The following is a 144,179-nucleotide window of genomic DNA, read 5'->3' as shown; positions in this document are numbered from 1 at the left end:
TAGTGTTTATTCTCCGTTCGATTGGTTATTGGTGGAAATAAGACACCTCGTCCACCATACTAACGAACAAACTTTTGAGCTTGAGAAGAAAGCTTCGTTTAGGTATGTCGAGCTTCACTTTCCATTTTTAATACTATTATCCCGAGTTACACGAAGAAAAATGTGGTTCAATTACAAATTGCATTAAATCGTTCTTTCCCAACAGCAGGGAGATTCCGTTGAATGGGTGCAATGTTCATTTTCCCATCAACTGTGGTTTTGGAGGAAGGAAACCACCACATCCAGCATACTGACAAAAGGAGCTACTGGGACAATCTTCTTTCTTTGGTATGTCCTTCATTACCTATTTATTTGTTGCACTTCATAGTGGAATAATTTTTGATTTGTGAAATATTGTACAGATTTTGTTCTTTACAGCAGGGTTATCTGCGTGTGTCGCTACAGTGTTTATTCTCCGTTTGATGGGTTTTTGATGGAAATAAGACGCCTCATGCACCATACTAACGAACAAACTTTTGAGCTCGAGAAAACTTCTTCGTTTAGGTATGTCGAGCTTTACTTTACATTTTTAATGCTATTATTCCGAGTTACATCAAGAAAAATGTTGTTCCATTACAAATTGCATTAAATCGTTCTTTCCCAACAGCAGGGAGATTCCTTTGTATGGGTGCTATTTTTATTTTCCCATCAACTGGGGTTTTGGACGAAGGAAACCACCACATCCAGCATACTGACTACAGGAGCTACTGGGACAATCCTCTTTCTTTTGGTATGTCCTTCATTACCTTTTCATTTGTCGTCCTTCCTAGTGGAATAATTTTTTCATTTGTGAAATATGGTACAGATTTTGTCCTTTACAGCAGAGTGATCTGCGTGTGTGGCTCCAGTGTTTATTCTCCGTCCGATGAGTTTTTGTGGAAATAAGACACCTATTGCAGCATACTAAGTAACAAATGTTTGAGCTTGACAAAACTGCTTCGTTTAGGAATGTCGAGCTTCACTTTAGATTTTTAATACTATTATTTCTAGTTATACTAAGAAAAATGTGGTTCAATTACAAATTTTATTAAATCGTTCTTTCCCAACAGCAGGGAGATTCCATTGTATGGGTGCAATGTTTATTTTCCCATCAACTTGGGTTTTGGAGGAAGGAAGCCACCACATCCAGCATACTGACTACAAGAGCTACTGGGACAATTTTCATTCTTTTGGTACGTCCTTCATTTCCTATTCATTTGTTACCCTTCCTAGTCGAAAAATTTTTTGACTTGTGAAATATGGTACAGATTTTGTCCTTTACAGCAGGGTGATCTGCGTGTGTGGCTACAGTGTTTATTCTCTGTCCGATGAGTTTTTTGGGGAAATATGACACCTCATGAACCATACTAACGAACAAACTTTTTAGCTTGACAAAACTGCTTCGTTTAGGTATGTCGAGCTTCACTTTACATTTTTAATACTTTTATTCCTCGTTACACTAGGAAAAATGTGGTTCCATAACAAATTGTATTAAATCGTTCTTTCCCAACAGCAGGGAGATTCCGTTGTATGGGTGCAAAGTTTATTTTCCCATCATCTGTGGTTTTGGTGGAAGGAGACCACCACATCCAGCATACTGACTCCAGAAGCTAATGGGACAATCTTCTTTCTTTTGGTATGTCCTTTATTACCTATTCATTTGTTGCCCTTCCTAGTGGAATAATTTTTTGATTTGGTTAATGTTGTTGTTGTTGTCTTCAGTCCTGAGACTGGTTTGATGCAGCTCTCCATGCTACTCTATCCTGTGCAAGCTGCTTCATCTCCCAGTACCTACTGCAACCTACATCCTTCTGAATTTGCTTAGTGTACTCATCTCTCGGTCTCCCTCTACGATTTTTACCCTCCATGCTGCCCTCCAATGCTAAATTTGTGATCCCTTGATGCCTCAAAACATGTCCTACCAACCGATCCCTTCTTCTAGTCAAGTTGTGCCACAAACTTCTCTTCTCCCCAATCCCATTCAATACCTCCTCCTTAGTTACGTGATCTATCCACCTTATCTTCAGTATTCTTCTGTAGCACCACATTTCGAAAGCTTCTATTCTCTTCTTGTCCAAACTAGTTATCGTCCATGTTTCACTTCCATACATGGCTACACTCCAAACAAATACTTTCAGAAACGACTTCCTGATACATAAATCTATATTCGATGTTAACAAATTTCTCTTCTTCAGAAACGCTTTCCTTGCCATTGCCAGTCTACATTTTATATCCTCTCTACTTCGACCATCATCAGTTATTTTACTTCCTAAATAGCAAAACTCCTTTACTACTTTAAGTGTCTCATTTCCTAATCTAATTCCCTCAGCATCACCCGATTTAATTTGACTACATTCCATTATCCTCGTTTTGCTTTTGTTAATGTTCATCTTATATCCTCCTTTCAAGACACTGTCCATTCCGTTCAACTGCTCTTCCAAGTCCTTTGCCGTCTCTGACAGAATTACAATGTCATCGGCGAACCTCAAAGTTTTTACTTCGTCTCCATGAATTTTAATACCTACTCCAAATTTTTCTTTTGTTTCCTTTACTGCTTGCTCAATATACAGATTGAATAACATCGGGGAGAGGCTATAACCCTGTCTCACTCCTTTCCCAACCACTGCTTCCCTTTCATGCCCCTCGACTCTTATTACTGCCATCTGGTTTCTGTACAACTTATAAATAGCCTTTCGCTCCCTGTATTTTACCCCTGCCACCTTTAGAATATGAAAAAGAGTATTCCAGTCAACATTGTCAAAAGCTTTCTCTAAGTCTACAAATGCTAGAAACGTAGGTTTGCCTTTTCTTAATCTTTCTTCTAAGATAAGTCGTAAGGTCAGTATTGCCTCACGTGTTCCAACATTTCGACAGAATCCAAACTGATCCTCCCCGAGGTCTGCATCTACCAGTTTTTCCATTCGTCTGTAAAGAATTCGCGTTAGTATTTTGCAGCTGTGACTTATTAGACTGATAGTTCAGTAATTTTCACATCTGTCAGCACCTGCTTTCTTTGGGATTGGAATTATTATATTCTTCTTGAAGTCTGAGGGTATTTCGCCTGTCTCATACATCTTGCTCACCAGCTGGTAGAGTTTTGTCATGACTGGCTCTCCCAAGGCCGTCAGTAGTTCTAATGGAATGTTGTCTACTCCGGGGGCCTTGTTTCGACTCAGGTCTTTCAGTGCTCTGTCAAACTCTTCACGCAGTATCGTATCTCCCATTTCGTCTTCATCTACATCCTCTTCTATTTCCATAATATTGTCCTCAAGTACATCGCCCTTGTATAAGCCTTCTATATACTCCTTCCACCTTTCTGCCTTCCCTTCTTTGCTTAGAACTGGGCTGCCATCCGAGCTCTTGATATTCATACACGTGGTTCTCTTCTCTCCAAAGGTCTCTTTAATTTTCCTGTAGGCAATATCTATCTTACTCCTAGTGAGATAAGCTTCTACATCCTTACATTTGTCCTCTAGCCATCACTGTTTAGCCATTTTGCACTTCCTGTCGATCTCATTTTTGAGACGTTTGTATTCCTTTTTGCCTGCTTCATTTACTGCATTTTTATATTTTCTCCTTTCATCAATTAAATTCAATATTTCTTCTGTTACCCAAGGATTTCTAGCAGCCCTCGTCTTTTTACCTACTTTATCCTCTGCTGCCTTCACTACTACATCCCTCAGAGCTACCCATTCTTCTTCTACTGTATTTCTTTCCCCTATTCCTGTCAATTGTTCCCTTATGCTCTCTCTGAAACTCTGTACAACCTCTGGTTCTTTCAGTTTATCCAGGTCCCATCTCCTTAATTTCTCACATTTTTGCAGTTTCTTCAGTTTTAATCTACAGGTCATAACCAATAGATTGTGGTCAGAGTCCACATCTGCCCCTGGAAATGTCTTACAACTTAAAACCTGGTTCCTAAATCTCTGTCTTACCATTATGTAATCTATCTGATACCTTTTAGTATCTCCAGGATTCTTCCACGTATACAACCTTCTTTCATGATTCTTAAACCAAGTGTTAGCTATGATTAAGTTGTGCTCTGTGCAAAATTCTACTAGGCGGCTTCCTCTTTCATTTCTTAGCCCCAATCCATATTCACCTACTATGTTTCCTTCTCTCCCTTTTCCTACACTCGAATTCCAGTCACCCATTATTATTAAATTTTCGTCTCCCTTCACTATCTGAATAATTTCTTTTATTTCATCGTACATTTCTTCAATTTCTTCATCATCTGCAGAGCTAGTTGGCATATAAACTTGTACTACTGTAGTAGGTGTGGGCTTCGTATCTATCTTGGCCACAATAATGCGTTCACTATGCTGTTTGTAGTAGCTTACCCGCATTCCTATTTTCCTATTCATTATTAAACCTACTCCTGCATTACCCCTATTTGATTGTGTGTTTATAACCCTGTAGTCACCTGACCAGAAGTCTTGTTCCTCCTGCCACCGAACCTCACTAATTCCCACTATATTTAACTTTAACCTATCCATTTCCCTTTTTAAATTTTCTAACCTACCTGCCCGATTAAGGGATCTGACATTCCACGCTCCGATCCGTAGAATGCCAGTTTTCTTTCTCCTGATAACGACATCCTCCTGAGTAGTCCCCGCCCGGAGATCCGAATGGGGGACTATTTTACCTCCGGAATATTTTACCCAAGAGGATGCCATCATCATTTAACCATACAGTAGAGCTGCATGTCCTCGGGAAAAATTACGGCTGTAGTTTCCCCTTGCTTTCAGCCGTTCGCAGTACCAGCACAGCAAGGCCGTTTTGGTTAATGTTGCAAGGCCAGATCAGTCAATCATCCAGACTGTTGCCCCTGCAACTACTGAAAAGGCTGCTACCCCTCTTCAGGAACCACACGTTTGTCTGGCCTCTCAACAGATAACCCTCCGTTGTGGTTGCACCTACGGTACGGCCATCTGTATCGCTGAGGCACGCAAGCCTCCCCACCAACGGCAAGGTCCATGGTTCATGGGGGGAGGGATTTGTTAAATATGGTACAGATTTTGTCCTCTACAGTAGGATGAACTGCGTGTGTGGCTACTGGTTTTTTTTTTTTTCCGCTCCATGAGTTTTTGGTGGAAATAAAACACATAATGCTCGATACTAACGAACAAAGTTTTGAGCTTGAGAAAACTGCTTTGTTTAGGTATGTTGAGCTTCACTTTACATTTTTAATACTATTATGCTGAGTTACATAAAGAAAAAAAAATGTATTTTCATTACAAATTGTATAAAATCGTTCTTTCCGTACAGCTGGGAGATTCCCTTGTATGGGTGCGATGTTTATTTTCCCATCAACTGGGGTTTTGGTGGAAGGTAACCACCATATCCAGCATACTGACTACAGGAGCTACTGGGACAATCTTCTTTCTTTTGGTATGTCCTTCATTACCTATTCAGTTGTCGCCCTTCCTAGTAGAATAATTTTTTGATTTTAGGAATATGGTACAGATTTTGTCCTTTACAGCAGATTGATCTGCGTGTGTGGCTACAGTGTTTCTTCTCCGTTCAGTGGGTTTTTGGTGGAAATAAGACGCCTCATGCACCATACTAATGAACAATCATTTGAGCTTGACAAAACTGCTTCGTTTAGGTATGTCGAGCTTCAGTTTACATTTTTAATACTATTATCCCGAGTTACACTAAGAAAAATGTGGTTCCATTACAAATTGTATTAAATCGTTCTTTCGTTACAACAGGGAGATTGCGTTGTATTGATGCAATGTTTATTTTCCCATCAACTGAAGTTTTGATGTAAGGAATCCACAACATCCAGCATACTGACTACAGCAGCTACTGGGGCAATCTTCTTTCTTTTGGTATGTCCTTCATTACCTATTCATTTGTTGCCCTACCTAGTGGAATAATTTTTTGATTTGTGAAGTACAGTACAGATTTGGTCCTTTACAGCAGGGTGATCTGCGTGTTTGGCTACAGCGTTTATTCTCCGTTCAATGGGTTTTTGGTGAAAATAAGACACCTCATGCACCATACTAATGAACAAAGTTTTTTACTTGACATAACTGTTTCGTTTAGGTATGTGGAGCTTCACTTTACATTTTTAATACTATTATCCTGAGTTACTCTAAAAAAAATGTGGTTCCATTACAAATTGTATTAAATCGTTCTTTCCAAACAGCAGGGAGATTCCGTTGTATGGGTGCAAAATTTATTTTCCCATCAACTTGGGTTTTGTTGGTTGGAAACCACCACATCCAGCATGCTGACTACAGGAGCTACTGGGACAATCATCTTTCTTTTAGTATGTCCTTCATTATCTATTCATTTTTCGCCCTTACTAGTGGAATAAATTTTTTGTTTGTGTAATATGGTACAGATTTTGTCCTTTACAGCCGGGTGATCTGCGTGTGTGGCTACAGTGTTTGTTCTCCTTTCAATGGGTTTTTGGTGGAAATAACACAGTTAATGCCCCATACTAATGAACAAACTATTGAGCTTGAGAAAACTGCTTCGTTTAGGTATGTCGAGCTTCACTTTACATTTTTAATACTATTATTCAAAGTTACACTAGGAAAAATGTGGTTCCATTACAAATTGTATTAAATCGTTTTTTCCCAACAGCAGGGAGATTCCGTTCTATGGGTGCAATTTTTATTTTCGCATCCACTGGGGTTTTGGTGGAAGGAAACCACCACATCCATCATACTGAATACAGGAGCTACTGGGACAATCTTCTTTCTTTTGGTATGTCCTTCATTACCTATTCATTTGTTGCCCTTATTAGTGGAATAATTTTTGATTTGTGGAATCTGGTACACATTTTGTCCTTTACAGCAGGGTGATATGCATGTGTATCTACAGTGTTCATTCTCCTTTCAACGGGTTTTTGGTCGAAATAACTCACCTAATTCCCCATACTAAAGAACAAACTATTGAGCTTGACAAAAATGCTTCGTTTAGGAGTGTAGAGCTTTACTTTACATTTTTAATACTATTATTCTGAATTACACTAAGAAAAATGTGGTTCCATTATAATTTGTATTAAATCGTTCTTTCCCAACAGCAGGGAGATTCCGTTGTATGGGTGCAAAGTTTATTTTCCAATCAACTGGGTTTTCGGTAGAAGGAAACCACCATATCCAGCATACTGACCACAGGAGCTACTGGGACAACCTTCTTTCTTTTGGTATGTCGTTCATTACCTACTCATTTGTTGCATATCCTAATGGAATAATTTTTGATTTGTGAAATATGGTACAGATTTTGTCCTTTACAGCAGGGTGATCTGCGTGTGTGACTACAGTGTTTGTTCTCCTTTCAACGGGTTTTTGGTGGAAATAACACAGTTATTGCCCCTTTCTAATGAACAAACTATTGAAAACAACGATTCCAAGACTTACCAAGCGGGAAAGCGCCGGCAGACAGGCACATGAACAAAACACACAAACACACATTTTTATATAGGGAGAGATAAAGGTGTGAAAAAAGTTGAAAAAGTGTTGGTTTGAGATGAGCTATGTTGTTCATGTGCTGAACTTAGGTTGGTGAACAACAATGGGTGCAAAGGTTGGGTAGTTATGTTGTCTCCCAATCACGTTAAAGGGTGGGGAAATTCAAGAAAATTTCGAAAAAAATTTTTTCGAAGAAAGTTTCGGAAAAAAAATTTTCGAAAAGAGTTTCGAAAAAATAAATTTGGAAAAATAAAAGTTCGAAAAAATTTTCGAATAAACTGATCAACATAGCTCATCTCAAACCAACACTTTTTCGACTTTTTTCACACCTTTATCCCTCCCTATATAAAAAACGAAATTATCTTGAATTTCCCCACCCTTTAACGTGATCTGGAGACAACATAACTACCCAACCTTTGCACCCATTGTTGTTCACCAACCTAAGTTCAGCACATGATCAACATAGCTCATCTCAAACCAACCCTTTTTCGACTTTTTTTCACACATTTATCTCTCCCCATATAAAAATGTGTGTTTGTGTGTTTTGTTCATATGCCTGTCTGCCGGCGCTTTCCCGCTTGGTAAGTCTTGGAATCTTTGTTTTTAATATATTTTTCCCATGTGGAAGTTTCTTTCTATTTTATTTAGAACAAACTATTGAGCTTGACAAAACTGCTTCATTTAGGTATGTCGAGCTTCACATTACATTTTTAATACTATTATTCAAATTTACAATAAGGAAAATGTGGTTCCATTACAAATTGTATTAAATCGTTCTTTCCCAACAGCAGGGAGATTCCATTGGATTTGTGCAAAGTTTATTTTCTCATCAACTGGGATTTTGGTGGAAGGAAACCACCACATCCAGCATACTGACTACAGGAGCTACTGGTACTCTCTTCTTTCTTTTTGTATGTCCTTCACTAGCTACTCATGTGTTGCCCTTCCTAGTGGAATAATTTTTTGATTTGTTAAATATGGTACAGATTTTGTGCTTTACAGCAGGGTGATATGCGTGTGTGGCTACAGTGTTTATTCTCCGTTCGATGGGTTTTTGGTGGAAATAAGATAACTCATGCACCATACTAACGAACCAAGTTTTGCGCTTGACAAAACTGCTTCGTTTAGGTATGTCGAGCTTCACTTTACATTTTTAATACTATTATCCCGAGTTATACTAAGAAAAATGTGGTTCCATTACAAATTGTATTAAATCATTCTTTCCCAACAGCATGTAGATTACGTTGTATGGGTGCATTGTTTATTTTCCCATCAACTGGGGTTTTTGTGGAAGGAAACCACCACATCCAGCATATTGACGACAGGAGCTACTGGGACAACCTTCTTTCTTTTGGTATGACCTTCATTACATATTCATTTGTTGCACTTCCTGGTGGAATAATGTATTTGAATAGTGAAATATGGTACAGTTTTTGTCCTTTACAGCAGGGTGATCTGCTTGTGTGGCTACAGTGTTTATTCTCCCTTCAATCAGTTTTTGGTGGAAATAAGACACCTCATGCACCATACTAACGAACAAACTTTTGAGTTTTTCCAATACTGCTTTGTTTGTGTTTGCAGATCTTCTCTTTTCATTTTTAATACTATTATCCCGATTTAGACTAAGAAAAATATGCTTCCATTACAAATTGTATTAAATCGTTCTTTCCCAACAGCAGGGAGATTCCGTTGTATGGGTGCAATATATATTTTCCCATTAACTGGGGTTTTGGTGGAAGGAAACCACCACATCCAGCATACTGACTACAGGAGCTACTGGGACAACCTTCTATCTTTTGGTATGTCCGTCATTACCTATTCATTTGTTGCATTTTATAGTGGAATAATTTTTTAGATTTGTGAAATATGGTACAGATTTTGTCCTATACAGAAGGGTGCTCTGATTGTGTGCCTATAGTGTTTATTCTCCCTTTAATGAGTTTTTGGTGGAAATTAAGACACCTCATGCACCATACTAACGAACAAACTTTTGAGCTTGACAAAACTGTGTCTTTAGGTATGTCGAGTTTCACTTTACATTTTTAATACTATTATCCTGAGTTACACTAGTAAAAATGTGGTTTCTTTACAAATTGTATTAAATCTTTCTTTCCCAACAGCAGGCAGATTCCATTGTATGGGTGCAATGCTTATTTTCCCATCAACTGGGGTTTTGTGGAAGGAAACCACCACATCCAGCAAACTGCAGGAGCTACTAGGACAACCTTGATTCTTTTGGTATGTCCTTCATTACCTATTCATTTGTTGCACTTCCTGGCGTAATAATGTATTTGAATTGTGAAATATGGTACGGTTTTTGTCCTTTACAGCAGGGTGATGTGCGTGTGTGGCTACAGTGTCTATCCTGCTTTCTACGGGTTTTTGGTGGAAATAACAAACCTAATGCCCCATACTAATGAACAAACTTTTGAGCTTGACAAAACTGCTTTGTTTAGGTATGTCGAGCTTTTTTAATATTATTATCACGAGTTACACTAAGAGAAATGTGGTTCCATTACAAATTGTATTAAATTGTTCTATTCCAACAGCAGGGAGATCCCGTTGTATGGGTGCAAATTTTATTTTCCATCAGCTGGGTTTTTTTTCCTAGTGGAATAATTTTTTGATTTGTGAAATATGGTACAGATTTTGATTATTACAACAGTGTGATTTGCGCGTGTGTGACTACAGTGTTTATTCTCCGTTCAATGGGTTTTTGGTGGAAATAAGCACCTCATGCACCATACTAACGAACAAATTTTGAGCTTGACAAAACTGCTTCGTTTAGGTATGTTGAGCTTCACTTTACATTTTTAATACTATTATCCCGAGTTACACTAAGAAAAATGTGGTTCCTTTACAAATTGTATTAAATCTTTCTTTCCCAACAGCAGGGATTATCCGTTGTATGGGTGGAATGTTTATTTTCCCATCAACTGGGGTTTTGGTATAAGGAAACCACCACATCCAGCATACTGACTACAGGAGCTACTGGGACAATCTTCTTTCTTTTGGTATGTCCTTCATTACCTATTCATTTGTTGCCCTTCCAAGTGGGATGATTTTTTCATTTGTGAAATATGGTACAGATTTTGTCCTTTACAACAGTGTGGTTTTCGTGTGTGGCTACAATGTTTATTCTCCGTTCGATGGGTTTTTGGTGGAAATAAGACACCTGATGAAACATACTAACGAACAAATTTTTGAGCTTGAGAAAACTGCTTCGTTTAGGTGTGTCGAGCTTCACTTTACATTTTTAATACTATTACCCAGAGTTACACTAAGAAAAATGTTGTTCTATTACAAGTTAAATTAAATCGTTCTTTCGCAACAGCAGGGAGATTCCGTTGTATGGGTGCAATGTTTCTTTTCCTATCAACTGGGGTTTTGGTATAAGGAAACCACCACATCCAGCATACTGACTACAGGAGTTACTGGGACAATCTTCATTCTTTTGGTATGTCCTTCACTACCTATTCATTTGTTGCCCTTCCAAGTGGGATGATTTTTTCATTTGTGAAATATGGTACTGATTTTGTCCTTTACAGCAGGGTGATCTGCGGTTGTAGCTATAGTGTTTATTCTCCATTCAATGGGTTTTTGGTGGAAATAAGCACCTCATGCACCATACTAACGAACAAATTTTGAGCTTGACAAAACTGCTTCGTTTAGGTATGTTGAGCTTCACTTTACATTTTTAATACTATTATCCTGAGTTACACTAAGAAATATGTTGTTCTATTACAAATTGTATTAAATCGTTCTTTCCCAACACAGGGAAATTCCGTTGGATGAGTGCAAAATTTATTTTCCCATCAACTGTGGTTTTGGTGGAAGGAAACCACCACATCCAGCATACTGACTACAGTAGCTACTGGGACAATCTTCTTTCTTTTGGTAAGTAGTTCATTACCTATTCATTTGTTGCCCTTCCTAGTGGAATAATTATTGATTTGTGAAATATGGAACAGATTTTGTCCTTTACAGCAGGGTGATCTGCGTGTGTGGCTACAGAGTTTATTCTCCATTCGATGTGTTTTTGGTGGGGAAAAAGTCACCTCATGCACCATACTAACAAACAAACTTTTGAGCTTGACAAAACTGCTTAGTTTAGGTATGTCGAGATACACTTTACATTTTTAATACTATTATCTCGAGTTACACTAAGAAAAGTTTGGTTCCATTACAAATTGTATTAAATCGTTCTTTCCCAACAGCAGGGTGATTCTGTTGTATGGGTGCAATATTTATTTTCCCATCAACTGGGGTTTTGGTGGAAGGAAACCACCACATCCAGCATACTGACTACAGGAGCTACTGGGACAATCTTCTTTCTTTTGGTATGTCCTTCATTACCTATTCATTTGTTGCCCTTCCTAGTGGAATAAATTTTGATTTGTGAAATATAGTACAGATTTTGCCCTTACACAGGGTGATCTGCGTGTGTGGCTACAGTGTTTATTCTCCGTTCGTTGGGTTTTTGGTGAAAATAACACACCTAATGCACCATACTAACGAACAAAATTTTGAGCTTGACAAAACTGCTAAGTTTAGGTATGTCGAGCTTCACTTTACATTTTTAATACTATTATCCCGAGTTACATTAAGAAAAATATGGTTCCATTTCAAATTGTATTAAATTGTTCTTTCCCAACACAGGGAGATTCCGTTGTATGAGTGCAATGTTTATTTTCCCATCAACTGGGGTTTTGGTGGAATGAAACTAACACATCCAGCATACTGACTACAGGAGCTACGGTGACAATCTTCTTTCTTTTGGTATGTACTTCATTACCTATTCATTTGTTGCCCTTCCTAGTGGAATAATTTTTTGATTTGTGAAATATGGTACAGATTTTGTCCTTTACAGCAGGGTGATCTGCATGAGTGGCTACAGTGTTTATTCTCCATTTAATGGGTTTTTGGTGGAAATAAGCACCTCATGCACCATACTAACGAACAAACTTTTGAGCTTGACAAAACTGCTTCGTTTTGGTATGTCGAGCTTCACTTTACATTTTTAATACTATTTTCCCGAGTTACACTAAGAAAAATGTTGTTCTATTACAAATTGTATTAAATCGTTCTTTCCCAACAGCAGGTAGATTCCGTTGCATGGGTGCAATGTTTATTTTCCCATCAACTTGGCTATTGGTGGAAGGAAACCACCACATCCAGCATACTGACTACAGGAGCTACTGTGACAATCTTCTTTCTTTTGGTATGTCCTTCATTACCTATTTTTGGTTGCCCTTCCTAGTGGAGTAATTTTTGGTTTGTGAAATACGGTACAGATTTTGTCCTTACAGCAGGGTGATCTGCCTGTGTGGCTACAGCATTTATTCTCTGTTCGATGGGTTCTGGGTGGAAATAACACACCTAATGCCCCATACTAACGATCAAACTTTTTAGCTTGACAAAACTGCTTCGTTTAGGTATGTCGAGCTTCACTGTACATTTGTAATTCTATTATCCCGAGTTACACTAAGAAAAATGTGTTTCTATTACAAATTAAACTAAATCGATCTTTCCCGACAGCAGAGAGATTCCGTTGTATGAGTGCAATGTTTATTTTTCCATCAACTGGGGTTTTGGTGGAAGGAAACCACCACATCCAGCATACTGACTACAGGAGCTACTGGGGACAATCTTCTTTCTTTTGGTATGTCCTTCATTACCTATTCATTTGTTGCCCTTCCTAGTGGAATAATTTTTTGATTTGTAAAAAAATGGTACAGATTTTGATTATTACAACAGTGTGATTTGCGTGTGTGTGACTACAGTGTTTATTCTCCGTTCAATGGGTTTTTGGTGGAAATAAGTACCTCATGCACCATACTAACGAACAAATTTTGAGCTTGACAAATCTGCTTCGTTTAGGTATGTTGAGCTTTGCTTTACATTTATAGTACTATTATCCAGAGTTACACTAAGAAAAATGTGGTTCCATTACAAATTGTATTAAATCATTCTTTCCCAACAGCAGGGAGATTACGTTGTATGGGTGCAATATTTATTTTCCCATTAACTGGGGTTTTCGAGGAAGGAAACCACCTCATCCAGCATACTGACTACAGGAGCTACTGGGTCAACCTTCTTTCTTTTGGTATGTCCTTCATTACCTACTCATTTGTTGATTTTCCTAGTGGAATAATTTTTTTGATTTGTGAAATATGGTACAGATTTGGTCCTATACAGCAGGGTGATCTGCGTTTGTGACTACAGTGTTTATTCTCCGTTCAATGGGTTTTTGGTGGAAACAAGACACCTCATGCACCATACTAATGAACAAAGTTTTGAACTTGACAAAACTGCTTCGTTTAGGTATGTGGAGCTTCTCCTCACATTTTTAATACTATTATCATAAGTAACACTAAGAAAAATGTGGTTCCTTTACAAATTGTATTAAATCTTTCTTTCGCAACAGCAGGGATTATCCGTTGTATGGGTGGAATGTTTATTTTCCCATCAACTGGGGTTTTTGGTGGAAGGAAACCACCACATCTATCATACTGACTACAGGAGTTAGTGGGACAATCTTCTTTCTTTTGGTATGTCCTTCATTACCTATTCACTTGTTGCCCTTCCTAGTGGAATAATTTTTTGATTTGTGAAATATGGTACAGATTCTCTTCCTTACAGCAGGGTGATCTGTGTGTGTGGCTACAGTGTTTATTCCCCGTTCAAGGGCTTTTTAGTGAAAATAACACACCTAATGCCCCATACTAACGAACAAATTTTGAGTTTGACAAAGCTGCTTCGTTTAGGTATGTTGAGCTTCACTTTACTTTTTTAATACGATTATCCCGAGTTACACTAAGAAAAATTTGGTTCCATTACAAATTGTATTAAATCGTTCTTTCCCAAAGTCAGGGAGATTCTGTTGTATGGGTGCAATGTCTATTTTCCCATCAACTGGTGTTCTGGTGGAAGGAAACCACCACATCCAGCATACTGACTTCAGGAGCTACTGGGACAATTATCTTGCAACTGGGACAATCTTCTTAATTTTTGGTATGTCCTTCATTACCTATTCATTTGTTGCCCTTCCTACTGGAATAATTCTTTGATGTGTGAAATATGGTACAGATTTTGTCATTTACTGCAGGGTTATCTGCGTGTGTGGCTACAGTGTTTATTCTCCGTTCAATGAGGTTTGGTGGAAATATGTCACCTAATGCCCCATACTAACGAACAAATTTTGAGCTTGACAAAACTGCTTTGTTTAGGTATGTCGAGCTTAACTTTACATTTTTAATACTATTATGCCGAGTTACGTTAAGAAAAATGTATTTCCATTACAAATTGTATTAAATCGTTCTTTCCCAACAGCTGGGAGATTCCGTTGTATGGGTGCAATGTTTATTTTCCCATCAACTGTAGTTTTGTTGGAAGGAAACCACCACATCCACCATACTGACTACAGGAGCTACTGGGACAATCTTCTCTCTTTTGGTATGTCCTTCACTATCTATACATTTGTTACCCTTCCTAGTGGAATAATTTTTTGATTTGTGAAATATGGTACAGATTTTGTCCTTTACAGCAGGGTGATCTGCGTTTGTAGCTACAGTGTTTATTCTCCGTTCATCGGGTTTTTAGTGGAAATAACACACCTAATGGTGCATACTAACGAACAAACTTTTGAGCTTGACAAAACAGCTGCGTCTAGGAATGTCGAGACTCACTTCACATTTTTAATACTATTATGCCGAGTTACATTAAGAAAATTTATTTCCATTACAAATTGTATTCAAACGTTCCTTCCCAACAGCTGGGAGATTCCGTTGTATGGGTTCAATGTTTATTTTCCCATCAACTGGGTTTTGGTGGAAGGAAACCACCACATCCAGCATACTGGGTAAAGGAGCTACTCCGAGAAACTTCTTTTTTTTTGGTATGTACTTCATTACCTAATCATTTGTTGCATTCCCTAGTGGAAAATTTTCTTTGATTTGTGAAATATGGTACAGATTTTGTCCTTTAAAGCAGGGTGATCTGCGTGTGTGGCTACAGTGTTTATTCCCCGTTCAATGAGGTTTTGGTGGAAATAAGACTCCTAATGCCCCATACTAACGAGCAAACGTTTGAGCTTGACAAAGCTGCTATGTTTAGGTATGTCGAGGTTCACTTTACATTTTTAATGTTATTATGACGAGTTACATTAAGAAAAATGTGGTTACATTACAATTTGTATTAAATCGCTGTTTTCCAACAGCAGGGAGATTCCTTTGTATGGGTGCGATTGTTTATTTTCCCATCAACTGGGGTTTTGGTGGAAGGAAACCACCACATCCAGCATACTGACTACAGGAGCTACTGGGACAATCTTCTTTCTTTTGGTATGTCCTTCGTTACCTATTCATTTGTTGCGCTTCCTAATGGAATAATTTTTTGATTTGTGAAATATGGTAGAGATTTTGTCCATTACAGCAGGGTGATCTGCGTGTGTGGCTACAGTGTTTCTTCTCCGTTCAATGGGTTTTTGGTGGTAATAAGACTCCTCATGCACCATACTAACGAACAAACATTTCAACTTGACCAAACTTCTTTGTGTAGGTATGTCGAGCCTCACTTTACATTTTTATTACTATTATCCCTAGTTAAACTAAGAAAAATGTGGTTCCATTACAAATTTTAAAAATCGTTCTTTCTCGACATCACGGAGATTCCGTTGTATGGGTGCAATGTTTATTTCCCCATCAACTTTGGTTTTGGTGGAAGGAAACCATCACATCCAGCATACTGACTACAAGAGCTACAGGTACAATCTTCTCTCTTTTGGTATGTCCTTCACTATCTATACATTTGTTGCCCTTCCTAGTGGAATAATTTTTTGATTTGTGAAATATGGTACAGATTTTGTCCTTTACAGCAGGGTGATCTGCGTTTGTAGCTACAGTGTTTATTCTCCGTTCATCGGGTTTTTAGTGGAAATAACACACCTAATGGTGCATACTAACGAACAAACTTTTGAGCTTGACAAAACAGCTTCGTCTAGGTATGTCGAGACTCACTTTAGATTTTTAATACTATTATGCCGAGTTACATTAAGAAAATTTATTTCCATTACAAATTGTATTCAAACGTTCCTTCCCAACAGCTGGGAGATTCCGTTGTATGGGTTCAATGTTTATTTTCCCATCAACTGGGGTTTTGGTGGAAGGAAACCACCACACCCAGCATACTTAGTAAAGGAGCTACTGGGAGAAACTTCTTTTTTTTGGTATGTCCTTCATTACCTAATCATTTGTTGCATTCCCTAGTGGAAAATTTTCGTTGATTTGGGAAATATTGTACAGATTTTGTCCTTTAAAGCAGGGTGATCTGCTTGTGTGGCTACAGTGTCTGTTCTCCAATTGATGGGTTTTTGGTGGAAATAAGACACCACACTAACGAACAAACTTTTTATCTTTACAAAACTGCTTCGTTTAGGTATGTCGAGCTTCACTTTACATTTTTAATACTATTATCCCCGAGTTACACTACGAAAAATATGGTTCTATTACAAACTGTATGTGTGGCTACAGTGTTTGTTCTCCAATTGATGGGTTTTTGGTGGAAATAAGAAACCATACTAATGAATTAACTTTTGAGCTTTACAAAACTGCTTCATTTAGGTATGTCGAGCTTCACTTTACATTTTTAATACTATTATCCCGATTTACACTATGAAAAATGTGGTTCCATTACAAATTGTATTAAATTGTTCATTCCCAACTGCAGGGAGGTTCCGTTGTATGGGTGCAATGTTTATTTCCCCATCAACTGGTGTTTTGTTGGAAGGAAACCACCACTTCCAGCATACTGACTACAGGAGCTACTTTGACAATCTTGTTTTTTTTTGTATGTCCTTCATTACCTGTTCATTTGTTGCACTTCCTAGTGGAATAATTTTTTGATTTGTGAAATATGGTACAGATTTTGTCCTTTACAGCAGGGTGATCTGCGTGTGTGGGTACAGTTTTTATTCCCCGTTCAATGAGGTTTTGGTGGAAATAAGACTCCTAATGCCCCATACTAACGAGCAAACGTTTGAGCTTGACAAAGCTGCTATGTTTAGGTATGTCGAGGTTCACTTTACATTTTTAATATTATTATGACGAGTTACATTAAGAAAAATGCGGTTACATTACAATTTGTATTAAATCGCTCTTTTGCAACAGCAGGGAGATTCCTTTGTATGGGTGCATTGTTTATTTTCCCATCAACTGGGGTTTTGGTGGAAGGAAACCACGACATCCGGCATACTGATTACAGAAGCTACTGGGACAATCTTCTTTCTTTTGGTATGTCCTTCGTTACCTATACATTTGTTGCCCTTCCTAGTGGAATAATTTGTTGATTTGTGAAATATCGTAGAGATTTTGTCCTTTACAGGAGGGTGATCTGCGTGTGTGGCTACAGTGTTTATTCTCCGTTCTATGGGTTTTTAGTGGAAATAAGACACCCCATGCACCATACTAACGAACAAATTTTTGAGCTTTGCAAAACTGCTTCGTTTTAGGTATGCCGAGCTTCACTTTACATTTTTAATACTATTATCCCTATTTACACTAAGAAAATTGCGGTTCCATTACAATTTGTATTAAATCGCTCTTTTCCAACAGCACGGAGATTCCGTTGTATGGGTGCAATGTTTATTTTCCAATCAACTGGTGTTTAGATTTAAGGAAACCACAACATCAAGCATACTGACTACAGGAGCTACTGGGACAATCTTCTTTCTTTTGGTATGTCCTTCATTACCTATTCATTTGTTGCCCTTCATAGTGGAATAATTTTTTGATTTGTGAAATATGGTAGAGATTTTGTCCATTACAGCAGGGTGATCTGCGTGTGTGGCTACAGTGTTTCTTCTCCATTCAATGGGTTTTTGGTGGTAATAAGACACCTCATGCACCATACTAACGAACAAACATTTCAACTTGACCAAACTTCTTTGTGTAGGTATGTCGAGCCTCACTTTACATTTTTATTACTATTATCCCTAGTTACACTAAGAAAAATGTGGTTCCATTACAAATTGTATTAAATTGTTCATTCCCCACTGCAGGGAGGTTCCGTTGTATGGGTGCAATGTTTATTTCCCCATCAACTGGGGTTTTGGTGGAAGGAAACCATCACATCCAGCATACTGACTACAGGAGCTACTGGGACAATCTTCTTTCTTTTGGTATGTCCTTCAATACCTATTCATTTGTTGCCCTTCCTAGTGGATAATTTTTTGATTTGTGAAATATGGTACAGATTTTGTCCTTCACAGCAGGGTGATCTGCGTGTGTGGTTACAGTGTTTATTCTCCGTTCAATAAGGTTTTGGTGAAAATAAGACACCTAATGCCCCATACTAACAAACAAAATTTTGAGCTTGACAAAACTGCTTCGTTTAGGCATGTTGAGCTTCACTTTACATTTTTAATAGTATTATCCCGAGTTACACTAAGAAAAGTGCAGTTCCATTACAAATGGTATTAAATCGTTTTTTCCCTACAGCAGGGAGATTCCGTTGATTGGGTGAAATGTTTATTTTCCCATCAACTGGGGTTTTGGTGGAAGGAAACCACCACATCGAGCATGCTGACTACAGGAGCTACTTTGACCACCTTCTTTCTTTTGGTATGTCCTTCATTACCCATTCATTTGCTGCAATTCCTAGTGGAATAGTTTTTTGATTTGTGAAACATGTTACAGATTTTGTTCTTCACATCTGGGTGAACTGGGTAAGTGACTACAGTGTTTATTCTCTGTTCGATGGGTTTTTGGTGGAAATAAGACAACTCACGCACCATACTAACGAACAAACATTTGAGCTTGACAAAACCTGCTTCGTTTAGGTATGTCAAGCTTCACTTTACATTTTTAATACTATTATCCCGAGTTACACGAAGAAAAATGTGGTTCAATTACAAATTAAATTAAATCGTTCTTTCCCAACAGCAGGGAGATTCCATTGTATGGGTGAAATGTTTATTTTCCCATCAACTGGAGTTTTGGAGTAAGGAAACCACCACATCCAGCATACTGACTACATGAGCTACTGGGACTATCTTCTTTCTTTTGGTATGTCCTTCATTACCTATTCATTTGTTGCCCTTCCTCGTGGAATAATTTTTTGATTTGTGAAATATGGTACAGATTTTATCCTTTACAGCAGGGTGATGTGCATGTGTGGCTACAGTGTTTATTCTTCATTCAATGGGTTTTTGGAGGAAATAAGGCACCTCATGCACCATACTAACGAACAAACTAATGAGCTTGACAAAACTGCTACGTTTAGGTATGTCGAGTTTCACATTACCGTTTTAATGCTATTGTTTCGTGTTACACTAAGAAAAATGTGGTTGCATTACAAATTGCATTAAATCGTTCTTTCCCAACAGCAGGGTGATTCCTTTGTATGGGTGCAATATTTATTTTCCCATCAACTGGGGTTTTGGTGTAAGAAACCACCACATCCAGCATACTGACTACAGGAGCTAATGGGACAATCTTCTTTCGTTTGGTATGTCCTTCATTAAGTATTCATTTGTTGCGCTTCCTAGTGGAATAATTTTTTGATTTGTGAAATATGGTACAGAATTTGTCCTTTACAGCAGGGTGATCTGCGTGTGTGGCTACAGTGTTTATTCTCCGTTCAATTGGTTTTTGGGCGAAATAAGACACCTCATGCACCATACTAACGAACAAACTTTTGAGCTTGACAAAACTGCTCCGTTTAGCTATCTCGAGCTTCACTTTACATTTTTAATACTATTATCCCGAGTTACACTAAGAAAAATGTGGTTCCATTACAAATTGTATTAAATCGTTCTTTCTCAACAGCAGGGAGATTCCGTTGTATGGGTGCAAAGATTATTTTCCCAACAACTGGTGTTTTGGTGGACGGAAACCACCACATCCAGCATACTGACTACAGGAGCTACTGGGATAATCTTGTTTCTTTTGGTATGTCGTCCATTACCTATTCATTTGTTGCCTTTCCTAGTGGAATAATTTTTTGACTTGTGAAATATGGTACAGACTTTGTCATTTACAGCAGGGTTATCTGCGTGTGTGGCTACAGCGTTTATTCTCTGTTCAATGGGTTTTTGTTGGAAATAAGACACCTCAGGCACCATACTAACGAACAAATTCTGAGCTTGACAAAACTGCTTGATTTAGGTATGTCGAGCTTCACTTTACATTTTTAATACTATTATCTCGAGTTACACTAAGAAAAATGTGGTTCCATTACAAATTGTGTTAAAACGTTCTTTCCCAACAGCAGGGACATTCCGTTGTCTGGGGGCAATGTTTATTTTCTTATCAACTTGGGTTTTGGTGGAAGGAAACCACCACATCCAGCTTACTGACTGCAGAAGCTACTGCGACAATCTTCTTTCTTTTGGTATGTCCTTCATTACCTATTCATTTGTTGCCCTTCCTAGTGGAATAATTTTTTGATTTGTGAAATATGGTACAGAATATGTCCTTTACAGCAGGGTGATCTGCGTGTGTGGCTACAGTGTTTATGCTCCGTTCGATGGGTTTTTTGGGGAAAATAAGACACCTCATGCACCATACTAACAAACAAATTTTGAGCTTGAGAAAACTGCTTCGTTTAGGAATGTCGAGCTTCACTTTAGATTTTTAATACTATTATTCCTAGTTATACTAAGAAAAATGTGGTTCAATTACAAATTTTATTAAACCGTTCTTTCCCAACAGCAAGGGAGATTCCATTGTATGGGTGCAATATTTATTTTCCCATCAACTTGGGTTTTGGAGGAAGGAAGCCACCACATCCAGCATACTGACTACAGGAGCTACTGGGGACAATCTTCTTTCTTTGGTACGTCCTTCATTTCCTATTCATTTGTTACCCTTCCTAGTCGAAAAATTTTTTGACTTGTGAAATATGGTACAGATTTTGTCCTTTACAGCAGGGTGATCTGCGTGTGTGGCTACAGTGTTTATTCTCTGTCTGATGAGTTTTTGGGGGAAATATGACACCTCATGAACCATACTAACGAACAAACTTTTTAGCTTGACAAAACTGCTTCGTTTAGGTATGTCGAGCTTCACTTTACATTTTTAATACTTTTATTCCTCGTTACACTAGGAAAAATGTGGTTCCATAACAAATTGTATTAAATCGTTCTTTCCCAACAGCAGGGAGATTCCGTTGTATGGGTGCAAAGTTTATTTTCCCATCATCTGTGGTTTTGGTGGAAGGAGACCACCACATCCAGCATACTGACTCCAGGAGCTAATGGGACAATCTTCTTTCTTTTGGTATGTCCTTCATTACCTATTCATTTGTTGCCCTTCCTCGTGGAATAATTTTTTGATTTGTGAAATATGGTACAGATTTTATCCTTTACAGCAGGGTGATCTGCATGTGTGGCTACAGTGTTTATTCTCCATTCAATGGGTTTTTGGAGGAAATAAGGCACCTCATGCACCATACTAACGAACAAACTAATGAGCTTGACAAAACTGCTACGTTTAGGTATGTATAGTTTCACATTTCCGTTTTAATGCTATTGTTTCGTGTTACACTAAGAAAAATGTGGTTGCATTACAAATTGCATTAAATCGTTCTTTCCCAACAGCAGGGTGATTCCGTTGTATGGGTGCAATATTTATTTTCCCATCAACTGGGGTTTTGGTGTAAGAAACCACCACATCCAGCATACTGACTACAGGAGCTAATGGGACAATCTTCTTTCTTTTGGTATGTCCTTCGTTACCTATTCATTTGTAGCCCTTCCTTGTAGAATAACTTTTTGATTTGTGAAATATGGTACAGATTTTGACCTTTACAGCAGGGTGATCTGCGTGTGTGGCTACAGTGTTTATTCTCCGTTTAATGGGTTTTTGGTGGAAATAAGACACCTCATGCACCATACTAACAAACAAACTTTTGAGCTTGACAAAACTGCTTCGTTTAGGTATGTCGAGCTTCACTTTACATTTTTAATACTTTTATTCCTCGTTACACTAGGAAAAATGTGGTTCCATAACAAATTGTATTAAATCGTTCTTTCCCAACAGCAGGGAGATTCCGTTGAATGGGTGCAATGTTCATTTTCCCATCAACTGTGGTTTTGGAGGAAGGAAACCACCACATCCAGCATACTGACGAAAGGAGCTACTGGGACAATCTTCTTTCTTTGGTATGTCCTTCATTACCTATTTATTTGTTGCACTTCCTAGTGGAATAATTTTTGATTTGTGAAATATTGTACAGATTTTGTTCTTTACAGCAGGGTTATCTGCGTGTGTGGCTACAGTGTTTATTCTCCGTTTGATGGGTTTTTGATGGAAATAAGACGCCTCATGCACCATACTAATGAACAAACTTTTGAGCTCGAGAAAACTGCTTCGTTTAGGTATGTCGAGCTTTACTTTACATTTTTAATGCTGTTATTCCGAGTTACATCAAGAAAAATGTTGTTCCATTACAAATTGCATTAAATCGTTCTTTCCCAACAGCAGGGAGATTCCGTTGTATGGGTGCACTGTTTATTTTCCTATCAACTGGGGTTTTGGTGGAAGGGAACCACCACATCCACGATACTGACTACAGGAGATACTGGGACATCTTCTTTCTTTTGGTATGTCCTTCATTACCTATGCATTTGTTGCCGTTCCTAGTGGAATAATTGTTCGATTTGTGAAATACGGTACAGATTTTGTCTTACAGCAGGGTGATCTGTGTGTGTGGCTACAGTGTTTATTCTCCGTTCAATGGGTTTTTGGTGGAAATAACACACCTAATGCCCCATACTAACGAACAAACTTTTGAGCTTGACAAAACTGCTTCGTTTAGAAATGTTGAGCTTCATATTACATTTTTAATATTATTATTCCGAGTGACACTAAGAAAAATGTGGTACCATTACAAATTGTATTTAATCGTTCTTTCCCAAAGGCAGGGTGATTCCGTTGTATGGGTGCAAAATATATATTTCCATCAGCTGGGGTTTTTGTGGAATGAAACCACCACATCCAGCATACTGACTACAGGAGCTACTGGGACAAACTTCTTTCTTTTGTTATGTCCTTCATTACCTATTCATTTGTTGCCCTCCGTAGTGGAATAACTTTTTGATTTGTGTAATATGGTACAGAATTTGTCCTTTGTAGCAGGGTGATCTGCGTGTGTGGCTACAGTGTTTATTCTCCATTCGATGGGTTTTTGGTGGAAATAACACACCTAATGCTCCATACTAACGAACAAACTTTGGAGCTTGACAAACTGCTTCATTTAGGTATGTCGAGATTCACTTTACATTTTTAATATTATTATGCCCAGTTACATTAAGAAAAATGTATTTCCGTTACAAATTGTATTAAATCTTTCTTTCGCAAGAGCTGGGAGATTCCGTTGTATGGGTGCATTGTTTATTTTCCCATCAAATGGGGTTTTAATGGATGGAAACCACGACATCCAGCATACTGACTACAGGAGCTACAGTGACAACCTTCTTTCTTTTGGTATGTTCTTCATTACCAACTCATTTGTTGCATTTCCTAGTGGAATAATTTTTTTGATTTGTGACATATGGTAGAGATTTTGTCCTTTACAGCAGGGTGATCTGCGTGTGTGGCTACAGTGTTTGTTCTCCTTTCAACAGGTTTTTGGTGGAAATAACACAGTTAATGCCCCTTACTAACGAAGAAACTATTGAGCTTGACAAAACTGCTTCGTTTCGATATGTCGAGCTTCACTTTACATTTTTAATGCTATTATTCAATGTTACACTAAGAAAAATGTGGTTCCATTACAAATTGTATGAAATCATTCTTTCCCAACAGCAGGGAGATTATGTTGGATGTGTGCAATGTTTATTTTCCCATCAACTGGGGTTTTTGTGGATGGAATCCACCATGTCCAACATACAGACTACAGGAGCTACTGGGACAACCTTCTTTCTTTTGGTATGTCCTTCATTACCTACTCATTTGTTGCATTTCCTAGTGGAATAATTTTTATGATTTGTGAAATATGGTACAGATTTTGTCCTTTGCAGCAGGTCGATCTGCGTGTGTGGCTACAGTGTTTATTCTCCGTTCAATGGGTTTTGGGGGGAAATAAGACACCTCATGCACTATACTAACGAAAAAACTTTTGAGCTTGACAAAACACTTCATTTAGGTATGTCGAGCTTCACATTACATTTTTAATATTATTATCCCGAGTTACACTAAGAAGAATGTGGTTCCATTACAAATTGTATTAAATCGTTCTTTCCCAACAGCAGGGAGATTCCGTTGTATGGGAGCAATGTTTATTTTCCGATCAACTGGGTTTTTTTTAGTAGGAAACTACAACATCCAGCATACTGATTACAGGAGCTACCGGGATAACCTTCTTTCTATTGGTATGTCCTTCAGTACCTACTCATTTGTTGCATTTCCTAGTGGAATAATTTTTTTGATTTGTGAAATATGGTACAGATTTTTTCCATTACAGAAGGGTGATCGTTGTGTGTGGGTACAGTGTTTAACCTTCATTCAATGGGTTTTTGGTGGAAATAAGACACCACATACACCATACTAAAGAACAAACTTTTAAGTTCGACAAAACTGCCTCGTTCACGTATGTCAAGCTTCACTTTAAATTTTTAATAATATTATCCCGAGTTACACTAAGAAAAATGTGGTTCCATTACAAATTGTATTAAATCGTTCCTTCCCAACGGCAGGGAGATTCTGTTGTATGGGTGCAATGATTATTTTCCCATCAACTGGGGTTTTGGTGGAAGGAAACCACCACATCCAGCATACTGACTACAGGAGCTACTGGGACAACCTTCTTTCTTTTGGTATGTCCTTCATTACCTACTCATTTGTTGCATTTCCTAGTGGAATAATTTTTATGATTTGTGAAATATGGTACAGATTTTGTCTTTTACAGCAGGGTGATCTGCGTGTGTGGCTACAGTGTTTATTCCCCGTTCAATGGGTTTTTGGTGGAAATAAGACACCTCATGCACCATACTACCGAACAAACTTTTGAGCTTGACAAAAATTTTCGTTTAGGTATGTCGAGCTTCACTTTAGATTTTTAATATTATTATTCCGAGTTACTCTAAGAAAAATGTGGTTCCATTACAAATTGTATTAAATCGTTCTTTCCCAACGGTATGGACATTCCGTTGTTTGGGTGCAATGTTTATTTTCCCATCAACCTGGTTTCGGTGGAAGGAAACCACCATATACAGCTTACAGACTACAGGAGCTACTGGGACAACCTTCTTTCTTTTGGTATGTCTTTCATTACCTACTCATTTGTTGCATTTCCTAGTGAAATAATTTTTTAGATTTGTGATATATGGTACAGATTTTCTCCTTTACAGCAGGGTGATCTGCGTGTGTGTCTACAGTGGTTATTCTCCGTTCAATGGGTTTTTGGTGGAAATAAGACACCGCATGCACCATACTAACGAACAAAGTTTTTTACTTGACATAACTGTTTCGTTTAGATATGTGGAGCTTCACTTTACATTTTTAATACTATTATCATGAGTTACCCTAAGAAAAATGTGGTTCCATTACAAATTGTATTAAATCGTTCTTTCCAAACAGCAGGGAGATTCCGTTCTATGGGTTCAAAATTTATTTTCCCATCAACTGTGGTTTTGTTGGATGGAAACCCCCACATCCAGCATGCTGACTACAGGAGCTACTCCGACAATCATCTTTCTTTTAGTATGTCCTTCATCACCTATTCATTTGTCGCCCTTCCTAGTGGAATAAATTTTTTGTTTGTGAAATATGGTACAGATTTTGTCCTTTACAGCAGGGTGATCTGCGTGTTTGGCTACAGTGTTTGTTCTCCTTTCAATGGGTTTTTGGTGGAAATAACACAGTTAATGCCCCATACTAACGAACAAACTATTGAGCTTGAGAAAACTGCTTCGTTTAGGTGTGTCGAGCTTCACTTTACATTTTTAATACTATTATTCTGAGTTACACTAAGAAAAATGTGGTTCCATTACGAATTGTATTAAATCGTTCTTTCCCAACAGCAGGGAGATTCCGTTGTATGGTTGCAATGTTTATTTTCGCATCCACTGGGCTTTTGGTGGGTGGAAACCACCACATCCATCATACTGAATACAGGAGCTACTTGGACAATCTTCTTTATTTTGGTATGTCCTTCATTACCTATTTAATTGTTGCCCTTATTAGTGGAATAATTTTTTGATTTGTGGAATATGGTACAGAATTTGTCTTTTACAGCAGGTCGATCTACGTGTGTGGCTACTGTGTTTATTCTCTGTTAAATGGGTTTTTGGCGGAAATAAGACACCTCATGCACCATACTTAGGAACAAACTTTTGAGCTTGACAAAACAACTTCGTTTAGGTATATCGAGCTTCACTTTACTTTTTAATACTATTATTCCAAGTTACACTAAGAAAAATGTGGTTCCATTACAAATTGTATTAAATCGTTCTTTCCCAACAGCAGGGAGATTCCGTTGTATGGGTGCAAAGTTTATTTTCCAATCAACTGGGGTTTCGGTGGAAGGAAACCACCATATCCAGCATACAGACTACAGGAGCTACTGGGACAACCTTCTTTCTTTTGGTATGTCCTCCAGTACCTACTCATTTGTTGCATTTCCTAGTGGAATAATTTGTTTAATTTGTGAAATATGGTACAGATTTTGTCTTTTACAGCAGGGTGATCTGCGTGTGTGGCTACAGTGTTTATTCCCCGTTCAATGGGTTTTTGGTGGAAATAAGACACCTCATGCACCATACTACCGAACAAACTTTTGAGCTTGACAAAAATTTTCGTTTAGGTATGTCGAGCTTCACTTTAGATTTTTAATATTATTATTCCGAGTTACTCTAAGAAAAATGTGGTTCCATTACAAATTGTATTAAATCGTTCTTTCCCAACGGCATGGACATTCCGTTGTTTGGGTGCAATGTTTATTTTCCCATCAACCTGGTTTCGGTGGAAGGAAACCACCATATACAGCTTACAGACTACAGGAGCTACTGGGACAACCTTCTTTCTTTTGGTATGTCTTTCATTACCTACTCATTTGTTGCATTTCCTAGTGAAATAATTTTTTAGATTTGTGATATATGTTACAGATTTTCTCCTTTACAGCAGGGTGATCTGCGTGTGTGTCTACAGTGGTTATTCTCCGTTCAATGGGTTTTTGGTGGAAATAAGACACCGCATGCACCATACTAACGAACAAAGTTTTTTACTTGACATAACTGTTTCGTTTAGATATGTGGAGCTTCACTTTACATTTTTAATACTATTATCATGATTTACTCTAAGAAAAATGTGGTTCCATTACAAATTGTATTAAATCGTTCTTTCCAAACAGCAGGGAGATTCCGTTCTATGGGTTCAAAATTTATTTTCCCATCAACTGTGGTTTTGTTGGATGGAAACCCCCACATCCAGCATGCTGACTACAGGAGCTACTCCGACAATCATCTTTCTTTTAGTATGTCCTTCATCACCTATTCATTTGTCGCCCTTCCTAGTGGAATAAATTTTTTGTTTGTGAAATATGGTACAGATTTTGTCCTTTACAGCAGGGTGATCTGCGTGTTTGGCTACAGTGTTTGTTCTCCTTTCAATGGGTTTTTGGTGGAAATAACACAGTTAATGCCCCATACTAACGAACAAACTATTGAGCTTGAGAAAACTGCTTCGTTTAGGTGTGTCGAGCTTCACTTTACATTTTTAATACTGTTATTCTGAGTTACACTAAGAAAAATGTGGTTCCATTACGAATTGTATTAAATCGTTCTTTCCCAACAGCAGGGAGATTCCGTTGTATGGTTGCAATGTTTATTTTCTCATCCACTGGGCTTTTGGTGGGTGGAAACCACCACATCCATCATACTGAATACAGGAGCTACTTGGACAATCTTCTTTATTTTGGTATGTCCTTCATTACCTATTTAATTGTTGCCCTTATTAGTGGAATAATTTTTTGATTTGTGGAATATGGTACAGAATTTGTCTTTTACAGCAGGTCGATCTACGTGTGTGGCTACTGTGTTTATTCTCTGTTAAATGGGTTTTTGGCGGAAATAAGACACCTCATGCACCATACTTAGGAACAAACTTTTGAGCTTGACAAAACAACTTCGTTTAGGTATATCGAGCTTCACTTTACTTTTTAATACTATTATTCCAAGTTACACTAAGAAAAATGTGGTTCCATTACAAATTGTATTAAATCGTTCTTTCCCAACAGCAGGGAGATTCCGTTGTATGGGTGCAAAGTTTATTTTCCAATCAACTGGGGTTTCGGTGGAAGGAAACCACCATATCCAGCATACAGACTACAGGAGCTACTGGGACAACCTTCTTTCTTTTGGTATGTCCTCCAGTACCTACTCATTTGTTGCATTTCCTAGTGGAATAATTTGTTTAATTTGTGAAATATGGTACAGATTTTGTCCTTTACAGCAGGGTGATCTGCGTGTGTGGCTACAGTGTTTATTTTCTGTTCGATCGGTTTTTGGTGGAAATAAGACACCTCATGCACCATACTAACGAACAAAGTTTTGAGCTTGACATAACTGCTTCGTTTAGGTATGTCGAGCTTCACTTTACCTTTTTAATACTATTATCCTGAGTTACACTAAGAAAAATGTGGTTCCATTATAATTTGTATTAAATCGTTCTTTCCCAACAGCAGGGAGATTCCGTTGTATGGGTGCAAAGTTTATTTTCCAATCAACTGGGTTTTCGGTGGAAGGAAACCACCATATCCAGCATACAGACTACAGGAGCTACTGGGACAACCTTCTTTCTTTTGGTATGTCGTTCGTTACCTACTCATTTGTTGCATATCCTAATGGAATAATTTTTTGATTTGTGAAATATGGTACAGATTTTGTCCTTTACAGCAGGGTGATCTGCGTGTGTGACTACAGTGTTTTTTCTCCTTTCAACGGGTTTTTGGTGGAAATAACACAGTTATTGCCCCTTTCTAACGAACAAACTATTGAAAACAACGATTCCAAGACTTACCAAGCGGGAAAGCGCCGGCAGACAGGCACATGAACAAAACACACAAACACACATTTTTATATAGGGAGAGATAAAGGTGTGAAAAAAGTTGAAAAAGTGTTGGTTTGAGATGAGCTATGTTGATCATGTGCTGAACTTAGGTTGGTGAACAACAATGGGTGCAAAGGTTGGGTAGTTATGTTGTCTCCCAATCACGTTAAAGGGTGGGGAAATTCAAGAAAATTTCGAAAAAAATTTTTTCGATGAAAGTTTCGGAAAAAAATTTTTCGAAAAGAGTTTCGAAAAAATAAATTCGGAAAAATAAAAGTTCGAAAAAATTTTCGAATAAACTGATCAACATAGCTCATCTCAAACCAACACTTTTTCGACTTTTTTCACACCTTTATCCCTCCCTATATAAAAAACGAAATTATCTTGAATTTCCCCACCCTTTAACGTGATCTGGAGACAACATAACTACCCAACATTTGCACCCATTGTTGTTCACCAACCTAAGTTCAGCACATGATCAATATAGCTCATCTCAAACCAACCCTTTTTCGACTTTTTTCACACATTTATTTCTCCCCATATAAAAATGTGTGTTTGTGTGTTTTGTTCATATGCCTGTCTGCCGGCGCTTTCCCGCTTGGTACGTCTTGGAATCTTTGTTTTTAATATATTTTTCCCATGTGGAAGTTTCCTTCTATTTTATTTAGAACAAACTATTGAGCTTGACAAAACTGCTTCATTTAGGTATGTTGAGCTTCACATTACATTTTTAATACTATTATTCAAATTTACAATAAGGAAAATGTGGTTCCATTACAAATTGTATTAAATCGTTCTTTCCCAACAGCAGGGAGATTCCATTGGATTTGTGCAAAGTTTATTTTCTCATCAACTGGGATTTTGGTGGAAGGAAACCACCACATCCAGCATACTGACTACAGGAGCTACTGGGACTCTCTTCTTTCTTTTTGTATGTCCTTCACTAGCTACTCATGTGTTGCCCTTCCTAGTGGAATAATTTTTTGATTTGTTAAATATGGTACAGATTTTGTGCTTTACAGCAGGGTGATATGCGTGTGTGGCTACAGTGTTTATTCTCCGTTCGATGGGTTTTTGGTGGAAATAAGATACCTCATGCACCATACTAACGAACCAAGTTTTGAGCTTGACAAAACTGCTTCGTTTAGGTATGTCGAGCTTCACTTTACATTTTTAATACTATTATCCCGAGTTATACTAAGAAAAATGTGGTTCCATTACAAATTGTATTAAATCATTCTTTCCCAACAGCATGTAGATTACGTTGTATGGGTGCATTGTTTATTTTCCCATCAACTGGGGTTTTTGTGGAAGGAAACCACCACATCCAGCATACTGACTACAGGAGCTACTGGGACAACGTTCTTTCTTTTGGTATGTCCTTCATTACCTATTCATTTGTTGCACTTCCTGGCGTAATAATGTATTTGAATTGTGAAATATGGTACGGTTTTTGTCCTTTACAGCAGGGTGATGTGCGTGTGTGGCTACAGTGTCTATCCTGCTTTCTACGGGTTTTTGGTGGAAATAACAAACCTAATGCACCATACTAATGAACAAACTTTTGAGCTTGACAAAACTGCTTTGTTTAGGTATGTCGAGCTTTTTTAATATTATTATCACGAGCTACACTAAGAGAAATGTGGTTCCATTACAAATTGTATTAAATCGTTCTATTCCAACAGCATGGGTGCAAATTTTATTTTCCATCAGCTGGGTTTTTTTTCCTAGTGGAATAATTTTTTGATTTGTGAAATATGGTACAGATTTTGTCCTTTACAGCAGGGTGATCTGCGTGTGTGGCTACAGTGTTTATTCCCCGTTCAATGAGGTTTTGGTGGAAATAAGACTCCTAATGCCCCATACTAACGAGCAAACGTTTGAGCTTGACAAAGCTGCTATGTTTAGGTATGTCGAGGTACACTTTACATTTTTAATGTTATTATGACGAGTTACATTAAGAAAAATGCGGTTACATTACAATTTGTATTAAATTGCTCTTTTCCAACAGCAGGGAGATTTCTTTGTATGGGTGCATTGTTTATTTTCCCATCAACTGGGGTTTTGGTGGAAGGAAACCACGACATCCGGCATACTGATTACAGAAGCTACTGCGACAATCTTCTTTCTTTTGGTATGTCCTTCATTACCTATTCATTTGTTGCGCTTCCTAGTGGAATAATTTTTTGATTTGTGAAATATGGTACAGATTTTGTCCATTACAGCAGGGTGATCTGCGTGTGTGGCTGCAGTGTTTCTTCTCCGTTCAATGGGTTTTTGGTGGTAATAAGACACCTCATGCACCATACTAAAGAACAAACATTTCAACTTGACCAAACTTCTTTGTGTAGGTATGTCGAGCCTCACTTTACATTTTTATTACTATTATCCCTAGTTACACTAAGAAAAATGTGGTTCCATTACAAATTTTAAAAATCGTTCTTTCTCGACATCACGGAGATTCCGTTGTATGGGTGCAATGTTTATTACCCCATCAACTGGGGTTTTGGTGGAAGGAAACCATCACATCCAGCATACTGACTACAGGAGCTACTGGGACAATCTTCTTTCTTTTGGTATGTCCTTCAATACCTATTCATTTGTTGCCCTTCCTAGTGGATAATTTTTTGATTTGTGAAATATGGTACAGATTTTGTCCTTCACAGCAAGGTGATCTGCATGTGTGGCTACAGTGTTTTTTCTCCTTTCAATGGGTTTATGGTGGAAATAACACACCTCTTGCACCATACTAACGAACATACTTCAGTTCTTCACAAAACTGCTTCGTTTAGGTATGTCGTGCTTCACTTTAAATTGTTTATAGTATTATCCCGAGTAACACTAAGGAAAATGTGGTTTCGTTACAAATTGTATAAAATTGTTCTTTCCCAACAACAGGGTGATTCCGTTGTATGGGTGCAATGTTTATTTTCCCATCAACTGGGGTTTTGGTGGAAGGAAACCACCACATCCAAAATACTGACTACAGGAGCTACTGGTACAATCTTCTTTCTTTTGGTATGTCATTCATTACCTATTCATTTGTCGCCCTTTCCAGTGGAATAATTTTTTGATTTGTGAAATATGGTACAGATTTTGTTCTTTACAGCAGGGTGATCTGCCTTTCTGGCTACAGTGTTTATTATCGGTTCAATAGTTTTTTGGTGGAAATAACACACCTCATGCACCATATTAACGAACAAACTTTTGAGCTTGACAAAACTGCTTCCTTTAGTTATGTTGAGCTTCACTTTACATTTTTAATACAATTATCCTGAATTACACTAAGAAAATGTGGTTCCATTACAAATTGTATTATATCGTTCTATCCCAACAGCAGGGAGATTCCGTTTTATGGGTGCAATGTTTATTTTCGCATCAACTGGGGTTTTGGTGGAAGGAAACCACCACATCGAGCATACTGACTACAGGAGCTACTGGGACAATATTCTTTTTTTTGGTATGTCCTTCATTACCTAATCATTTGTTGCATTCCCTAGTGGAAAATTTTCTTTGATTTGGGAAATATTGTACAGATTTTGTCCTTTAAAGAAGGGTGATCTGCTTGTGTGGCTACAGTGTCTGTTCTCCAATTGATGGGTTTTTGGTGGAATTAAGACACCACACTAACGAACAAACTTTTTATCTTTACAAAACTGCTTCGTTTAGGTATGTCGAGCTTCACTTTACATTTTTAATACTATTATACCCGAGTTACACTACGAAAAATATGATTCCATTACAAACTGTATGTGTGGCTACAGTGTTTGTTCTCCAATCGATGGGTTTTTGGTGGAAATAAGAAACCATACTAATGAATTAACTTTTGAGCTTTACAAAACTGCTTCATTTAGGTATGTCGAGCTTCACTTTACATTTTTAATACTATTATCCCGAGTTACACTATGAAAAATGTGGTTCCATAACAAATTGTATTAAATTGTTCATTCCCAACTGCAGGGAGGTTCCGTTGTATGGGTGCAATGTTTATTTCCCCATCAACTGGTGTTTTGTTGGAAGGAAACCACCACTTCCAGCATACTGACTACAGGAGCTACTTTGACAATCTTGTTTTTTTTTGTATGTCCTTCATTACCTATTCATTTGTTGCACTTCCTAGTGGAATAATTTTTTGATTTGTGAAATATGGTACAGATTTTGTCCTTTACAGCAGGGTGATCTGCGTGTGTGGCTACAGTGTTTATTCCCCGTTCAATGAGGTTTTGGTGGAAATAAAAACTCCTAATGCCCCATACTAACGAGCAAACGTTTGAGCTTGACATAGATGCTATGTTTAGGTATGTCGAGGTTCACTTTACATTTTTAATATTATTATGACGAGTTACATTAAGAAAAATGCGGTTACATTACAATTTGTATTAAATCGCTCTTTTCCAACAGCAGGGAGATTCCTTTGTATGGGTGCATTGTTTATTTTCCCATCAACTGGGGTTTTGGTGGAAGGAAACCACCACATCCAGCATACTGACTACAGGAGCTACTCTGACAATCTTCTTTCTTTTGGTATGTACCTCATTACCTATTCATTTGTTGCCCTTCCTAGTGGAATAAATTTTGATTTGTGAAATATAGTACAGATTTTGCCCTTACACAGGTTGATCTGCGTGTGTGGCTACAGTGTTTATTCTCCGTTCGTTGGGATTTTGGTGGAAATAACACACCTAATGCACCATACTAACGAACAAACTTTTGAGCTTGACAAAACTGCTTAGTTTAGGTATGGCGAGCTTCACTTTACATTTTTAATACTATTATCCCGAGTTACATTAAGAAAAATGTGGTTCCATTTCAAATTGTATTAAATTGTTCTTTCCCAACACAGGGAGATTCCGTTGTATGAGTGCAATGTTTATTTTCCCATCAAATGGGGTTTTGGTGGAATGAAACTAACACATCCAGCATACTGACTACAGGAGCTACGGTGACAATCTTCTTTCTTTTGGTATGTACTTCATTACCTATTCATTTGTTGCCCTTCGTAGTGGAATAATTTTTTGATTTGTGAAATACGGTACATATTTTGTCCTTACAGCAGTGTGATCTGCGTTTGTGGCTAGAGTGTTTATTCTCCTTTGGAAGTGTTTTTGGAGGAAATAAAACACCTAATGCCACATACTAACGAACAAATTTTTAGCTTTAAGAAACTGCTTCATTTTGGTATCTCGGGTTTCACTATACATTTTTAATATTATTATCCCGAGTTACAATAAGAAAAATGTGGTTCTATTACAAATTAAATTAAATCGTTCATTCCCAAAAGCAGGGGGATTCCGTTGTATGGGTGCAATATATATTTTCCCATCAACTGCGGTGTTGTTGGAAGGAAACCACCACATCCAGCATACAGACAATAGGAGCTGCTGGGACAATCTTCATTCTTTTGGTATGTCCTTCATTACCTATTCTTTTTTGCCCGTCCTAGTGGAATAATTTTTTGATTTGTGAAATACGGTATAGATTTTGTCCTTACAGCAGGGTGATCAGCGTGTGTGGCTACAGTGTTACTTCTCCGTTTGATGGTTTTTTGGTGCAAATAACACACCTAATGCCCCATAATAACGAACAAACTATTTAGCTTCACAAAATTGCTCTTTTTAGGTATGTTAAGCTTCACTTTTCATTTTTAATACTATTATCCCGAGTTACACTAAGAAAAATGTGGTTCTATTACAAATTAAATTACATCGTTCTTTCCCAAAAGCAGGGGGATTCCGTTGTATGGGTGCAATGTTAATTTTCCCATCAACTGGTGTTTTGGTGGAAGGAAACCACCACATCCAGCATACTGACTACAGGAGCTACTGGGACAATCTTCTTTCTTTTGGTATGTCCTTGATTACCTATTCATTTGTTGCCCTTCCTAGTGGAATAAATTTTGATTTGTGAAATATAGTACAGATTTTGCCCTTACACAGGTTGATCTGCGTGTGTGGCTACAGTGTTTATTCTCCGTTCGTTGGGATTTTGGTGGAAATAACACACCTAATGCACCATACTAACGAACAAACTTTTGAGCTTGACAAAACTGCTTAGTTTAGGTATGGCGAGCTTCACTTTACATTTTTAATACTATTATCCCGAGTTACATTAAGAAAAATGTGGTTCCATTTCAAATTGTATTAAATTGTTCTTTCCCAACACAGGGAGATTCCGTTGTATGAGTGCAATGTTTATTTTCCCATCAAATGGGGTTTTGGTGGAATGAAACTAACACATCCAGCATACTGACTACAGGAGCTACGGTGACAATCTTCTTTCTTTTGGTATGTACTTCATTACCTATTCATTTGTTGCCCTTCGTAGTGGAATAATTTTTTGATTTGTGAAATATGGTACAGATTTTGTCCTTTACAGCAGGGTGATCTGCGTGTGTGGCTACAGTGTTTATTCTCCATTTAATGGGTTTTTGGTGGAAATAAGCACCTCATGCACCATACTAACGAACAAACTTTTGAGCTTGACAAAACTGCTTCGTTTTGGTATGTCGAGCTTCACTTTACATTTTTAATACTATTATCCCGAGTTACACTAAGAAAAATGTGGTCTCATTACAAATTGTATTAAATCGTTCTTTCCCAACAGCAGATAGATTCCGTTGTATCGGTGCAATATTATTTTCCCATCAACTGGGGTTTTGGTGGAAGGAAACCACCACATCCAGCATACTGACTACAGTAGCTACTGGGACAATCTTCTTTCTTTTGGTAAGTAGTTCATTACCTATTCATTTGTTGCCCTTCCTAGTGGAATAATTTTTGATTTGTGAAATATGGAACCGATTTTGTCCTTTACAGCAGGGTGATCTGCGTGTGTGGTTACAGAGTTTATTCTCCATTCGATGGGTTTTTGGTGGGGAAAAAGTCACCTCATGCACCATACTAACAAACAAACTTTTGAGCTTGACAAAACTGCTTCGTTTAGGTATGTCGAGATACACTTTACATTTTTAATACTATTATCTCGAGTTACACTAAGAAAAATTTGGTTCCATTACAAATTGTATTAAATCGTTCTTTCCCAACAGCAGGGTGATTCTATTGTATGGGTGCAATATTTATTTTCCCATCAACTGTGGTTTTGGTGGAAGAAAACCACCACATCCAGCATACTGACTACAGGAGCTACTGGGACAATCTTCTTTCATTTGGTATGTCCTGCATTACCTATTCATTTGTAGCACTTCCTAGTGGAATAATTTTTTGATTTGTTAAATATGGTACTGATTTTGTCCTTTACAGCAGGGTGATCCGCGAGTGTGGCTACAGTGTTTATTCTCCATTCGATGGGTTTCTGTTGGAAATAACACACCTACTGCCCCATACTAACGAACAAACTTTTTAGCATGACAAACTGCTTCGTTTAGGTATGTTTAGCTTCACTTTACATTTATAATACTATTATCCCGTGTTACACTAAGAAAAATGTGGTTCTATTACAAATTAAAATAAATCTTTCTTTCCCAACAGCAGGGAGATTCTGTTGTATGGGTGCAATATTTATTTTCCCATCAACTGGGGTTCTTGTGGAAGGAAACCACCACACCCAGCATACTGACTACAGTAGCTACTGGGACAATCTTCATTCTTTTGGTATGTCCTTCATTACTTATTCATTTTTTGCCCTTCCTAGTGGAACAAGTTTTTGATTTGTAAAATATGGTACAGATTTTGTCGTTCACAGCAGGGTGATTTGCGTGTGTTGCTACAGTGTTTATTTTCCGTTCAATGGGTTTTTGGTGGAAGTAAGACACCTCATGCATCATACTAATGAACAAATTTTGAGCTTGACAAAACTGCTTCATTTAGGTATGTCAAGCTTCACTTTACATTTTTCATACTAATATCCTGAGTTACTCTAAGAAAAATGTGTTTCCATTACAAATTGTATTAAATCGTTCTTTCCCAACACAGGGAGATTCCGTTGTATGAGTGCAAAATTTCTTTTCCCATCGACTGGGGTTTTGGTGGAAGGAAACCACCACATCCAGCATATTGGCTACAGGAGCTTCTGGGACAATCTTCTTTTTTTTTATGTCCTACATTACCTATTCATTTCTTGCCCTTCCTAGTGAAATAATTTTTTGATTTTTTATATATGAAACAGATTTTGTCCTTTACAGCAGGGTGATCCGCGAGTGTGGCTACAGTGTTTATTCTCCATTCGATGGGTTTCTGTTGTAAATAACACACCTACTGCCCCATACTAACGAACAAACTTTTTAGCTTGACAAATCTGCATCGTTTAGGTATGTTGAGCTTCACTTTACATTTTTAATACTATTATCCCGAGTTACACTAAGAAAAATGTGGTTCTATTACAAATTAAAATAAATCTTTCTTTCCCAACAGCAGGGAGATTCTGTTGTATGGGTGCAATATTTATTTTCCCATCAACTGGGGTTCTTGTGGAAGGAAACCACCACACCCAGCATACTGACTACAGTAGCTACTGGGATAATCTTCTTTCTTTTGGTATGTCCTTCATTACCTATTCATTTGTTGCCCTTCCTAGTGGAACAGGTTTTTGATTTGTAAAATATGGTACAGATTTTGTCCTTTACAGCAGGGTGATCTGCGTGTGTTGCTACAGTGTTTATTCTCCGTTCAATGGGTTTTTGGTGGAAATAAAACACCTCATGCACCATACTAACGAACAAATTTTTGAGCTAGAGAAAACTGCTTCGTTTAGTTATGTCGAGCTTCACTTTACATTTTTAAGACTATTATTCCGAGATACACTAAGAAAAATGTGGTTCCATTAAAATTGTATTAATTCATTCTTTCCCAAATTTTAGAGATTCTGTTGTATGAGTGCAAAGTTTATTTTCCCATCAACTGGGGTTTTCGTGGAAGGAAACCACCACATCCAGCAAACTGTCTAACGGAGCTACTGGGACAATCTTCTTTCCTTTGGTATGTCCTTCATTATCTATTCGTTTGTTGCCCTTCCTACTGGAGTGATTTTCTGATTTGTGAAATATGGCACTGATTTTGACCTTTAAAGCAGGGTAATCTGCGAGGGTGGCTACAGTGTTTATTCTCTGTTCAATGGGTTTTCTTTGGAAATAAGCACCTGATGCCCCATACTAACGAACAAATTTTGAGCTTGACAAAACTGCTTTATTAGGTATGTCGAGCATCACTTTACATTTTTAAAACTATTATCCCGAGTTCCACTAAGAAAAATGTGGTTCCATTACAAATTGTATTAAATCGTTTTTTGCCAACACAGGGAGATTCCGTTGTATGAGTGCAAAGTTTATTTTCCCATCAACTGGGGTTTTGGTGGAAGGATACCACCACTTACAGCATACTGACTACAGGAGCTACTGGGACAACCTTCTTTCTTTTGGTATGTCCTTCATTACCTATTCATTTGTTGCCCTTCCTAGTGGAATAATTTTTTGATTTGTAAAATACGGTACATATTTTGTCCTTACAGCAGTGTGATCTGCGTTTGTGGCTAGAGTGTTTATTCTCCTTTGGAAGTGTTTCTGGTGGAAATAACACACCTAATGCCCCATACTAACGAAGAAATTTTGAGCCTGAAAAACTGCTTCATTTAGGTATCTTGAGTTTCACTATACATTTTTAATACCATTATCCCGAGTTACAATAAGAAAAATGTGGTTCTATTGCAAATTAAATTAAATCGTTGATTCCCAAAAGCAGGGGGATTCCGTTGTATGGGTGCAATGTTTATTTTCCCATCAACAGGGGTTTTGGTGGAAGGAAACCACCACGTCCAGCATATTGACTACAGAAGCTACTGGGACAATCTTCATTCTTTTGGTATGCCCTTCATTACCTAGTCATTTGTTGCCCTTCCTAGTGGAATAATTTTTTGATTTGTAAAATATGGTGCAGATTTTGTACTTTACAGCAGTGTGATCTGCATGTGTGGCTACAGTGTTTATTCTCCGTTCAATGGGTTTTTGGTGGAAATAAGGCACCTCATGCACCATACTAACGAACAAATTTTGAGCTTGACGAAACTGCTTCATTTAGGTAAGTCGAGTTTCACTTTACATTTTTAATACTATTATCCCGAGTGACACTAGGAGAAATGTGGTTCCATTACAAATTGTATTAAATCGTTCTTTTCCAACAGCAGGGAGATTCCGTTGTATGGGTGCAATATTTATTTTCCCACCAACAGGGGTTTTGTTGGAAGGAAACCACCACATCCAGCATACTGACTATAGGAGCTGCTGGGACAATTTTCATTCTTTTGGTATGTCCTTCATTACCTATTCTTTTTTGCCCTTCCTAGTGGAATAATTTTTTGATTTGTGAAATATGGTACAGATTTTGTCCTTTACAGCAGGGTGATCTGCGTGTGTAGCTACAGTGTTTATTCTGCGTTCAATGGGTTTATGGTGGAAATAAGACACCTCATGCACCATACTAACGAACAAATTTTTGAGCTTGAGAAAACTGTTTCGTTTAGGTATGTCGAGGTTTGCTTTACATTTTTATTGCTATTATTCCGAGTTACACTAAGAAAAATGTGGTTCCATTACAAATTGTATTAAAACGTTCTTTCCCAGCAGCAGGGAGATGCCGTTGTATGAGTCCAAAGTTTATTTTCCCATCAACTGGGGTTTTGGTGGAAAGAAACCACCACATCCAGCATACTGACTACAGGAGCTACTGGGACAATATTCTTTCTTTTGGTATGTCCTTCATTACCTATTCATTTGTTGCCCTTCCTAGTGGAATAATTTTTTGATTTGTGAAATATGGTACAGATTTTGTCATTTACAGCAGGGTGATCTGCGTGTGTGGCTACAGTGATTATTCTCCATTTGATGGGTTTCTGGTGCGAGTTAGACACCTCATGCACCATACTAACGAACAAATTTTTGAGCTTGACAAAACTGCTTTGTTAAGGTATGTCAAGCTTTACTTTGCATTTTTAATACTATTATTCCGAGTTACACTAAGGAAAATATGGTTCCATTACAAATTGAATTAAATAGTTCTTTCCCAACAGCAGGGAGATTACGTTGTATGTGTGCAATGATTATTTTCCCATCAACTGGGGTTTTGGTGGAAGGAAACCACCACGTCCAGCATATTGACTAAGGACGCTACTGGGACAATCTTCATTCTTTTGGTATGCCCTTCATTACCTATTCATTTGTTGCCCTTCCTAGTGGAATAATTTTTTGATTTGTAAAATATGATGCAGATTTTGTACTTTACAGCAGTGTGATCTGCGTGTGTGGCTACAGTGTTTATTCTCCGTTCAATGGGTTTTTGGTGGAAATAAGACACCTCAAGCACCATACTAACGAACAAATTTTGAGCTTGACGAAACTGCTTCATTTAGGTATGTCGAGCTTCACTTTACATTTTTAATACTATTATCCCGAGTTACACTAAGAAAAATGTGGTTCTATTACAAATTAAATTAAATCGTTCTTTCTCAAAAGCAGGGGGATTCCATTGTATGGGTGCAATGTTTATTTTCCCATCAACTGGGGTTTTGGTGGAAGGAAACCACCACGTCCTGCATATTGACTAAGGACGCTACTGGGACAATCTTCATTCTTTTGGTATGCCCTTCATTACCTATTCATTTGTTGCCCTTTCTAGTGGAATAATTTTTTGATTTGTAAAATATGGTACAGATTTTGTCCTTTACAGTAGGGTGATCTGCGTGTGTGGCTACAGTATTTATTTTCCGTTCAGTGGGTTTTTGGTGAAAATAAGACACCTCTTGCACCTTACTAACGAAGAAATTTTGAGCTTTGTCGAAACTGCTTCATTTAGGTATGTCGAGCTTCACTTTACATTTTTAATACTATTATCCGGAGTGACACTAAGAAAATTTGGTTCCATTACAAATTGTATTAAATCGTTCTTTCACAACACAGAGAGATTCCGTTGTATGAGTGCAAAGTTTTTTTTCCCATCAACTGGGGTTTTGGTGGAAGGAAACCCCCACATCCAGCATACTGACTACAGGAACTACTTTGACAATCTTCTTTCTATTGGTATGTCCTTCATTACCTACTCTTTTGTTGCACTTCCTAGTGGAAGAATTTTTTGATTTGTGAAATACGGTACAGATTTTTCCTTACAGCAGTGTGATCTGCGTGTGTGGCTACAGTGTTTATTCTCCATTCGTAGTGTTTTTGGTGGAAATAACACACCTAATGCCCCATACTAACGAACAAACTTTTTAGATTGACAAATCTGCTTCATTTAGGTATGTCGAGTTTCACTTTACATTTTTAATACCATTATTCCGAGTTACACTAAGAAAAATGTGGTTCCATTACAAATTGTACTAAATCATTCTTTCCCAGCAGCAGGAAGATTCCGTTGTACGGGTGCAGTGTTTACTTTCCCATCAACTGATGTTTTGGTGGAAGGAAACCACCACATCCAGCATACTGACTACAGGAGCTACTCGGACAATCTTATTTCTTTTGGTGTGTCCTTCATTACCTATTCATTTGTTGCCCTTCCTAGTGGAATAATTTTTTGATTTGTGAAATATGGTACAGATTATGTCTTTTACAGCAGGGTGATCTGCGTGTGTGGCTACAGTGTTTATTCTCCATTCGATTTGTTTTTGGTGGAAATATCACGACTAATGCCCCATACTAACGAACAAACTTTTTAGCTTGACAAAATTGCTTTCTTTAGGTGTGACGAGCTTCACTTTACATTTTTAATACTATTATCCCGAATTACAGTAAGAAAATTGTGGTTCCATTACAAATTGTATTAAATTGGTCTTTCCCCACAGCAGGGAGATACCGTTGTATGGGTGCAATATTTATTTTCCCATCAACGGGGGTTTTGGAGGAAGGAAGCCACCACATCCAGCATACTGACTACAGGAGCTACTGGGACAATCTTCTTTCCTTTGGTATGTCCTACATTACCTATTCTTTTTTGCCCTTCCGAGTGGAATGATTTTTTGATTTGTGAAATACGGTACAGATTTTGTCCTTACAGCAGTGTGATCTGCGTGTGTGGCTAGAGTGTTTATTCTCCGTTGGAAGTGTTTTTGGTGGAAATAACACAGCTAGTGCCCCATACTAACGAACAAACTTTTTAGGTTGAAGAAACTGCTTCATTTAGGTATCTCGAGTTTCACTGTACATTTTTAATACTATTAGCCCGAGTTACAGTAAGAAAAACGTGGTTCTATTACAAATTAAATTAAATCGTTCTTTCTCAAAAGCAGGGGGATTCTGTTGTATGGGTGCAATGTTTACTTTCCCATCAACTGGGGTTTTAGTGGAAGGAAACCAACACATACAGCATACTGACTACAGCAGCTACTGGGACAATCTTCTATCTTTTGGTATGTCCCTCATTACCTATTCATTTGTTTCTCTTCCTAGTGCAATAATTTTTTGATTTGGGAAATATGGTACTGATTTTGTCCTTTACAGGAGGGTGATTTGCGTGTGTGGCTACAGTGTTTATTCTCCATTTGATGGTTTTTTGTTGGGAATAAGACACCACATGCACCATATTAACGAACTAATTTTTGGGCTTGACAAAACTGCTTTGTTTAGGTATGTCGAGCTTCACTTTACATTTTTAATACTATTATCCTGAGTTACAGAAAGAAAAATGTGGTTCCATTACAAATTGTATTAAATTGTTCTTTCCCAACAGCAGGGAGATTCCGTAGTATGGGTGCAATATTTATTTTCCCATCAACTGGGGTTTTGGTGGAAGGAAACCACCACATCCAGCATACTGACTACAGGAGCTACTGGGACAATCTTCTTTCTTTTGGCATGTCCTTCATTACCTATTCTCTTGTTGCCCTTCCTAGTGGAATAATTTTTTGATTTGTTAAATACGGTACAGATTTTGTCTTTTACAGCAGGGTGATCTGCGTGTGTGGCTACAGTGTTTATTCTCCATTTGATGGGTTTTTGGTGGGAATTAGACACCTCATGCACCATACTAACGAACAAATTTTTGAGCTTGAGAAAACTGCTTCATTTAGGTATGTCGAGATTCACTTTACATTTTTAATACTATTATTCCGAGTTACACTAAAAAAAAATGTGGTTCCATTACAAATTGAATTAAATTGTTCTTTGCCAACAACCGAGTTATTCCGTTGTACAGGTGCAATGTTTATTTTCCCATCAACTGGGGTTTTGGTCGAAGAAAACCACCACACCCAGCATACTGTCTACAGGAGCTACTGGGACAATCTTCTTACTTTTGGTATGTCCTTCATTACCTATTCTCTTGTTGCCCTTCCTAGTGGAATAATTTTTTGATTTGTTAAATACGGTACAGATTTTGTCCTTACAGCAGTGTGATCTGCGTGTGTGGCTAGAGTGTTTATTCTCCGTTCGAAGTGTTTTTGGTGGAAATAACACACCTAATGCCGCATACTAACGAACAAATTTTTTGCTTGACAAAACTGCTTCGTTTAGGTATGTCGAGTTTCACTTTACATTTTTAATACTATTATCCCGAGTTACACTAAGAAAAATGTGGTTCTATTACAAATTGTATTAAATTGTTCTTTCCCAGCAGCTGGGAGATTCCGTTGTAGAGGTGCATTGTCTATTTTCCCATCAACTCGGGTTTTGGTTGAAGGAAACCACCACATCCAGCATACTGACTACAGGAGCTACTGGGACAATATTCTTTCTTTTGGTATGTCCTTCATTACCTATTCTTTTGTTGCCCTTCCTAGTGGAATAATTTTTTTGATTTGTGAAATATAGTACAGATTTTGTCCTTACAGCAGTGTGATCTGCGTGTGTGGCTAGAGTGTTTATTCTCCGTTCGAACTGCTTTTGGTGGAAATAACACACCTAATGCCCCGTACTAACGAACAAACTTTTTAGCTTGAAAAAACTGCTTCATTTACATATGTCGAGTTTCACTTTACATTTTTAACACTATTATCCCAAGTTACACTAAGAAAAATGTAGTTCCATTACAAATTGTACTAAATCGTTCTTTCCCAGCGGCAGTGAGATTCCGTTGTACGGGTGCAATGTTTATTTTCCCATCAACTGGGGTTTTGGTGGAAGGAGACCACCAAATCCAGCATACTGACTACAGGAGCTATTCGGACGATCTTCTTTATTTTGGTATGCCCTTCATTACTTATTCATTTGTTGCCCTTCCTAGTGGAATAATTTTTTGATTTGTGAAATATGGTACAGATTTTGTCATTTACAGCAGGGTGATATGCGTGTGTGGCTACAGTGATTATTCTCCATTTGATGGGTTTCTGGTGCGAATTAGACATCCCATGCACCATAGTAACGAACAAATTTTTGAGCTTGACAAAACTGCTTCGTTTAGGTATGTCGAGCTTCACTTTACATTTTTAATACTATTATCCGGAGTTACACTAAGAAAATTTGGTCCCATTACAAATTGTATTAAATCGTTCTTTCCCAACACAGAGAGGTTCCGTTGTATGACTGCAATATTTATTTTCCCATCAACTGGGGTTTTGGTGGAAGGAAACCACCACATCCAGGATACTGACTACAGGAGCTACTGGGACAATCTTGTTTCTTTTGGTATGTCCTTCATTACCTATTCATTTGTAGCACTTCCTAGTGGAATAATTTTTTGATTTGTGAAATATGGTACAGATTTTGTCATTTACAGCAGGGTGATCTGCGTGTGTGGCTACAATGTTTATTCTCCATTTGATGGGTTTCTGGTGCGAATTAGACATCCCATGCACCATAGTAACGAACAAATTTTTGAGCTTGAGAAAACTGCTTCGTTTAGGTATTTCGAGCTTCACTTTACATTTTTAATACTATCTTCCCAAGTTACACTACGAAAAATATGGTTCCATTACAAATTGTATTAAATTGTTCTTTCCCAACAGCAGGGAGTTTCTGTTGTCTGAGTGCAATGTTTATTTTCCCATCAACTGGGGTTTTGGTGGAAGGAAACCACCACATCAAGCATACTGAATACAGGAGCTACTGGGACAGTCTTCTTTCTTTTGGTGTGTCCTTCATTACCTATTCCTTTCTTGCCCTTTCTAGTGGAATGATTTTTTGATTTGTGAAATATGGTACAGATTTTGTCTTTTACAGCAGGGTGATGTGCGTGTGTGGCTACAGAGTTTATTCTCCATATGATGGGATTTTGGTGGGAATTAGACACCCCATGCACCATACTAACGAACAAATTTTTGAGCTTGAGAAAACTGTTTCGTTTAGGTATGCGAGCTTCACATTACATTTTTAATACTATTATTCCGAGTTACACTAACAAAAATTTGGTTCCATTACAAATTGTATTAAATCCTTCTTTCCCAAATGCAGGGACATTCCGTTGTATGGGTGCAATATTTATTTTCCCATCAACTGGGGTTTTGGTGGAAGGAAACCACCACATCCAACATACTGACTACAGGAGTTACTGAGACAATCTTCTTTCTTTTGGTATGTCCTTCATTACCTATTCATTTGTTGCCCTTCATAGTGGAATGATTTTTAGATTTGTGAAATATGGTACTGATTTTGTCATTTACAGCAGGGTGATCTGCGTGTGTGGCTACAATGTTTATTCTTCGTTTGATAGGTTTTTGGTGGGAATAAGACCCATAATGCACCATACTAACGAACAAACTTTTGAACTTGACAAAACTGCTTCGTTTAGGTATGTCGAGCTTCACTTTACATTTTTTATACTATTATCCTGTGTTACAGAAAAATAATGTGGTCCCATTACAAATTGTATTAAATTGTTCTTTCCCAACAGCAGGGAGATTCCTTTGTATGGGTGCATTATTTATTTTCCCATCAACTGGTGTTTTGGTGGAAGAGAACCACCACATGCAGTATACTGACTACAGCAGCTACTGGGACAATCTTCTTTCATTTGGTATGTCCTGCATTACCTATTCATTTGTTGCCCTTCCTAGTGGAATAATTTTTTGATTTGTGAAATATGGTACAGATTTTGTCTTTTACAGCATGGTGATCTGCGTCTGTGGCCACAGTGTTTATTCTCCATTTGATAGGTTTCTGGTGGGAATTAGACACCTCATGCACCATTCTAACGAACAAATTTTGAGCTTTACGAAACTGCTTCATTTAGGTATGTCGAGCTTCACTTTACATTTTTAATACTATTATCCGTAGTTACACTAAGAAAATTTGGTCCCATTACAAATTGTATTAAATCGTTCTTTCCCAACACAGAGAGGTTCCGTTGTATGACTGCAATATTTATTTTCCCATCAACTGGGGTTTTGGTGGAAGGAAACCACCACATCCAGGATACTGACTACAGGAGCTACTTGGACAATCTTGTTTCTTTTGGTATGTCCTTCATTACCTATTCATTTGTAGCACTTCCTAGTGGAATAATTTTTTGATTTGTGAAATATGGTACAGATTTTGTCATTTACAGCAGGGTGATCTGCGTGTGTGGCTACAATGTTTATTCTCCATTTGATGTGTTTTTGGTGGGAATAAGACACATCATGCACCATACTAACGTACAAACTTTTGAGCTTGAGAAAACTGCTTTGTTTAGGTATGTCGAGCTTCACTTTACATTTTTAATACTGTTATCCCGAGTTACACTACGAAAAATGTGGTTATATTACTAATTGTATTAAATCGTTCTTTCCTAGCAGCAGGGAAATTCCGTTGTACGGGTGCAATATATATTTTTCCATCAACTGGGGTTTTGGTGGAAGGAAACCACCACATCCAGCATACTGACTACATGAGCTACTGGGACAATCTTCTTTCTTTTGGTATATCCTTCATTTCCTATTCATTTGTTACCCTTCCTAGTCGAAAAATTTTTTGACTTGTGAAATATGGTACAGATTTTGTCCTTTACAGCAGGGTGATCTGCGTGTGTGGCTACAGTGTTTATTCTCTGTCCGATGAGTTTGTGGGGGAAATATGACACCTCATGAACCATACTAACGAAAAAACTTTTTATCTTGACAAAACTGCTTCGTTTAGGTATGTCGAGCTTCACTTTACATTTTTAAAACTTTTATTCCTCGTTACACTAGGAAAAATGTGGTTCCATAACAAATTGTATTAAGTCGTTCTTTCCCAACAGCAGGGAGATTCCGTTGTATGGGTGCAATGTTTATTTTCCCATCAACTGGGGTTTTGGTGGAAGGAAACCACCACATCCAGGATACTGACTACAGGAGCTACTGGGACAATCTTCTTTCTTTTGGTATGTCCTTCATTACCTATTCATTTGTTGCCCTTCCTAGTGGAATAATTTTTTGATTTGTGAAATATGGTACAGAATATGTCCTTTACAGCAGGGTGATCTGCGTGTGTGGCTACAGTGTTTATTCTCCGTTCAATGGGTTTTTGTTGGAAATAAGACACTTCATACACCATACTAACGTACAAACTTTTGAGCTTGACAAAACTGCTTCGTTTAGGCACTACTTTACGTTTGAGCTCTACGTTACATTTTTAAGACTTTTATTCCCAGTTACACTAAGAAAAATGTTGTTCCATTACAAACTATATAAAATCGTTCTTTCCCAACAGTAGGGAGATTCTGTTGAATGGGTGCAAATTTTATTTTCCCATCAACTGGTGTTTTGGTGGAAGTAAACCCCCAAATCCCGCATACTGGCTGACGAGCTACTGGGACAACCTTCTTTCTTTTGGGGAAGTCCTTCATTACCAACTCATTTGTAGCCCTTCCTAGTGGAATGATTTTTTGATTTGTGAAATATGGTACTGATTTTGTTCTTTACAGCAGGGTGATCTGCGTGTGTGGCTACAGTGTTTATTCTCCGTTAGATGGTTTTTGGTGGAAATAAGAAACCTAATGCCCCATACTAATGAACAAAATTTTTGCTTGACAAAACTGCTTAGTTCAGGTATGTTGAGCTTCACTTTACATTTTTAATACTATTATCCTGAGTTACACTAAGAAAAATGTGGTTCCATTAGAAATTGTTTTAAATCGTTCTTACCCAACAGCAGGGAGATTCCGTTGTATGGGTGCAAAGTTTATTTTCCCATAAATGTGGTTTTGGTGGAAGGAAACCACCACATCCAGCATACTGACTACAGGAGCTACTGGGACAATCTTCTTTCTTTTGGTAAGTCTTTCATTACCTATTCATTTGTTGCCCTTCCTAGTGGAATAATTTTTTGATTTGTGAAATATGGTACAGAATATGTCCTTTACAGCAGGGTGATCTGCGTGTGTGGCTACAGTGTTTATTCTCCGTTCAATGGGTTTTTGTTGGAAATAAGACACCTCATACACCATACTAACGAACAAGCATTTGAGCTTGACAAAACTGCTTTGTTTAGGTATGTTGAGCTTCACTTTACATTTTTAATACTATTATGCAGAGTTACATAAAGAAAAATGTATTTTCATTACAAATTGTATTAAATCGTTCTTTCCGTACAGCTGGGAGATTCCCTTGTATGGGTGCGATGTTTATTTTCCCATCAACTGGGGTTTTGGTGGAAGGTAACCACCATATCCAGCATACTGACTACAGGAGCTACGGTGACAAACTTCTTTCTTTTGGTATGTACTTCATTACCTATTCATTTGTTGCCCTTCCTAGTGGAATGATTTTTTTATTTGTGAAATATGGTACTGATTTTGTCCTTTACAGCAGGGTGATCTGCATGTGTGGCTACAGTGTTTATGCTCCGTTCGATGGGTTTTTTGGGGAAAATAAGACACCTCATGCACCATACTAACAAACAAATTTTGAGCTTGAGAAAACTGCTTCGTTTAGGAATGTCGAGCTTCACTTTAGATTTTTAATACTATTATTTCTAGTTATACTAAGAAAAATGTGGTTCAATTACAAATTTTATTAAATCGTTCTTTCCCAACAGCAGGGAGATTCCATTGTATGGGTGCAATGTTTATTTTCCCATCAACTTGGGTTTTGGAGGAAGGAAGCCACCACATCCAGCATACTGACTACAGGAGCTACTGGGACAATTTTCATTCTTTTGGTATGTCCTTCATTTCCTATTCATTTGTTACCCTTCCTAGTCGAAAAATTTTTTGACTTGTGAAATATGGTACAGATTTTGTCCTTTACAGCAGGGTGATCTGCGTGTGTGGCTACAGTGTTTATTCTCTGTCCGATGAGTTTTTTGGGGAAATATGACACCTCATGAACCATACTAACTAACAAACTTTTTAGCTTGACAAAACTGCTTCGTTTAGGTATGTCGAGCTTCACTTTACATTTTTAATACTTTTATTCCTCGTTACACTAGGAAAAATGTGGTTCCATAACAAATTGTATTAAATCGTTCTTTCCCAACAGCAGGGAGATTCCGTTGTATGGGTGCAAAGTTTATTTTCCCATCATCTGTGGTTTTGGTGGAAGGAGACCACCACATCCAGCATACTGACTCCAGAAGCTAATGGGACAATCTTCTTTCTTTTGGTATGTCCTTTATTACCTATTCATTTGTTGCCCTTCCTCGTGGAATAATTTTTTGATTTGTGAAATATGGTACAGATTTTATCCTTTACAGCAGGGTGATCTGCATGTGTGGCTACAGTGTTTATTCTCCATTCAATGGGTTTTTGGAGGAAATAAGGCACCTCATGCACCATACTAACGAACAAACTAATGAGCTTGACAAAACTGCTACGTTTAGGTATGTCGAGTTTCACATTACCGTTTTAATGCTATTGTTTTGTGTTACACTAAGAAAAATGTGGTTGCATTACAAATTGCATTAAATCGTTCTTTCCCAACAGCAGGGTGATTCCGTTGTATGGGTGCAATATTTATTTTTCCATCAACTGGGGTTTTGGTGTAAGAAACCACCACATCCAGCATACTGACTACAGGAGCTAATGGGACAATCTTCTTTCTTTTGGTATGTCCTTCATTACCTATTCATTTGTAGCCCGTCCTTGTAGAATAACTTTTTGATTTGTGAAATATGGTACAGATTTTGACCTTTACAGCAGGGTGATCTGCGTGTGTGGCTACAGTGTTTATTCTCCGTTCAATGGGTTTTTGGTGGAAATAAGACACCTCATGCACCATACTAACAAACAAACTTTTGAGCTTGACAAAAGTGCTTCGTTTAGGTATGTTGAACTTCAGTTTACATTTTTAATACTATTATTCCGTGTTACACTAAGAAAAATGAGGTTCCATTACAAATTTCATGAAATTGTTCTTTCCCAACAGCAGGGAGATTTCGTTGTATGGGTGCAAAGTTTATTTTTGCATCAACTGGGGTTTTGGTGGAAGGAAACCCCCACAACCAGCATACTGGCTACACGAGCTACTGGGTCAACCTTCTTTCTTTTGGTACGTCCTTCATTACTTACTCATTTGAAGCATTTCCTAGAGTAATAATTTTTTTGATTTGTGAAATGTGTTACAGATTTTGTCCTTTACAGCAGGGTGATCTGTGTGTGTGGCTACAGTAATTATTCTCCATTCGATGGGTTCTTGGTGGAAATAACACACCAAATGCCCCATACTAACGTACAAACTTTTTAGCTTGACAAAACTGCTTTGTTCAGATATGTTGAGCTTTACTTTACATTTTTAATACTATTATCCCGATATACACTTAGAAATATGTGGTTCCATAACAAATTGTTTAAAATCGTTCTTTCCCTACAGCAGGGAGATTCCGTTGTATGGGTGCAATGTTCATTTTTCCCATCAACTGGTGTTTTGGTGGAAGGAAACCACCACATCCAGCATACTGACAAAAGGAGCTACTGGGACAATCTTCTTTCTTTGGTATGTCCTTCATTACCTATTTATTTGTTGCACTTCATAGTGGAATAATTTTTGATTTGTGAAATATTGTACAGATTTTGTTCTTTACAGCAGGGTTATCTGCGTGTGTCGCTACAGTGTTTATTCTCCGTTTGATGGGTTTTTGATGGAAATAAGACGCCTCATGCACCATACTAATGAACAAACTTTTGAGCTCGAGAAAACTTCTTCGTTTAGGTATGTCGAGCTTTACTTTACATTTTTAATGCTATTATTCCGAGTTACATCAAGAAAAATGTTGTTCCATTACAAATTGCATTAAATCGTTCTTTCCCAACAGCAGGGAGATTCCTTTGTATGGGTGCTATTTTTATTTTCCCATCAACTGGGGTTTTGGACGAAGGAAACCACCACATCCAGCATACTGGCTACAGGAGCTACTGGGACAACGTTCTTTCTTTTGGTATGTCCTTCATTACCTATTCATTTGTTGCCCTTCCTAGTGGAATAATTTTTTGATTTGGTTAATGTTGTTGTTGTTGTCTTCAGTCCTGAGACTGGTTTGATGCAGCTCTCCATGCTACTCTATCCTGTGCAAGCTGCTTCATCTCCCAGTACCTACTGCAACCTACATCCTTCTGAATTTGCTTAGTGTACTCATCTCTCGGTCTCCCTCTACGATTTTTACCCTCCATGCTGCCCTCCAATGCTAAATTTGTGATCCCTTGATGCCTCAAAACATGTCCTACCAACCGATCCCTTCTTCTAGTCAAGTTGTGCCACAAACTTCTCTTCTCCCCAATCCCATTCAATACCTCCTCCTTAGTTACGTGATCTATCCACCTTATCTTCAGTATTCTTCTGTAGCACCACATTTCGAAAGCTTCTATTCTCTTCTTGTCCAAACTAGTTATCGTCCATGTTTCACTTCCATACATGGCTACACTCCAAACAAATACTTTCAGAAACGACTTCCTGATACATAAATCTATATTCGATGTTAACAAATTTCTCTTCTTCAGAAACGCTTTCCTTGCCATTGCCAGTCTACATTTTATATCCTCTCTACTTCGACCATCATCAGTTATTTTACTTCCTAAATAGCAAAACTCCTTTACTACTTTAAGTGTCTCATTTCCTAATCTAATTCCCTCAGCATCACCCGATTTAATTTGACTACATTCCATTATCCTCGTTTTGCTTTTGTTAATGTTCATCTTATATCCTCCTTTCAAGACACTGTCCATTCTGTTCAACTGCTCTTCCAAGTCCTTTGCCGTCTCTGACAGAATTACAATGTCATCGGCGAACCTCAAAGTTTTTACTTCGTCTCCATGAATTTTAATACCTACTCCAAATTTTTCTTTTGTTTCCTTTACTGCTTGCTCAATATACAGATTGAATAACATCGGGGAGAGGCTATAACCCTGTCTCACTCCTTTCCCAACCACTGCTTCCCTTTCATGCCCCTCGACTCTTATTACTGCCATCTGGTTTCTGTACAACTTATAAATAGCCTTTCGCTCCCTGTATTTTACCCCTGCCACCTTTAGAATATGAAAAAGAGTATTCCAGTCAACATTGTCAAAAGCTTTCTCTAAGTCTACAAATGCTAGAAACGTAGGTTTGCCTTTTCTTAATCTTTCTTCTAAGATAAGTCGTAAGGTCAGTATTGCCTCACGTGTTCCAACATTTCGACAGAATCCAAACTGATCCTCCCCGAGGTCTGCATCTACCAGTTTTTCCATTCGTCTGTAAAGAATTCGCGTTAGTATTTTGCAGCTGTGACTTATTAGACTGATAGTTCAGTAATTTTCACATCTGTCAGCACCTGCTTTCTTTGGGATTGGAATTATTATATTCTTCTTGAAGTCTGAGGGTATTTCGCCTGTCTCATACATCTTGCTCACCAGCTGGTAGAGTTTTGTCATGACTGGCTCTCCCAAGGCCGTCAGTAGTTCTAATGGAATGTTGTCTACTCCGGGGGCCTTGTTTCGACTCAGGTCTTTCAGTGCTCTGTCAAACTCTTCACGCAGTATCGTATCTCCCATTTCGTCTTCATCTACATCCTCTTCTATTTCCATAATATTGTCCTCAAGTACATCGCCCTTGTATAAGCCTTCTATATACTCCTTCCACCTTTCTGCCTTCCCTTCTTTGCTTAGAACTGGGCTGCCATCCGAGCTCTTGATATTCATACACGTGGTTCTCTTCTCTCCAAAGGTCTCTTTAATTTTCCTGTAGGCAATATCTATCTTACTCCTAGTGAGATAAGCTTCTACATCCTTACATTTGTCCTCTAGCCATCACTGTTTAGCCATTTTGCACTTCCTGTCGATCTCATTTTTGAGACGTTTGTATTCCTTTTTGCCTGCTTCATTTACTGCATTTTTATATTTTCTCCTTTCATCAATTAAATTCAATATTTCTTCTGTTACCCAAGGATTTCTAGCAGCCCTCGTCTTTTTACCTACTTTATCCTCTGCTGCCTTCACTACTACATCCCTCAGAGCTACCCATTCTTCTTCTACTGTATTTCTTTCCCCTATTCCTGTCAATTGTTCCCTTATGCTCTCTCTGAAACTCTGTACAACCTCTGGTTCTTTCAGTTTATCCAGGTCCCATCTCCTTAATTTCTCACATTTTTGCAGTTTCTTCAGTTTTAATCTACAGGTCATAACCAATAGATTGTGGTCAGAGTCCACATCTGCCCCTGGAAATGTCTTACAACTTAAAACCTGGTTCCTAAATCTCTGTCTTACCATTATGTAATCTATCTGATACCTTTTAGTATCTCCAGGATTCTTCCACGTATACAACCTTCTTTCATGATTCTTAAACCAAGTGTTAGCTATGATTAAGTTGTGCTCTGTGCAAAATTCTACTAGGCGGCTTCCTCTTTCATTTCTTAGCCCCAATCCATATTCACCTACTATGTTTCCTTCTCTCCCTTTTCCTACACTCGAATTCCAGTCACCCATTATTATTAAATTTTCGTCTCCCTTCACTATCTGAATAATTTCTTTTATTTCATCGTACATTTCTTCAATTTCTTCATCATCTGCAGAGCTAGTTGGCATATAAACTTGTACTACTGTAGTAGGTGTGGGCTTCGTATCTATCTTGGCCACAATAATGCGTTCACTATGCTGTTTGTAGTAGCTTACCCGCATTCCTATTTTCCTATTCATTATTAAACCTACTCCTGCATTACCCCTATTTGATTGTGTGTTTATAACCCTGTAGTCACCTGACCAGAAGTCTTGTTCCTCCTGCCACCGAACCTCACTAATTCCCACTATATCTAACTTTAACCTATCCATTTCCCTTTTTAAATTTTCTAACCTACCTGCCCGATTAAGGGATCTGACATTCCACGCTCCGATCCGTAGAATGCCAGTTTTCTTTCTCCTGATAACGACATCCTCCTGAGTAGTCCCCGCCCGGAGATCCGAATGGGGGACTATTTTACCTCCAGAATATTTTACCCAAGAGGATGCCATCATCATTTAACCATACAGTAGAGCTGCATGTCCTCGGGAAAAATTACGGCTGTAGTTTCCCCTTGCTTTCAGCCGTTCGCAGTACCAGCACAGCAAGGCCGTTTTGGTTAATGTTGCAAGGCCAGATCAGTCAATCATCCAGACTGTTGCCCCTGCAACTACTGAAAAGGCTGCTGCCCCTCTTCAGGAACCACACGTTTGTCTGGCCTCTCAACAGATACCCCTCCGTTGTGGTTGCACCTACGGTACGGCCATCTGTATCGCTGAGGCACGCAAGCCTCCCCACCAACGGCAAGGTCCATGGTTCATGGGGGGAGGGATTTGTTAAATATGGTACAGATTTTGTCCTCTACAGTAGGATGACCTGCGTGTGTGGCTACTGGTTTTTTTTTTTTTTCCGCTCCATGAGTTTTTGGTGGAAATAAAACACATAATGCTCGATACTAACGAACAAAGTTTTGAGCTTGAGAAAACTGCTTTGTTTAGGTATGTTGAGCTTCACTTTACATTTTTAATACTATTATGCTGAGTTACATAAAGAAAAAAAAATGTATTTTCATTACAAATTGTATAAAATCGTTCTTTTCGTACAGCTGGGAGATTCCCTTGTATGGGTGTGATGTTTATTTTCCCATCAACTGGGGTTTTGGTGGAAGGTAACCACCATATCCAGCATACTGACTACAGGAGCTACTGGGACAATCTTCTTTCTTTTGGTATGTCCTTCATTACCTATTCAGTTGTCGCCCTTCCTAGTAGAATAATTTTTTGATTTTAGGAATATGGTACAGATTTTGTCCTTTACAGCAGATTGATCTGCGTGTGTGGCTACAGTGTTTCTTCTCCGTTCAGTGGGTTTTTGGTGGAAATAAGACGCCTCATGCACCATACTAATGAACAATCATTTGAGCTTGACAAAACTGCTTCGTTTAGGTATGTCGAGCTTCAGTTTACATTTTTAATACTATTATCCCGAGTTACACTAAGAAAAATGTGGTTCCATTACAAATTGTATTAAATCGTTCTTTCGTTACAACAGGGAGATTGCGTTGTATTGATGCAATGTTTATTTTCCCATCAACTGAAGTTTTGATGTAAGGAATCCACAACATCCAGCATACTGACTACAGCAGCTACTGGGGCAATCTTCTTTCTTTTGGTATGTCCGTCATTACCTATTCATTTGTTGCCTTTCCTAGTGGAATAATTTTTTGATTTGTTAAATAAGGTTCAGATTTTGTCCTTTAAAACAGGGTGATATGCATGTGTATCTACAGTGTTCATTCTCCTTTCAACGGGTTTTTGGTCGAAATAACTCACCTAATTCCCCATACTAAAGAACAAACTATTGAGCTTGACAAAAATGCTTCGTTTAGGAGTGTAGAGCTTTACTTTACATTTTTAATACTATTATTCTGAATTACACTAAGAAAAATGTGGTTCCATTATAATTTGTATTAAATCGTTCTTTCCCAACAGCAGGGAGATTCCGTTGTATGGGTGCAAAGTTTATTTTCCAATCAACTGGGTTTTCGGTAGAAGGAAACCATCACATCCAGCATACTGACTACAGGAGCTACTGGGACAACCTTCTTTCTTTTGGTATGTCGTTCATTACCTACTCATTTGTTGCATATCCTAATGGAATAATTTTTTGATTTGTGAAATATGGTACAGATTTTGTCCTTTACAGCAGGGTGATCTGCGTGTGTGACTACAGTGTTTGTTCTCCTTTCAACGGGTTTTTGGTGGAAATAACACAGTTATTGCCCCTTTCTAATGAACAAACTATTGAAAACAACGATTCCAAGACTTACCAAGCGGGAAAGCGCCGGCAGACAGGCACATGAACAAAACACACAAACACACATTTTTATATAGGGAGAGATAAAGGTGTGAAAAAAGTTGAAAAAGTGTTGGTTTGAGATGAGCTATGTTGTTCATGTGCTGAACTTAGGTTGGTGAACAACAATGGGTGCAAAGGTTGGGTAGTTATGTTGTCTCCCAATCACGTTAAAGGGTGGGGAAATTCAAGAAAATTTCGAAAAAAATTTTTTCGAAGAAAGTTTCGGAAAAAAATTTTTCGAAAAGAGTTTCGAAAAAATAAATTTGGAAAAATAAAAGTTCGAAAAAATTTTCGAATAAACTGATCAACATAGCTCATCTCAAACCAACACTTTTTCGACTTTTTTCACACCTTTATCCCTCCCTATATAAAAAACGAAATTATCCTGAATTTCCCCACCCTTTAACGTGATCTGGAGACAACATAACTACCCAACCTTTGCACCCATTGTTGTTCACCAACCTAAGTTCAGCACATGATCAACATAGCTCATCTCAAACCAACCCTTTTTCGACTTTTTTTCACACATTTATCTCTCCCCATATAAAAATGTGTGTTTGTGTGTTTTGTTCATATGCCTGTCTGCCGGCGCTTTCCCGCTTGGTAAGTCTTGGAATCTTTGTTTTTAATATATTTTTCCCATGTGGAAGTTTCTTTCTATTTTATTTAGAACAAACTATTGAGCTTGACAAAACTGCTTCATTTAGGTATGTCGAGCTTCACATTACATTTTTAATACTATTATTCAAATTTACAATAAGGAAAATGTGGTTCCATTACAAATTGTATTAAATCGTTCTTTCCCAACAGCAGGGAGATTCCATTGGATTTGTGCAAAGTTTATTTTCTCATCAACTGGGATTTTGGTGGAAGGAAACCACCACATCCAGCATACTGACTACAGGAGCTACTGGTACTCTCTTCTTTCTTTTTGTATGTCCTTCACTAGCTACTCATGTGTTGCCCTTCCTAGTGGAATAATTTTTTGATTTGTTAAATATGGTACAGATTTTGTGCTTTACAGCAGGGTGATATGCGTGTGTGGCTACAGTGTTTATTCTCCGTTCGATGGGTTTTTGGTGGAAATAAGATAACTCATGCACCATACTAACGAACCAAGTTTTGAGCTTGACAAAACTGCTTCGTTTAGGTATGTCGAGCTTCACTTTACATTTTTAATACTATTATCCCGAGTTATACTAAGAAAAATGTGGTTCCATTACAAATTGTATTAAATCATTCTTTCCCAACAGCATGTAGATTACGTTGTATGGGTGCATTGTTTATTTTCCCATCAACTGGGGTTTTTGTGGAAGGAAACCACCACATCCAGCATATTGACGACAGGAGCTACTGGGACAACCTTCTTTCTTTTGGTATGTCCTTCATTACCTATTCATTTGTTGCATTTTATAGTGGAATAATTTTTTAGATTTGTGAAATATGGTACAGATTTTGTCCTATACAGAAGGGTGCTCTGATTGTGTGCCTATAGTGTTTATTCTCCCTTTAATGAGTTTTTGGTGGAAATTAAGACACCTCATGCACCATACTAACGAACAAACTTTTGAGCTTGACAAAACTGTGTCTTTAGGTATGTCGAGTTTCACTTTACATTTTTAATACTATTATCCTGAGTTACACTAGTAAAAATGTGGTTTCTTTACAAATTGTATTAAATCTTTCTTTCCCAACAGCAGGCAGATTCCATTGTATGGGTGCAATGCTTATTTTCCCATCAACTGGGGTTTTGTGGAAGGAAACCACCTCATCCAGCAAACTGCAGGAGCTACTAGGACAACCTTGATTCTTTTGGTATGTCCTTCATTACCTATTCATTTGTTGCACTTCCTGGCGTAATAATGTATTTGAATTGTGAAATATGGTACGGTTTTTGTCCTTTACAGCAGGGTGATGTGCGTGTGTGGCTACAGTGTCTATCCTGCTTTCTACGGGTTTTTGGTGGAAATAACAAACCTAATGCCCCATACTAATGAACAAACTTTTGAGCTTGACAAAACTGCTTTGTTTAGGTATGTCGAGCTTTTTTAATATTATTATCACGAGTTACACTAAGAGAAATGTGGTTCCATTACAAATTGTATTAAATCGTTCTATTCCAACAGCAGGGAGATCCCGTTGTATGGGTGCAAATTTTATTTTCCATCAGCTGGGTTTTTTTTCCTAGTGGAATAATTTTTTGATTTGTGAAATATGGTACAGATTTTGATTATTACAACAGTGTGATTTGCGCGTGTGTGACTACAGTGTTTATTCTCCGTTCAATGGGTTTTTGGTGGAAATAAGCACCTCATGCACCATACTAACGAACAAATTTTGAGCTTGACAAAACTGCTTCGTTTAGGTATGTTGAGCTTCACTTTACATTTTTAATACTATTATCCCGAGTTACACTAAGAAAAATGTGGTTCCTTTACAAATTGTATTAAATCTTTCTTTCCCAACAGCAGGGATTATCAGTTGTATGGGTGGAATGTTTATTTTCCCATCAACTGGGGTTTTGGTATAAGGAAACCACCACATCCAGCATACTGACTACAGGAGCTACTGGGACAATCTTCTTTCTTTTGGTATGTCCTGCATTACCTATTCATTTGTTGCCCTTCCAAGTGGGATGATTTTTTCATTTGTGAAATATGGTACAGATTTTGTCCTTTACAACAGTGTGGTTTTCGTGTGTGGCTACAATGTTTATTCTCCGTTCGATGGGTTTTTGGTGGAAATAAGACACCTGATGAAACATACTAACGAACAAATTTTTGAGCTTGAGAAAACTGCTTCGTTTAGGTGTGTCGAGCTTCACTTTACATTTTTAATACTATTACCCAGAGTTACACTAAGAAAAATGTTGTTCTATTACAAGTTAAATTAAATCGTTCTTTCGCAACAGCAGGGAGATTCCGTTGTATGGGTGCAATGTTTCTTTTCCTATCAACTGGGGTTTTGGTATAAGGAAACCACCACATCCAGCATACTGACTACAGGAGTTACTGGGACAATCTTCATTCTTTTGGTATGTCCTTCATTACCTATTCATTTGTTGCCCTTCCAAGTGGGATGATTTTTTCATTTGTGAAATATGGTACTGATTTTGTCCTTTACAGCAGGGTGATCTGCGGTTGTAGCTATAGTGTTTATTCTCCATTCAATGGGTTTTTGGTGGAAATAAGCACCTCATGCACCATACTAACGAACAAATTTTGAGCTTGACAAAACTGCTTCGTTTAGGTAAGTTGAGCTTCACTTTACATTTTTAATACTATTATCCTGAGTTACACTAAGAAATATGTTGTTCTATTACAAATTGTATTAAATCGTTCTTTCCCAACACAGGGAAATTCCGTTGGATGAGTGCAAAATTTATTTTCCCATCAACTGGGGTTTTGGTGGAAGGAAACCACCACATCCAGCATACTGACTACAGTAGCTACTGGGACAATCTTCTTTCTTTTGGTAAGTAGTTCATTACCTATTCATTTGTTGCCCTTCCTAGTGGAATAATTATTGATTTGTGAAATATGGAACAGATTTTGTCCTTTACAGCAGGGTGATCTGCGTGTGTGGCTACAGAGTTTATTCTCCATTCGATGGGTTTTTGGTGGGGAAAAAGTCACCTCATGCACCATACTAACAAACAAACTTTTGAGCTTGACAAAACTGCTTAGTTTAGGTATGTCGAGATACACTTTACATTTTTAATACTATTATCTCGAGTTACACTAAGAAAAGTTTGGTTCCATTACAAATTGTATTAAATCGTTCTTTCCCAACAGCAGGGTGATTCTGTTGTATGGGTGCAATATTTATTTTCCCATCAACTGGGGTTTTGGTGGAAGGAAACCACCACATCCAGCATACTGACTACAGGAGCTACTGGGACAATCTTCTTTCTTTTGGTATGTCCTTCATTACCTATTCATTTGTTGCCCTTCCTAGTGGAATAAATTTTGATTTGTGAAATATAGTACAGATTTTGCCCTTACACAGGGTGATCTGCGTGTGTGGCTACAGTGTTTATTCTCCGTTCGTTGGGTTTTTGGTGAAAATAACACACCTAATGCACCATACTAACGAACAAAATTTTGAGCTTGACAAAACTGCTAAGTTTAGGTATGTCGAGCTTCACTTTACATTTTTAATACTATTATCCCGAGTTACATTAAGAAAAATATGGTTCCATTTCAAATTGTATTAAATTGTTCTTTCCCAACACAGGGAGATTCCGTTGTATGAGTGCAATGTTTATTTTCCCATCAACTGGGGTTTTGGTGGAATGAAACTAACACATCCAGCATACTGACTACAGGAGCTACGGTGACAATCTTCTTTCTTTTGGTATGTCCTTCATTACCTATTCTTTGGTTGCCCTTCCTAGTGGAGTAATTTTTGGTTTGTGAAATACGGTACAGATTTTGTCCTTACAGCAGGGTGATCTGCCTGTGTGGCTACAGCGTTTATTCTCTGTTCGATGGGTTCTGGGTGGAAATAACACACCTAATGCCCCATACTAACGATCAAACTTTTTAGCTTGACAAAACTGCTTCGTTTAGGTATGTCGAGCTTCACTGTACATTTGTAATTCTATTATCCCGAGTTACACTAAGAAAAATGTGTTTCTATCACAAATTAAACTAAATCGATCTTTCCCGACAGCAGAGAGATTCCGTTGTATGAGTGCAATGTTTATTTTTCCATCAACTGGGGTTTTGGTGGAAGGAAACCACCACATCCAGCATACTGACTACAGGAGCTACTGGGACAACCTTCTTTCTTTTGGTGTGTCCTTCATTACCTATTCATTTGTTGCCCTTCCTAGTGGAATAATTTTTTGATTTGTGAAATATGGTACAGATTTTGATTATTACAACAGTGTGATTTGCGTGTGTGTGACTACAGTGTTTATTCTCCGTTCAATGGGTTTTTGGTGGAAATAAGTACCTCATGCACCATACTAACGAACAAATTTTGAGCTTGACAAAACTGCTTCGTTTAGGTATGTTGAGCTTTGCTTTACATTTATAGTACTATTATCCAGAGTTACACTAAGAAAAATGTGGTTCCATTACAAATTGTATTAAATCATTCTTTCCCAACAGCAGGGAGATTACGTTGTATGGGTGCAATATTTATTTTCCCATTAACTGGGGTTTTCGAGGAAGGAAACCACCTCATCCAGCATACTGACTACAGGAGCTACTGGGTCAACCTTGTTTCTTTTGGTATGTCCTTCATTACCTACTCATTTGTTGATTTTCCTAGTGGAATAATTTTTTTGATTTGTGAAATATGGTACAGATTTGGTCCTATACAGCAGGGTGATCTGCGTTTGTGACTACAGTGTTTATTCTCCGTTCAATGGGTTTTTGGTGGAAACAAGACACCTCATGCACCATACTAATGAACAAAGTTTTGAACTTGACAAAACTGCTTCGTTTAGGTATGTGGAGCTTCTCCTCACATTTTTAATACTATTATCCTAAGTTACACTAAGAAAAATGTGGTTCCTTTAAGAATTGTATTAAATCTTTCTTTCCCAACAGCAGGGATTATCCGTTGTATGGGTGGAATGTTTATTTTCCCATCAACTGGGGTTTTTGGTGGAAGGAAACCACCACATCTATCATACTGACTACAGGACTTAGTGGGACAATCTTCTTTCTTTTGGTATGTCCTTCATTACCTATTCACTTGTTGCCCTTCCTAGTGGAATAATTTTTTGATTTGTGAAATATGGTACAGATTCTCTTCCTTACAGCAGGGTGATCTGTGTGTGTGGCTACAGTGTTTATTCCCCGTTCAAGGGCTTTTTAGTGAAAATAACACACCTAATGCCCCATACTAACGAACAAATTTTGAGTTTGACAAAGCTGCTTCGTTTAGGTATGTTGAGCTTCACTTTACTTTTTTAATACGATTATCCCGAGTTACACTAAGAAAAATTTGGTTCCATTACAAATTGTATTAAATCGTTCTTTCCCAAAGTCAGGGAGATTCTGTTGTATGGGTGCAATGTCTATTTTCCCATCAACTGGTGTTCTGGTGGAAGGAAACCACCACATCCAGCATACTGACTTCAGGAGCTACTGGGACAATTATCTTGCTACTGGGACAATCTTCTTAATTTTTGGTATGTCCTTCATTACCTATTCATTTGTTGCCCTTCCTACTGGAATAATTCTTTGATGTGTGAAATATGGTACAGATTTTGTCATTTACTGCAGGGTTATCTGCGTGTGTGGCTACAGTGTTTATTCTCCGTTCAATGAGGTTTGGTGGAAATATGTCACCTAATGCCCCATACTAACGAACAAATTTTGAGCTTGACAAAACTGCTTTGTTTAGGTATGTCGAGCTTAACTTTACATTTTTAATACTATTATGCCGAGTTACGTTAAGAAAAATGTATTTCCATTACAAATTGTATTAAATCGTTCTTTCCCAACAGCTGGGAGATTCCGTTGTATGGGTGCAATGTTTATTTTCCCATCAACTGTAGTTTTGTTGGAAGGAAACCACCACATCCACCATACTGACTACAGGAGCTACTGGGACAATCTTCTCTCTTTTGGTATGTCCTTCACTATCTATACATTTGTTGCCCTTCCTAGTGGAATAATTTTTTGATTTGTGAAATATGGTACAGATTTTGTCCTTTACAGCAGGGTGATCTGCGTTTGTAGCTACAGTGTTTATTCTCCGTTCATCGGGTTTTTAGTGGAAATAACACACCTAATGGTGCATACTAACGAACAAACTTTTGAGCTTGACAAAACAGCTGCGTCTAGGAATGTCGAGACTCACTTCACATTTTTAATACTATTATGCCGAGTTACATTAAGAAAATTTATTTCCATTACAAATTGTATTCAAACGTTCCTTCCCAACAGCTGGGAGATTCCGTTGTATGGGTTCAATGTTTATTTTCCCATCAACTGGGTTTTGGTGGAAGGAAACCACCACATCCAGCATACTGGGTAAAGGAGCTACTCCGAGAAACTTCTTTTTTTTGGTATGTACTTCATTACCTAATCATTTGTTGCATTCCCTAGTACAAAATTTTCTTTGATTTGTGAAATATTGTACAGATTTTGTCCTTTAAAGCAGGGTGATCTGCTTGTGTGGCTACAGTGTCTGTTCTCCAATTGATGGGTTTTTGGTGGAAATAAGACACCACACTAACGAACAAACTTTTTAACTTTACAAAACTGCTTCGTTTAGGTATGTCGAGCTTCACTTTACATTTTTAATACTATTATACCGAGTTACACTACAAAAAATATGGTTCCATTACAAACTGTATGTGTGGCTGCAGTGTTTGTTCTCTAATCGATGGGTTTTTGGTGGAAATAAGAAACCATACTAATGAATTAACTTTTGAGCTTTACAAAACTGCTTCATTTAGGTATGTCGAGCTTCACTTTACATTTTTAATACTATTATCCCGAGTTACACTATGAAAAATGTGGTTCCATTACAAATTGTATTAAATTGTTCATTCCCAACTGCAGGGAGGTTCCGTTGTATGGGTGCAATGTTTATTTCCCCATCAACTGGTGTTTTGTTGGAAGGAAAGCACCACTTCCAGCATACTGACTACAGGAGCTACTTTGACAATCTTGTTTTTTTGGTATGTCCTTCATTACCTATTCATTTGTTCCACTTCCTAGTGGAATAATTTTTTGATTTGTGAAATATGGTACAGATTTTGTCCTTTACAGCAGGGTGATCTGCGTGTGTGGCTACAGTGTTTATTCCCCGTTCAATGAGGTTTTGGTGGAAATAAGACTCCTAATGCCCCATACTAACGAGCAAACGTTTGAGCTTGACAAAGCTGCTATGTTTAGGTATGTCGAGGTTCACTTTACATTTTTAATGTTATTATGACGAGTTACATTAAGAAAAATGTGGTTACATTACAATTTGTATTAAATCGCTGTTTTCCAACAGCAGGGAGATTCCTTTGTATGGGTGCGATTGTTTATTTTCCCATCAACTGGGGTTTTGGTGGAAGGAAACCACCACATCCAGCATACTGACTACAGGAGCTACTGGGACAATCTTCTTTCTTTTGGTATGTCCTTCATTACCTATTCATTTGTTGCGCTTCCTAGTGGAATAATTTTTTGATTTGTGAAATATGGTAGAGATTTTGTCCATTACAGCAGGGTGATCTGCGTGTGTGGCTACAGTGTTTCTTCTCCGTTCAATGGGTTTTTGGTGGTAATAAGACTCCTCATCGACCATACTAACGAACAAACATTTCAACTTGACCAAACTTCTTTGTGTAGGTATGTCGAGCCTCACTTTACATTTTTATTACTATTATCCCTAGTTAAACTAAGAAAAATGTGGTTCCATTACAAATTTTAAAAATCGTTCTTTCTCGACATCACGGAGATTCCGTTGTATGGGTGCAATGTTTATTTCCCCATCAACTTTGGTTTTGGTGGAAGGAAACCACCACATCCAGCATACTGACTACAGGAGCTACTGGGACAATCTTCTTTCTTTTGGTATGTCCTTCATTACATTTTCATTTGTCGCCCTTCCTAGTGCAATAATTTTTTGATTTCTGAAATATGGTACACAATTTGTCCCTTATAGCAGGGTGATCTGCGTGTGTTGCTACAGTGTTTATTCTCCGTTCAATGTGTTTTTGGTGGAAATAACACACCTCATGAACCATACTAAAGAACAAACTTTTCTGCTTGACATAACTGCTTTGTTTAGGTATGCAGTGCTTCACTTTACATTTTTTATAATATTATCCCGACTAACACTAAGGAAAATGTGGTTCCTTTATAAATTGTATAAAATCGTTCTTTCCCAACATCATGGAGATTCCGTTGTATGAGTGCAATGTTTATTTTCCCATCAAATGGGGTTTTGGTGGAAGGAAACCACCAAACCCAGCATACTTACTACAAGAGCTACAGGTACAATCTTCTCTCTTTTGGTATGTCCTTCACTATCTATACATTTGTTGCCCTTCCTAGTGGAATAATTTTTTGATTTGTGAAATATGGTACAGATTTTGTCCTTTACAGCAGGGTGATCTGCGTTTGTAGCTACAGTGTTTATTCTCCGTTCATCGGGTTTTTAGTGGAAATAACACACCTAATGGTGCATACTAACGAACAAACTTTTGAGCTTGACAAAACAGCTTCGTCTAGGTATGTCGAGACTCACTTTAGATTTTTAATACTATTATGCCGAGTTACATTAAGAAAATTTATTTCCATTACAAATTGTATTCAAACGTTCCTTCCCAACAGCTGGGAGATTCCGTTGTATGGGTTCAATGTTTATTTTCCCATCAACTGGGGTTTTGGTGGAAGGAAACCACCACACCCAGCATACTTAGTAAAGGAGCTACTGGGAGAAACTTCTTTTTTTTGGTATGTCCTTCATTACCTAATCATTTGTTGCATTCCCTAGTGGAAAATTTTCGTTGATTTGGGAAATATTGTACAGATTTTGTCCTTTAAAGCAGGGTGATCTGCTTGTGTGGCTACAGTGTCTGTTCTCCAATTGATGGGTTTTTGGTGGAAATAAGACACCACACTAACGAACAAACTTTTTATCTTTACAAAACTGCTTCGTTTAGGTATGTCGAGCTTCACTTTACATTTTTAATACTATTATCCCCGAGTTACACTACGAAAAATATGGTTCTATTACAAACTGTATGTGTGGCTACAGTGTTTGTTCTCCAATCGATGGGTTTTTGGTGGAAATAAGAAACCATACTAATGAATTAACTTTTGAGCTTTACAAAACTGCTTCATTTAGGTATGTCGAGCTTCACTTTACATTTTTAATACTATTATCCCGATTTACACTATGAAAAATGTGGTTCCATTACAAATTGTATTAAATTGTTCATTCCCAACTGCAGGGAGGTTCCGTTGTATGGGTGCAATGTTTATTTCCCCATCAACTGGTGTTTTGTTGGAAGGAAACCACCACTTCCAGCATACTGACTACAGGAGCTACTTTGACAATCTTGTTTTTTTTTGTATGTCCTTCATTACCTATTCATTTGTTGCACTTCCTAGTGGAATAATTTTTTGATTTGTGAAATATGGTACAGATTTTGTCCTTTACAGCAGGGTGATCTGCGTGTGTGGGTACAGTTTTTATTCCCCGTTCAATGAGGTTTTGGTGGAAATAAGACTCCTAATGCCCCATACTAACGAGCAAACGTTTGAGCTTGACAAAGCTGCTATGTTTAGGTATGTCGAGGTTCACTTTACATTTTTAATATTATTATGACGAGTTACATTAAGAAAAATGCGGTTACATTACAATTTGTATTAAATCGCTCTTTTCCAACAGCAGGGAGATTCCTTTGTATGGGTGCATTGTTTATTTTCCCATCAACTGGGGTTTTGGTGGAAGGAAACCACGACATCCAGCATACTGATTACAGAAGCTACTGGGACAATCTTCTTTCTTTTGGTATGTCCTTCGTTACCTATTCATTTGTTGCCCTTCCTAGTGGAATAATTTGTTGATTTGTGAAATATCGTAGAGATTTTGTCCTTTACAGCAGGGTGATCTGCGTGTGTGGCTACAGTGTTTATTCTCCGTTCTATGGGTTTTTAGTGGAAATAAGACACCCCATGCACCATACTAACGAACAAATTTTTGAGCTTTGCAAAACTGCTTCGTTTTAGGTATGCCGAGCTTCACTTTACATTTCTTAATACTATTATCCCTATTTACACTAAGAAAATTGCGGTTCCATTACAATTTGTATTAAATCGCTCTTTTCCAACAGCACGGAGATTCCGTTGTATGGGTGCAATGTTTATTTTCCAATCAACTGGTGTTTAGATTTAAGGAAACCACAACATCAAGCATACTGACTACAGGAGCTACTGGGACAATCTTCTTTCTTTTGATATGTCCTTCATTACCTATTCATTTGTTGCCCTTCATAGTGGAATAATTTTTTGATTTGTGAAATATGGTAGAGATTTTGTCCATTACAGCAGGGTGATCTGCGTGTGTGGCTACAGTGTTTCTTCTCCATTCAATGGGTTTTTGGTGGTAATAAGACACCTCATGCACCATACTAACGAACAAACATTTCAACTTGACCAAACTTCTTTGTGTAGGTATGTCGAGCCTCACTTTACATTTTTATTACTATTATCCCTAGTTACACTAAGAAAAATGTGGTTCCATTACAAATTGTATTAAATTGTTCATTCCCCACTGCAGGGAGGTTCCGTTGTATGGGTGCAATGTTTATTTCCCCATCAACTGGGGTTTTGGTGGAAGGAAACCACGACATCCAGCATATTGACTACAGTAGCTACTGAGACAATCTTCTTTCTTTTGGTATGTCCTTCAATACCTATTCATTTGTTGCCCTTCGTAGTGGAATAATTTTTTGATTTGTGAAATATGGTACAGATTTTGTCCTTTACAGCAGGATGATGTGCGTGTGTAGCTACAGTGTTTATTCCCACTCAATGTGTTTTGGTGGAAATAACCCTCCTCACGCACCATACTAACTGACAAACTTTTGAGCTTGACAAAACTGCTTTGTTTAGGTATGTCGAGATTCACTTTACATTTTTAATACTATTATCCCGAGTTACACTAAGAAAAATGCAGTTCCACTACAAATCGTATTAAATTGTTCTTTACCCTACAGCAGGGGGATTCCGTTGTATGGGTGCAAAGTATATTTTCCCATTAACTGGGGTTTTGGTGGAAGGAAACCACCACATCCAGCATACTGACTACAGGAGCTAATGGGACAATCTTCTTTCTTTTGGTATGTCCTTCATTACCTATTCATTTGTTGCCCTTCCTAGTGGATAATTTTTTGATTTGTGAAATATGGTACAGATTTTGTCCTTCACAGCAGGGTGATCTGCGTGTGTGGTTACAGTGTTTATTCTCCGTTCAATAAGGTTTTGGTGAAAATAAGACACCTAATGCCCCATACTAACAAACAAAATTTTGAGCTTGACAAAACTGCTTCGTTTAGGCATGTTGAGCTTCACTTTACATTTTTAATAGTATTATCCCGAGTTACACTAAGAAAAGTGCAGTTCCATTACAAATGGTATTAAATCGTTTTTTCCCTACAGCAGGGAGATTCCGTTGATTGGGTGAAATGTTTATTTTCCCATCAACTGGGGTTTTGGTGGAAGGAAACCACCACATCGAGCATGCTGACTACAGGAGCTACTTTGACCACCTTCTTTCTTTTGGTATGTCCTTCATTACCCATTCATTTGCTGCAATTCCTAGTGGAATAATTTTTTGATTTGTGAAACATGTTACAGATTTTGTTCTTCACATCTGGGTGAACTGGGTAAGTGACTACAGTGTTTATTCTCTGTTCGATGGGTTTTTGGTGGAAATAAGACAACTCACGCACCATACTAACGAACAAACATTTGAGCTTGACAAAACCTGCTTCGTTTAGGTATGTCAAGCTTCACTTTACATTTTTAATACTATTATCCCGAGTTACACGAAGAAAAATGTGGTTCAATTACAAATTAAATTAAATCGTTCTTTCCCAACAGCAGGGAGATTCCATTGTATGGGTGAAATGTTTATTTTCCCATCAACTGGAGTTTTGGAGTAAGGAAACCACCACATCCAGCATACTGACTACATGAGCTACTGGGACTATCTTCTTTCTTTTGGTATGTCCTTCATTACCTATTCATTTGTTGCCCTTCCTCGTGGAATAATTTTTTGATTTGTGAAATATGGTACAGATTTTATCCTTTACAGCAGGGTGATGTGCATGTGTGGCTACAGTGTTTATTCTCCATTCAATGGGTTTTTGGAGGAAATAAGGCACCTCATGCACCATACTAACGAACAAACTAATGAGCTTGACAAAACTGCTACGTTTAGGTATGTCGAGTTTCACATTACCGTTTTAATGCTATTGTTTCGTGTTACACTAAGAAAAATGTGGTTGCATTACAAATTGCATTAAATCGTTCTTTCCCAACAGCAGGGTGATTCCTTTGTATGGGTGCAATATTTATTTTCCCATCAACTGGGGTTTTGGTGTAAGAAACCACCACATCCAGCATACTGACTACAGGAGCTAATGGGACAATCTTCTTTCCTTTGGTATGTCCTTCATTAAGTATTCATTTGTTGCGCTTCCTAGTGGAATAATTTTTTGATTTGTGAAATATGGTACAGAATTTGTCCTTTACAGCAGGGTGATCTGCGTGTGTGGCTACAGTGTTTATTCTTCGTTCAATTGGTTTTTGGGCGAAATAAGACACCTCATGCACCATACTAACGAACAAACTTTTGAGCTTGACAAAACTGCTCCGTTTAGCTATCTCGAGCTTCACTTTACATTTTTAATACTATTATCCCGAGTTACACTAAGAAAAATGTGGTTCCATTACAAATTGTATTAAATCGTTCTTTCTCAACAGCAGGGAGATTCCGTTGTATGGGTGCAAAGATTATTTTCCCAACAACTGGTGTTTTGGTGGACGGAAACCACCACATCCAGCATACTGACTACAGGAGCTACTGGGATAATCTTGTTTCTTTTGGTATGTCGTCCATTACCTATTCATTTGTTGCCTTTCCTAGTGGAATAATTTATTGACTTGTGAAATATGGTACAGACTTTGTCATTTACAGCAGGGTTATCTGCGTGTGTGGCTACAGCGTTTATTCTCCGTTCAATGGGTTTTTGTTGGAAATAAGACACCTCAGGCACCATACTAACGAACAAACTAATGAGCTTGACAAAACTGCTACGTTTAGGTATGTCGAGCTTCACTTTACATTTTTAATACTTTTATTCCTCGTTACACTAGGAAAAATGTGGTTCCATAACAAATTGTATTAAATCGTTCTTTCCCAACAGCAGGGAGATTCCGTTGTATGGGTGCAAAGTTTATTTTCCCATCATCTGTGGTTTTGGTGGAAGGAGACCACCACATCCAGCATACTGACTCCAGGAGCTAATGGGACAATCTTCTTTCTTTTGGTATGTCCTTCATTACCTATTCATTTGTTGCCCTTCCTCGTGGAATAATTTTTTGATTTGTGAAATATGGTACAGATTTTATCCTTTACAGCAGGGTGATCTGCATGTGTGGCTACAGTGTTTATTCTCCATTCAATGGGTTTTTGGAGGAAATAAGGCACCTCATGCACCATACTAACGAACAAACTAATGAGCTTGACAAAACTGCTTCGTTTAGAAATGTTGAGCTTCATATTACATTTTTAATATTATTATTCCGAGTGACACTAAGAAAAATGTGGTACCATTACAAATTGTATTTAATCGTTCTTTCCCAAAGGCAGGGTGATTCCGTTGTATGGGTGCAAAATATATATTTCCATCAGCTGGGGTTTTTGTGGAATTAAACCACCACATCCAGCATACTGACTACAGGAGCTACTGGGACAAACTTCTTTCTTTTGTTATGTCCTTCATTACCTATTCATTTGTTGCCCTCCGTAGTGGAATAACTTTTTGATTTGTGTAATATGGTACAGAATTTGTCCTTTGTAGCAGGGTGATCTGCGTGTGTGGCTACAGTGTTTATTCTCCATTCGATGGGTTTTTGGTGGAAATAACACACCTAATGCTCCATACTAACGAACAAACTTTGGAGCTTGACAAACTGCTTCATTTAGGTATGTCGAGATTCACTTTACATTTTTAATATTATTATGCCCAGTTACATTAAGAAAAATGTATTTCCGTTACAAATTGTATTAAATCTTTCTTTCGCAAGAGCTGGGAGATTCCGTTGAATGGGTGCATTGTTTATTTTCCCATCAAATGGGGTTTTAATGGATGGAAACCACGACATCCAGCATACTGACTACAGGAGCTACAGTGACAACCTTCTTTCTTTTGGTATGTTCTTCATTACCAACTCATTTGTTGCATTTCCTAGTGGAATAATTTTTTTGATTTGTGACATATGGTAGAGATTTTGTCCTTTACAGCAGGGTGATCTGCGTGTGTGGCTACAGTGTTTGTTCTCCTTTCAACAGGTTTTTGGTGGAAATAACACAGTTAATGCCCCTTACTAACGAAGAAACTATTGAGCTTGACAAAACTGCCTCGTTCACGTATGTCAAGCTTCACTTTAAATTTTTAATAATATTATCCCGAGTTACACTAAGAAAAATGTGGTTCCATTACAAATTGTATTAAATCGTTCCTTCCCAACGGCAGGGAGATTCTGTTGTATGGGTGCAATGATTATTTTCCCATCAACTGGGGTTTTTGTGGAAGGAAACCACCACATCCAGCATACTGACTACAGGAGCTACTGGGACAACCTTCTTTCTTTTGGTATGTCCTTCATTACCTACTCATTTGTTGCATTTCCTAGTGGAATAATTTTTATGATTTGTGAAATATGGTACAGATTTTGTCTTTTACAGCAGGGTGATCTGCGTGTGTGGCTACAGTGTTTATTCCCCGTTCAATGGGTTTTTGGTGGAAATAAGACACCTCATGCACCATACTACCGAACAAACTTTTGAGCTTGACAAAAATTTTCGTTTAGGTATGTCGAGCTTCACTTTAGATTTTTAATATTATTATTCCGAGTTACTCTAAGAAAAATGTGGTTCCATTACAAATTGTATTAAATCGTTCTTTCCCAACGGCATGGACATTCCATTGTTTGGGTGCAATGTTTATTTTCCCATCAACCTGGTTTCGGTGGAAGGAAACCACCATATACAGCTTACAGACTACAGGAGCTACTGGGACAACCTTCTTTCTTTTGGTATGTCTTTCATTACCTACTCATTTGTTGCATTTCCTAGTGAAATAATTTTTTAGATTTGTGATATATGTTACAGATTTTCTCCTTTACAGCAGGGTGATCTGCGTGTGTGTCTACAGTGGTTATTCTCCGTTCAATGGGTTTTTGGTGGAAATAAGACACCGCATGCACCATACTAACGAACAAAGTTTTTTACTTGACATAACTGTTTCGTTTAGATATGTGGAGCTTCACTTTACATTTTTAATACTATTATCATGATTTACTCTAAGAAAAATGTGGTTCCATTACAAATTGTATTAAATCGTTCTTTCCAAACAGCAGGGAGATTCCGTTCTATGGGTTCAAAATTTATTTTCCCATCAACTGTGGTTTTGTTGGATGGAAACCCCCACATCCAGCATGCTGACTACAGGAGCTACTCCGACAATCATCTTTCTTTTAGTATGTCCTTCATCACCTATTCATTTGTCGCCCTTCCTAGTGGAATAAATTTTTTGTTTGTGAAATATGGTACAGATTTTGTCCTTTACAGCAGGGTGATCTGCGTGTTTGGCTACAGTGTTTGTTCTCCTTTCAATGGGTTTTTGGTGGAAATAACACAGTTAATGCCCCATACTAACGAACAAACTATTGAGCTTGAGAAAACTGCTTCGTTTAGGTGTGTCGAGCTTCACTTTACATTTTTAATACTGTTATTCTGAGTTACACTAAGAAAAATGTGGTTCCATTACGAATTGTATTAAATCGTTCTTTCCCAACAGCAGGGAGATTCCGTTGTATGGTTGCAATGTTTATTTTCTCATCCACTGGGCTTTTGGTGGGTGGAAACCACCACATCCATCATACTGAATACAGGAGCTACTTGGACAATCTTCTTTATTTTGGTATGTCCTTCATTACCTATTTAATTGTTGCCCTTATTAGTGGAATAATTTTTTGATTTGTGGAATATGGTACAGAATTTGTCTTTTACAGCAGGTCGATCTACGTGTGTGGCTACTGTGTTTATTCTCTGTTAAATGGGTTTTTGGCGGAAATAAGACACCTCATGCACCATACTTAGGAACAAACTTTTGAGCTTGACAAAACAACTTCGTTTAGGTATATCGAGCTTCACTTTACTTTTTAATACTATTATTCCAAGTTACACTAAGAAAAATGTGGTTCCATTACAAATTGTATTAAATCGTTCTTTCCCAACAGCAGGGAGATTCCGTTGTATGGGTGCAAAGATTATTTTCCAATCAACTGGGGTTTCGGTGGAAGGAAACCACCATATCCAGCATACAGACTACAGGAGCTACTGGGACAACCTTCTTTCTTTTGGTATGTCCTCCAGTACCTACTCATTTGTTGCATTTCCTAGTGGAATAATTTGTTTAATTTGTGAAATATGGTACAGATTTTGTCCTTTACAGCAGGGTGATCTGCGTGTGTGGCTACAGTGTTTATTTTCTGTTCGATCGGTTTTTGGTGGAAATAAGACACCTCATGCACCATACTAACGAACAAAGTTTTGAGCTTGACATAACTGCTTCGTTTAGGTATGTCGAGCTTCACTTTACCTTTTTAATACTATTATCCTGAGTTACACTAAGAAAAATGTGGTTCCATTATAATTTGTATTAAATCGTTCTTTCCCAACAGCAGGGAGATTCCGTTGTATGGGTGCAAAGTTTATTTTCCAATCAACTGGGTTTTCGGTGGAAGGAAACCACCATATCCAGCATACAGACTACAGGAGCTACTGGGACAACCTTCTTTCTTTTGGTATGTCGTTCGTTACCTACTCATTTGTTGCATATCCTAATGGAATAATTTTTTGATTTGTGAAATATGGTACAGATTTTGTCCTTTACAGCAGGGTGATCTGCGTGTGTGACTACAGTGTTTTTTCTCCTTTCAACGGGTTTTTGGTGGAAATAACACAGTTATTGCCCCTTTCTAACGAACAAACTATTGAAAACAACGATTCCAAGACTTACCAAGCGGGAAAGCGCCGGCAGACAGGCACATGAACAAAACACACAAACACACATTTTTATATAGGGAGAGATAAAGGTGTGAAAAAAGTTGAAAAAGTGTTGGTTTGAGATGAGCTATGTTGATCATGTGCTGAACTTAGGTTGGTGAACAACAATGGGTGCAAAGGTTGGGTAGTTATGTTGTCTCCCAATCACGTTAAAGGGTGGGGAAATTCAAGAAAATTTCGAAAAAAATTTTTTCGATGAAAGTTTCGGAAAAAAATTTTTCGAAAAGAGTTTCGAAAAAATAAATTCGGAAAAATAAAAGTTCGAAAAATTTTTCGAATAAACTGATCAACATAGCTCATCTCAAACCAACACTTTTTCGACTTTTTTCACACCTTTATCCCTCCCTATATAAAAAACGAAATTATCTTGAATTTCCCCACCCTTTAACGTGATCTGGAGACAACATAACTACCCAACATTTGCACCCATTGTTGTTCACCAACCTAAGTTCAGCACATGATCAATATAGCTCATCTCAAACCAACCCTTTTTCGACTTTTTTCACACATTTATTTCTCCCCATATAAAAATGTGTGTTTGTGTGTTTTGTTCATATGCCTGTCTGCCGGCGCTTTCCCGCTTGGTACGTCTTGGAATCTTTGTTTTTAATATATTTTTCCCATGTGGAAGTTTCCTTCTATTTTATTTAGAACAAACTATTGAGCTTGACAAAACTGCTTCATTTAGGTATGTTGAGCTTCACATTACATTTTTAATACTATTATTCAAATTTACAATAAGGAAAATGTGGTTCCATTACAAATTGTATTAAATCGTTCTTTCCCAACAGCAGGGAGATTCCATTGGATTTGTGCAAAGTTTATTTTCTCATCAACTGGGATTTTGGTGGAAGGAAACCACCACATCCAGCATACTGACTACAGGAGCTACTGGGACTCTCTTCTTTCTTTTTGTATGTCCTTCACTAGCTACTCATGTGTTGCCCTTCCTAGTGGAATAATTTTTTGATTTGTTAAATATGGTACAGATTTTGTGCTTTACAGCAGGGTGATATGCGTGTGTGGATACAGTGTTTATTCTCCGTTCGATGGGTTTTTGGTGGAAATAAGATACCTCATGCACCATACTAACGAACCAAGTTTTGAGCTTGACAAAACTGCTTCGTTTAGGTATGTCGAGCTTCACTTTACATTTTTAATACTATTATCCCGAGTTATACTAAGAAAAATGTGGTTCCATTACAAATTGTATTAAATCATTCTTTCCCAACAGCATGTAGATTACGTTGTATGGGTGCATTGTTTATTTTCCCATCAACTGGGGTTTTTGTGGAAGGAAACCACCACATCCAGCATACTGACTACAGGAGCTACTGGGACAACGTTCTTTCTTTTGGTATGTCCTTCATTACCTATTCATTTGTTGCACTTCCTGGCGTAATAATGTATTTGAATTGTGAAATATGGTACGGTTTTTGTCCTTTACAGCAGGGTGATGTGCGTGTGTGGCTACAGTGTCTATCCTGCTTTCTACGGGTTTTTGGTGGAAATAACAAACCTAATGCACCATACTAATGAACAAACTTTTGAGCTTGACAAAACTGCTTTGTTTAGGTATGTCGAGCTTCACTTTACATTTTTAATATTATTATCATGAGTTACACTAAGAGAAATGTGGTTCCATTACAAATTGTATTAAATCGTTCTATTCCAACAGCATGGGTGCAAATTTTATTTTCCATCAGCTGGGTTTTTTTTCCTAGTGGAATAATTTTTTGATTTGTGAAATATGGTACAGATTTTGTCCTTTACAGCAGGGTGATCTGCGTGTGTGGCTACAGTGTTTATTCCCCGTTCAATGAGGTTTTGGTGGAAATAAGACTCCTAATGCCCCATACTAACGAGCAAACGTTTGAGCTTGACAAAGCTGCTATGTTTAGGTATGTCGAGGTACACTTTACATTTTTAATGTTATTATGACGAGTTACATTAAGAAAAATGCGGTTACATTACAATTTGTATTAAATTGCTCTTTTCCAACAGCAGGGAGATTTCTTTGTATGGGTGCATTGTTTATTTTCCCATCAACTGGGGTTTTGGTGGAAGGAAACCACGACATCCGGCATACTGATTACAGAAGCTACTGCGACAATCTTCTTTCTTTTGGTATGTCCTTCATTACCTATTCATTTGTTGCGCTTCCTAGTGGAATAATTTTTTGATTTGTGAAATATGGTACAGATTTTGTCCATTACAGCAGGGTGATCTGCGTGTGTGGCTGCAGTGTTTCTTCTCCGTTCAATGGGTTTTTGGTGGTAATAAGACACCTCATGCACCATACTAAAGAACAAACATTTCAACTTGACCAAACTTCTTTGTGTAGGTATGTCGAGCCTCACTTTACATTTTTATTACTATTATCCCTAGTTACACTAAGAAAAATGTGGTTCCATTACAAATTTTAAAAATCGTTCTTTCTCGACATCACGGAGATTCCGTTGTATGGGTGCAATGTTTATTACCCCATCAACTGGGGTTTTGGTGGAAGGAAACCATCACATCCAGCATACTGACTACAGGAGCTACTGGGACAATCTTCTTTCTTTTGGTATGTCCTTCATTACCTATTCATTTGTTGCCCTTCCTAGTGGATAATTTTTTGATTTGTGAAATATGGTAAAGATTTTGTCCTTCACAGCAAGGTGATCTGCATGTGTGGCTACAGTGTTTTTTCTCCTTTCAATGGGTTTATGGTGGAAATAACACACCTCTTGCACCATACTAACGAACATACTTCAGTTCTTCACAAAACTGCTTCGTTTAGGTATGTCGTGCTTCACTTTAAATTGTTTATAGTATTATCCCGAGTAACACTAAGGAAAATGTGGTTTCGTTACAAATTGTATAAAATTGTTCTTTCCCAACAACAGGGTGATTCCGTTGTATGGGTGCAATGTTTATTTTCCCATCAACTGGGGTTTTGGTGGAAGGAAACCACCACATCCAAAATACTGACTACAGGAGCTACTGGTACAATCTTCTTTCTTTTGGTATGTCATTCATTACCTATTCATTTGTCGCCCTTCCTACTGGAATAATTTTTTGATTTGTTAAATATGGTACAGATTTTGTCCTTTACAGCAGGGTGATCTGCGTGTTTGTTTACTGTGTTTATTCTCCGTTCAATGGGTGTTTGGTGGAAATAAGACACCTCATGCACCATACTAAAGATCAAACATTTGAGCTTGACAAAACGGCTTCATTTAGGTATGTCAAGCTTCAGTTTGCATTTTTAATACTATTATCCCGAGTTACACTAAGAAAAATTTGGTTCCATTACAAATTGCAAAAATTCGGTCTTTCCCAACAACAGGGAGATTCCGTTGTATGGGTGGAAAGTTTGTATTCCCATCAACTTTGGTTTTGGTGGAAGGAAACCACCACATCCAGCATACTGACTACAGGAGCTACTAGGACAATCTTCTTTCTTTTGGTATGTCCTTGATTAACTATTCATTTGTTGCCCTTCCTAGTGGAATAATTTTTTGATTTGTGAAATATGGTACAGATTTTGTCCTTTACAGCAGGGTGATCTCCGTGTGTGGCTACAGTGTTTATTCTCCGTTCGATGGGTTTTTGGTTTAAATAAGACACCTCATGCACCATACTAAGGAACAAATTTTTGAGCTTGACAAAACTGCTTCGTTTTGGTATGTCGAGCTTCACTTTATATTTTTATTGCTATTATCACGAGTTACACTAAGAAAAATTTAGTACCATTACAAATTGTATTAAATCATTCTTTCCCAACAGCAGGGAGATTCCGTTGTATGGGTGCAATGATAATTTTCCCATCAACTGGGGTTTCGGTGGAACGAAACCACCACATCCAGCATACTGACTAAAGGAGCTACTGGGACAATCTTCTTTCTTTTGGTATGTCCTTCATTTCCAACTCATTTGATGCATTTCCTAGTGGAATAATTTTTTTCATTTGTGAAATATGGTACAGATTTTGTCACTTTCAGCAGGGTGATATGCGTGTGTGGCTACAGTGTTTATTCTCCGTTTGATGGGTTTTTGGTGGAAATAAGACACCTCATGCACCATACTAACGAACAAATTTTTGAGCTTGACAAAACTACTTCGTTTCGGTATGTCGATCTTCACTTTACATTTTTAACACTATTATCCCAAGTTACACTAAGAAAAATGTTGTTCCTTTACAAATTGTATTAAATGGTTCTTTCCCAACAGCAGCGAGATTCCATTGTATGGGTGCGATATTTGTTTTCCCATCAACTGTGGTTTTGGTGGAAGGAAACGACCACATCCAGCATACTGACTACAGGAGCTACTGGGACAATCTTGTTTCTTTTGGTATGTCCTTCATTACCTATTCATTTGTTGCACTTCCTGGCGTAATAATGTATTTGAATTGTGAAATATGGTACGGTTTTTGTCCTTTACAGCAGGGTGATGTGCGTGTGTGGCTACAGTGTCTATCCTGCTTTCTACGGGTTTTTGGTGGAAATAACAAACCTAATGCACCATACTAATGAACAAACTTTTGAGCTTGACAAAACTGCTTTGTTTAGGTATGTCGAGCTTCACTTTACATTTTTAATATTATTATCATGAGTTACACTAAGAGAAATGTGGTTCCATTACAAATTGTATTAAATCGTTCTATTCCAACAGCATGGGTGCAAATTTTATTTTCCATCAGCTGGGTTTTTTTTCCTAGTGGAATAATTTTTTGATTTGTGAAATATGGTACAGATTTTGTCCTTTACAGCAGGGTGATCTGCGTGTGTGGCTACAGTGTTTATTCCCCGTTCAATGAGGTTTTGGTGGAAATAAGACTCCTAATGCCCCATACTAACGAGCAAACGTTTGAGCTTGACAAAGCTGCTATGTTTAGGTATGTCGAGGTACACTTTACATTTTTAATGTTATTATGACGAGTTACATTAAGAAAAATGCGGTTACATTACAATTTGTATTAAATTGCTCTTTTCCAACAGCAGGGAGATTTCTTTGTATGTGTGCATTGTTTATTTTCCCATCAACTGGGGTTTTGGTGGAAGGAAACCACGACATCCGGCATACTGATTACAGAAGCTACTGCGACAATCTTCTTTCTTTTGGTATGTCCTTCATTACCTATTCATTTGTTGCGCTTCCTAGTGGAATAATTTTTTGATTTGTGAAATATGGTACAGATTTTGTCCATTACAGCAGGGTGATCTGCGTGTGTGGCTGCAGTGTTTCTTCTCCGTTCAATGGGTTTTTGGTGGTAATAAGACACCTCATGCACCATACTAAAGAACAAACATTTCAACTTGACCAAACTTCTTTGTGTAGGTATGTCGAGCCTCACTTTACATTTTTATTACTATTATCCCTAGTTACACTAAGAAAAATGTGGTTCCATTACAAATTTTAAAAATCGTTCTTTCTCGACATCACGGAGATTCCGTTGTATGGGTGCAATGTTTATTACCCCATCAACTGGGGTTTTGGTGGAAGGAAACCATCACATCCAGCATACTGACTACAGGAGCTACTGGGACAATCTTCTTTCTTTTGGTATGTCCTTCATTACCTATTCATTTGTTGCCCTTCCTAGTGGATAATTTTTTGATTTGTGAAATATGGTAAAGATTTTGTCCTTCACAGCAAGGTGATCTGCATGTGTGGCTACAGTGTTTTTTCTCCTTTCAATGGGTTTATGGTGGAAATAACACACCTCTTGCACCATACTAACGAACATACTTCAGTTCTTCACAAAACTGCTTCGTTTAGGTATGTCGTGCTTCACTTTAAATTGTTTATAGTATTATCCCGAGTAACACTAAGGAAAATGTGGTTTCGTTACAAATTGTATAAAATTGTTCTTTCCCAACAACAGGGTGATTCCGTTGTATGGGTGCAATGTTTATTTTCCCATCAACTGGGGTTTTGGTGGAAGGAAACCACCACATCCAAAATACTGACTACAGGAGCTACTGGTACAATCTTCTTTCTTTTGGTATGTCATTCATTACCTATTCATTTGTCGCCCTTCCTACTGGAATAATTTTTTGATTTGTTAAATATGGTACAGATTTTGTCCTTTACAGCAGGGTGATCTGCGTGTTTGTTTACTGTGTTTATTCTCCGTTCAATGGGTGTTTGGTGGAAATAAGACACCTCATGCACCATACTAAAGATCAAACATTTGAGCTTGACAAAACGGCTTCATTTAGGTATGTCAAGCTTCAGTTTGCATTTTTAATACTATTATCCCGAGTTACACTAAGAAAAATTTGGTTCCATTACAAATTGCAAAAAATCGGTCTTTCCCAACAACAGGGAGATTCCGTTGTATGGGTGGAAAGTTTGTATTCCCATCAACTTTGGTTTTGGTGGAAGGAAACCACCACATCCAGCATACTGACTACAGGAGCTACTAGGACAATCTTCTTTCTTTTGGTATGTCCTTGATTAACTATTCATTTGTTGCCCTTCCTAGTGGAATAATTTTTTGATTTGTGAAATATGGTACAGATTTTGTCCTTTACAGCAGGGTGATCTCCGTGTGTGGCTACAGTGTTTATTCTCCGTTCGATGGGTTTTTGGTTTAAATAAGACACCTCATGCACCATACTAAGGAACAAATTTTTGAGCTTGACAAAACTGCTTCGTTTTGGTATGTCGAGCTTCACTTTATATTTTTATTGCTATTATCACGAGTTACACTAAGAAAAATTTAGTACCATTACAAATTGTATTAAATCATTCTTTCCCAACAGCAGGGAGATTCCGTTGTATGGGTGCAATGATAATTTTCCCATCAACTGGGGTTTCGGTGGAACGAAACCACCACATCCAGCATACTGACTAAAGGAGCTACTGGGACAATCTTCTTTCTTTTGGTATGTCCTTCATTTCCAACTCATTTGATGCATTTCCTAGTGGAATAATTTTTTTCATTTGTGAAATATGGTACAGATTTTGTCACTTTCAGCAGGGTGATATGCGTGTGTGGCTACAGTGTTTATTCTCCGTTTGATGGGTTTTTGGTGGAAATAAGACACCTCATGCACCATACTAACGAACAAATTTTTGAGCTTGACAAAACTACTTCGTTTCGGTATGTCGATCTTCACTTTACATTTTTAACACTATTATCCCAAGTTACACTAAGAAAAATGTTGTTCCTTTACAAATTGTATTAAATGGTTCTTTCCCAACAGCAGCGAGATTCCATTGTATGGGTGCGATATTTGTTTTCCCATCAACTGTGGTTTTGGTGGAAGGAAACGACCACATCCAGCATACTGACTACAGGAGCTACTGGGACAATCTTGTTTCTTTTGGTATGTCCTTCATTACCTATTCATTTGTTGCCCTTCATTGTTGTTGTTATTGTCTTCAGTCCTGAGACTGGTTTGATGCAGCTCTCCATGCTACTCTATTCTGTGCAAGCTGCTTCATCTCCCAGTACCTACTGCAACCTACATCCTTCTGAATCTGCTTAGTGTACTCATCTCTCGGTCTCCCTCTACGATTTTTACCCTCCACGCTGCCCTCCAATGCTAAATTTGTGATCCCTTGATGCCTCAAAACATGTCCTACCAACCGATCCCTTCTTCTAGTCAAGTTGTGCCACAAACTTCTCTTCTCCCCAATCCTATTCAATACCTCCTCATTAGTTACGTGATCTATCCACCTTATCTTCAGTATTCTTCTGTAGCACCACATTTCGAAAGCTTCTATTCTCTTCTTGTCCAAACTAGTTATCGTCCATGTTTCACTTCCATACATGGCTACACTCCAAACAAATACTTTCTGAAATGACTTCCTGATACATAAATCTATATTCGATGTTAACAAATTTCTCGTCTTCAGAAACGCTTTCCTTGCCATTGCCAGTCTACATTTTATATCCTCTCTACTTCGACCATCATCAGTTATTTTACTTCCTAAATAGCAAAACTCCTTTACTACTTTAAGTGTCTCATTTCCTAATCTAATTCCCTCAGCATCACCTGATTTAATTTGACTACATTCCATTATGCTCGTTTTGCTTTGGTTAATGTTCATCTTATATCCTCCTTTCAAGACACTGTCCATTCCGTTCAACTACTCTTCCAAGTCCTTTGCCGTCTCTGACAGAATTACAATGTCATCGGCGAACCTCAAAGTTTTTACTTCGTCTCCATGAATTTTAATACCTACTCCAAATTTTTCTTTTGTTTCCTTTACTGCTTGCTCAATATACAGATTGAATAACATCGGGGAGTGGCTACAACCCTGTCTCACTCCTTTCCCAACCACTGCTCCCCTTTCATGCCCCTCGACTCTTATGACTGCCATCTGGTTTCTGTACAAATTATAAATAGCCTTTCGCTCCCTGTATTTTACCCCTGCCACCTTTAGAATTTGAAAAAGAGTATTCCAGTCAACATTGTCAAAAGCTTTCTCTAAGTCTACAAATGCTAGAAACGTAGGTTTGCCTTTTCTTAATCTTTCTTCTAAGATAAGTCGTAAGGTCAGTATTGCCTCACGTGTTCCAACATTTCGACGGAATCCAAACTGATCCTCCACGAGGTCTGCATCTGCCAGTTTTTCCATTCCCTTCATATTGGAATAATTTTTCGATTTGTGAAATATGGTACACATTTTGTCCTTTACACAGGGTGATCTACGTGTGTGGCTACAGTGTTTATTCTCCGTTCGATGGCTTTTTGGTGAAAATAAGACACCTCATGCACCATACTAACAAACAAATTTTTGAGCTTGACAAAACTGCTTTGTTTAGGTATGTCGAGCTTCACTTTATATTTTTAATACTATTATCCCAAGTTACACTAAGAAAAGTGGAGTTCCATTACAAATTGTATTAAATCGTTTTTTCCTTACAGCAGGGAGATTCCGTTGATTGGGTGCAATGTTTATTTTCCCATCAACTGGGGTTTTGGTGGAAGGAAACCTCCACATCAAGCATGCTGACTACAGGAGCTACTAGGACAATCTTCTTTCTTTTGGTATGTCCTTCATTACCTATTCATTTGTTGCCCTCCTAGTGGAATAATTTTTTGATTTGTGAAATATGGTACAGATTTGGTCCTTTACATAAGGGTGATCTGCTTGTGTGGCTACAGTGTTTATTCTCTGTTCAATCGGTTTTTGGTGGAAATAAGACACCTCATGCACCATACTAATGAAACAAACTTTTGAGCTTGACAAAACTGCTTTGTTTAGGTATGTCGAGCTTCACTTTGAATTTTTATTGCTATTATCCCGAGTTACACTAAGAAAAATATGGTTCCATTACAAACTGTATTAAATCTTTCTTTCCCAACAGCAGGGAGATTCCGTTGTATGGGTGCAATGTTTATTTTCCCATCAACTGGGGTTTTGGTGGAACGAAACCACCACATCCAGCACACTGACTACAGGAGCTGCTGGGACAATCTTCTTTCTTTTGGTATGTCCTTCATTACCAACTCATTTGATGCATTTCCTAGTGGGATAATTTTTTTGATTTGTGAAATATTGTACAGATTTTGTCCCTTACAGCAGGGTGATATGCGTGTGTAGCTACAGTGTTTATTCTCCGTTCGAAGGGTTTTTGGTGGAAATAAGACACCTAATGCACCATACTAACGAACAAATTCTGAGCTTGACAGAGTTGCTTCGTTTAGGTATGTTTTGCTTCACTTTACATTTTTAATACTATTATCCCGAGTTACACTAAGAAAATGTGGTTCCATTACAAATTGTATTAAATCGTTCTTTCCCAACAGCGGGGAGATTCCATTGTATGGGTGCAATATTTATTTTCCCATCAACTGGGGTTTTGGTGGAAGGAAACCACCACATCCAGCATACTGACTACAGGAGCTACTGGGACAGTCTTCTTTCTTTTGGTATGTCCTTCATTATCTATTCATTTGTCGCCCTTCCTAGTGGAATAATTTTTTGATTTGTCAAATATTGTACATATTTTGTCCTTTACAGCAGGGTGATCTGCATGTGTGGCTACAGTGTTTTTTCTCCTTTCAATGGGTTTATGGTGGAAATAACACACCTCTTGAACCATACTAACGAACATACCTCTGTTCTTGACAAAACTGCTTCGTTTATGTATGTCGAGTTTCACTTTACATTTTTAATAGTATTATCCCGAGTTACACTAAGAAAAATGTGGTTGTAATACATATTGTTTTGAATCGTTCTTTCCCAAGAGAAGGGTGATGCCTTTGTATGGGTGCAATGTTTATTTTCCCATCAACTGGGGTTTTGGTGGAAGGAAACCACCACATCCAGCATACTGACTACAGGAGCTACTGGTACAATCTTCTTTCTTTTGGTATGTCATTCATTACCTATTCATTTGTCGCCCTTCCCAGTGGAATAATTTTTTGACGTGTGAAATATGGTACAGATTTCGTTCTTTACAGCAGGGTGATCTGCCTTTCAGGCTACAGTGTTTCCTCTCGGTTCAATAGTTTTTTGGTGGAAATAACACACGTCATGCACCATACTAACGAACAAAATTTTGAGCTTGACAAAATTGCTTCGTTTAGGTATATTGAGCTTCACTTTACATTTTTAATACTATTATCCCTAGATAACTAAGAAAAATATGGTTCCATTACAAATTGTATTGAATTGAAAATTCCCAACAGCGGGGTGATTCCATTGTATGGGTGCAATATTTATTTTCCCATCAACTGGGCTTTTGGTGGAAGGAAACCACCACATCCAGCATACTGACTAAAGAGGTACTGGGACAATTTTATTTCTATTGGTATATCCTTCATTACCTATTCATTTGTTGCCCTTCGTAGTGGAATAATTTTTTGATTTATCTAATATGGTACATATTTTGTCCTTTACAGCAGGGTGATCTGCATGTGTAGCTACAGTGTTTATTCTCCTTTCAATGTGTTTATGGTGGAAATAACACACCTCTTGCACCATACTAAGAACATACTTCTGTTATAACAAAACTGCTTTGTTTATGTATGTTGAGTTTATCTTTACATTTTTAATAGTATTATCCCGAGTTACACTAAGAAAAATGTGGTTCTAATACATATTGTATTAAATCGTTCTTTCCCAAGAAAAAGTAGATGCCTTTGTATTGGTGACATGTTTATTTTCCCATCAACTGGGGTGTTGGTAGAAGGAAACCACCACATCCAGCATACTGACTACAGCAGCTACTAGGTCAATCTTCTTTCTTTTGGTATGTCCTTCATTACCTATTCATTTGTTGCACTTCATAGAGGAATAATTTTTTGATTTGTGAAATATGGTATAGATTTTGTCCTTTACAGCAGGGTGATCTGCGTGTGTGGCTTCAGTGTTTATTCTCCGTTCAAAGGGTTCTTGGTGGAAATAAGACACCTCATGCACCATAGTATTGAACAAACTTTTGAGCTTGGGAAAACTACTTCGTTTATGTATGTAGAGTTTCACTTAACATGTTTAATACAATTACCCAGCGTTGCTCTAAGTAAAATGTGGTTCAAATACACATTGTATTAAATCATTCTTTCCCAACAGAAGGGAGATTCTGTTGTATGGGTGCAATGTTTATTTTCGCATCAACTGGGGTTTTGGTGGAAGGAAACCACCACATCCAGCATACTGACTACAGGAGCTACTGGGACAATCTTCTTTATTTGGTATGTCCTTGATTACCTATTCATTTTTTCTACTTCCTAGCGGAAAAATTTTTTGATTTGTGAAATATGGTACAGATTTTGTCCTTTACAGCAGGGTGATCAGTGTGTGTGGCTACAGTGTTTATTCTCCCTTCAATGGGTTTTTGGTTTAAATAAGACACCTCATACAGCATACTAACGAACAAACTTTTGAGCTTGACATAACTGCTTCGTTTAGGTATGTCGAGCTGCACTTTACATTTTTAATACTATTATCCTCAGTCACGCTAAGAAAAATGTGGTTCCATTACAAATTGTATTAAATTGTTCATTCCCAACTGCAGGGAGATTCTGTTGTATGGGTGCAATGTTTATTTTCCCATCAACTGGGGTTTTGGTGGAAGTAAATCACCACATCCAGCATACTGACTACAGGAGCTACTGGGACAATCTTCTTTCTTTTCGTATGTCCTTCATTACCTATTCATTTGTTGCATTTCCTAGTTGATTAATTTGTTGCACTTCCTAAAGGAATTTTTTATTTGATTTGTGAAATATGGTAGAGATTTCGTCCTTTACAGCAGTGTGATCTGCGTGTGTGGCTACAGTGTTTATTCTCCGTTTAATGGGTTTTTGGTGGAAATAAGGCACCTCATGCACCATACTTAAAACCTGGTTCCTAAATCTCTGTCTTACCATTATATAATATGTGTATGAATATCAAGAGCTCAGATGGCCACCCAGTTCTAAGCAAAGAAGGGAAGGCAGAAAGGTGGAAGGAGTATATAGAAGGTTTATACAAGGGTGATGTACTTGACGACAATATTATGGAAATGGAAGAGGATGTAGATGAAGACGAAATGGGTGATACGATATTGCGTGAAGAGTTTGACAGAGCACTGAAAGACCTGAGTCGGAACAAGGCCCCCGGAGTAGACAACATTCCATTAGAACTACTGACGGCCTTGGGAGAGCCAGTCATGACAAAACTCTACCAGCTGGTGAGCAAGATGTATGAGACAGGCCAAATACCCTCAGACTTCAAGAAGAATATAATAATTCCAATCCCAAAGAAAACAGGTGCTGACAGATGTGAAAATTACCGAACTATCAGTTTAATAAGTCACAGCTGCAAAATACTAACGCGAATTCTTTACAGACGAATGGAAAAACTGGTAGATGCGGACCTCGGGGAGGATCAGTTTGGATTCCGTCGAAATGTTGGAACACGTGAGGCAATACTGACCTTACGAGTTATCTTAGAAGAAAGATTAAGAAAAGGCAAACCTACGTTTCTAGCATTTGTAGACTTAGAGAAAGCTTTTGACAATGTTGACTGGAATACTCTTTTTCATATTCTAAAGGTGGCAGGGGTAAAATACAGGGAGCGAAAGGCTATTTACAATTTGTACAGAATCCAGATGGCAGTCATAAGAGTCGAGGGGCATGAAAGGGAAGCAGTGGTTGGGAAAGGAGTGAGACAGGGTTGTAGCCTCTCCCCGATGTTATTCAATCTGTATATTGAGCAAGCAGTAAAGGAAACAAAAGAAAAATTTGGAGTAGGTATTAAAATTCATGGAGACGAAGTAAAAACTTTGAGGTTCGCCGATGACATTGTAATTCTGTCAGAGACGGCAAAGGACTTGGAAGAGCAGTTGAACGGAATGGACAGTGTCTTGAAAGGAGGATATAAGATGAACATCAACAAAAGCAAAACGAGGATAATGGAATGTAGTCAAATTAAATCGGGTGATGCTGAGGGAATTAGATTAGGAAATGAGACACTTAAAGTAGTAAAGGAGTTTTGCTATTTAGGAAGTAAAATAACTGATGATGGTCGAAGCAGAGAGGATATAAAATGTAGACTGGCAATGGCAAGGAAAGCTTTTCTGAAGAAGAGAAATTTGTTAACATCGAATATAGATTTAAGTGTCAGGAAGTCATTTCTGAAAGTATTTGTTTGGAGTGTAGCCATGTATGGAAGTGAAACATGGACGATAACTAGTTTGGACAAGAAGAGAATAGAAGCTTTCAAAATGTGGTGCTACAGAAGAATACTGAAGATAAGGTGGATAGATCACGTAACTAATGAGGAGGTATTGAATAGGATTGGGGAGAAGAGAAGTTTGTGGCACAACTTGACTAGAAGAAGGGATCGGTTGGTAGGACATGTTTTGAGGCATCAAGGGATCACAAATTTAGCATTGGAGGGCAGTGTGGAGGGTAAAAATCGTAGAGGGAGACCGAGAGATGAGTACACTAAGCAGATTCAGAGGGATGTAGGTTGCAGTAGGTACTGGGAGATGAAGAAGCTTGCACAGGATAGAGTAGCATGGAGAGCTGCATCAAACCAGTCTCAGGACTGAAGACCACAACAACAACAACAACAACAACATGCACCATACCAACGAACAAACTTTTGATCTTGACAAAACTGTTTTGTTTAGGTATGTCGAGCTTCACTTTACATTTTTAATACTATTATCCCGTGTTACACTAAGAAAAATGTGGTTCCATTTCAAATTGTATTAAATCGTTCTTTCCCAACAGCTGGGAGATTCCGATGTATGGGTGCAATATTTATTTTCCCATCAACTGGGGTTTCGGTGGGAGGAAACCACCACATCCAGCATACTGACTACAGCAGCTACTCGGACAATCTTCTTTGTTTTGGTATGACCTTGATTACCTATTTATTTGATGCACTTCCTAGTAGAATAATTTTGATTTGTGAAATACGGTACAGATTTTGTCCTTTACAGCAGGGTGATCAGCGTGTGTGTCTAAAATTTTTATTTACTGTTCAATGGGTTTTTGGTTCAAATAAGACACCTCATGCACCGTACTAACGAACAAACTTTTAAGCTTGACAAAACAGCTTCATTTACGTATGTCGAGTTTCACTTTACATTTTTAATACTATAATCCCGAGTTACACTAAGAAAACTGTGGTTCCATTGCAAATTGTATTAAATAGTTCTTTCCCAACAGCAGGGAGATTCCGTTGGATGGGTGCAATGGTTATTTTCCCATCAAATGGGGTTTTGGTGGAAGGAAACCACCACATCCAACATACTGTCTACAGGAGCTATGCTGACAAATTTCTTTCTTTTGGTATGTCCTTCATTACCTACTCATTTGTTCCAGTTCTTAGTGAAATAATTTTTTGATTTGTGAAATATGGTACAGATTTTATCCTTTCCAGCATGGTGATCTGCTTGTGTGGCTACAGTGTTTATTCTGCCTTCAATGGGTTTTTAGTGGAAATAAGGCACCTCATGTACCATACAATGGAACAGAATTTTTTGCTTGACAAAACTGCCTCTTTTAAGTATGTCAAGCTTCACTTTAAATTTTTAATACTATTACCCCAAGTTACACTAAGAAAAATGTAATTCCATTACAAATTGTATTAAATCGTTGTATCCCAACTGCAGGGAGTTTCTGTTGTATCCGAGCAATGTTTATTTTCCCATGAACTGGGGATTTGGTGGAAGGAAACCACCACATCCATCATACTGACTACATTAGCTACTATGACAATATTCTTTCTTTTGGTATTTCCTTCATTACCTATTCATTTGCTGCACTTCCTAGTGGAATAATTTAATGATTAGTGAAATATGGTTCAGTTTTTGTCCTTTACAGCAGGGTGAATTGCATGTCTGGCTACAGTGTTTATTCTCCCTTCAATGGATTTTTGGTGGAAATAAGGCACCTAATTTACCATACCAATGGACAAACTTTTGAACTAGACAAAACTGTTTCTTTTAGGTATGTTGATCTTCGCTTTACATTTTTAATACTACTATCCCCAGTCACACTAAGAAAAATGTGGTTCCATTACAAATAGTATTAAATCGTTCTTTCCCAACAGCAGTTAGTTTCCGTTGTATGGGTGCAATATTTATTTTCCAATCAACTGGGGTTTTGGTGGAAGGAAACCACCACATTCAGCATACTGACTGCAGGAGGTACTGGGACAATCTTCTTTCTTTTGGTATGTCCTTTACGTATTCATTTGTTGCACTTCGTAGTGAATCAATTTTTTGATTTGTGAAATATGGTACAGAGTTTGTCCTTTACAGCAGGGTGATCGGCGAGTGTGGCTACAGTGTTTATTCTCCCTTCAATGGGATATTGGTGGAAATAAGGCACTTAGTGCACCATACTAACGAACCAACTTTTGAGCTTGACAAAACTGCTTTGTTAAGGTATGTCGAGCTTCACTATACTTTTTTATTACTATTATCCCGAGTTACACTAAGAAAAGTGTGGTTCCATTACAAATTGTATTTAATTGTTCTTTCCAACAGCAGGGAGATTCCGTTGTATGGGTGCAATTTTTATTTTCCCATCAACTGGGGTATTGGTGGAAGGAAACCTCCACATCCAGCATACTGACTACATTAGCTACTGAGACAATTTTCTTTCTTTTGGTATGTAATTCATTAATTATTCATTTGTTGCACTTCCTAGTGGTATAATTTTTTGATTTGTTAAATATGGTACAGATCTTGTCCTTTACAGCAGGGTGATCTGCGTGTGTGGCTACATTGTTTATTCTCCGTTCAATTGGATTTTGGTAGAAATTAGACACCTCATGCACCATACTAACGAACAAACTTTTGAGCTTGACAAAACTGCTTCGTTTAGGTATGTCGATCTTCACTTTACATTTTTAGTACTATTTTCCTGAATCACACTAAGAAAAACGTGGTTCCATTACAAATTGTTTAAAATCGTTCCTTCCCAACAGCAGGTGATACCTTTGTGAGGGTGCAATGTTTATTTTCCCATCACCTTGGGTTTTGGTGGCAGGAAACCATCACATCTAGCGTACTGACTACAGCAGCTACTGGGACGATCTTCTTTCTTTTGGTATGTCCTTCATTACCTATTCATTTGTCACCCTTCCTAAAGGAATAATTTTTAGATTTGTGAAATATGGTATAGATTTTGTCCTTTACAGCAGGGTGATCTGCGTGTGTGGCTACAGTGTTTATTCCCCGTTCAACGGGTTTTTGGTGGAATGAAGACAAAACATGCACCATACTAACGAACGAACATTTGAGCTTGATGAAACTGCTTCATTTAGGTATGTCTATCTTCTCATTACGTTTTTAATAGTATTATCCCAAGTTAACCTCAGAAAAATGTGGTTCCATTACAAATTGTATTAAATCGTTGTTTCCCAACAGCAGGGATATTCCGTTCTATGGGTGCCATTTTTATTTTCCCATCAACTGTAGTTTTGGTGGATGGAAACCACCACATCCAGCATACAGACTACAGGAGCTACTGGGACAACCTTCTTCCTTTTGGTATGTCATTGAATGATTATTCATTTGTTGCAATTCCTAGTGTAATAATTTTTTTGATTTGTTAAATAAGGTTCAGATTTTGTCCTTTAAAACAGGGTGATCTGCGTGTGTGGCTACAGTGTTTATTCTCCGTTCAATGGGTTTTTGGTGGAAATTAAACACCTCATGCCCCATACTAACGAACAAACTTTTGAGCCTGACAAAACTGCTTCGTTTAGGTATGTCAAGCTTTACTTTCAATTTTAGTAGTATTATGCCGAGTTACACTAAGAAAAATGTGGTTCCATTACGAATTGTACTAAATCATTTTTTCCCAACAGCTGGGAAATTCTGTTGTATGGGTGAAATGTTTATTTTCCCATCAACTGGTTTTTTAGTGGAAGGAAACCTCCACATCCAGCATACTGACTAAGGGATCTACTGGGACAACATTCTCTCTTTTGGTATGTCCTTCATTACCTATGTATTTGGTGCACTTCCTAGTGGAATAATTTGTTTTATTTGTGAAATATGGTACAGATTTTGTCCTTTACAGCAGGGTGATCTGCGTGTGTGGCTACAGCGTTTATTCTCCGTTCAATGGGTTTTTGGTGGAAATAAGACACCTCATGCACCATACTAACGAAAAAACATTTGAGCTTGACAAAACTGCTTCTTTTAGGTATGTCGATCATCACATTACATTTTTAGTAGTATTATCCCAAATTACACTCAGAATAATGTTGTTCCATTACAAATACTATCAAATGATTCTTTGCCAACAGCAGGGAGATTCCGTTGTATGGGTGCAATGTTTATTTTCCCATCAACTGGGGTTGTGGTTGAAGGACACCACCACATCCAGCATACTGACTACAGCAGCTACTGGGACAAACTTCTTTCTTTTGGTATCTCTTTCATTACCTATTCATTTGTCGCACTTCCTTGTGGAATAATTTTTTTTATTTGTGAAATATGGTACTGGTTTTAACCTTTACAGCAGGGTGATCTGCGTGTGTGGCTACAGTGTTTATTCTCCATTCAATGGGTTTTAGGTGGAAATAAGACCCTTCATGCACCATACTAACGAACAAATTTGGAGCTTGACAGAACTGTTTCGTTTAAGTGTGTTAAATTTCACATTACATTTTTAACAGTATTATCCGCAATTACTCTAAGAAAAATATGGTCCATTACAAATTGTATTAAATCGTTGTTTCCCAACAGCAGGAAGATTCTGTTGTATGGGTGCAATGCTTATTTTCCCATCAACTGGGGTTTTCGTGGAAGGAAACCACCACATCCAGCATTCTGATTCAGGAGCTACTGGGACAGCCTTCTTTCTTTTGGTATGTCCTTCATTACCTATTCATTTGTTGCACTTCCTAGTGGAATAATTTTTTTTTGATTTGTGAAATATGGTACAGATTTAAACCTTTACAGTAGGGTGATGCACGTGTGTTGCTACAGTGTTTATTCTCTGTTCAATGGGTTTTTGGTGGAAATAAGGCACCGCATGCACCATACTAATGAACAAATTTTTGAGCTTGACAAAACTGATTCGTTTATGTATGTCAACCTCCACATTACATTATTAATAGTAGTAACCCAAGTTACACTAAGAAAAACGTGGTTCCGTTACAAATTGTATTAAATCATTCTTTCCCAACAGCAGGGAGATTTCGTTGTATGGGTGGATGTATATTTTCCCATCAACTGGGGTTTTGGTGGAAGGAAACCACCACATCCAGCATACTGACTGCAGGAGCTACTGGGACAATCTTCTTTCTTTTGGTATGTCCTTCATTTCCTGTTCATTTGTTGCACTTCCTGGTGGAATAACTTTCTTTATTTGTGAAATATTGTACAGATTTTAACCTTTACAGCAGGTTGATCTGCGTGTGTGGCTTCTGTGTTTATTCTCCATTCAATGGGTTTTTGGTGGGAATAAGACACCTCATGGACCATACCAATGTACAAACTTTTGAACTTGACAAAAATGCGTCATTTAGGTATGTCAATCTTTACATTACATTTTTGATAGTGTTATCGCAAATTACAATAAGAAAAATGTTGTTCCATTACAAATTATATTAAATCGTTCTTTATCAACAGAAGGGAGATTCCGTTGTATGGGTCAATGTTTATTTTCCCATCAACTGGGGTTTTGGTGGACGGCAACCACCACATCCAGCATACTGACTACTGGAGCTGCTGGGACAACCTTTTTTCTTTCGGTGTTTCCATCATTACCTATTGAATTGTTGTACTTATTACTCCAATAATTTATTTGATTTGTGAAATATGGTACAGATTTTGTCCTTTACGGCAGGGTGATCTTTATGTGTGGCTACAGTGTTTATTGTCCCTTCAATGGGTTTTTGGTGGAAATAAGACACCTCAGGCACGATACTAACAAATGAACTTTTGAGCTTGACAAAACTGCTTCGCTTAGGTATGTCGATCTTCAGTTTCCATTTTTAATAATATTATCCCGAGTTCCACTAAGTGAAATTTGGTTCTATTACAGATTGTATAAAACTATCCTAACAGCAGGGAGATTCTGTTGTATCGTTGCAACATTTAGTTTTACATCAACTGAGGTTTTGGTGGAAGTAAACCACCACATCCAGCAAACTGACTAAATGAGCTACTGGGACAATCTTCTTTCTTTTCGTATGTCCTTCATTACCTATTCATTTGTTGCACTTCCCAGTGGAATAATTTTTTGATTTGTGAAATATGGTACAGATTTTCTCCTTTACAGCATTGTGATCTGCGTGTGTGGCTGCAGCGTTTATTCTCCGTTCAATGGGTTTTTGGGGGAAATAAGACACCTCATGCACCATACTAACGAAAAAACTTTCTAGCTTAACAAAACTGCTTCGCTTAGGTGTGTCAATCATCACATTAAATTTTTAATAGTATTACAATGAGTTCCACTAAGAAAAATGTGCTTCCATTACAAATTGTATTAATTCGTTCTTTAATAACAGCAGTGCGATTCCGTTGTATGGCTGCAATGTTTATTTTACCATCAACTGGAGTTTTGGTGGAAGGAAACCACCACATCCAGCATACTGACTACAGGAGCTACTGGGACAACCTTCTTTCTTTTGGTATGCCCTTCATTGAATATTCATTTGTTGCACCTCCTAGTAGAATATTTTATATGATTTGTGAAATTTGTAACCAATTTTGTCCTTTACAGATGTGAGATCTTCTTGTGTGGCTACAGTGTTTATTCTCCCTTCAATGGGTTTTTGGTGGAAATAAGACACCTCATGCACCATACCAACGAACAAACTTTAGAGCTTGACAAAACTGCTTCGCTTAGGTATGTCGATATTCACTTTTGATTTTTAATAGTATTATCCCGAGTTCCACTAATGAAAATGTGGTACCATTACAGATTGTATTAAACTGTTCTTTCCCAACAGCAGGGAAATTCTGTTGTATGGGTGCATTGTTTATGTTCCCATCAACTGGGGTTTTGGTGGAAGGATACTACCACATCCAGCATACAGAGTACAGTAGGTATTGGCCAGTTTTCTTTCTTTTGGTATGTCCTTCATTACCTATTCATTTGTAGCACTTCTTAGCAGAATAATTTATTTTATTTGTGAAATATGGTACTTTTCTTGTCCTTTACAGCAGGGTGATCAGCTTGTGTGGCTACAGTGTTTATTCTCCCTTCAATGAGTTTTTGGTGGAAACAAGACACCCCATGCACCATACTAACAAACAAATTTTGAGCTTAAGAAAACTGCTTCAAATAGGTATGTTGATTTCACTTTACATTTTTAATAGTATTATCCCGCATTACAATAAGAAAAATGTGGTTCCATTACAAATTGTATTAAAATGTTCTGTCCCAACAGCAGGGGCATTCTGTTGTATGTGCGGAATGTTTATTTTCCCATCAACTGGAGTTTTGCTGGAAGGAAGCAACCACATCAAATATATTGACTACAGGAGCAACTGGGTCAACCTTCCTTCTTTTGGTATGTCCTTCATTACCTATTCATTTGTTGCACTTCCTAGTGGATTAATTTATATGAAATGTGAAATATGGTACAGTTTTTGTCCTCTAGGGAGGGTGATCTGCTTGTGTGTCTACAGTGCTTATTTTCCCTTCAATGAATTTTTAGTGAAAATCAGACACCTCATGCACCATACTAACAAACAAACTTTTGAGCTTGACAAAACTGCTTCGTTGAGGTATGTTGATATTCACTTTACATTTTTAATAGTATGATCTCGAGTTACACTAAGAAGAAGGTGGTTACATTACAAATTGTATTAAATTGTTCTTTCCCAACAGCAGAGGGATCCTGATGTATGGCTGCAATGTTTATTTTCCCTTCAACTAGGGTTTTGGTATAAGGAAACCACCACATCCAGCATACTGAATACAGGAGCTACTTGGACAACCTTCTTTCTTTTGGTATGTCCTTCATTACTATTCATTTGTTGCACTTCCTAGTGGAATAATTTATTTGACTTGTGAAATATTGTACAGTTTTTGTCCTTTACTGCAGGGTGATCTGCTTGTGTGGCTACAATGTTTATTCTCCCTTTAATGAGTGTTTGGTGGGAATAAGACACCTCATGCATCACACTAACGAACAAACTTTTGAGCTTGACAGAATTGCTTCGTTTAGGTATATTGATCTTCACTTTACATTTTTAATAGTATTATCCCGACTTACAGTAGGAAAAATGTGGTTCCATAACTAATTGTATTAAATTGTCCTTTCTTACTAGCAGGGGGATTCTTTTGTGTGGGTGCAATGTTTATTTTCCCATCAACTGGGATTTTGGTGGAAGGAAACCACCACATACTGCATACTGACTACAGGAGCTACTGGGACAACCTTCTTTCTTTTGGTATGTCCTTCATTACCTATTCCTTTGTTGCACTTCATAGTGGAATAATTTATTTGACTTGTGAAATAAGATACATATTTCTTCCTTTACAACAGGGTGATCTGCCTGTGTGGCTACAGTGTTTATTCAGCCTTCAATGAGTATTTGGTGGAAATAAGACACCTCATGCACCATACTTACGAACAAAGTTTTGAGCTGCTCATAACTGCTTCATTTAGGTGTGTTGCTATTCACTTTACATTTTTATAGTATTATCCGGAGTTACACAAAGAAAAATGTGGTTTCATTACAAATTATATTAAATTGTTCTTTCCCAACAGCAGGAGGATTCTGTTGTATGGGTGCATTGTTTATTTTCCCATCAAATGGGGTTTTGGTGGAAGGAAACCTCCACATCCAGCATACTGACTACAGAAGCTACTTGGACATCCTTCTATCTATTGGTATGTCCATCATTACCTATTCATTTGTTGCACTTCCTAGTGGAATAATTTAATTGACTTGTGAAATAAGGTATAATTTTTGTCCTTTACAGCAGGCTGATCTGCTTGTGTGGCTACAGTGTTTATTCTCCCTTCAATGAGTTTTTGGTGGAAATGAGACACCTCATGCACCATACTAATGAACAAACTTCTGAGCTTGACAAATCTGCTTCGTTTAGGTATGTTGATCTTCACTTTACATTTTTAATAGTATTATCCCAACTTACACTACAAAGAATGTGGTTCCATTACAAATTGTATTAAATTGTTCTTTCCCAACAGCAGGAGGATTCTGTTGTATGGGTGCATTGTTTATTTTCCCATCAAATGGGGTTTTTGTGGAAGGAAACCTCCACATCCAGCATACTGACTACAGAAGCTACTTGGACATCCTTCTATCTATTGGTATGTCCATCATTACCTATTCATTTGTTGCACTTCCTAGTGGAATAATTTATTTGACTTGTGAAATATGGTATAGTTTTTGTCCTTTACAGCAGGGAGATCTGCTTGTGTAGCTACTGTGTTTATTCTCCCTTCAATGAGTTTTTGGTGGAAATAAGACACCTCATACACCATACTAATGAACAAACTTCTGAGCTTGACAAAAATGCTTCGTTTAAGTAAGTTGATCCGAACTTTACATTTTTAACAGTATTATCCCGAGTTACACAAAGAAGAATGTGTTTCGATTACAAATTTTATTGAATTGTTATTTTGAAACAGCAGGGGGATTCTGTTGTATGCCGGCAATGTTTATTTTCCCATCAACTGAGGTTTTGTAGGAAAGAAGCCACCACATGCAGCATACTGACTCCAGGAGCTACTGGGACAACCTTCTTTCTTTTGGTATATGTCCTTCATTACTTATATATTTGTTGCACTTCCTAGCGGAATAATTTATTTGACTTTTGATTTATGGTACAGCTTTTGTCCTTTACAGCAGGGAGATCTGCTTGTGTAGCTACTGTGTTTATTCTCCCTTCAATGAGTTTTTGGTGGAAAAAAGACACCTCATGCACAATACTAACGAACAAACTTTTGAGCTTGACAAAACTGTTTCATTTACGTATGTTGAACTTCACTTTACGTTTTTAATACTATTATCCCGAGTTACACTAAGAAAAATGTGGTTCCATAACAAATTGTATTAAATTGTTATTTCCCAACAGCAGGGGGATTCTGTTGTATGGCTGCAATGTTTATTTTCCCATCAACTGAGGTTTTGTAGGAAAGAAGCCACCACATGCAGCATACTGACTCCAGGAGCTACTGGGACAACCTTCTTTCTTTTGGTATCTCCTTCATTTCCTATTCATTTTTTGCACTTCCTAGTGGAATAATTTATTTGACTTTTGAAATATGGTACAGTTGTTTTCCTTTACAGCAGGCTTATCTGGTTCTGTGGCTACAGTGTTTATTCTCTCTTCTATGAGTTTTTGGTGGACGTAAGACACCTCATGCGCCATACTAACGAACAAACTATTGAGCTAGACAAAACTGCTTCGTTTAGGTATGTTGATCTTCACTTTTCATTTTTAATAGTATTATCCCGAGTTACACAAAGAAAAATGTGGTTCCATTACAAATTATATTAAATTGTTCTTTCCCAACAGCAGGGGTAATCTTTTGTATGGGTGCAATGTTTATTTTCCCATCAACTGGGGTTTTGGTGGAAGAAAACCACCACATCCAACATACTGACTACAGGAGCTACTGGGAAAACCTTCTCTCTTTTTGTGTGTCCTTCTTTACCTATTCATTTGTTGGCTTCCCTGGTGGAATAATGTATTTGAATTATGAAATATGGTACGGTTTTTGTCCTTTACAGCTGGGTTATCTGCTTGTGTGGCTACACTGTTTATTCTCCCTTCAATGAGTTTTTGGTGGAAATAAGACACCTCATGCACCATACTAACGAACAAACTTTTGAACTTGACAAAACTGATTCGTTTAGGTATGTTGATCTTCAATTTATATTTTTAATAGTATTACCACTACTTACACTAAGAAAAATGAGGTTCCATTACAAATTGAATTAAATTGTTTTTTCCCAACAGCAGGGGGATTTTGTTGAATGGGTGCAATGTTTATTTTCCCATCAACTGATGTTTTGGTGGAAGGAAGCTATCACATCCAGCATACTCACTACAGTAGCTACTGGGACAATCTTCTATCTTTTGGTATGTCTTTCATTACCTATTCATTTGTTGCACTTCCTAGTGGAATAATTTATTAGACTTTTGAAATATGGTACAGTAGTTTTCCGTTACTGCAGGCTGATCTGGTTCTGTGGCTACAGTGTTTATTCTCCCTTCTATGAGTTTTTGGTGGACATAAGACACCTCATGCACCATACCAATGAACAAACTTTTGAGCTTGACAAAACGACTTCGTTTAGGTATGTTGACATTCACTTTACATTTTTAATAGTATTATACCGAGTTCTACTAAGAAAAATACGGTTCCATTGCAAATTGTATTAAATTGTTCTTTCCCAACAGCAGGGGGATTCTGTTGTATGGGTGTAATGTTTATTTTCCCATCAACTGTGGTTTTGGTGGAAGAAAACCACCACTTACTGCATACTGACTACAGGAGCTACTGGGATAACCTTCTTTATTTTGGTATGTCCTTCATTACCTATTCATTTGTTGTACTTCCTAGTGGAATAATTTATTTGAGTTTTGAAATATGGTACAGTTGTTTTCCTTTACAGCAGGAAATTGATCTTTCCTACAGCAGGGGGATTCTGTTGTATGGGTGCAATGTTTATTTTCCCATCAACTGGTGTTTTGGTGGATGGAAACCACCACATGCAGCATAATGACTACATGAGCTACTAGGGGGAACCTTCTTTCTTTTTGTCTTTTACAGCAGGGTGATCTGCTTGTGTGGCTACAATGTTTACTGTCCTTCAATGAGTGTTTGGTGGAAATAAGACACCTCATGCACCATACTAACGAACAAACTTTTGAGCTTGGCAATACTGCTTTGATTACGTTTGTCAATCTTCTCTTTTCGTTTTTAATAGTATTTATCTGAGTTACACTAAAAACAAGATGCTTCCATTACAAATTGTATTAAATTGTTCTTTCTTAACAGCAGGGGTACTCTGTTGTATGGGTGCAATGTTTATTTTACCATCAACTGGGGTTTTGGAGGATGGAAACCACCACATCCAGCATACTAACTACAGGAGCTACTGGGACAACCTTCTTTCTTTTGGTATGTCCTTCATTACCTATTCATTTGTTGCACTTCCTGGTGGAATAATGAATTTGAATTGTGAAATATGGTATGGTTTTTGTCCATTACAGCAGGGTGATCTGCTTGTGTGGCTACAGTGTTTATTGTCCCTTCAATGAGTTTTTGGTGGAAATAAGACACCTCATGCACCATAGTAACGAACAATCTTTTGAGTTTGGCAATACTGCTTTGTTTAGGTTTCTCGATCTTCAATTTTCGTTTTTAATAGTATTATCCCAAGTTACACTAAGAAAAATGTGTTTCCATTACAAATTGTATTAATTTGTTCTTTCTTAACAGCAGGGGTACACTGTTGTATGGGTGCAATATTTATTTTCCCATCAACTGATGTTTTGGTGGAAGGAAGCTATCACATCCAGCATACTCACTACAGGAGCTACTGGGACAATCATCTTTCTTTTGGTATGTCCTTCATTACGTATTCTATTGTTGCACTTCCTAGTGGAATAATTTATTAGAATTTTGAAATATAGTACAGTTGTTTTCCTTTACAGCAGGCTGCTCTGGTTCTTAGGCTACAGTGTTTATTCTCCCTTCTATGAGTTTTTGGTGGAAATAAGACACTTCATGCACCATGCTAACGAACAAACTATTGAGCTTGACAAAACTGCTTCGTTTATGTATCTTGATCTTTTCTTTACATTTTTAATAGTATTATCTTGAGTTACACTAAGAAAAATGTGGTTCCATTACAAATTGCATTAAATTGTTCTTTTCCAACAGCAGGGGGATTCTGTTGTATGGGTGCAATGTTTATTTTCCCATCAACTGCGGTTTTGGTGGAAAGAAGCTATCACATCCAGCATACTCACTATAGGAGCTAATGGGACAACCTTCTTTATTTTGGTATGTCACTCATTACCAATTCATTTGTTGCACTTCCTAGACGTTCAGTTTCTTACACTTTTGAATTATGGTAGGGTTGTTTTCCTTTACAGCAGGGTGATCTGGTTCTGTGGTTACAGTGTTTATTCTCCCTTCAATGAGTGTTTGGTGGAAATAAGACACCTCATGCACCATACTAACGATAAATTTTTGAGCTTTGCAATACTGCTTTGTTTATGTTTGTCGATCTTCTCTTTTCCTTTTTAATAGTATTATCCTGAGTTACACTAATAACAATATGCTTCCATTACAAATTGTATTAAAATGTTCTTTCTTAACAGCAGGGGTACCCTGTTGTAGTGGTGCAATGTTCATTTTCCCATCAACTGGGGTTTTGGTGTATGGAAACCACCACATCCAGCATACTGACTACAGAAGCTATTGGGACAACCTTCTTTCTTTTGGTATGTGCTTCATTACCTATTCATTTGTTGCACTTCCTAGTGGAATGATTTATTTGACTTTTGAAATATGGTACAGTTTTTGTTCTTTACAGCAGGATGATCAACTTGTGTAGCAACAGTGTTTATTCTCCCTTCAATGTGTTTTTGGTGTAAATAACACACCTCATGCACCATACTAATGAACAAACTTTTGAGTTTGACAAAACTACATCGCTTAGTTACGTTGATCTTCAGTTTACATTTTTAATAGTACTATACCGAGTTCCACTAAGAAAAATGCGGTTCCATTACAAATTGTATTAAATCGTTCTTTCCCAACAGCAGGTGGATTCTGTTGTATTTCTGCAATGTTTATTTTCCCATCAACTGGGGTTTTGGTGGAAGAAAACCACCACATCCAGAATACTGACTAAAGGAGCTACTGGGAAAACCTTCTTTTTTTTTGTATGTCCTTCATTACCTATTCATTTGTTGGCCTCCCTGGTGGAATAATGTATTTGAATTATGAAATATTGTACAGTTTTTGTCCTTTACAGCAGGGTGATCTACTTGTGTGGCTACAGTGTTTACTCTTCCTTCAATGAGTTTTTGGTGGAAATAAAGACACCTCATGCACTATACTAACGAACAAAAATTTGAGCTTGACAAAACTGCTTCCATTAGGTGTGTTGATCTTCACTTTACATTTTTAATAGTATTATCCCGAGTTACACTAAGAAACCTGTGGTTCCAATACATATTGTATTAAATCGTTCTTTCCCAACAGCAGGGGGATGCTGTTGTTTAGGTGCAATGTTTATTTTCCCAACAAGTGGGGTATGGTGGAAGGAAACCACCATATCCAGGATACTCTTTACAGGAGCTACTTTGACAACTTTCTTTCTTTTGGTATCTCCTTCATTACCTACTCATTTGTTGAATTTCGCAGTGGAATAATTTATTTTACTTGTGAAATAAGGTTCAGTTTTTGTCCTTTACAGCAGGGTGATCTGCTTGTGTGGCTACAGTGTTTACTCTCCCTTCAATGAGTTTTTTGTGGAAATTAGACACCTCATGCACCATACTAATGAACAAACTTTTGAGCTTGACAAAACTGCTTCATTTAGGTATGTTAATCTTCACTTTACATGTTTATTAGTATTATCCCGAGTTACACTAATAGAAATGTGGTTCCGTTACAAATTGTATTAAATTGTTCTTTCCCAACAGCTGATGGATCCAGTTGTATGGATGCAATGTTTATTTTCCCATCAACTGGGGTTTAGGTGGAAGAAAACCACCAGTTCCAGCATACTGACTACATAAGTTATGCGGACAATCTTGTTTCTTTTGGTATGTCCTTCATTACCTATTCATTTGTTGCGCTTCCTAGTGGAATAATTAATTTGACTTGTGAAATATGGTACAGTTTCAGTCCTTTACTGCATGGTGATTTGCTTGTGTGGCTACTGTGTTTGTTCTCCCTTCAATGAGTTTTTGGTGGAAATAAGACACCTCATGCACCATACTAATGAACAAACTTTTGAGCCTGACAAAACTGCTTCGTTTAGGTATGTCGATGTTAACGTTACATTTTTAATAGTATTATTCCGACTTACACTAAAAAAAATGCAGTTCCATTACAAATTGTGTTAAATCGTTCTTTCCCAACAGCAGGGGGATTCTGTTGTATGGATGCCATGTTTATTTTCCCATCAACTGGGGTTTTGAAGAAAGGAAACCACCACATCGAGCATACTGACTACAGGAGCTACCTGGACAACCTTCTTTCTATTGGTATGTTCTTCATTAATTGTTCATTGTAGCACTTCCTAGTGGAATAAATTATTTGACTTGTGAAATATGGTACAGTTCTTTCCTTCGCACCAGGGTGACCTGCTTGTGATGCTACAGTGTTTATTCTCCCTTCAATGAGTTTTTGGTGGAAATAAGACAGCTCATGCACCTTAGAAACGAACAAATTTTTGAGCTTGACAAAACTGCTTTGTTTATGTATCTTGATCTTCTCTTTACATTTTTAATAGTATTATCTTGAGTTACACTAAGAAAAATGTGGTTCCATTACAAATTGTATTAAATTGTTATTTCCCAACAGCAGGGGTATCCTGTTGTATGGATGCAATATTGATTTTCCCATCAACTGGGGTTTAGGTGAGTAGGAAACCACCACAGCCAGCATACAGACTGCAGGAGCTACTGGGACAACTTTCTTTCTTTTGGTATGTCCTTCATTACCTATTCATTTGTTGAATTTCCCAGTGTAATAATTTATTTTACTTGTGAAATATGGTAAAGTTTTTGTCCTTTACAGCAGGGTGATCTGCTTGTGTGGCTACAGTGTTTACTCTCCCTTCAATGAGTTTTTGGTGGAAATAAGACACCTCATGCACCATACTAACGAACAAACTTTTGAGCTTGACAAAACTGCTTCGTTTAGGTATGTTAATCTTCACTTTACATTTTTAATAGTATTATCTCGAGTTACACTAAGAGAAATGTGGTTCCATTACAAATTGTATTAAGTTGCTCTTTCCCAACAGCTGGGGGATTCAGTTGTATGGATGCAATGTTTATTTTCCCATCAACTATGTTTTTGGTGAAGGAAACCACCACTTCCAGCATATTGACTACAGGAGTTACTGGGACAACTTTGTTTCTTTTAGTATATCCTTCATTACCAATCCATTTTTTGCACTTCCTAGTGGAATAATTTATTTGAGTTGTGAAATATGGTACAGTTTCTGTTCTTTACTGCAGTGTGATCTGCTTGTGTGTCTACAGTGTTTATTCTCCCTTCAATGAGTTTTTGGTGGAAATAAGACACCTCATGCATCATGCTAACGAACAAACTTTTGAGCTTGACAAAACTGCTTTGTTTAGGTATGTTGATCTTCACTTTACATTTTTAATAGTATTATCTCGAGTTACACTAAGAAAAATGTGGGTCCATTACAAGTTGTATTAAATTGTTCTTTTCCAACAGCAGGGGGATTTTGTTGTATGGTTGCAATGTTTATTTTCCCATCAACTAGGGTTTTGGTGGAAGGCAACTACCACATCCAGCATACTGACTACAGGAGTTACTGGGACAACCTTCTTTCTTTTGGTATGTCCTTCATTACCTATTCATTTGTTGCACTTCCTAGTGGAATAAGTTATTTTCTTGCGAAATATTTTACAGTTTCTGTCTTTTACTGCAGGATGATCTGCTTGTGTGGCTACAGTGTTTATTCTCCCTTCAATGAGTTCTTGGTGGAAATAAGACACCTCATGCACCATACTAACAAACATACTTTTGAGCCTGACAAAAGAGCTTCGTTTAGTTATGTCGATTTTCAATTTACATTTTTAATGGTATTATCCCGAGTTACACTAAGAAAAATGTGGTTCCATTACAAATTCTATTAAATCGTTCTTTCACAACAGCAGGGGGATTCTGTTGTATGGGTGCAATGTTTATTTTCCCATCAACTGGCGTTTGGTGTAAGGAAACCACGACATCCAGGATACTGAGTACAGGAGCTACTGGGGCAACCTTGTTTCTCTTCGTATGTCCTTCATAACCAATTCATTTGTTGCACTTCCTGGTGGAATAATGTATTTGAATTGTGAAATGTAGCACGGTTTTTGTCTTTTACAGTAGGGTGATCTGCTTGTGTGGCTACAATGTTTACTGTCCCTTCAATGAGTGTTAGGTGGAAATAAGACACCTCATGCACCATACTAACGAACAAACTTTTGAGCTTGGCAATACTGCTTTGTTTACGTTTGTCGATCTTCTCTTTTCGTTTTTAATAGTATTTATCTGAGTTACACTAAAAACAAGGGGCTTCCATTACAAATTGTATTAAATTGTTCTTTCTTAACAGCAGGGGTACTCTGTTGTATGGGTGCAATGTTTATTTTCCCATCAACTGGGGTTTTGGTGGATGGAAACCACCACATCCAGCATACTGACTACAGGAGCTACTGGGACAACCTTCTTTCTTTTGGTATGTCCTTCATTTCTAATTCATTTGTTGCACTTCCTAGTGGAATAATTTATATGACTTGTGAAATATGGTACATTTTTTGTTTCTTACAGCAGGGTGATCTGCTTGTGTGGCTACAGTGTTTACTCTCCCTTCAATGAGATCTTGGTGGAGATAAGACACCTCATGCACTATACTAACAAACAAAAATTTGAGCTTGACTAAACTGCTTCCATTAGGTATGTTGATCTTCACTTTACATTTTTAATAGTATTATCCCAAGTTACACTAAGAGAAATGCAGTTCCATTACAAATTGTGTTAAATCGTTCTTTCCCAACAGCAGGGGGATTCTGTTGTATGGGTGCAATGTTTATTTTCCCAACAAGTGGGGCATGGTGGAAGGAAACCACCATATCCAGGATACTCTTTACAGGAGCTACTTTGACAACTTTCTTTCTTTTGGTATCTCCTTCATTACCTACTCATTTGTTGAATTTCGCAGTGGAATAATTTATTTCACTTGTGAAATAAGGTTCAGTTTTTGTCCTTTACAGCAGGGTGATCTGCTTGTGTGGATACAGTGTTTACTCTCCCTTCAATGAGTTTTTGGTGGAAATGAGACAGATCATGCACCTTAGAAACGAACAAATTTTTGAGCTTGACAAAACTGCTTTGTTTATGTATCTTGATCTTCTCTTTACATTTTTAATAGTATTATCTTGAGTTACACTAAGAAAAATGTGGTTCCATTACAAATTGTATTAAATTGTTCTTTTCCAACAGCAGGGGGATTCTGTTGTATGGGTGCAATGTTTATTTTCCCATAAACTAGGGTTTTGGTGGAATTCAACTACCACATCCTGCATACTAACTACAGGAGTTACTGGGACAACCTTCTTTCTTTTGGTATGTTCTTCATTACCTATTCATTTGTTGACTTCCTAGTGGAATAATTTATTTTTCTTGCGAAATATTTTACAGTTTCTGTCTTTTACTGCAGGGTGATCTGCTTGTGTGGCTACAGTGTTTATTCTCCCTTCAATGAGTTTTTGGTGGAAATAAGACACTTCATGCATCATGCTAACGAACAAACTTTTGAGTTTGAAAAACTGCTTTGTTTAGGTATGTTGATCGTCACTTTACATTTTTAATAGTATTATCCTGAGTTACACTACGTAAAATGTGGTTCCATTACAATTTAATACAATTTGTAATGGAACCATATTTTTTGTAGTGTAACTCGGAATAATACTATTAACAATGTAAAATGAAGATCAACATACGTAAACAGAGCAGTTTTGGCAAGCTCAAAAGTTTGTTCGTTAGCATGGTGCATGAGGTGTCTTTTTTCCACCAAAAACTCATTGAAGGGAGCATAAACACTGTAGCCACACAAGCAGATCACCCTACTGCAAAGGACAAATCTGTACCATATTTCACAAGTCAAATAAATTATTCCACTAGGAAGAGCAACAAATGAATAGGAAATGAAGGAGATACCAAAAGAAAGGAGATTGTCCCCGTAGCTCCTGTAGTCTGTATGCTGGATGTGGTGGTTACCTATACACCTAAACCCCAGTTGATGGGAAAATAAACATTGCATCCATACAACAGAAAACACCTGCTGTCGGGAAAGAACAATTTAATACAATTTGTAATGGAACCACATTTTTCGTAGTGTAACTTGGGATAATACTTTAAAAACATAAAGTGAAGATCAACATAACTAAACAAAGCAGTTTTGGCAAGCTCAAAAGTTTGTTCATTAGTATGGTGCATGAGGTGTCTTATTTCCACCAAAAACTCATTGAAGGGAGAATAAACACTGTAGCCACACAAGCAGATCACCCTGGTGCAAAGGACAAAAAGTGTACCATATTTGACAAGTCATATAATTTATTCCACTAGGAAGTGCAACAAATGAATAGGTAATGAAGGACATACCAAAAGAAAGAATGTTGTCCCAGTAGCTCCTGTAGTCGGTATGCTGGATGTGGTGGTTTCCTTTCCCCACAACCCCAGATGATGGGAAAATAAACATTGTACCCATACAACAGAATCCCCCTGCTGTTGGGAAAGAACAATTTAACACAATTTGTAATGGAAATGCATTTTTTTTAGTGTAACTCGAAAGAATACCATTAAAAATGTCAAGTTAACATCGACATACCTAAACGAAGCAGTTTTGTAAAGCTCAAAAGTTTGTTCGTTAGTATGGTGCATGAGGTGTCTTATTTCCACCAGAAACTTAGTGAGGGGAGAATAAACACTGTAGCCACACAAGCAGATCACCCAGCTGTAAAGGACACAAAATGTACCATATTTCACAAGTAAAATAAATTATTCCACTAGGAAATTCAACAAACGAATAGGTATTGAAGGGCATACCAAAAGAAGGAAAGTTGTGGTTCCATTACAAATTGTATTGAATTGTTCTTTCTCAACTGCAGGGGGATTCTGTTGTATGGATGCAATGTTTATTTTCCCATCAACTGGGGTTTAGGTGGAAGAAAACCACCAGTTCCAGCATACTGACTACGTAAGTTACGCGGACAATCTTGTTTCTTTTGGTATGTCCTTCATTACCTATTCATTTGTTGCGCGTCCTAGTGGAATAATTAATTTGACTTGTGAAATATGGTACAGTTTCAGTCCTTTACTGCATGGTGATTTGCTTGTGTGGCTACAGTGTTTGTTCTCCCTTCAATGAGTTTTTGGTGGAAATAAGACACCTCATGCACCATACTAATGAACAAACTTTTGAGCCCGACAAAACTGCTTCGTTTAGGTATGTCGATGTTAACGTTACATTTTTAATAGTATTATTCCGACTTACACTAAATTGTTGTCTAGGTGAAATGTTTATTTTTCCAACAAGTGGAGTTTTGGTGGAAGGAAACCACCACATCCAGCATACTCATTACAGGAGTTACTGGGACAACTTTCTTTCTTTTGGTTTGTCCTTCATTACCTATTCGTTTGTTGAATTTCCCAGTAGAATAATTTATTTTACTTGTGAAATAAGGTACAGTTTTTGTCCTTTACAGCAGGGTGATCTGCTTGTGTGGCTACAGTGTTTACTCTCCCTTCAATGAGTTTTTGGTGGAAATAAGACACCTCATGCACCATACTAATGAACAAACTTTTGAGATTGACAAAACTGCTCCGTTTAGGTATTTTGATCTTCACTTTACATTTTTAATAGTATTATCCCGAGTTACACTAAGAGAAATGTGGTTCCATTACAAATTGTATTAAGTTGCTCTTTCCCAACAGCTGGGGGATTCAGTTGTATGGATGCAATGTTTATTTTCCCATCAACTATGTTTTTGGTGAAGGAAACCACCACTTCCAGCATACTGACTACAGGAGTTACTGGGACAACTTTCTTTCTTTTGGTATGTCCTTCATTACCTATTCGTTTGTTGAATTTCCCAGTAGAATAATTTATTTTACTTGTGAAATAAGGTACAGTTTTTGTCCTTTACAGCAGGGTGATCTGCTTGTGTGGCTACAGTGTTTATTCTCCCTTCAATAAGTTTCTGGTGGAAATAAGACACCTCATGCACAATACGAACGAACAAACTTTTGATGCTGACAAAACTGCTTCATTTAAGTATGTCGATGTTCACTTTACATTTTTGATAGTATTATCCCGAGTTACACTAAGAGAACTGTGGTTCCAATACAAATTGTATTAAATCGTTCTTTCCCAACAGCAGGTGGATTCTGTTGTCTAGGTGCAATGTTTATTTTCCCAACAAGTGGGGTTTTGGTGGAAGGAAACCACCACATCCAGGATACTGACTACAGAAGTTACTGGGACAATCTTCTTTCTTTTGGTATGTCCTTCATTACCTATTCATTTGTTGCACTTCCTAGTGGAATAATTTATTTGACTTTTCAAATATGGTACAGTTTTGTCCTTTGCAGCAGGGTGACCTGCTTGTGTGGCTACAGTGTTTATTCACCCTTCAATGAGTTTTTGGTGGAAATAAGACACCTCATGCACCATACTAACGAACAAACTTTTGAGCTTGACAAAACTGCTTCGTGTGTGTGTGTGTGTGTGTGTGTGTGTGTGTGTGTGTGTGTGTTTACGGGCGCTAAACAGCGAGGTCATCAGTGCCCAAGCACAAAAAAAAAAACAAGAACACATGCAGTGGAGGGACTAAGACGAACAGCGATCAAGGAGAATGGCTAACAGACGCAGACCTGACGCAGTTCCAAATACCCACATACAGAGGCAAAAGAAGAGGAGAAGGAACACACTAAAAAGGAAAGGAAACACAAGGAAAAGAGAACAGATACCGAAGGGAAACAAGGAGGTAATTGTGACTGGCGGACTTCTTACCTAAAACCTTTGTGAGCCAGTCACCCAGCAGCACATTAAAACCCTCTCCCTAAAATCCGAGGCAACAGATTGGACAGGACACTAAACCGTAATTCCTTAACCACAGTCGCTGCGTCGTCTTGCAAAACAGAGGGCAAATCCGGTGGCAAAGAAACCACCACCCTCTGGTCAGAGAATAAAAGACAGTCAAGTAAAATGTGGCGGACAGTAAGCTGGACGCCACAAGCACTGCAGATTGGGGGGTACTCCCGCCGGGGTAAAAAACCATGTGTTAAGGGACTGTGCCCGATGCGGAGGTGAGTGAGGAGAACCTCATCCCGCCTGTATGACTGGTAGGACGTACGCCATGGTTTTTGATGCATAACACGAAAATGCAAAAGGGAGGTTACAGCGTGGAGGGGGACGGCACATTCAACAACGTGAGGGAGGGAACATGCATCTTTGGCAGCCACATCTGCCAGTTCGTTTCCCCTAATATGCACGTGCCCCGGCACCCAGCAGAAAGAAACCTCCTTCCCCTGCTGTTGCAGGTGGAGTAGGGCATCGTGGATGTTCTGGTCGACCGTATACGCTGGTACAGGTGTTGCAGGGTCTGAAGGGGACTCAGCGAGTCAGAACAGATGAGAAACTTGAGACTGGGAACACATCTCATCTGCTACAATGCCCGCAAGATCGCAAACAATTCGGCATCAAAGATGGTAAACACCGCAGGAAGCCGTAACTTGACGGCTCGATCAGGGAAAACAACAGCACAACCAACAGAGTCCTCCTGTTTAGAGCCATCCGTAAATACTGGGACATGGTCGGGATGCTGGTTCAAAATATCGTAAAATAAGGAGGTAAAAACAAACGCGGGAGTGCAGCTCCTCCGGTACTCTGACAAGTCTAAAATGACGCTGGGCCTCTGGAGCAACCAGGGAGGCAGGTGGGTAAAACCCTGCAGTTGGGGTGCCACACGCTCCATACCGAGGGACTCGAGCAAATGCTTGGCACGAATCCCAAACGGTCTCGTTGCCCTGGGACGACTGGAAAAGAGACGTTCCATAGGCGGTCGGGTGACGGTAGGGCACGCAGGGGAGGTAGGACAGGCAAGGAAATGACACACCCGTCGCGCCACGAGGAGTTTCTGCCGGATGGCGAGCGGCGGTTCCCCTGCCTCAGCACACAGGCTGGGGATGGGACTGGTACAGAAGGCACCAGTGCCCAGCCTAATACCCTCACGGTGTACTGCGTCTAGGATCTTCTGATACGAAGGCCTTGCTGACCCATACACGGTGCAAGCATAGTCAAGACACGATCGGACAAAAGCCCTATAAAACTGCAGTACACGCGCCCGATCTGCTCCCCAGGACCGATGGCTCAGACACTTCAAAATATTCAGTGCCTTCAGGGCCCGCACCGCACCTTGAGGTCTTTAAGGTGAGGCAACCACGACAACTTGGAATCAAAAGTGAGGCCCAGGAACCTCACAGTGTCTCTAAAAGGAAGAACTGTGTCTCTCAGACGCAATACAGGGGAGGTAAAAAGACGCCAAGAATGATTAAAATGAACACACACAGATTTGTCTGCAGAAAAGGTAAAACCCGTCTTTGCCGTCCATGCCTCTAAGCGCTTTATCGTAAGCTGCAACTGCCGACTAGCAGTGACAAGACTGGAGGAAGAACAGAAAACAACAAAATCGTCCACAAACAAGGAGCATTGGGTAGGACTCCAGATAGTGGACGTGATACTGTTAATAGTGACGGCAAAGAGGGTGACACATAAAACGCTCTCCTGAGGAACACCATTCTCCTGCAAGTACAAATCAGATAGCACATCACCAACCCAATACCAAAAGAGGCGGTGAGAAAGAAAGGACCGAATGAAGATGGGGAGACAGCCACGAAATTCCCACTCATGGAGTTGATTGAGGATAAGGCGGCGCCAAGTAGAGTCATATGCCTTATTAATGTCAAAGAAGACCCCTAGACAATGCTGGTTACGTAGGAAGGCCTACTGGATGGCGGCCTCAAGCAGGGTCAAGTTGTCTGTAGTCTAACGACATCTCCGAAAGCCACACTGAGAGGGGCTAAGGAGCTGCCTGGTCTTGAGCAACCAAACCAGGCGGCAGTTGACCATTCGTTCCAACGTCTTCTCAACACAGCTCGTCAAAGCAATACTGCGATAACTACTGGGATGCATTCGGTCCTTCCCTGGTTTGAGGAGGGGAATCAAAATCGCCTCCCTCCACGTGTCAGGGTACATGCCGGATAACCATATCATATTAAAACAGTTCAGGAGAACTTCCTTGGATGGCAGCAACGAGTGCCACAGCATGCTGTACCGGATTTGATCATGACCAGGCGCAGTATCATGAGCCACAGACAACGCAGAATCCAATTCCCACATTGTGAAGGGGCAGTTATAGGGTTCAGAATTTAGAGACCGGAAGTCCAAGTGACCCCTCTTGATGGCAGTGCGGTAGCGGCAGAAATCTGGATCACAGTAAATAGTGGCGGTAGAGTCCACAAAATGCATGGCCAGTGTCTGGGCAATGTCTCTCGGCGCCCTGAGGAGACATCCCTGATGCAGCAATGCCGTGACAGGTAGCTCGCTGAGTTTCTCGGAAATCCTCCTGATGGCTTCCCATACTTTCGTAGAACTAGTGGAGCGAGAGATGGAGTTCAAGAACGATTGCCAATACCGTCGTTTGCTCTCTTTAATCACTCGCCGCGCTCTGGCCCTTGCCACCCGAAAGGCCACAAGATTGTCAGCTGAGGGACGGCACTTGAAGCGGTGCAGAGCTGCATGGCGGGCTCGGATGGCTGAGTGGCACTCAGTGGTCCACCAAGGGACAGGACGCCTCTTGGGATGATCGGATGACCGTGGGATTGACAATTCAGCAGCATGGGAGATCACGGCTGTAACATGGTCTACCCATTCGTGGACGCTGGCACGGTGTTCCAAAACAGCCAGTTGGCTGAAAAGTGTCCAGTCAGCTCTGGTAATGCCACAGCCTCATCCAGGAGGCGAATCCAAAGGGGGAAGTAGTCACTAGAATGGAGGTCAGCTGCAGCCTCCCACAGAGCAGAATCCACGAGTGCTGGAGAGCAAAAGGAAAGGTCATTAGCCGATGACGACCCGGAAGCAGTACAAAAATGAGTGGGAGCACCAGAGTTGAGGATGCACAGTTCTTCAGACATCATGAGGCTTTCCAGAATGCAACCCCTGGGGCAAGTAGTCGGAGAGCCCCATAAGACATTATGAGCGTTGAAGTCCCCAAGAAGAAGAAATGGGCAGGGGAGTTGGCTAATAAGGTCCATGAGAGCCTCAGAGTCTATCGCATCCTGAGGCGGTAAATAAACTGAACAGACTGTGAGCCTCCGACCCACAAGAATGTCAACTGCAACTGCTTGCAAGTCGGTGACGAGAGGGAGCTCAGATGAGGGGTGCATGTCATGGACAAAAACCGCAACACCACCCTTTGTCCTTTCCCCCGTCAGATCATCTTTTCGATATATGGTATAGCCCCATAAAGAAGGAACATCAGTGGCCCGAAAATGTGTCTCTTGGAGACATAAGCACAAGGGGCACTCTCGTACAAGGAGTTGTAATTCGGCCACATGTGTCCTGAACCCATTCAGGTTCCACTGTAATATGGGAGCCAGTGATCAGGGTGGCTGAACTTTCACCCTGCCTCTGTGCTTTGGAGGTGAGCCCGTACTGGCCGGAGATTTATTCCTGGGGCGAGAAGATCGCCCCCGGTCAACATAAATGTCCATAAGCTCCGATGACGACCCACAGGAGATGTCAGACAGTACGATGGCCTCGTCATCGGACCGACGCTGACTAGTCTCCTCAGGTGGCAAAACCTTCACATTCTGAGGCTTTGTCTTGGGGGGCTTAGAATACAGAGCCTTGTCAACAATTGGAGCTCTACTCGCCTGGGCAGAAGGCGCCATATGGGGAGAGGCAGGAAGTACCCCAATGTCAGCAACCACGGCCTTGTCCGACGTAGCGGGGAGAGCCGCAGGTTGCAAAACAACCGCAGCAGCACAAGTGCACTGGCAAGCACAGGTATTAGTGCTAACACTAGCAACCTCCGTTTGTGTAGCAATAGTGGCCAGTTGTACTGGTTTTTTGAGAGCGGAAGCGAAAGATGTTGAAAACACAGGAGGTTGCATGGCCTTAAAGAGCTTCTTGGCCTCACCTTAGGGGATGCGCTTAGATGTTTTAATCTCCTGTACCTTCCGTTCTTCGAGATAGATGGGGCAGATTCGGCTCCAGACAGGGTGACTCCCAGAGCAATTCACGCACTTCACAGGCGATGAACAATCGACTCCGTCATGGGCAGGCTGACCACATTTACCACAAGTGGCTATCCCATTGCACCCCAACTTAGTATGCCCAAAGCGTTGACATTTAAAACAGCGCATTGGGTTGGGGAATATGGCCGCACTGGCAAACGTAAGAACCCCACTTTAACATGCTCTGGGAGTCTCGGGCAACTGAACATGAGAATAAACGAGTCAGATTTGACGAGGTTCCCATCGACTCGTTTCATAATATGCTGCACGTCAACAATACCTTCGTCAGCCCACTCAGATTTTAACTCGTCTATGCGGATATCCACCAAGCCCCTACACGTCACAACACCCTTACTATAATTCAAAGTGGAGTGGAGCTCGGTCTCAATAACATACTCTCCTAGACAGGTTGCTTTCCGAAGGGAAGCGACTTGACGGGAACTAGAAGTCTCAACTAACAGAGTCCCATTGCGCAGTCGCTTTACAGATTTCAGTGTTCCTGCAATTCCCTCAAGACCCTTGTGGATGTAAAAGGGAGAAACCCTCTCAAAGCTACCCTCCTTCCTTTTAATAGTCAAAAACACATTCTGATTATCAGCATGTGCTCCGTTACTACAGTCTGTTAAATCTTTAGCAACATCAGGCGCTGGAGGACTCGCAGCGCGTAGCCACTTTTTCGATGGGGTGTGTTTTCCTACCAGTGGCCCACCCAAGCCACTGGTAGGGGGAAAAGTAGAGGTTGAATGGTCCAATGAGGTCCCACGAGCAGCTAGGGAACTAAAGGTCCGCTCAGACAGAGCCCCCCGTGCCTGAGTAAGCCATATACAACTGGGGTGCAGCAGGTGCTCCAGAGGATGCCCGCTTGAGACTGTTCCACCCCATCAACCATGCATCTTCTAGGCGCGGAGCACACTGAAAGATTGAGGTTTTTTTTATAGAGGTTGGCCTTCCTCGCAATCCAGCGGACAAGCCAAGATTACCATTCCCCGCAGCACACAACACTTCACCGCCACGCCGTACGGTGGTCACTCAAGCATGTCCGGGGGTTACGGAGACAGGAGACTGGCGGCGCAGACCAGTCCCCAGCTCAGGACCCCGGGGTCGCCAAGCCCGTAGTCAGAAGGTGAATGCTGAGCCCCTGGGGGAAAACCTGCTTCGTTTAGGTATGTCGATGTTCACTTTACATTTTTAATAGAATCATCCCGAGTTACACTAAGAAAAATGTGGTTCCATTACAAATTGTATTAAATTGTTCATTCCCAACAGCAGGGAGATTCCTTTGTATGGGTGCAATGTTTATTTTCATATCAACTGGGCTTTTGGTGGAAGGAAACCACCACATCCAGGATACTGACTAAATGAGCTACTGGGACAACCATCTTTCCTTTGGTATGTCCTTCATTACCTATTCATTTGGTGCACTTTCTAGTGGAATAATTCCTTTACAGCAGGCTGATCTGATTGTGTGGCTACAGTGTTTAGTCTCCCTTCAATGGGTTTTTGGTGGATATAAGACACCTCATGCACCATACTAACGAACAAACTTTTGAGCTTGAAAAAAATGCTTTGTTTAGGTATGTCGATCTTCACTTCACATTTTTAATAGTATTATCCCGAGTTACACTAAGAAAAATGTGGTTCCATTACAAATTGTATTAAACTGTTCTTTCCCAAAAGCAGGGGGATTCTGTTGTATAGGTGCAATGTTTATTTTCCCATCAATTGGGATTTTGGTGGAAGGAAACCACCACATCCAGCATACTTACTACAGGAGCTACTGGGACAACCTTCTTTCTTTTGGTACGTCCTTCATTACCTGTTCATTTGTTGCACTACCAAGTGGAATAATTTATTTGACTTGTGAAATATGGTACAGTTTTTGTCCTTTACAGCAGGGTGATCTGCTTGTGTGGTTACTGTGTTTATTCTCCCTTCAATGAGTTTTTGGTGGAAGTAAGACACCTCATGCACCATACTAACAAACAAATTTTTGAGCTTGACAAAATTGCTTTGTTTAGGTATGTTGATCTTCACTTTACATTTTTAATAGTATTATCCCAATTTACACTAAGAAAAATGTGGTTCCATTACAAATTGTATTAAACAGATGACATGGGCAAGCTAATTTACATTAGTAAAACACAATTTTGATAAATTATCATGTATATAGACCATAACAATAATCAAAATTACATACCTTGATGATTTCTCCTCTAATGGCCGCTAAAGATAGATACAGACAAACGAAGTCTACTCATTCATTTAATGCTACGTCACATGTTCCTCTCTCTCCCAACCCTAGAGGAAGATGACAAAGAATACGTATTATGTAGCGCCTTTTATACTACTGCTGTTTTTGAATATCTCTTTGTAATCTTACAACATTATTTTCATCTGTGGCTATATTTTACATTTTTTCATCGCAGATATTACCATATTTCGTAATTACATTATGAGTATAGAAATATTAAAATCATAAATACATCAAGAATATTATTACAGAAAATATTACAATAATAACCAAATTCCTTTACACAAAATTAAATAACATTTTTTGTTAAACAATTAGAGTACATTCGAATTGCCTCATAGCGGCGTACATAGTACAATTAAATGTCATTTCATTTTATTAATATTGTGTATGCTGCCAAGGAACGTTACAACAATACTAATGAACAAACTTTTGAGCTTGACAAAACTGCTTCTTTTAGGTATTTTGATCTTCACTTTACATTTTTAATAGCATTATCCCGAGTTCCACTAAGAAAAATGTGGTTGCATTACAAATGGTATTAAATCGTTCTTTCCCAAGTGCAGGAAGATTCCGTTGTATGGGTGCAATGTTTATTTTCCCATCAAATGGGGTTTTGGTGGAAGGAAACCACCACATCCAGCATACTGACTACAGGAGCTACTGGGACAACCTTCTTTCTTTTGGTATGTCCTTCATTACCTATTCATTTGTTGCACTTCCTAGTGGAATAATTTATTTATTTGTGAAATATGGTACAATTTTAGTCCTTTTTCAGCAGGGCGATCTGCTTGTGTGGCTACAGTGTTTATTCTCCCTTCAATGGGTTTTTGGTGGAAATAAGACACCTCATGCACCGTACTAACGAACAAACTTTCGAGCTTGACAGAAATGCTTCGTTTAGGTATGTTGATCTTCACTTTACATTTTGAATAGTATTATCCCGTGTTACACTAAGAAAAATGTGGTTCCATTACTAATTGTATTAAATCGTTCTTTCGCAACAGTGCGGAGATTCCGTTGTATGGGTGCAATGTTTGTTTTCACATCAACTGTGGTTTTGGTGGAAGGAAACCACCACATCCAGCATACTGACTACAGGAGCTACTGGGACAACCTTCTTTCTTTTGGTATGTCGTTCATTACCTATTCATTTGTTGCACTTCCTAAAGGAATTTTTTATTTGATTTGTGAAATATGGTATCGTTTTAGTCCTTTTTGAGCAGGGTGATCTGCTTGTGTGGCTACAGTGTTTATTCTCCCTTTAATGGGTTTTTGGTGGAAATAAGACGCCTCATGCACCTTACTAACGAACAAACTTTTGAGGTTGACAAAACTACTTTGTTTAGGTATGTCGATCTTCAATTTACATTTTTAATAGTATTATCCCGAGTTACACTAAGAAAAATTATTTAAATTCTTGCAAAATAAAAACTTATCTGTAATATATAAAATTCATTATATCGTTCCATAGCATTTATTTGTAACCAAGTGCTACCTTAAAATCTGTAAAATGTCTCCAAAATCAAATAAAAAGCATGTAGAATTTAAAAAAGCCAATAACTGTCCAAATTCGCCCTTGTATACTGTAACTTTGGACAGAAATTTAAAAAACACATGTGTCCTAAATCACCCCTATCCATGGGGTGACTTCAGACACTTAATGTAACTGCCTACACATTCACTTTCTGGTTCTGGGATATGTTATTCGTTACACATATACCCTACCACTTCCATAACAATCAATTTAATCTAACAATACATACGAAAGTTACAATCAAATTAATGACAAAACCATCCGAAATCACCCCGTTTGACAGTATCCCAAATGATTATGGCCACACAATGGGAATCGGCAGATTTTGAACACGGTATTTCGCAAATCATTAGTGATTCAATATTCTAAGATCCACAGCATCAATAGTGTGTCGACAATACCAAATTTCAGGTATTAACTCTCACCACGGACAACACAGTGGCTGAACAGCTTTCGTTTACCGTCTGAGAGCAGCAGCGTTTGCATAGAAATTTCAGTGGTAAACACAAGCAACACTGGGTTAAGTAACCACAGAAATCAGTGTGGGATGTACGACAAATGTATCTGTTAGGGCAGTGCAGAGAAATGTGACATATAAGTGCTATGGAAGCAGACGACCAGCATGACGTCACCTGCAGATCCTCTCCTGGGCTTGTGACCATATCATCAGTTGGACTGTAGATGAGTGGAAAACCATGGTCTGGTCAGATGAGTGCCGACTATGTTTGGTAAGAACTGATGGTAGGGTTTGAATGTGGTTCAAACCTCATGAGACAATGGACCCAAATTGTCAGCAAGGAACTGTGCAAGCTGTTGGCGGCCCATAAAGGTGTTGGCTGTGTTTACATGAAATGGTCCAATTGAACAGGTCATTGACTGGAAATGATTATGTTAGGCTACTTGTAGGTCATTTGTAGCCATTTACGGAAGTCCTGTTCCCAAACAATTATAGAATTTTTATGGGTGACAATGTGCTGTGTTAACGGGCCACAAGTATTTGCAATTGGTTTGAAGAAAGTTCTGGACAGTTCGAGCAAACGATTTGGACGTACAGATGACCCAACATGAACCACATTTAATATTTATGGGACATAATCATGACGTCACTTTGCACAAAAAATCCTGCACCATCAATACTTTCATAATTATGGATGGCTATGGCTCAATATTTCTGCAGGGAACTTCCTACTTGCCAAGTCCATGCCACGTCAAGTTACTGCACTACACAGGGTAAAGGGAGGACCTACAGGAAATTTGAAGGACTCCCATGACTTTTCTCACCTCATTATATTTGTAGGAAAGAAATGTATAAATAATCAGTGCCTATTTAGTGTGTCCATACTACATTATAGAGAAGGTGTGATTTCCGACATGCCACAACCGTAATTTATGGCACAAAACAAGCAGTTTTCAAAGCACTGCCATTTATTGTACTGATAAGTAACAGTTCTATACTAAACAAAGTTACTGGAATTCAAACAGTGTGAATTACAATGAAACTGGATAAACAGTTCTAGCATTTTAGTTCAAAAGGCTCTGAGCACTATGGGACTTAAGTTCTAAGGTCATCAGTCCCCTAGAACTTAGAACTACTTAAACCTAACTAACCTAAGGACATCACACACATCCGTGCCTGAGGAAGGATTCGAACCTTCGACCGTAGCGGTCATGCGATTCCAAACTGTAGCGCCTAGAACCGCTCGGCCACCCTGGCCGGCAGCATTTTAGTTGCTTCAGCTCTAAAGTAAGGTGACAGATTTTTTTCCGTTTTGTCTTAAGTACACTGACCGTAAAAAGACGCAACACGAAGGAGGAATTAGGCGATATAAACGAAAGTTGGCTAGCGTGTTTCTATATCTGAACGATGATGTCTGTTCACATTTCACACCAGTCACATGATAGTAGTGTCAGTAGTACTACTATGAGGATGCAAATCAGGTTTGCATTAAACACCCACTCTTACGGTTGTGGGTGTTAGTTACCTTCGAGATTGGATGTGTTGAGTTGATGTTAGCCAAAAATCCCTTTAAGGTGCAAAGACACTATCATCAACACCTCACCTCAATGATTTTGATGAGGACATGCAATAGGGCAACAAAAAGCTGGATGTTCCTTCTGTGATACTGCAGAAAGACACGGCAGGGATTCAGCCCTCTGTACGTAACTGCTGACAGCGGTGGTCGCGAGAATGTACGGTCACAGGGCAACCGGGCTCCAGATGGCCACATGGCACTACCGAGAGGGAACACGATAGTGATAGCGTTTTATTTATTTATTTACACGTGAAATTCCGTAGGACCAAATTGAGGAGCAAATCTCCAAGGTCGTGGAACATGTCAGTACATGAAATCACAACATAAAAACAATAAAAGATAAATGTTCGTGAACCTGAAAAAAGTCAGTCCATAAGTTTAAGTAAACGCTATCAGCAATACAATGAGAACCAGCTTAATTTTTCAAGGAACTCCTCGACAGAATAGGAGGACCCATGACAAAACTCTTCAGTTTTGATTTGAAAGCGCATGGATTACTGCTAAGATTTTTGAATTCGAGTGGCAGCTTATCGAAAATGGATGCAGTAGTATACTGCACACCTTTTTGCACAAGAGTTAAGGAAGTCCGATCCAAATGCAGGTTTGATTTCTGCCGAGTATGTCTCTGCTGCAGCGTACTGCATCTGCAGCAGCAATTTGTGCACCAGTTGGCGCCAGAGTGACACAACAAACTGTTAAAAATAGGTTACTTAAAGAAAATCTCTGAGCCAGACACGCTGTGGCGTGCTTTCCGACTCCAAACCACCGCCGTTTGCTACTCCAGCGATATCGGGCGAGAGCCCACAGACGGCAGGGCGGAGGTGTGTTGTATTTTCTGATGAAATCTGGCGCCAGTGATGGTCGTGTGATGGATAGAAGGAGATAAGTTGAGGGCCAGCTACCAACCTGTCTGTGTTCTCGACATACACCTGGAGGTATGGTCTGAAGAGTAAATTCATATGACAGCAGGAGAACTGTCGTGGTTAACCTCCACATCTTCATTGCAGATCTCTCTGTCAGTATGGTGATTCGATCTGTAGTGCTGCCATTCGTGTCAGTGTTTTCCAAAAGGATAAAGCTCACCCACATACCGCTGTTGTAACACGTTTTATAGTGTCACCATTTTGCCTTGGCCAGCTCAGTCACCAGATCTGTCTCCACTCGAGCACATACGGGACATCATTTGACGACAACTCCAGTGCCGTCCACAAACTGCATTAACTGCCCCGTACTGATCGACCAACTGTAACAGGTTTGGAACTCCATCCCAATTTTAATACACTGCACATTGATCTTGGCCTGCCACGTACTCTGGATGTCATTTTAGCGGATGACCCAGGAGCAGCTGTCTAGGGACATTTGATTATGCTGTTTTCCTTTAATCCCTTGCCTGTTAATGTGCCTTTTATAGTGTTGTCCTTTTTAGTTGCTGTTTTAACCTTGTGCCTCGCAGTGCATTCATAATTTAGTCTGGGCGCTAATGATCACTGTAGTTGTGCGCCCTAAAACCACAAAAAAACATTTAAGAACCTTCAACATCGCAGCGCTCAGCAATCGTTGCTTAATATATTAAAAAACTAGAAACCCGCCTCGATTGCGAAAAAAGCACCTAGTGTTAACCCAGGTTTCGGCGTAGATAACTACACCTTCTTCAGAAAAATAAAACCCACAAGTGCCTAAGAAGACCTTTGTCAATGGTTAAATGAACACCATAAATATACATTTATAAAGGGACTCATGGGTTTTCTTGTTCTGAAGAAGGTGTAGTTATCAACGCTGAAACCTGTGTTAACAATAGGTGCTTTTTTTAACACAAAAAACATCCCACAAACTGACATCCGACACCTGTACAATAAATGCACGCACATTTGCGTGCTTGTATTCGACATTGTGACAGTTACAACAGTTATTATTTGCAATGGTTTATCTCACATTACATTAATCCACGATCGTGCAATGTTAATGACTTCAATAGGTTACCCCAACAAATGTACTCCCAAAATTTCATAATTATACATTAATTCTTTTTTGGTGTTGTTTTTCTTTCGCACCAGTGTATTCGTATCTCTTGAGCGTGCCATCAAACTGAGAAAATGAAGGGAATGAGGGAAAACTTAAAAGATGTACAGCCAAAGCAGAAAACATTAATTTAGAGGACCGTCAGAAGTAGAAGAGCAATGTAAATGATATTAATGGCAGATACAAAGGAGAGAGGGTAGTAGGGGTGGAATGTCGTATCTTTCCATGAGTAAACACCTCTTTATCACTATGTCTGGATTCAGAAGACTATGTCCTGTTGCAGGCAGTGCATATTTTACCTATCATTCCTCTGTATATTACAAAGTGGTTTTTCTCAGTGATGCTTCTACACCTATTTAAGGAATTATTAGGCCATCAGTTAGCTGAAATTTATATTAGTTTCATTTTTTATGAAATTTTGCACTTCTGTATGGCATTTCATGCTGATGTACGTACACTGATCAGACAGAACATTATGACCACCTGCCTAATGAGTATCAACCACTGCTTCAGTCAAATAAATGAAGGTACAATTTCAAGTCAAGTCATAGATTTATTTATTTAGTGCCCGTATTATCACATTCATGATACTGGACTTGTCAAGGTGCAGAACAGTACAAAATATTACATATTTACATCATGTACAAAACCTTATCATTGCTATCAACAAATATTTGTAACAAAAACATTATTCTGCTTAATTTGATTTAATTATATATGATATATATAATTTGTAGGATGCAGATATGAAATGAGAAAGACAATAAAAATGAACAAAACAGACTGCAGTAAACAATGACACAACTGAATCAGCCGCCATTGGATGGCTCTCATCGGTCAGTTATGTAGGCTATAGTCAGCCAGTTACTCCTCTACTGCTTCTAGTGACCTGGAGATGAACTCCACGTGTTTCCAGTTTTTCTATACAACTTTCACTGTTGTAGTCAATTTATGAACTAATAAATGAAAATAAAATTGTGGCAAATTTTGTCTCAGATAAGTAATTACAATAACACAACATATAAAACTCAAGAGTCAACTTACAAAATAAGCAAAAGTCTTTTCCGTTCGGGACACTGATTATGTGAGTAACACTGCATCGGAAGTGCCTCTATTTGCACTCAACAGAAGGTCACCTACCCACCAGTGGGGTTTGGTCTGTAAATACAACTTAAACCTTTATCTCCCATCCATGTGTTAGACAATATAATTCTCACCGTCAGATACAGTACAGCTATGTAACATACGATGCCTGATATAGTACAGAGTCATCCATCGATAAACCTTACTCTCTCATTAAACATAAATGACCTGTTAATGTATGTGATGTGTATTCACAGCTTAATAATCCATTCATATACTCCTCCATAATCCTATACTTGGCACTACGAAATTTAAAACTAGCATATGCTCGAGTATATCTACTTGTAATTCTACTTTCCAGGACTACACAAATATCAAAGCTGACATCTTCCTTAGAAAACTCATTATTGCTTACAGTTTTCTTTAAATATTATTAGTATTTGCACCCCATAAAAATGTAGTACGATTGATAATATATTTATCTTAAAAACAAAGATTCCAAGACTTACCAAGCGGGAAAGCGCCGGTAGATAGGCACAATGAATAAAAAAACACACAAACACACACACAGAATTTGAGCTTTCGCAACCGGCGGCTGCTTCGTCAGGAAAGACGGAAGGAAAAGGAAAGATGAAAGGATGTGGGTTTTAAGGGAGAGGGTAAGGAGTCATTCCAATCCCGGGAGCGGAAAGACTTACCTTAGGGGGAAAAAAGGATAGGTATATACTCGCGCGCGCGCGCGCGCGCACACACACACACACACACACACACACACACACACACACGCATATCCATCCATACATACACATACATGTATGGATGGATGTATGTATGGATGGATATGTGTGTGTGTGTGTGTGTGTGTGTGTGTGTGTGTGTGTGTGTGTGTGCACGCGCGAGTATTTTTTTCCCCCTAAGGTAAGTCTTTCCGCTCCCGGGATTGGAATGACTCCTTACCCTCTCCCTTAAAACCCACATCCTTTCATCTTTCCTTCCCTCTTTCCTGACGAAGCAGCCGCCGGTTGCGAAAGCTCAAATTCTGTGTGTGTGTTTGTGTGTTTTTTTAATTCATTGTGCCTATCTACCGGAGCTTTCCCGCTTGGTAAGTCTTGGAATCTTTGTTTTTAAGATATTTTTTCCCATGTGGAAGTTTCTTTCTATTTTATTTACATCATGATAATACATTTACTTGTAAGTCTATCTTCTTGGCATGGGGTGAAATCGCAAATCAAATCCTCATTTACAAATTCACTACACCATAGGTTTATGATGATTGTATATTCACTGAACATACAACTTTTGCATACACAGCTGGTTTCTTCAAACTGATGATGCCACCTACGGCTGTTATCATCACTTGATGGATTACAAAGGAACTGAATATGGAACATGTGTTACAATGTAGCAGTCGATTCAGTCCTCACAAATTGTAAAACACAAAAACCTCTCCGATCCCTAATTACCATCTCTGCTACAACTGTCTGGAAGATACAGGAAGCAGTACAGTCATATGCACATACACAAATAAAATTGTTTGAATTTCACTTTTATTTGGTGTATTATTTAACTCACAGTTAAATGCTACAAATAATTTCAAAATTGGGGCAACCACAGCTAAAACAGTTATACATGACTGATTGACAATTCATGCAGTTAAGAGTTTTCTAAAACACATGTTTAAATTATTAAATATAAAACTGAAGGAAAAGTCCAATTGTCCGTGGTAACTATATATATTCACGACAATTGCATACCCACACAACCGGTTACACAACTTTTAAGTTGCATGTTCTGGTGTATATAAATGCTGTATAATATGGTGTGGGAAGTAGTTACAGACTGCTGCAGAGTAACTGTTGGTGTGGCCTGGCAAAGTTCCCAGCCCTCCTCAACTGATAAAAAAAACCATCATTAACTGATAACAAAATAACTAGCATCTATGATGAATGTCATGTTTGTGGTGAAATCACAAACTGTTATCACTTCACTGATTAAAATATGTTCTTGTTAGCCTATGTCAAGCAGCAGATAATGCCCCCTCATGGACATTATCCAGGGAAGTACTGGGCCCAAAAGCTGACACACTCATGTGTTTGTCACCAAAATAGTAGCTGACAACATAAGCTATGAGCGAAAGTAAGACCCAGAATTTCATGCAAAAACCTGTTTATTAATTTTAATATTGTGACTATCTATGCAGTATATGTGTTTCAATCAATATTATTAGTGAAAAAAGATAAACGAGTGACAAACAGGAATATGGAAATCCATGATTACGATACAAGACACAAATCAGTCTTTCGGTGAGCAGAAGATTGGATCTAACAACAAATACCCCATTCATTAAGGGAGCAATATTTTATAATTCTTTTCCAAACAACCTGAAACAGCTTTCTGATAGAATTTTTAAAAATGACTTTCTGACAGAATTTTTAAAAATGAGTTAAAAAAATGGCTTGTATTGAAGTGCCCATACAGTATGTTGCTGACATGATTTGACCTCAGGAATGCTATGTTAAATATACTTAAATGATCTTTTACTTGATAGCATGTAATCTATATATATTGTCTATCAATAATCTAAACGTAATTACTGTAACGTTGCCCATGCAAGTGAAACACATGTTTCGAGCAGTAAGATAGATAAATAAATGAGCATCTTGTGTGTTACTGAAGGGCGTGCTGTGGCTGCCGTGTGAGTACTGTGGCAGTGACTGAAATTGAGCCGGACTGATGATTTTTTTTTTATAATTATTATTTTTTTTGACTCAGTTGGTGATCAATTGAGGAGGTCTGAGAACTATGCGTGGCCACACCAACAGTTACTCTGTGGCATCTCTACACCATCTGCTATAGCATATATATACATCACTGATGCAACTTAAAAGTTGTGAAATCAGTCTATAATTGACAGCTAGAGTCAACTATTGGACTTCTCATTCAGTTTTGTATTTAATAATTTTAACACCTATACTAAAAACTGTTTATTGATGAATTGTCAGTCAATAATGTATAAATGCTACAAAGCCTTAAAACCCCAACATTCATTTGAATAACACATTATATACTAGGTAAAGATGGGAAGAAGTCTGTGGGTGTACAACTACTATTTTGAATTCTTTATTTAAAAATAATAATAGCTTCTCTACATATAGTTCAATTTAATTGCAGACAGCATCTGTACAAGATGCTGCAGTTGGCACCATCAGTAGCCGCACCACAGCCGCGTGGCCAGCCATCGCAGCCAAGTGGAGGGGCGTCCTCTGCTCGCGGTTCCTGGAGCCCACCTCAGCCCCGTTCCGCAACAGGCACCTCACCGCCTCCACGTGTCCTGTGACTGCTGCCCAGTGCAGGGCAGTCATTCCACTGTTGTCCCTCGCCTGCACATTCACCCCAGCCACCACAAGCATCCGTATCATCTCTACCGCCCCAACCACGGCTGCCTGGATCAGCATCCGACCCCTCACTTGTTTTGAAAGTCGCCTGTAAAAAGGAGTGATACTCTTGAGTTTATTCCACATTCCGATAACTCCTTAATACACTGACTTTTTTCAAACTATGTCTTAAAAATTGTAATTTTTTTGTTACTTAAAAGCATCCTATCATGAATGGCAATACATGTCTGTTTTATATATACAGGGTGAATAAGAATGAAACCACTAAACTTCAGGGACAGATTTCTGACTGGCAATGTATGACAAGAGGTCCTATGGAATGCATTGTTGCCAGTGTAGATGGCAATGACGATTGAAAGTTCCTCTGACTAATGCATTTCTGGAAACATGTTCATACAAGTTTTTTTCCGTCATTTCTGATCACGAATCCATCCTTGCTGTTTGTCGGTTTCATTAATACTATACATTCAATTGCAACCAAATTTGGTACAGAAACAACAGGTCTTACAAGTATCAACAGTGTGAGGTTTATAACCTCCCTGCTCCAGAAGGAGCAGAGATACAGCCAAACACATGTTTTTTCTCCAGCCCATTGTGTATAGGCTGCCTTGGTGGATTGGCACATTGTGTGGGAACAGTATTGGCCAGCCAACCTGCTGTGTGTGGCAGCCCACATGTCAGGGTCAAGAAATGTTTTTTCTGAACTCTAGCATGTAGGCTGCCCTACATGACAGGCATGTAGCGTCGGAGTAGTATCAGCTTGCTTTATCCACCTGCTTTGCATGGCAGCCTGTACAGTGGGGCAAATAAATGATTTTCAAGCCCCTGATATGTAGCCTGCATGAAAGGGCATGTTGTGGGAGTAGTATTGGCCTGCTTTGAGGAACTTTATTGGAGGAGCTACACATGCCGATTAGCACGGTTGCAGAAATGTTGATATGGTAGAGCGAGAGAGAGGAGGAAATGGCCAGAGAGGGAAGGAGGTGGAGATGCATGTGACAGGTGGAAGGTGTAGAGGTGTTGCAGCCAGGTGGAAAAGCAAGATGCAGAGATAGATAAAGAGAGAGGGAAAGAGGATATAACTGGGGGGAGGGGGGTATGGAAAGAGAGGGATGGTGGAAGAACAGGCGAAGGAGATGAAGAGACAGAGAGTGGGGGGAGAAGATAGACATATAGAGATGGGAAGATGAGGTGGACAGAGAAAAGGAGGAAGAGATGGACACTTGAGGAGTACGAGGAGGAGTGTTTAATATATGTGTCTAATGGCATATCTGGATAAAGGTGCAGGGAAATGGTCAGTAGACTTAGGAAGACTGCCCTTAAAGTGCAAAATAATGAGTTGAAAACCACCATTAATAAAATCTTGTGTATGCTCAAACACTGGACTTTGGCTAAAATATCCTGAAACTTGAAGTCATTTTCTAATTCCCGTGTAACTATGAAGTAGAACCATGTATTTTATAATGGTTTTCTAAAAAGAAATCTTGGGAGGAATTGTGTGGAGCACATTGGGTGTATACATCTTATACCACAGGTGAAAGCTTGTCAGTCAACGGACAAACACTGGCCGGTGTGGCCGAGCGGTTCAAGGTGCTTCAGGCTGGAACTGCGCAACCACTGTGGTCACAGGTTCGAATCCTGCCTTGGGCATGAATGTGTGTGATGTCCTTAAGTTAGTTAGGTTTAAGTAGTTCTAAGTTCTAGGGGACTGATGACCTCAGATGTTAAGTCCCATAGTGCTCAGAGCCATTAGAACTGACAGGCTGTCAATAATGAAGTAATAACACATTCTTCCTCAGTTTCTGAGCCACTATATTCAATGTTCAACTCAGTATTACTAGAGTCATTCTTTCTCAAAGGCATTGCCTAAACAAAAATGCAGGATAGAAGCTGAAACTGCACCTTTCATTGTGGAGTACCCAAGGCTACACCCCATAAAGACGATATCTAGTGGCAACGCCCTCAGCCAATACACGGCATCCCAGCTACAAATGCAAAACCAGATGCTGTCCTGTTGCCGAACACACAACTACCAGTGCTGAAATGGATAGAATCATGCTTTTATTTTATCACAGGTCTCTTCTTAAGCTGCTGGGCTACAGTTGAGATTTTAAGTTGCAACAAAAATAATAAATATGAGATAACTTAGGATTTTATGTTAAGGGGGTCAAAAATCTCAATATCAGTCTCCCAAGAAATTTAATTGTAACATTTTGCCACAATAATTCCTCACAGTGAGTTTCTTTGAGCTCAGGTTCCTATTGCTAACCAGTCATTGATCTCCACTGAAATAGATGCTTCGTACAACAGTAATATGGTGTAATGAAAACTACTTGTTGGTGGACAGTTGACAGGTTGGATCTGGTTTGCTGGCAGGACACCTGATTGGGATTGAAGAGGAGAGACTACCACAAGTTTCACCTTCAGGATTTGTGAAAGGCAGAAAGGGTCACAGAAGGCCACAGACAAGGGGGAAAGGATGAGATCAACAAGATATGGATGTGATGAGGCTAAGAAAAGGAGAATGGGCCACAAAATCCATGAACAGGGATGATGGGTGGAAGATTGTAGGGAATGTATACATGGTCTCCCAGGTGAAAGTGACAAATAAGAAGCTTCTCGACTACATAATATTACTCTGTGTGTTTGTGTGTGTGTGTGTGTGTGTGTGTGTGTGTGTGTGTGTGTGTGTGTGTGGTCATGAAGTGAGGGAACTCACCGCAAGCGAGAGATGGTGGCATTGCAAGGTGGGCGAGTCCTCCGATTGCAGCATCTGCGAGGCTGAGTTCGAGCGCCGGTGGTGCTCCTGCTGCCTCCCGTGGGTGGTGCACTGCACAGAGTGGCACTGTGGGAGAGCATATTCATACAAGGATCAGGAGGCCACAGGCAGCACTGCCCGTGCACAGACAATAGGGAGAGTCCGTGCAGAATAATGTGGTCAGTAGATTCACAGTCGGCAGGGCACAACTGGGGAGACAGGCTGTGGTGGGGATTGTAGGCAGGTGCTGTAGAGGTAATGCCAAGTGCAGGAGGGGAAGTGCCAATCTAAACTGAAGCCTTCAGTTCATTTTTAGTAAATTTTAAGTGGACACTCTCCACACCCACATCTGCACAGTGATCATTCAAAAAGGTCTCTTACCTCTGCTGTGATAAGTATCTACAAAGAATTCTGCTGAAAAGTAGTGATTTTCGCCTCTCTTGTTAACCTTATGTAACTTTCAGAGAAGTGTCAGAGTGGCAAATTATGAGTAAAATCTACACATTTCACTAGTTGCCATGTTAAAATTTGATTCTTTGGCCAAAACACAGCAGAGGTTGTACAGTCCCACCTCACTAACATATTTTACACATGCAAATGTGAGATAAAGTGATGAGTTGTTTATTAAGTATCTTAAGTGAGGAACTGAGGGAAAATTAGGTCAGTAGTTGATGAAAACTTACATCCTTGGTACAAAGTAAATATTTAATTATTTTCACTTACATTGTTCCAAACCCCTCAGCATTCTCTCAATTCAACAGCCATCAATGCTCCTTAAAAGTTACATTCTTTCATTGAAAAAGTCTGTAGTTATTGGGTAACAAGATACAGTATGTGATCAAAAATATCCAGAAACCTGGCTGAAAATGATTTATAAGTTTGTCGCACCTCCCATTGGTAATGTTGGAGTTCACTATGGTGTTGGCCCACTCTTAGCCTTGATAACAGCTTCCACTCTCCCATAAATACGTTCAATCAGGTGTTGGAAGGTTTCTTGTGGAATGGCAGCCCAATCTTCATGAAGTGCTGCACTGAGGAGAGTTATCGATGGCCAGTCAGTGAGACCTGGCATGAAGTTGGCCTTCCAGAACATCCTGAAAGTGTTCTATAGGATTCAGGTCAGGTGATGTCGTGTAACCACTGCGCCAAAGACCATGCATTATGAGAAGGTGCTCGATTGTGTTGAAAGATGCAGTCGTCATCCCCGAATTGCTCTTCAACAGTGGGAAGCAAGAAGGTGCTTTAAACATCAGTGTAGGCTCGTGCTGTGATAGGGCCACACAAAACAACAAGGGGTGCAAGCCCCCTACATGAAAAACATGACCACATCATAACACCACAACCTCCGAATTTTACTGCTGGCGCTACAGACGCTGGCAGATGATATTCACCAGGCATTCGCCATACCCACACCCTGCCATTGGATCGCCACACTGTGTACCAATATTTGTAACTCCACACATTTTTCCACTGTTCAATCGTCCAATGTTTATGCTTCTTACACCGAGTGAGGTGTCGTTTGGCATTTACCGGCATGATGTGTGGCTTATGGGCAGCCTCTCTACCATAAAATCCAAGTTTTCTCACCTTCCACCTGTCACAGTACTTGCAGTGGATCCTGATGCAGTTTGGAATTCCTGTGTGATGGTCTGTACAGATGTCCAAGGCCTATTACACTTTACGACCCTCTTCAACTGTTGGCGGTCTCTGTCAGTCGACAGATGGGGTCGGCCTGTACATTTTTCTGCTGTACATGTCCCTTCACATTTCCACTTCACTATCACATCAAAAACAGTGGACCTAGGAATGTTTAAAAGCGAGAAAATCTCACATTCAGATGTATGACACAAGTGATGGCCAATCACCTGACCACGTTCAAAGTCCGTGAGATCCATGGAGCACCCCATTCTGCTCTCTCACTATGTCTAATGACTACTGAGGTCGCTGATATGGAGTACCTGGCAGTAGGTGGCAGCAGAATGCACCTAATATAAAAGACGTATATTTTTGGGGGTGTCCGGATACTTTCGATCACAGAGTGTAGATAATGAAGTTTTGCGTAATAGCCATACGGCAAAATATTCTGCTTTGTCAAAATCTCATTTTGATATCACAAATAGTTTATGAAATATGAAGAATGTTGTGGGTATTTCATTCTGACTTTATCACTGATTCGGTGGGATCCCAAAACGCGTGTGCTACAACAGATCAATTTTCTGAAGACTGGTGACACATAGAGACCTCCACCCAAGTCTAAAGAAAAATTCTAATATTAGCTAAATTCCATATGCAACAAGATATTAAGTAAAGCAAAATCATAGTGACCCCTCCTCCCATTCCGAACAAACGAATGAACTTGCCCAGTGCTCTGGACGAAAACTGATTGCTGTGCAGCGGCCAACGTATCCTGCAAAGACTCAGAAAAGCAGTTCAGTTAAAACAAATAACCTACCAGTGAGCTAAATGGATTCATTTGCTCTTCTTGACTTGCCCATAGCAGTAACTCGACATACCAAAAATCAGATAATTCAAAGTCATGATCAGACAAAAGTTACACACGAGGGTTATTCTGAAATTAAGTCCAAATCACTATACCTAATCGAATATTGTGCAAACACTGAAATGCACTTGTGCACTGACTGCTGGTGTGCTCGGTCATCAAATGAGGCCATTTTCATTGGTATTGTCGCAGTGTGCTATGTACAATGTCAGTGACTTGGTTTTTGACAGCAAAGAATTTTGTGTCAATGGAAATTCATCAGCAAATAAGTGAAGTGTATGGCCCCATTGCGATGACTAAAAACAAAGTGCATAAGTAGGTGAGAATTTGAGAACTTCATTGTTGAACCGCGATCAGGCCGACTGTGAGTGATTTCAGGAGACTGGGTCAAAGCTGTGGATGAAAAGATAAATGAAGACCAATGATTCACAATTTCAACTTTACCTCTGCAATTTCCGAATGTGGGTAAAACAACTTTGGACAAAATTGTCATTGAAAAATTGCAATTTTGCAAACTGTGAGCATGTTGAGTTCCCAGGCTACTTATACGAATAGAAAAAATGGCTTGTGCTTCATGACGGATGACAAGGTGAAAGAATCAGTTAAAAGAGCATTTATCCTCACAAACAGTAGACATCTGTGATTTATGGATATAAAATCTTCTAAAATGATATGGCAAATGTTAAAAAAAAATATGGAAACTACGTAGAAAAATACACAAACATGTAAGGAATTAAATAAACAGTTTTTTGAAAAACTGTTTTATAAGAAATCGGACCTTAATTTCTGAGTAACCCTAAGGTATAATTACAGATACTATAGAAAAGAGCACTGTACGTTGATAACACGTTTCAGATTTCACTTCTAGCCACCACTGCAACCTAACAGATTTTTTGTTGTGCCATTTTTAAATTATGGCATTCATTTTTTATGTGCTGCAGACTTTCCCTGAAATTAAACCACAAAAATTAAGCTTTTCACAAACATGGAAACATGTTTGAACATGGTCATTTGCAAGGGAAAAATTATTTGATTAAAATTTAATAGTGTTGCAATAGTGAAAATATTGTCACTACCGTACAGAACGGTATGTCTGTTACTTTATAATTCTACTACACACACCAATAATCAGTAAGTGAAATCAAATTAAGCAGAAACATTATTAAAAGCCAGTTACAAGTTAAATAGATTTTGGAATAGTAGTTGTTGGAAACTAACATAAATTTCAATTTTCAAGATAGGTAAAATTGTTTAGGCATTAAACAAATTACACTCATTTGCAACTATTATCTGATCCATGGTAATAGTTTTCTTCTTTTTCAAAGTAAGAGATGGTACATGACAAATGAAGTATGGCCTAATTTCCCACATTTTAGGTAAATTTTTCTAAAAATACATAGCATTTTACCAACCATAACATTCTATACTTGAAAAATTAACAGTATATTGCAAACATCTTTAATATGATATACAGAAAATAAAGATGTAGAATGAGAAATATTTACAAATGCTGTGGAAACCACAACTTCATGTCTTAAGAAGAACAACAAACACAGAAAATAGTGTAAACGGCTTATAATGTTTTTTTAAGTTTTGGGAACAGGTGGAAATGAGATGTATTCCATCCTGTGATTCTATAATAAGACACTACACTAAATTATGGACAAAAAACATTGTGTTCCTTGGTACATTGTCCTCTAAGTACAACACTCATTAATTAGAGAATTCTGCTCAAGTATATCATGACTACAAAGGAAGCCAGTTGCGACAAAAATTTAAATTCAATTAATGTGACACTGTGATAATCAGACAGTGTTCAAGGCACGGACTAAAGACTATGCTTTAGAAGGTGCGTACGATAAAAAAAGTGGAAGCAGATTTTGAAGTGAGCAGGAGAATTTCAGTTTTATCTAATGAACACAACTGACACATAGCCAGGTATTTAGAAAAGGTCACTCTGTCTGTAAGCGTCCATGAAAGCATGACGTGCTTAAAGTCAGCTTTGACATTTGCCAGTGAGGAGAAGAAACAGAACAATGTCTGGAAGTTGAATCATAAAACACTGATCACTGTGTGTGTGTGTGTGTGTGTGTGTGTGTGTGTGTGTGTGTGTGTGTGTGTGTAGGAATGTTTGCAAATTATGATATTGTCATCTGAAAGTTGTGCTTCAAAGTGCTACTGAAATAGCATGAATCTTATCAGTAGATGTGAATGAAAGTTGAGTGGCAATATAATGTTAAGGAGACAGATAATTAAATCAGGTATGGATAGAGGAGCATGTTGGGGAGAGGGGGGGGGGGGGAATTCTTGAGATCATGAGATCCCACACGAACAAAAAGCTCCATATTAAACACATTAATTAAAGATTATTACACTAGCACCACAATATATTACAAGGACTTGATGAGAAGTACTGCCTCCAGATTTTTATTCTATTCTCAATATCAGCTGAGGTATTAGGGTCATGTGTATTGCTCTGTTGAATTCCCTGCTTCACTGAAGCAAGCTGCATCCCTCTAGCACTACAGGGCTCTCAATAGTAGAGTGTAAGATGATGGTGGGTAACTATGTCGGTGCGTCGGAAAGTGTGAGCTGTAATCGAGTTTCTAACCGCAGAGAACTTCAGCTACACATGGAGCACCCTATTCTAAAGCCCTACAATGCCAGACTGCGCACGAGCAATGTAACATCTGCACAATCCAACACTTTGACTTCACTCGCACTGATCATTCTCCATTCAGTCCCAAGTTCTCCTCATCTCATTTCCACCTGTTTCCAAAACTTAAAAAAACACCTTCGAGGCCTTTACTTTGACAGTGTTGTTGTTGTGGTCTTCAGTCCTGAGACTGGTTTGATGCAGCTCTCCATGCTACTCTATCCTGTGCAAGCTTCTTCATCTCCCAGTACCTACTACAGCCTACATCCTTCTGAATCTGTTTAGTGTATTCATCTCTTGGTCTCCCTCTACGATTTTTACCCTCCACGCTGCACTCCAGTACTAAAATGGTGATCCCTTGATGCCTCAGAACATGTCCTACCAGTCAATCTCTTCTTTTAGTCAAGTTGTGCCACAAACTTCTCTTATCTCCAATCCTATTCAATATATCCTCATTAGTTATCTGATCTACCCATCTAATCTTCAGCATTCTTCTGTAGCACCACATTTTGAAAGCTTCTATTCTCTTCTTGTCAAAACGATTTATCGTCCATGTGTCACTTCCATACATGGCTACACTCCATACAAATACTTTCAGAAACGACTTCCTAACGTTTAAATCAATACTCGATGTTAACAAATTTCTCTTCTTCAGAAACGCTTTCCTTGCCATTGCTAGTCTACATTTTATATCCTCTCTACTTCGACCATCATCAGTTATTTTGCTCCGCAAATAGCAAAACTCCTTTATTACTTTAAGTGTCTCATTTTCTAATCTAATTCTAATCTTAATTTGACCACATTCCATTATCCTCATTTTGCTTTTGTTGATGTTCATCTTATATCCTCCTTTCAAGACACTGTCCATTCTGTTCAACTACTCTTCCAAGTCCTTTGCTCTCTCTGACAGAATTACAATGTCATCAGCGAACCTCAAAGTTATTATTTCTTCCATGGATTCTAATGCCTGCACCGAATTTTTCTTTTGTGTCCTTCATTGCTTGCTCAATATACAGATTGAATAACATCGGGGAGAGGCTACAATGCTGTCTCACTCCCTTCCCAACCACTGCTTCTCTTTCATGTTCCTCGACTCTTATAACTGCCATCTGGTTCCTGTACAAATTGTAAATAGCCTTTTGCTCCCTATTTTACCCCTGCCACCTTCAGAATTTGAAAGAGAGTATTCCAGTCAGCATTGTCAAAAGCTTCCTCTAAGTCTACAAATGCTAGAAATGTAGGTTTGCCTTTCCTTAATCTAGCTTCTAAGATAATTCGTACGGTCAGTATTGCCTTCCGTGTTCCAATATTTCTACAGAATCCGAACTGATCCTTCCCGAGGTCGGCTTCTACTAGATTCTCCATTCGTCTGTAAAGAATTCGTTAGTATTTTGCATCCGTGACTTATTAAACTGACAGTTCGGTAATTTTCACATCTGTCAACACCTTCTTTTTTAGGAATTGGAAGTGGTAAGCGGAGTTGTGGTTGAGGCTCCATCAACAGAGTCAAACATTTTAGAGCAGTGGTTCCCATCCTGGGGTAACTATGCCCTGAGGGGTAGAATGACTTTTCTGAGGGGTGAAAACAAAAGGATTCATTTGTGCTTCAGTCACGAAACTAAATTATTTTTTAAAGGTAATTACTATTTTTTGTAATTGTAAGATTATACCACCTATTACATAAGTTACCGATAACTAAATTTTATCAAATACTAGCATTAATGCGTAGCACAATGCACTGGAGATTACAGATTTTGAAATGAATGTACGAACAACATTTTCCTCACATATCCACTCACTCTGTACATTCACTGAGGTGACAAAAATCACGGTATACCTCCCATATCGTGTCAGACCTCCATTTGCTATGCGTAGCGGAATGGATTCGACAAGTTGTTGGAAGTCCACTGCAGAATTATTCAGTCATGCTGCCTCTACAGTCATCCATAATCACGAAAGTGTCCCCGATACAGGATTTTGTGCACGAACTAACCTGTCGATTATGTCCCACAGGTGTTCGATGGGATTTGTATCGGGCAATCTGGATGGCCATATCATCAGCTTAAACTGTCCAGAATGTTATTCAAACCAGTATCAAAACATTGTGGCCCAGTGACAGAGTGCAACATTGTCCAAGCAATTGTGGCCTGGTAACACGGTGCATGTTATCCATAAAAATTCCATTCCTGTTTGGAAACAAGTAGCTGAACATAATCATTGCCAATGCTCAGCTCAATTGGCCCTGAGTACCCAGTCCATTCCACGTTAACACAGCCCACACCATTATGGAGATGCCACCAGCTTGCGCACTGCTTTGTTAACAACTTGGGACCGCGGATTTGTGGCGTTTACACTACTCAAATCTTACCAGCTCTTACCAACTGATATGGTCATGAGCCCCAGAGAGACACTGCAGGCGATGTCGTGCTGTTATCAGAGGCTTTCACAATGGATAATTGCTGCCCTAGCCCATTAATGCCAAATTTTACCACTTTGTCCTAATGGATATGTTTGTCATACGTCCCACACTGATTTCTCTGGTTAGGTCATGCTGTGGTGTTTGTCTGTTGGCACTGACAAATCTAGGTGAACGCCACTGCTCTCTGTCATTAAGTGAAGGCCATTGCCTCAATGCATTCTCCTGTTCCGAGCATTTAGTGAGCAACAACAGGAGTAGAACGAGTGGTGCGTTCAGTTTAACACTCATTGTGCTACACGACAAGTGCAAGGTACTGTGAAACTTTCTTTTTCTTGTCAACAGCTGTCACAGGAATTTATCACCTCGCTTAGAAGTTATTCCCAACTAGTAGGTCAGAATTGCTAGTTTTTGAAGTTTTAGTTCCCCCCAACCTAAGTATCACGAGGATCAGCTAAAGTTTGATGCAGCTCATTACAAGTTGTTTTGGTTGCAGAAAAAGCCAGAATAGATACATCATCAGTGGATCACTGACTTTCGGGGTTTGATGGCTTGTTTATTTCGATCCTGCTAAGCCTGTGGTTCTGGCAGTGGATGCTCCTTTGTATGGAATTGGAGCTGTGCTCTCACACAAATTTGGTACACTGGACAGGCCGATTGCTTTCACATCCAAGTTATTGACCACAACTCAATATAACTATTCCCAAATTGAGAAGGAAGTGCTCACTATTATCTACGCTGTGACAAAGTTCCACGATTATCTATATAGTAGAAGTTTTACCTAGTGATGGGCCATGAGCCACTTCATCTTTTGTTTCACCTGTCCAAACCTCTTCCACTATGCACGACTCAGAAGCTGCAATGTTGGGTTTCGTTATTGTCACAGTACCAGTACGAAATATTGTACTGGCCCATGTTGAAGCATCCATATGCTGATGCTCTTTCTCGCCTTCCTGTTGGTCCCAATTTTGAATTCGATGCCACTGCCAATCTGCTTGTCAGACCGATGTGCAGGACACTGAACTTTTATGAGATTTTCCCCTGCACTATCAGAAAATTGCACAGGCCACAGAAGCAGACCCTAACTAGAACCTTTCATTGCCCTAGATCTGTGCTGTTTGACTACATTCAGTGAAAAACATTCAGAATTGTTTTGTGTACCAATATTTTACTCAGCAGTGTAGTCCCTCTGTTCAGCGCAGTGCTATTTTATTGCAAAATGACTCCGGACAACCGTGTGCACATATTCCTACAGTATTGGAAAAAGATATGTCGTGACTGCTACACAGATGACACTGGGGAATCGAACGCACAAAACAGTTTGTGTGTCGGCACTGTACTCGGCTGGGCACGGACGTCCACAATGAACAGTGTCACAGAGTTGCACGTGTGCTGAAACTCTATCGTGCCCACCACAAATGTTTTCAGCTTGGTCAAAGTCTCAACAAATGCATATTGATTTTCCTGAACCCTTTTGGAATAGTCATTGGCTTATTGCTGTGAACTCTTTTAGCAAATATCCATTTGCAGTACCATTCAGGCTTTGTCATTTAGTATTTGCTCATTGCCTGAAGTGTTGGTTACATGTAATGGACCACAGTTTATGTTGCCAGATTTTGAACAGTTTTTGTACAGCTTATGAGATCACTCACCTTACCATTTCATCCTCAGTCGAATGAAGGAGCTGAATGATTTGTGTCTATGTCCAAGCAGCAGATGAACAAACTACGTGCCTGCCACACACAGTGCTGCTGCTCTTCCTCGTAATGTGCCACTCCCATGCCCACGACAATCCACTGCTTGAGGAGCTTCTAATGGTCGGCGCCACCGCATGCTGCTCCAGTTACTGCACGCGTGCAGCAAGTGGCACCTCCCACACTCCACAAGTATCACATTGTGCCTGACGATTCTATTCTTTTCAGAGGTTTTGGTCACACCGGGCACTTGGTGAGAGGAATCATTCTTTGATATTTGGGTGCTTGCACATATTAATTCAAGGTCCTGTTATGTTGCTGTGGCAACAGCCTTGCCGCAGTGGATACACCGGTTCCCGTGAGATCACCGAAGTCGAGCGCTGTCGTCCGGGCCGCCGTGCACTGTTGCCTTTTTTTGGGGTGCACTCAGCCTCATGATGACAATTGAGAAGCTACTCGACGGAATAGTAGCAGCTTCGGTCAAGAATAGCATTGCGGTGGCCGGGAGAGCGGTGTGCTGCCCCCACACCCCTCCAATTCTCATCCTCCACTGAGGACGGCACGGCAGTCGGGTGGTCCCGGTAGGCCACTCGTGGCCTGAAGACGGAGAGTTATGCTGCTGTGCCACCATCGTAACCAGATTCGGGCTAGTCAGTTATGAGATTTTTCTGCAGATTTTCTGTTCCCAGATTCACATCTCGTCGGGATATTGCAGCCAGTGTGGCTGCCTCCGGGTACCTCTTTGGCAACGCCTCCAGAACCGATGGAGCTGGACCCGTCGGCTTCGCCGCTGCAGCAGCTCAACTTCCCAGCACCGGTCCCGGTGCCCACCGTGGACCTACTGTAATCGTCGTCACTATCATCGTTGCCACCATTGGCACTGCTGCCCTCTCCATTTTTCATCGGACCAGCTCGGGAAGAGGGCGGGTGAACTTTTGCGGGTTTTCTGACCGAGGTTCCTATCCGTGCACAGGACTGATGTCAGAGCGTGGCTGGGGACTGAGCATCTGTCTCTGTGGCGGCTCCTGGTTCCTACACTACCCAGCTTTCTGCCACCACCTGCACTGTTGTAAGACGGTTCCCTATATAACAAAGGTGTCGCATTTTGAGGGTTGGGGGATGAATATGCAGTCCTACAGCATCAACTGCACACTCAGTGTGTATATGTGGACGAGGAAAAAAAATTTCCGGTTTTCCCGGTTAAAAATACACTTTCTCCCAGATGAAAATACACTTTTTCTATGTTAAGTAACAGTATAGTTTTCCTTGGAACTGTAAAATGTATCAGTCCTTTCAATGGTTGTGGTTTTATACACTGACGTAGAATTTCCCAGCACTTTAGACAACAAAACTCAGGGGGAAAAAACACCTTTTTGAAAGATGTCTGATGTGAAGCAACATGTACACTGCATATTTTTGTATTACGGAAGTATAAATTCGAATTTTACCATATATCGCATGTTACTTTCCGAAGGATTGAAATCGAGAATGCAATGCACTTTTGTATGCCACTCGTAGCTCATGTCAAGCGATTTCGCCAGCCGAGAGCCAGAGCATAGGACATGTGATGTAGTCAGCCAATAGCAACATCACTGTTAAGTAGCGCAAACACACAAATAGAAAAAGGTAATGGTTTAAATTAGTATAGATAGTGTCGCTACAAGAAAGGAAAGCTTTTATGTATAATATTTGTCTCTAAGATTAATAAGCTGGAAGAGAAGCTAAGCTTTCACACATAATGTTGATCTATTTCGTGTGTGTTACACTTTAAGAAACATCACAGTCTTCCTAAAGCCTTTGACACATTTTGCTGTTGGCAGACGCTTGTATAAGCACTGTGTTTTGTTGTTATATATGGTGCATTTTGTTTGCAACTTACGTTTTATTTTCGTTTTTTCCTTATCATTCATTTTTTTAGTGCTGCAGTATTATTCTGCAGGAGCAAGATACGGCAATATTCTTTGTTAGAGTACTGGTTCATACCACTCAAACTCACAAAAATATAACTGAAGACTAAAACGATGAAAAATTCCTGGAATTCTAAAAAATTCTCGGAATTCTAAAAAATTCCCGGATTTCTAAAAAAATCCCAGGTTTTTCCCGGATCTCCCGATTGTCCAGGGTCGTATACACCCTGATACTCACCATCGCAGCACCTCGCAGTGGCATCAAGAATGTACTGACCCACACGTCAGTGGAAAGAGCGGGCAGTGCCACACCTCCAGGAACTGCCCCTGTCAACACTGATTTAACCACCTGACCATCACTGGTCACGCCCTGTTCATCTGCAGTCTTTGAGAGCAGCCTGTGTTCTGAAAGCAGTAATAGTGGTCAAATGTAATTGCTCATACAAAGCGCAAGAAGTTAAGTATCTTTTCTTTTTAGAAATAAAATGATCAATTAATCTTAAATGGTAATTTACAGACAATTTTGTATTCCTGCCACCCGCCATCACAACTTCTCTCTTTCCTTGTTCGTGTCCACGCTGCCTCCCACAGTAGCCAACACAACACCTGGCATGCCATATGCATCAAACTGATGTGTGTGTAACTCATATACACAGCTACACTGAATTCAAATGGATACATAGCTGTCATGGCTTCCTTTTGATGCCAAAATTCTTTGATGGACCACCTTGATATTTGTGATGTGATTACTGACAGGCTCTTCTCAAGATTGTCTGCTACGTGTAAGGGTTGTCCAAGTGCACAGTTCATCTGTTGCGACTGTCTTTTCATTATTCACACTTGTGAAGTAAAGCATATAACCTATTAAGTAATTCAAATACATTACTACATCTGCTGTGAATATATGAACCAACCTGTTGATGTAGTACAAATTCAGCATTTATATTTTCTCTATTCTTCAAAAAAATTAATGTAATTTGTCTGACATACTAAGAGGAGTTTTGATTTGTCATTAAAATTTTTGCACAATTGATATAAACATTGCCTAGCGGGAATAACATTGAAGGAATTAACTTCACAGACTATGTGTCTAACAATTATACACACCTGACAAAGGCCTCAGCTTGGCACATATACTTGGGCGATCTGGTCTGGCAGCCAATGTGTTAAAGAAATAGGTATTTTTAGAATCTTCAAGCTAAAATAGGCCTAAATAGGGGTTAATGTGGAAATAAACTATTTTACATGCTCTAAATTCACAGTTTTAGGTTAAATTAATAAGTACAAGTTTATTGGTAAATAGGAACTCTGGTAAAGAATAGGTTTTAACCTAAATATCAGTGGTTTAGTTATTTCTCTTCGCCCTGTCTAAATGCACGAACACATAGAAAATGTTTTGAGGAAGGGGAACCGAAGACTACATTTTACTGGTAGAACACTCAGAAGACGGAACAATCTACTAAAGAGACTGCCTACACTACGGTTGTCTGTCCTCATATGGAGTACTGCTGCAGTGTGTGGGATCCTTAACCAGAGAGGATTCAAGGAGAACATCAAGAAAGTTCAGAGAAGGCATCACATTTTGTATTATCAAGAAATAGGGGAGAGAGTGTGACAGACATGATACAGGATTTGGGGTGGACATCATAAGAAGAAAGGCATTTCTAGTTGGGGTGGGATCTCTCATGAAATTTGAATCACCAACATTCTCCAACGAATGGAAAATATTTTGCTGTTGCCAACCTACACAGGGAGAAACGATCATGATAATAAAACAAGGGATACCAGAGCTCACATATGGGTCTTTTTTTTTTTTTTTTGCTGTTTGGGAGTGGAATAACAGATAACTATTGTGAAGATGGTTGGATGAACCCTCTGCCAGTCACTCGAGTGTGATGTGCACCGTATCCATACAGATACAGATGTCATTACCTGGTTTCTGTTGCCATCTCAGTGAGCAGCCGAACCAATTCTGCTGCATCTTCGGGCGCCGTGCACACCGCATCGGCCCAGCCCCGCGTGGTCAACACTTGGAAGTGGTCCTTTATGAATCTGACAACTGCCTGCTCGAGGCGGGGGCACGAGTGTCTGATCGCGAGAACGGCGGCGGCGGCCGCATTCTCTACGGTCAGCTGTGCGATCGTGTGCCATTCACAGTAAGCCTTCAGGCCCAGCACTCCGTAGTTGTCGGCAGCAGCCAGCAGCTGGGGGACGTCGGTGGGCACCGGGGGTTCCTCCAGGGTGTACAGGTAGTCCAGCAACTGGCAAAGCACGGGGACCTCCACGTCCCCGACGATCTGGCCGCCGCCATCCTTCGACCACCCGTTGTCGAGCATCGTGGCGAACACGGGACTCCCGGCTGCCAGGACTGCCTTGTGCGCCACGAATACCGTGTCACCCACGATCAACGTCACCGTGGCGGAGTCCTCGTCGTACGACGGGGCGGCCGGGTTCGCGACTTCCTTCACCGGCTCCATTCTGGACTGTTCTGAAATGTGGGATTACTGAGCAGACATTTGGTTTACATATCTACATCTACATCTATACTCTGCAAACCACTGTGATTCGCATTGTGGAGGATACATGCTGGAGGATACATGCCATTGTACCAGTCGTTATGGTTTCTTCCTCTGGAGCATGGGATGAATGACTAAATGAGTAATTATTCTAAGCTTATCCTCACAATCACTATGTGAGCAATACACAGGCAATTGCAGTGTATTCCTAGAGTCACCATTTAAGGCCAGTTCTTGAAACTTTGTTAATCCACTTTCTTGGAATAGTTTAAGTCTATCTTCAAGAGTCTTCCAGTTCAGTTCCTTCAGTATCTTTGTGAGACTCTCTCACCGATCAAACAAACCATTTGTGCTGCCCATCTCTGTACACATTCAATACCCCTTGTTAGTTCTATTTGGTAAGGGTCCCTTACACTTGAGCAATATCCTAGAACTGATCACATGAGTGATTTGTAAGCAATTTCATTTGTAGATTGATTCCACTTCACCAATACCAGTAAACTGAAGCCAACCACCTGCTTTACCCATGACGGAACCTATGCGATTGTTCCATTTTGTATCACTACAAAATGTTACCACAGGTATTAGTATGAGTTAGTTGATTTCAGCAGTGACTCACTGATATCATAGTCATAGGCTACTACATTTTTTCATTTTGTTATGTGCACAATTTTAGATGTCTGAACTTTTAAAGCAAGTTGCCAATCTTGGCACCGCTTACAAATCTTATCAACTTATGACTGAGTATTTATGCAGCTTCTTACAAACAGCACTTCATTATAGATATCTGCATCATCTGCAAAAACCCAGAGATTGATATTAATATTGTCTGCCAGGTCATTAATATACCACATGCTGCACCCTTCCTACAAAAAAGTCCTCAATCCAGTCACAAATTTCACTTGATACCCCATATGATTGTACTTTTTGACAATAAGCGTAAGTGCAGTACTGATCAAATGCTTTTTGGAAATCAAGAAATATTGCAACTACCTGGTTGCCTTGACCCAAAGCTTTCAAAATCTGATGTGACAAAAGTGCGTTTTGGGTTTCATGATTGAGGTTTTCAGAGTCCATGCTGGCTCTCACTGAGAATGTAATTCTGTTCAAGATGTCAAGCGTATTGGATGGTAGTTTTGTGGATTACTTCTAGTACCCTTCCTGCTGACAAGTGTGTCCTGTGCTTTTTTTCCAAGAACTGGCAAGGTTTTTTTGTCGAGGGATCTATAAAAGATTATTGTTGGGAAGAGGGGCTAACTCAGCCGCAAATTCAGTATAGAATTTTACGGGGATTCCATCAGGCCATGGAGTTTTGCTCAGTTTTAATGATTTCTGTTACTACCTACAGGTAGATTTGTTTCCAACAATAGTTACTAAATGTTATGCATCACACATCAAACATGATACTCTTGGTGCATCAGATTGGTGCCACAGGAGAATAGCTGAACAATGTTTTGAAGAAAACAGGACAATGCACTTATGCAATGCACCTTCATTGGTGAATTGGTGTTCCTGTGGGCAGTTGTG

The sequence above is a fragment of the Schistocerca gregaria genome, chromosome 10 (genome assembly GCF_023897955.1).
Source record: "Schistocerca gregaria isolate iqSchGreg1 chromosome 10, iqSchGreg1.2, whole genome shotgun sequence".
Classification (NCBI taxonomy): Eukaryota; Metazoa; Arthropoda; class Insecta; order Orthoptera; family Acrididae; genus Schistocerca; species Schistocerca gregaria.
This window is presented reverse-complemented; position numbering follows the sequence as displayed.